This window comes from Furipterus horrens, unplaced genomic scaffold (genome assembly GCF_987537825.1).
Source record: "Furipterus horrens unplaced genomic scaffold, mFurHor1.1.pri manual_scaffold_7, whole genome shotgun sequence".
Taxonomy (NCBI): Eukaryota; Metazoa; Chordata; class Mammalia; order Chiroptera; family Furipteridae; genus Furipterus; species Furipterus horrens.
Window position 1 is genome coordinate 1,644,945 of NW_028327177.1, and position 124,524 is coordinate 1,769,468.

At 60.8% G+C, this 124,524-nt stretch overlaps 2 protein-coding genes and 1 long non-coding RNA gene across 5 annotated transcripts; 2 read left to right on the forward strand and 1 right to left on the reverse strand.

The window, feature by feature from the left end:
- The first annotated feature begins 13,086 nt into the window (after window positions 1–13,086).
- On the forward strand, window positions 13,087–59,567 carry SLC45A4 (solute carrier family 45 member 4). Of its 3 annotated transcripts, XM_090283325.1 has the most exons (9): window positions 13,104–13,149; window positions 41,513–41,618; window positions 43,539–44,145; window positions 51,691–51,879; window positions 52,951–53,130; window positions 53,614–54,632; window positions 55,215–55,314; window positions 56,425–56,636; window positions 57,800–59,567. In XM_090283325.1, exons 3-9 carry the CDS (start codon window positions 43,914–43,916, stop codon window positions 58,151–58,153), a joined length of 2,286 nt encoding a protein of 761 aa, XP_090139451.1. In that variant the 5' UTR covers window positions 13,104–13,149; window positions 41,513–41,618; window positions 43,539–43,913; the 3' UTR covers window positions 58,154–59,567. The 3 variants fall into 3 exon arrangements, with proteins under 3 accessions (XP_090139452.1, XP_090139451.1, XP_090139453.1); XM_090283326.1 differs by lacking the exon at window positions 41,513–41,618 and having other exon boundaries at window positions 13,087–13,149; XM_090283327.1 differs by lacking the exons at window positions 13,104–13,149; window positions 41,513–41,618 and adding an exon at window positions 32,962–33,043.
- Window positions 59,568–66,850: 7,283 nt separating this feature from the next.
- On the reverse strand, window positions 66,851–101,491 carry DENND3 (DENN domain containing 3). The gene is made up of 23 exons (XM_090283313.1): window positions 101,308–101,491; window positions 98,164–98,443; window positions 97,481–97,596; window positions 96,598–96,740; window positions 94,080–94,191; window positions 92,627–92,746; window positions 92,075–92,293; window positions 89,297–89,412; window positions 87,222–87,377; window positions 86,663–86,759; window positions 85,417–85,520; window positions 84,755–84,963; window positions 82,891–83,412; window positions 79,405–79,664; window positions 78,545–78,715; window positions 77,772–77,901; window positions 77,545–77,652; window positions 75,313–75,452; window positions 73,497–73,657; window positions 72,783–72,916; window positions 68,234–68,346; window positions 68,015–68,152; window positions 66,851–67,902 (listed from the first exon to the last, which is right to left on the reverse strand). Exons 1-23 carry the CDS (start codon window positions 101,407–101,409, stop codon window positions 67,702–67,704), a joined length of 3,852 nt encoding a protein of 1,283 aa, XP_090139439.1. The 5' UTR covers window positions 101,410–101,491; the 3' UTR covers window positions 66,851–67,701.
- A 9,247-nt stretch (window positions 101,492–110,738) lies between these two features.
- Window positions 110,739–113,979, forward strand: LOC150003944 (uncharacterized). The gene is made up of 3 exons (XR_016512340.1): window positions 110,739–110,869; window positions 111,375–111,564; window positions 112,522–113,979. It is a non-coding gene; the product is annotated as an uncharacterized LOC150003944 (long non-coding RNA).
- Window positions 113,980–124,524: the final 10,545 nt, after the last annotated feature.

The following is a 124,524-nucleotide window of genomic DNA, read 5'->3' on the forward strand; positions in this document are numbered from 1 at the left end:
GACCAGGTGCTGGGCCTCCCCTCAGAGCCGTCACCCCAGAGACCGTTCTCTGGGCTTTTGTGAGGGGTGTTTGTTGCTTAAAGTTGCCGATGTGGAAACAGAGGCCCCAATCGGCAATGTGAGCTGCCCATGTCCCTGACAGGGCTGTCTGTGTCCAGAGCGAGGTTCCCCATGGCACACCTGCCTCAGGGCCCGGGCGCACCTGGCTGCCTGCACTCCCCCACGAGGCTGGCAGGCTTGAGGTCTTCCCCAGCTCAAAGCCGCTGCTCTGCAGAGACTGAGGAGGGTACCCCAAGGGCCCATACCCACTGTGGCCACAGCAGACTCTAAAAGTCCCTGCTCACAGAGAGCCAGTGGGGACAGTGACAGGAGCTGTTTCCCCAGGCGTGGGGCATGGCAGGGCCAAACCGACCCAGCAGGTTGGGCTGGAACTGGGTGGGCCTCGTTCCATCCCAGCACCCCACCCCTGCAGGATGGGGTGACCTTGTTCCTGGCCCTGACGACAGCCTGGGGTCATGGAGAGAGGATTCAGAACTCTGCTGTCACCCGCAGTGGGGCCAGGCCACCACGCCACTCTCAGCCTCAGCTCTGCATCTGGCCATGGAGATCAGAATGTGGTCAGAGTGCAGGGTGAGGCTCAAGCAAGCCAGGGTGGAGGGAGCCTGGCTCAGAGCAAAGGCTCCATCCATGCCACCGGCTGCTGTGAACTCAGGCTCGCGTGACACTTTGCCAATGGGAGCCGGTGTTGGGGCAGCAGGGAGGGCGCTCTGGGGCCCGGGAGAGTGCTAGGGCACGACCCCCCAGCACCCCGATTGCCCAGTGGCTTCTGCATTACAATACAGTGCACCCCTACCTCTGGCCCTCTGCACAGCACCTGCTTCCTTTTTCTTATTAAGACTTTGTTTATTTATTTTTAGAGAGGGGGAGGGAGGGAAAAAGAGGGAGAGGAACATTGATCCGCTGCCTCCCGTACATGGCCCAATCGGGGACCGAGCCCACAACCCAGGCGCGTGCCCTGACTGGGAGTAGAACTGGAGACCTTTCGGTTAGCGGGCTGACACCCAACCCACTGAGCCACACTGGCCAGGGCTCAGCTTCCCTTCCTGGTGGTCCTGACAGCTCTTGGGGTTTGGAGCTCCAGCTCTGGGTTCAGCCTTCTGGGGCCCAGCCCTGGTTCAGCCTAACGGCTGGGTGACTTTGGACGTGTCGCTGAACCGCTCCCGGCCTCTGGCTCCTCACATGAGCAAAGGGAGTAATGGCACCTGGACCAATGAAACGGGCGCTCGAAGGATCGAAGGAGTCGCCGCGGCTACGCAGCCCTGGGCCAGAGCGCCCAGCCCTGCCCGCACTCCTGGCTGCCCTGCTGTCACCCCTAGGGCCCTTCCCAGAACCAGCGGCGTCTTCAGGTGGGGCGAGGGGCACCTGAGCCAGGCTGTGGACAAGTTCCGGAGGAGCTGGTGGCCTGGCCCAGGGGCAGGGCGCAGTAGAACACAGCTGGCTCCAGTTTGGAAAAGATGACTCCTGGGCTCTGCGAGGGTGGGTGTGAAGTGGGCTGGACCCAAGGCCAAGGCCAAGGTCTGGGGGAGGCAGGAGGCCTACGCCCAGCAGGCCAGGGTCCCCTGCTCGGGCCTGCCCACTTCTTCACAGAGGACAGAGCAGAGGACCAGAAGGTCCCCTAGGCCAAGCCCTGGATGCTTAAGGGGGGGAAGGGCACCCTTACGCTGCAAGGACCTGGCCAACTGGCCAAGCACCAGAGACAGAGCCTAGCTGGGAGCCCCACGGCCGAGTTCCATGTGCGTCCCAGGCCCCACTGCATGTCCCTTGCTGATAGGGGTCCTCCTGGGGCGGTCCACACCCTCGCTGCCCTGGCCTCCACCCGTGCACCCCCTCCCCGACAGCCACGCTAATGCCACCCACTCTCATTCCTTCGCATTGTCTGCTGTGTTCGGGTCCACCCAAGGGGGCGGCCTCTGGGGCAGGGAGCGCCGACCAACACAATCCTACTGTCACCTGGGCAGAACGGCCAGGGCTGCCTTGTGGCTCTGTGTCCACAGACGCTAGCCTGCTATGCACTCTCTGACGGCTGACCCTTATTCGTCCACAGCCGCCCGCAGCTCCTGACACTGGATACACTCCCCTCGGCCACCAGGCCCCCTTGCTCTGAGCTGACCTGTCACTGAGCATCGGCCCAGCAGCACCCTCTGCCCGGAACGCCCTCCTGACCAGTCCCTCTGATGGACTGGCCTGCAAAGCCTCCTCCAGGAAGCCTTGGGTCCCTGGGTGGAAATTCATCCCCGGTCCTTTCTGGGTCTCAGAGTATCTTGTGCAATGGAGACCTGACTGACGGAGCCACCCAGGGAACGGGAGCTCCTTCGGGGTGGGGACTGCCGCAAAGCTTGGTTCTGAAACACGTGGGACAGCACCTGGCCCTCAGCAGGGGATTCCCCAGCGGACGGGAGAGATGAGCGGGCTGAGCTGTGCCGAGAAAGGAGAGCTGGGGCCTCTGCGGGGCTGCCACCGCTCCACCATCGGCACGCGCCCAGCCCCACGCTGACCCACTCAGAGACTAGTCCAGGTCCTTGTCCCAGGCTGAGACCGACTCCACACTGGGCTCTGAGTCCCAGTGACACACTGAACCCTGACGCCAGGCACAGGCCGAACTTGGACTTGGCTCCTGGGCTGGGGCTGCGCCCTGGTCACACACAGAGCCCTGACCCTGGTCACACCTGGAGCCTGATCCTTGCTCATATTCCGAGACCCAGCCCTGCTCAGACGTTGGACCCGGACACCCTGACTATGCATTAAGCCCCGAGCCTACCAGCCACTTCTCACTGGCTCTAGTTTTCCGCTCTGAACCCTGACCCCATCCGCCCCTGGTGACTGAGTCATGCATCCTGGGCAGCTGCTCTGGCACTTCCTGGGGTGGCAGCTAGAGCAAGGAGTCTCAGCTTGGGTCCACCCTGGCCCCCAGTTCTGGGCCCCAAAGAGAGGAGGGCTGGGGGCGGCTCCCAGGACTGCAGAATAAGGTGGGGGCTGAGTCTCCCACTTTTCTCTTGCCGCCCGGGGCCTCCTCCTTGCTCAGCCGCCCAGAGCACATCTGCTCAGGCCCTCCCCTGCGCCCTCCCCACCTCCCAGCCCTGCTGTCCCTGCCTAGGGGAGGGCTCTGGGGAGCAGCCCGCACTCAGAGCTCCTTGGAACCAGAGGAGCCCAGCAAACGCCATGGAACACAGGCCTGCTGGCACCACAGCCTCGGGAAACGGGGCCAGCCCTCTGCTGCCCGTGCCCTTGGCTCTGGCCTCCAGTCACCCCGGGAGCTTCTCTTGAGCTGTCCCGCTTCAAGATCAGATACTAGGACCCCGCTGCAGGTGGCCGCCTAGCAGGGCCACCACCCTTGGTCCAAAATGGCCTGTCTCCAGCCATCATCAGGATGGCCCTCCACACCATGGTCGGCACTTCCCTGCCTTCGGGCTCCACACTGTGCTCCCTCTGTTTTTTAAAACAACAAACCGCTGTTTGTGAAGCACTTACCACATCCGGGCCTAGGCCGGTGCCCAGCACCAGCAAGGCGCCTGCCGGAGGCCTCGGTGATGAGTGAGGGCTGGCTCCGGTCCCGCACTTCCCAGATCCCAGGCGGCGAGGTCCCAGCACCCCATCTTCCGGGCCGGAAAACTGAGGCTGAAAGAGGCTTGGCTTCCACCGTGGTCCCGATTCTGCTCTGCGTCCCGTGGCCCATCGGCAGGCACTCCTGGCGCCTCAGTGTTATTCCAGACCGCGGCCGCTGCTCCCCCTCGCCCTGTCCCCACCAGCAGCTCACCGTCCAGCATGGTCACAGATGCCCAAGGTCCCTGCTCTGCTCTTCAGTCATTCTCCAGGCACCTGCCTGAAAGACCCTGCAGAACAGTGTCGCTGAGTCTCTCCTAGGCCCAGACACTCTTGTCTCCGCACCCACAGGGAGGCCTTCCTGGCCACCTGCAGTGGGGTGCAGCGCCCTTCCCACCCTCCAGCCTCGGCGTTCTTTCCTCAGTGGCGTCTATAACGCTGGGCTCCTCTTGTCACTGACTCATTGCTCGGTCTCCCCTTGCAAACATAAGCCCCTTGTGAGCCAGGACTTAGTCTGTGTCACACACACTGAGCAAGCCCCCAGCAGCTCATAGCCAATCTGTGCTGTGTTCATGAATGAACACGTGAACACACGGAGGGCAGCAGAACCAGACGTGCCCTGTTTCCGCTAGTTTCTAAGGGGGTGCTGTTTCCTCTGTGACCTAGGGAGGGGGTGACCTCCCGTAACTCACTGTATTACTTGTTCCTTTTCTGTCTCCCCACAAGACTGCAGATTCTAGGAGGAAGGGCCGGTGTTGGTCTGTTTTCATTGCTGGTTCCACAGCATCTGTGAGAGTGCCTGCCATGGAGTGGGTGTTCAGTGACCATTTACTGAATCGATCCACAGACAGGTGCTTGGATAGATGCACAGCTGGATGCACGGGTGGATGCATGGATGGAAGCCTAGATGGATGCATGGGTGGGGTGGATGCATGGCTGGGTGCAGGGATGGACGCATGATTGAAAATCACATATGCCAGACTTTGGTGCCCAGAGAGGTTTTAGGAAGTGTTAGCCATTGGGGCAATTATACCCCGATATGAGCTCAGGCCCTTTCCTTACCTCTTGGGTCCCCATCTGCAAAAGGAGGACAAGAACCATCTGACCCCATAGGGTTTCTAGAGGTTCCAATGGGACTGTAGACAGGAGATGTGCCTTGTAAAGTGTAGATTGCTCTGTAAATTATATTTCAGGACATAATCAAAGCCCAGCTTTATTATTGCCATGTGCTGGGGGAAGCAGGGATTACCATGTGCTGGTGTGGGAGGACTTCCTGGAGGAGGTACACAAGGGACAGGTAGACACAAGGAGGAGGGAGGGGACTGCTGGCAGGAAAAACAGCATGAGCAAAGGCAGGAGGAGAGAGAGTCGACCTAGAGGGCAGCGAGAGCTGCCAGCCAAACAGGGGTGGGGTTGGAAGTCTGGAGTTGATTACTGGCTGGGGACCATGACCTGGCAGAAGCACCCCAGAGGCCCACCCTGCCTCTGTTGACTTCAGCAGGTGTGTCCTGTGCCAGTGACCCTAGGTGGAGTGGCCCCACACATCACCTGCCTTCACCCTTCATTCTGAGAAGCCCTGCCAGATACCCCGCCCTCTCACCTGCCGTGGGTGGCTGACTCCCCACCTCCACTCCGGGTCACGCTGGTCATTTGGTTCCCAGCTGAGCTGAAGGGGCCCTGATCCTCCCTCCATCACTGTCCTGACAACTGGGGTGGAGACACCCAGGGAACACTGCAGCTTCCCACTCTAGCAGTCTGGGCGCTCCTCGCAAGCCCTGTGACCTTGGGCAGAGGTCGCAAGGACTCAGAGCCAGGCGGCCCGGGATTCCAGTCCCAGCCCAGCCATGTACCCACTGCATGACATGGGACCTGCCACCTTACCTCTCTGGGCCTCCACGTCTTCTCGCCAACAGGGACACTAACATGCTGAGCCCAGGGCTGTTGTGATGTGAGGTGACCTTGACCCTTGACCAGCTGGGACCAGACTGAGTGGTGCTTAGTTCCTCCTGGCAGTCATCCTTGATCGTTCCAGGGCTCGCAGGCCGGGCAAGCCTGAGCTCCGACCCCATGCACCCATTTTATAGATGGGATCACCAAGGTGCAGAGAAGCAAAGAAGCTGTTCATCACCCTGCAGAGACAGCTTCCCTAAGAATTCAGTTAGGAGGAATCCTGACCCCAGGCATTCCTGAGGCCCAGGTCAGGAAGGGGACGAAGAGGCTGGTGTGCCCGCCGCTGTGCGTGCACACATGTGTGTGCAATGGGCATGTGTGTGCAGTATGGCTGCATGTGTGCACAAGCGTGTGCAGTGTGCGTGCATGCGTGTGCGCGTGCACATGAGTGCAGGCCTGCAGTAAGGCTTAGTGAGCCATCAGCAGGGCCAGAAATGGCCTCCCTCATCAGCAGTGAATTCCTTTGGGGGTAAGCATTGCCCACTTGTTAAGGGGCAGACAACGTGAGGGAGAAGGGGAGAGGGTTCAAAGGCAGTGAGGGGGCTGGGCAGGGCCAGGGAGGAGGAGAGGACCCACGAGCTCTGGAGGGATTACGGGACGGCAGCCGCTGCCACCTGCACGCAGAGCGTGAGCCCCATCGGCACGTGCGGTCAGATGCCCGCCTGCTTCCTGGCCGTCCTCCCCCACCACTGCCCACTCCTCACCCCTCCCAGCGTGGGATACCCGCTGTCTCACTGGGCACCTCTATCAGCCCCTTAAAGGCCTCCAAGGCTCCCGCACCCTCAGGAATGAGGCCGACTTCTGTAGCTGGCACCTGAGCCCCCTGCGCTGCTGTTTTATTTATTCTCCATGTTTAATTGTGGAACGTAAGACAGAGACAGAAGAAGGCGCAGCACAGTGATACACATGTGTCTCCGCCCACCTCAGGACGGAGCCTGCTGTCCCTGCAGCTCAGCTCCCCCGCCACGGCCTGGCCCAGCCCTAACCCCGCTCGTCGAGACCTAAACAGGTACATTCTAGCTTCAGGCCTTCGCCCAGGCTGGAAGGCGCCCCCCTTCCAGGAGTAAAACTGCCCAACTCTCTCCCGGGGAAGCTTCTGGGCCTCCTCCGGCTTGGGGCAGGGGTGAGTGCCCCACCCTCAGCCACAGGTAGTGTCCTTGGTCATGTGGCCGTGACCGAGTGGCCCTGGGCTGGGAGGGCCTGCACACCCTTCCCTCCGGTACACCCTCTGCTGTAGACACCAGTGTCCTGTGCACTCACAGACTAGGAACTGAGACCCACCAGGACGCAGAGGCAGGGGAGCGGCCTAGAAGGAGCCCCAACTTCCAAGGAGACACACCTGCGACTCCAGGTGTCCCTCTGACCTGGGTAGCTGTGCCGCCCCAAGTGGCCATATGTCACTGAGTCACCCTATGACCAGTAGTCATGTGACTCCTGGCAACTGTATGACTCCAGGTAGCAGTATGACCCCAAGAAGACATATGACCTTGGAAAGCCATATGACCCCAAATAGTCCTATGAACCCCCCCACCCCCAAGTGGCCCTATGACCCTGGAGGACTTATGATCCCAGGAAGCTGTATGACCCCAAGTGGCTGCACGAACCTGGAAAGTTGTATGACCTCAGGGAGCCTGCTGCTCTCCTGGCAATTTGAGCACCTGGAAATCCCGCTGTGGATTTGTCCCCCTTGGGACTGAGGCTGCTCTGAAGACCCCTCACTGCCCAGGACATCTGGGCAAGCCTTGTCCTCCCAGGTCTCCACTTCTGTCATGGGCAATTGGGGGCCTGGCTTTGCTTAAGATCTGGGACCTGTGGGGTGTGGGCCCACCTGGAGCTCAGACATTAGGTGTTTCTCCCAAGGTCGTCCAGCGGGGAGTGGCAGAGCTGGGATTCTGCTCCTGCCCCTCTGCTCTCTCCACCACAACTGAGACGGGCTCACAGGGAAGTGGGGGGCGGGGAGGGAGACCAGCTGTCAGGTGGACACAGCTGAAAATCAGCCCCTTGAGATGCTCGCGGGCGTGCACACCTGTGTGTAGCCCCCTTGGCTCAGAGCAGGTGCTCAGGCTTATCTGGTGATAAATAAGCATGCTAATCGGAGATTGGCTATTGGCAAAAGTTTGTTTTCAAAAGTGTTTGTTGCTTAAAAAACAAAGGACAGATCTGCAAATGAGCAGAGGAGGTGTCCTCTAAAGGGAGTGTCTAGTTAGGACTCTGTCCCAGCTTCTGGGCTCTCTTTCCCCCTCTTCCTCGGCCTCCTGAGAGCCGGCAAGGCACAGAAAGGGCCTCAGTTAATGAGTGGGCTTATTTATTGTTTTTAATCACTAACACCCCAGCTGTCCCGGTGGCCTGAGTTCCACAAACATCACTTCCCTTCCGTTTCTAACCCCCAGAAAGTGGAAAGTTGAAGGTCATTGCTAATCAGATGCTTAGACGGCCTGGCTTGCAGTTATGCATAGAGCAGTCCCCCCACCCCTTATCCTCAGGGGTACATTCCAAGACCCCTAGTGGGTGCCTGAAACCGCAGCGAGTAGCGAGCCCTCTGTACACTGCTTCTCCCTGTCCACGCAGCCCTGGGTTAGAGTGCGGTGTATAAGTTAGACACAGTGAGAGATGAACAAGTTACTGCTAACAAAATAGGACAACGGTAAGTTCCTTGATAACGCGCGCGATCCTAAGGGGCACCTGAATACAAACAGTTCTGCGGCCACAGTTGATCTGGTTACCAAGGCTCTGAGCGCCTAGCGGGCAGGGAGCGTCCACAGGTGGAGACACTGGTCAAAGGGGTGACTTCCGTCCCCAGGGGGCTGGAGTGTGGCGTGGGACGGTGTGCGATTTTATCGCGTTTCTCAGAATGGCATGCAATTGGAAACCCCTGAATTGTTTGTTTCTGGAATTTTCCATTTAATATTTTCAGGCCGGGCTTGAACTTCAGGTAACTGAAACTGGAAGTGAAAGCCTGGGTAAGGGGGGCTCCTGTACTAATTCATCCACTTCTCACACCAGCCCAGCTAGACAGTAACTACCATTCTTCCCTTTCGGAAGCTGAGGGTACCCTGGGCCTGGGGCGGAGTGACCTGCCCAAGGTCAGAGAGCTGGTCAGCAGCAGGGCTGGGGCCGGGGTTTCAGCCCCGGAAGGCGGTGCTGCGTTTGTGCTCCCCAGCAACGTCCTCTTCAGATTAGGTTCCCTCCATGTCACAGACTGAGGTTCATTTGCAGTGAGGTCAAAGTTCAAACTCGGGCCCTGTAACCCCAAATGCGTCTGCTGGTTGCCCTCTCCTTCCCAGACACCTACCTACCCTAAATTCTGCTCCTCCCTCCCCCGTGTACCAGACCAGCACTTCCATCTGTCCATGCCTCCTGGCATCAGGGGTGCTAACAGTCGCAGGCGCCTCTTGCCTTCTGCTGCAGGGGTCCTGAACCCAGTGGGGTCACAAGGCAAAGGTGGAAGCTCTTGACCCATGTATGCACATGACTGCTGGGTTTGGCCCTCAGCAAGTGCCCATTGAAGTTGGTTCGTGTTGCTCAGGAGTCCATGGACCCCCAGAGCCTCTTCATAGGCCCTTGCTCAGAAAGTCCTTTACTCTATTTTCCTCTGTCCTCCCTCTCCATCCAAACATACCTGCAGCCGGCAGGCTCTGGGCTGCGGCAGTGAACCTGACCTGGGACCGGCCCGTTGGACAGGGCTTGAGACCGCTAGAGAGACAGACAGTGCTCAGTTTCAGTCCAGAATGAGGGGTCTTAGGATCAATCCATAAAAAGTGGGGTGTCTCAAAGTTCATGGGAGTAAGCCACTGACTTCTCTGAGACAGGACATCCAGGAGGGCTCCTTGGAGGAGGCAATTCCTGGCAGACCTCCAGAAATGGTCAAGTTTATAGTTTTACTAGTTCTTAGGTCATGGGAGTCCAAGGATGAAAGGCACACCACTCTGCTCCAAGGGTCCACAGATTCAGCACAAGCCGTGATGAACATTGTCATGCCCTAGGCTCTGCACAGGTGCCCTGGGAAGTAGACGTAACTTGGCATACAGTATTCCCTCACTTATCGTGGGTATTACGTTCTAGATGCCCCTATGATAGGCGAAAATCTGCGAAGTAGGAACTTTACACTTATTTTAGTATTTATATATATATTTAAGGCTTTATAAACCCTTCCCGCACACTTATAAACCGTTCCTGGTCCCTTATTAACCTTTTCCACACTCTTATAAACACTACTTATGTTCTTAAACATATTCTACACTCTTAAACTTACATCACTTTAACAACATACATATATACTACCGCAAAATCCCGCGATAGAGCGAAAAATCCACGATAAATAATCAAATATAGTATTTTTTAAAATCCCGCGATACAGAGAGGCCACAATAAGTGAACCGCAATATAGAGAGGGACTGCTGTACTTACAAAAGAACACACAGGATCAGCACCCTAATTTGTGGGGCCCTTGTTGAAATTCATAAGAACTTGAAGTCCTAGCTGAGTAGCTAGCTCAGCTGGTTGGAGCGTCATCCCCAGGCACCGGAATTGCAGGTTTGGTCCCTGGTCAGCGCACATACAGGAGTCAGCTGCTGGATACATGCATGGATGAACGAGTGGAGCAGCAGGCCAATGTCTCTCTCTCTCCGTTGCTTCCTTGCCCTAAAATCAATAAATAAAACTATTTTGAAAAAAGGGTTTAAAGACGGTGCCAGCAGAGCAGCCTGGGGCCTGTGATTCTGCCCAGGCTGCACATGTGTGACAGGTAAGCACCCAGGCAGGCCCTGCTCTGGAGCAAGGCCAGAATGCAAGTCCTGCTGAGTCTGGGGCAAGAGGGCTTCCCACATGTCAAGCACTCAAGCCCTCTCCTCCTTGGACTGGAGCCCAGCCCTTCAAAGACAGAACGAGGAGAAGCTGGGTGGGGGCCCGATGGGTGCCATTCTCAGGTGGCCCTGGGCAGCTGGAGAGTGGGGCTGTGGGCCACAGAAGTGAATGTCGGAGACACAAACAGGCAGTCCACAGCCCCCTTCTCGGTGGTGGTGGTGGGTGGGGTGCTGGTGGAGTGGCCCTGCCCCGGCCTCACGCCCACACGTGCAAACACACACACGAACACACGTGTACCTGCACACATGCAGTGTTCAGGCACGTGCACACTGGGGCCATGCTTTTCCTAGCCTTGCTCTCTGTCCAATCTGTATAACTTCCTGTTACACAAGTAAATTAATCTGATGTCTCCACATCTCTGGCTTAGAATGTGCCTTCTAAGTTACTTTCACATGAAAGTGTAGACACACTCTTTCACACAGGCATTCGATAATTTGTCCAGAAGCATTTACGGGGCACCTCCTGTGAGTCGGATCCGCTGCTGGGGTCCACGGCCACAGCGGCTAGTGAGCCTTCCCTTATCTGTCGTGCACGCACCCCCCGTCCCACCACGGCATCCTTAGGGAGAGAGAGCACACTTTGTTGCCGGCTCTAACAGAAACAGCTGGCATGGTGCACGGCAGAGTAGGCACCCAGTATTTGGTTGCTGAATGAGCAAAAATGAGGGAGATACAATAAACACCAGCCTTTACTGTTTAGCAAATAACTAAACAAAGTTATTAAGTCCTTACTCTGTGTTCCTTACTGTATCAAGTTTTTCTTCAAAAAGCATTATTTCGTCCTCCGGACAACGTGTGAGCGAGGTGTTATTAGAAGGCTCATTTTGAGTTGAGGGCTCAGAAAGATTAAGTCAGGAGCCCAAGGTCATGCAGTTGGCACACAGCACAGCTGGAACGGCCTCTGCCTCCATCCCTCCGGCCACAGGAGCAAAAACCCAACGGGGGTGGGGGGTAGGGAAACAGTAATGAGCACCCACAACGTGTCAGGTGCCACTTTGGGCTGTTACGTATACACCCTTGACGTTCTTATTAATCCTTCATTAAAGTATCACATACACACCTGTGTAACCAGCACCCAGATCAAGAAACTGAATCTTACCAGCACCCTAGACACTTCCTTCCTGTCCCCTTCCTGTCCTGAGTCTGGACCCCTCCCTCCAAGGTTAACGACTATCTGACACGCACCACCACACATGCACCTGACCACTTCATTTCCATGGAATCCTACATGCTTTGGGGTCTGGCTTATTTTCCCTCTTCAAAACCATTTGTAAGAGTCATCCATATTTGGGGGTCTGTCATTTCATTGCGTGACTATAACCCAATTTGTGCATCGGTTCTATCATCAGTGGGCATTGTGGGTAGTTTCCAATTTTTGTTTATTACAAACTGTGCTGCCAGGAGCAGAAATATGATCATATAAGGTATGCATCACGGAGGGAAACTGCTAGGTCGCAGGGTCTAAACAGAGCTCCAGGGTGGCTGTATCCCTGCATCCCCACGCCCAGCGTCTGAGAGTTCCAGTCGCTCCACTTCTCTGTCAACACTTGACATTGTCAGATTTTCCCGTGTTAACTGCTCTGGAGGGAGTGCAGTGCACCCTTTATTTCTAAATCCCTCCGGCAGCCCCATGAGATGGGTTCTACGGTACCCGTGTCTCAGATGAGGGCACCCAGCCTCTGAGACGTGAAGTGGTTTGTCCGACGCCACTTCAACCCAGTCAGGCGCGCAGGGCTGTCTGACCTCAGCCCATGATATCGTCTGTTTCTACTTGTCAAGGTGCCTCCCCGACCTTGTCCCCCTGGGTTCCCAGCAGCCCCATCTGAGGTATTACAGCCGATCTGCTTTGGGGGTGACACTAGATGGGTGTCCCTGGCATGGTTCAGGCCCCCAGTGGGAGGCTCCATCTGAGGTCCTGCCCAGCTCTCCGGGGCGCTCCAGGGCTGGAAGGGGGTCCCCCTCAGTGCGCGGGCGATGGGAGAAGTATGGGGAGAGGGAAGTGCCCCGCGGCGGGGGATGGGGGAGGGAGGGAGTGTGTGTGTGTGTGTGTGATGGAAGGAGGGTACTTGTAGAGGGGCCAGGCTGGTGGCGCTTGTCAAGGCCCTCTGGGTCCCTCTGCGAGGAGAGGCAGGGATCCGGGTGAGCCGGAGAGGGGCGGGCTGCAGGGTTCTCCCTCCCACGGCAGCAGAACGGGACGCGCTGGGATTCCGGGGTCAGGGCTCTTGGGTGGGGCGGCTGCTCAGGCCAGGAGGAGCCTGGGCTGGGGGCGCGCGAGACTGGGCTCGCGGGAGCAGGGAGGTGGGACGTGGGCAGGGAGGTGGGACGTGGGCAGGGGCGGGGCGTAGGCTAACGGAGGCGGGGCGGCGAGGTGGGCGGGGCGCCAGGCTGCCAATGAGCGCGCGCTGTGCAGGCCACGCCCCGGCCTCCCGCGGCGGCTGCTGCATAGTCATGAGCTCAGGCCGGCGCTGCGTCAGCGGAAGCGGCGCGCGGCGGCTGTTTCCGACCCGATAAAGCGGCGTTGTCCCAGCGCGCCGGCCGCATTCTCGCAGCGCTCCCTCCGCTCCCCGTGGCGAGCCGCCTGACCGCCCGGCCGGCCCGCCGCCGAGCAGCCGCCGCCGGGGCCCCGCCTCAGCCGCCGCTCCCGAGCGCCCGGGGCTCCGCGCCCCCGTCGCCCCCCGCCCCGCTCGGCCCGGCCCGGCCGCCCCGCCGCCCCCGCGGCCCCGGCCGGAGGAGACAGGTGAGCGGCCGCCTGCCGGCCCAGGCCCCGCACCTGGGCGGCCCGCACCTGGGCGCCCGGCACCTGCCGCCTCCCCACCCCCACCTCGGCGCGGCCGCGGCCCCTCTCCCGGCCTCCCTTCCTCGGGGGGGGGACCCCCACGCCCGGGCCGGACGCTGCCTCCCGTCGGGAGACCAGTCCCCATCCTTCGCTCCTCGCCTTCCCTCGCGGGGCTGCACCTGCCCCTCCCCGGGCCCGTGCCCGTGCCGTCCCGGCAGCCTCCCGGAGCACGCGGGCCCCGCCGCGCGGTGCGCACTGCGCCTTCCCTCGGACCTTGCGCCCCGCCGCCCCCCTCCGCAGCCCCGCCGCTTCCTCGGGGTCCTCTGCTCCCGCAGGAGGCGGCCTTTCGCGCCCGCGGCCCCGACCTGACCCCGCCTTCCCGGCCTGCCACCTCCAACTTCGGGGAGTTGAGCGCCGGCCCCCCGCCCCGAGCCCCGCTCCCGCCCGCGGTCTAGCGCCGTCCGCGTCCCGCCCCCGCCCCCAGCGCACGCGCCCCCCGCACGCGTAGCGGGTGTTTACACGCCTCGCGCCCCCGAGATGCGGTCTGGTCCTCCCTGCGCCTCGGAAGCCACCTTCACTTCCTGTGGTCGCGCGTGACCCCGCCGGAGAGCAGCCAGAGCCTGCGGAGCCCTCGCGGCTGGGGGCCTCTCGGCACCTTCTCCTGCCCGAGCTGCGTCCTCCTGGAGCTCTGGGGCTTAACCCGTTCCTCCCCAACGCGGGTCGCTCGTGATGGGGCTCCCGGGGAGCGCCCCAGCCCACGGCTGTTCCCGGGGAGGCATGTCGGGGGGCGGCAGTTTGGAAAGAAGCGCAGCCTCCGGGTTGCCCCCACTGGGCTTCTGGAAGGTCGGGGGGGGGGGTGGCCCGGGAGGCGTGGGAGGGGTCTCGTGGTCTGCCGGGGAGTGTGAGTTCTGGGGTGGGAGTGGGGGTTGGCCCCTTAGGTGACTCCAGCAAAAGGGGCCTTGCCGTTTGTTTATTGGGGTGTCTCCTCCCCCAGGGCCTGGGAAGGGAGCAGGGTTTAGAACATGAGTGATTGTCAGACTCTCAGCCCGTTTCTACTGGGCAAACCAGGCCGCGCTTCCCGGTGCAGGAGAGGGTGCCCTCCCTGCAGCGTCTGCCCCGTCCTCCCGGTGTGGCAGGGACCAGGGACAGACAGGCAGGGTCTCTCATCTCTTCTGATTGGTGCTTTTAGGAAAAAAACAAAAACAACGAAGAAACTTAAAAGCTGGAGGGTTGGTTTACTGACTAAGAAATGTAACAAATGGTTGGGCAGCAGGAGCCCCTGGCCTCCTTTAAACTCGTGTGGATAATTTTCTGCTAGATCTGAATGATGTAGTCAAGAGTAAGGGTCAGAGTTTACTTACTGCTCCTCTGCTCGGGAGAGGTTTTGCAGGATCTGCTAGAAGGTGGAGATGGGCCGAGATTGTGGCCTGGAGCAATGCAGGCCCCGGGTGGAATGACCCTGGTGTGATAAAGAACTTGAGTAACTTCAGCTGAGAGGGTGAGGAGACGCTGGGTCATCTTAAAAGGCCAGAATTTCAGCCCCATCGAGGCTATTGTTTTAGGGGCAGCAGCTGGAAAGAAAAGGAGTGGCTCAGTTGGGATGCATTTGAAATGCACATCAGGGGTTCGGTGCTGGTAGGTGTGGAGGTGGGGCCCGCCCTTGGGCTCCCTGGGGCCGCGCGAGCTGCCTGCTCCCCTGGCTGAGGTGCGGGCTGCAGCCTTGGCCCCTGTCGCAGCGTGAAAGCTGAGCAGGGATTGGACTGGGTGAGCTCCAAGGTGGTTTGCGGCTTTTCACATGCCAGGCTCTCTGCCCTCTGACTTTGCTCGCCGGAGAGGAGGGGAGGTGGGAAGGGAAGTGCCCAGGAATGGGACCCTGCCCTGTCCGAGCCGGGAGATGCAGGCCGCCTGACCGGTCCGCAGGCACGGGGCGGGGGGGCGGGGGTGGTGGGGGCTGCAGCAGCCGTGGCTCCCTCCTCCCTAGTGGAGGAAAGCCACCAGCGTTCAGGGTGGCCGTGTGGTCTGAGGGGCAGTGGGAGGAGAGTGGAGGGCTGAGCTGGGGTCCGGCCATGCTGTCATTTTCTGACCGTGGTGACCATTGGTGCGTGTCAGCCGTCTCTGGTCCCAGGGCCGAAGCCCAGCCCCATGTAGCCGACAGGGGTGGTTTGTGACTCACAGCCCGCGGGGCTGGCAGAGTGAGGGCCACTGGCGAGCGCTGTAGGTGGCAGGCAACCCCAAATTGCCGGTGCCTTCCTCGGAAACACCCCTGGCAGAGCCAAGCCTGTAATTTGTGGGGCTGGAATGTGCTGGAAGCTGTGTTCCTACTGCGGACAAGGAGGGTGCTGCTCCCCACTGGCCTCGTCTGGTTCCCCAGGTTTTTGTGATCACAACAGGGTCACTCTGATGAAGGTGTTTGGTCGACCCCCAGCCAGGAAACGCGAGAGCATTTTAGCTTTGCTGGGTGGAAGTCTGACCAGAGAGAAGGAAAAGGCTCCCAGGAGAAGAGCGGCCACATAGAAAGGAAGGGGTGGGAGAGGACCCCTGGAGCTAGCGCTCCTGAGGCAGAGGCCAGTCTGCGGCCCCTCCCCCACCATACCCAGACAAGGTCCCCTTGTTTAGGTTAGCTTAATTACTCCACCAAAATCAATGAACAAGGATCTTTTTAGACGTGGAACTTTCAAAATGTGCTTCAAGTGGCCTTTTTGCTCCCCTCCCTTTTCCTTAGGGTATCAAATGCTAAGCCTTTGTGAAATCAGGCACTTTCAGGGAACAGGGAGATGGTGGACCTTTTTAATGCGCAAGAAGGAAGTGTCCCTGCCTGCACTGGAGGGAAGCTAGCGAAGTGGCCTCGCTGGTCTGCACGGCAGCCATCCCACCCACTGCCATCTGGGTGCTGGTGGGGACGCTGGACCTGTGTGGCGGGGGCCTCGTGGTGTGTATGAACCGGCTTTCTTGGCGACCTGCTTTCAGAGCCGGCATTTTAAGGTTAGGACATGCACAGGCTTTGAGGACGACAGCACTTCCTGTGGTTTTGTTGACCATGCACTCCCCCAAGGTCCCTACGCCGCAGGGCAGGGAGCTTCGCCGGTCGCCGCAGTTACCTGTTGAGTGTGCTCATCTGGAGCTGAGCCATCACAGGCAGACCTCGGAGGGGTCGTGGCCTCCGTTCCGGACTGTCGCAATAAGGCGCATCGCCACTGTCCTGCTGCCGGAGCGTCTGTGGGCCCGCCTCTGTGAAAGTGCAGCATCCTCGGAGCGCGTGAAGCGCGGCCTGTGTGTACGAGTTTTCTGAGAGCTGGTGGGAAATGAAACGCTTGGAGGGGGAGAGGAGGGCTCTGAATACTCTGGCTGGCTTGGAGCCTGATGCGAAACAAAGGTCACACAGGGTGGGTAGCAGAGTGTTTTGCCCACCAGCCCAAGGCTATACCTGATGCCAGGCATTTGCCCCCGAGCCAGGAATGAGTGCTGGCTGTCCCCAGGCAGGTCCTCCCGCAGCCAAAGGGATTTGCAGAGCCTCTTCAGGTCATTGAGCGGAGCCTGGGGGAGGGGGGCGATGCTCAGCCCTAGGTCCTCGGCACTTCTGTGCTCCCAAAGCTGCTAAAGGACCTGCTGGCCGGGAGAGGGGAGCTGCATTCCTGAACCAGCGCCGAGAGGCTCGCTCTTCTGCCTTCGGAAAGGCCCTTCCGCCTGGGGACCTGCGGGGCTGTTGGCTTTTGCTGGAGGGCCTCTCCCGAAGTTTGCCTTGAATCGCGGAGCCAGTTGGCTTGGCTGGTGATCAGTCTTCCCATTTCCGAGCAAGGAAACTCTGGCGTGTAAAATACATAGCAGACCCGTAAAGCAGGTGCCGAGGAGGGGGACGCGGGCTGTGTGGCCCGGACACAGCGGCTGCTCGCTTCGCCATGCACATCGTACACAACTGGAAGCGACCACTGGTCGCGCCTGGCCCGCGGACAGTAAGTAAGGTCCTTGTTGCCAACGCCTTAGTCATTGTTGGAGGAAAGTGTACTTGTCCAGGAGAGTATGATTTTTGGTTTGGAAAGAGAAAGGAATATTTTCCCTGAGTTATTTTGAGGGACGGTTTTGACGCCTCCCCCCCCATGCAGGAGGGGCCCTGGGGGGCACCCCCCGGGCGGGGGAGAAGGCAGCGCTCTTCGCCTCGCCCCTGCGACGTTCGGTATGGCCGTTTCAGCGCAATGCGCCCTAAAGCAGCCGTCCTCACCTGTTTTGTTTGTAAAGATTTTATGTGTGTTTTTAGAGGGGGGGAGGGAGGGAGAAAAGTGTCAGCCTGTTGCCTCTCCCATGCGCACCAACCCTGCCCCCAGCCCAGGCATGTGCCCCAACCGGGAATCAGACTGGCGGCTTTCGGATTTGGGGGACAGTCCCCGACCCACTCAGCCTCACACACAGGGCGCGCTTCACATATTTTTGCTCATGTTCTGTAAAATGACTAAAAACTATGAGCACAGTTTCAAGTTGATGTCTAAACGTTTCTTTGCTAATTTTAAATAGCCATAAAAGATGTAATTTCTAGAATGTTGTAAATATAGACATTTAAGCTAACTATTCCATTGCTCTCAAAAGTCGCCAGTGTGAAACCCCGTGACTTGGGGCCCCCAGCACCCTTTTAAAGATGTGTTGTAACACACACATGCTTACCTTTTCTTCCTGAGCTTCCACGTTTGCTCCGTGTTCCTCATGGAATTTTATTCTGATGTTATGTGGCTTCGTACTTGAAAGTCTTATTGATCAGTCTTCACACTTCTCTGTGACGCACAGTGATACAAACCGCAGTTCAGACCCTGCGACGGCGGCACGCCACCGTGGGTGTCACCAGCGCAAGCCTGGGGAAGGCGTGCGAGTGCGGCCTGGAGCGGAGGGGCCAGCAGTGCTCCCGTGAGTGCGCCTCCCAGCAGGGCCGTTCTCACCACATGGAAGGCGGGACCCTCTGCCAGGACGCTTTGCTCCCGCATCGGCTCCTCCGAGGCACACCTGTGATTAGTCACTAACACGCAGGGTGGCAACACCCTGGATGGGGCTGTGGCTTCAGGAGCTGGGCGGGGGCCCGTGGAAGGTGCCTGGATAAGAAAGGGAATGACTGAGCTGCCCTTGGTGCCACGGCCCCCCTGTTTCTGGAACTTTACAGGTGAGGAGCACTTTCTGCCAGTTAAGGAGGGAGGGGGCGTGGGAAGGCGAGCCTGGGTGGGGCTGGACTCCCAGCACGGGGGCCGCGTGCAGTCCAGGCACAAGGCAGCAGGGTCACGGGGGTCTGTAAACCAGTCTGAGTGCCCCCACCTGGGAGCGTGTGCGGGCCTTGGAAGCTTCGCAGCTGGGAGCGCTTTCCAGGCGCTGCCTCACCTCCCCTGGTGGGTGGGGGCAGGGCACCGCCACCCTGACAAATGGGCGCCTCCCTGCCACTCCGTGTCCGTGACAGTGCACGGCATATTTTCTCAGGGCGCTGTGTTAAAGGGTGGAGGGGGATACATTTCATAAACGTGTGTGTTTCCATGAGCAGCAATGCAATTTTATGTAGCTGAGTTAAAATTTATGCCTGTGGAATTGTGCCCTGAGCTAAATTGTCATGTGCTGGAAAGATGGGTTTGAAGTGGGGACAATCCTGGGCCTTGGTATTGGATTCAGGACAGGTTCTCACCTGCTCTGCTGGTCTCCCTCCTTGAAGCAGCATTCTGGGGGTGAGCGCTGTGTGGCCCTCTCTAGGGAGGGGCGCTGGGGTGGTGAGAGGCCCCGGGGCTTTGCCCAGGCGGGGTCTCTCCCTGGAGCCACCCCCTCAGTCCAGCCCAGTGCGGTGCGAAAGCAGGCTGCCTGCCCACCTCTTTGGCTTTCGGTCTTGCGGGCCTGCTGGAAGTTTTATCTGCCTTCTGTCCTTGGGCTGGCCATTAAGAATCCACTTAAGAATGTGTCACCGTGAATTTGGACAGCAAGTATTTGAGGACAAGACACGTCCTCGGACTGTGAGGAGGGCCCTTATTCCCAGAGGTCGGGCAAGTGAGGAGCTGCTTCCATGTCCCATGCTGGGCTTCTGTGGTGTCCCTGGACAGGGAATAGAGCACTGGGCCAGCCAGCGAGGCCCTGCACTGCCCGGGGGGCGGGGGTGGGATGTAGCCCTAAAGATGTCACTGCCATTGGTCCCTAAAGCACAGCTCCTTAGTCATAGCCTCTTGGCATTTTGGACCTTGATGCTAACACAAGGTTTCAGGTTCCTTTATTTATTTAGTTAGTTTCTGTTTATTTTTAGAGAGAGGGGAAAGGAGAGAGAGAGAGAAACATCACTGTGTGGTTGCCTCTCATGCCCCCAACTGGGGACCTGACGGTGCAACCTAGTCATGTGCCCTGACTGGGGATCGAACCAGTGACACTTGGCTCACAGGCCAATGATCAATCCACTGAGCCACCGCAGCCAGGGCAGGTTTCAGGTTCTTAAAGGCTTAGGGAGAGGCCAGGGCTGCTGAAGGAGACCCGGCACAGGGGACTCTTGTCCTGGGCTCTCCAGCCAGTGGTGCTGCCTGGATCAGGAGCCCTGGGAAGGAGCTGGACTGTGTAGAATAAAGCCGTTTGCACCCCGAGCGGGGAGTCGGTCCCCTCCGCCCTGCACACTGCTACCCTCTGCTGGACGGAGCCACGTCTTTGGGGCCGCATCCCGGCCTCCAGCCTCCTGCGCCCCCCCCCCCCCCCCCCCGCGAGGGCAGCTCTGATTCTGTGCTGGGTGGGTTGTGGAGTCCAGACTGTCTGCTCTTTGATTTGTCAGCTGGGGCTCATGCACCTAGTGGGGCAGGGAAGGGGAGCTCAGGCCTTCAAATCACGTCCAACTCACCCTAGAAGTGTTTTTAATTCTTTGGAGGGTACGGTGGGGCCCTGTGCCTTCTAGGCCTCAGCAGAAACGCTCCAGAGCCCGGCCTCGTACGGAGAGCGTTGACGCTCTGGCTGGGCTGCCCCTGGCTCTGTGTCCTTGGCCTAGAAGCTGCCCACTGATCTGAGCTTCAGCTTCTGTGCTGCAGCCTGGAGAGCGTAACGCGTGTTTGTTCCTGGCACTTAGCATGCCCTGAGAAATAGCCCAGAGAGAAAAGCTGGGTTTTGTAGGTGCATTGAGAATGTTTTTGCGATTGGAGATATTATTGTCTTTTCAACGCTGCGACTGTGTGCAAACTGTTGGTAACTTCCTAAAAGAAGTGATGTTTAGCACTAATCAAATGCAGAATAAAATTGGGAGCATGTTTTCAACAAGTCACAAACTAGCTGGTGGTGGTTATACTAAGAATTCAAAACTATGTGAGAAGAGACGGAAGCGTCCAGCAGTGTCGTGGGAGCCAGGTGACTGTCTGTCCCCAGCAGCTGGCCCTCAGTGGCATAGTCAGCCCGCTGGTTATCGGTCTGTCCTCGGTCCCCCTGACAGTTGGAGCAGCTTCGGCGGTGAGGCTGTGTGCCGATAAGAATGCTGTGGATGATGTCAGTCTGTGGTTGGGAGGCTCAGATAGGTTTTTGATTAAGTCTTGTGGGAGAGCCTGGAAGCCGACGAAACGCGGGCCGTGGTTTCTGCCGGCCCACGATATGGTTTTGGAAAATAGTTTTCAACCATTTTCCTGTGGATTTCCTCATGATCCCTCAGAACCTGGTCCATCTGGGGATTGATCCCTGCCCACACAGCCCTTCCTCGGCTTGGAGCCCGTCAGCCTTGGGCTGGGATCCCAGCCACCCGCCCCCCCCAGCAGTACCGCCTTCTCCCGGCCACAGATGCTCCGTGTGGCTGGAGGGAAGTTCTTGCCGCTCTGCGAAGTCCTGGGTGCACTTGACCCTTGTAACCAGGGGCCAGGGGGCCAAGTAGGCTGTGGACACAGCGAAGACTCCGAAGGGAACAGTGTCTGAACCTCTTACAAGACCATCGCCGTGGACTGCCCATCCCCGGCAGCGTGTGCTGAACGTGGGGGGACACTGGTGATGAGCTCTGATGAGCTGAGTCTCCCTTAGAGCCCGGCGGCTTTGTGCTGGGGTGTTGCTGGGCCTGGGTGTCATCTCTCCTCCTCGAGTGTTTCTGGGGTCCTCACAGCCCCCCAGGAATCCCACGGGTGCTGCATCTTCGACAGACACCTGTGAGTGCGCAGTGGGGCCAGGCTTGGTGGCAGCCGCCAGTTCGATTCCGGGTGGACCGGATGGCCCGCTGCGCGCTCTGAGCTGGAGTGCAGATGAGAAGGCTGTGGCCTGGAGGCCGCCAGGGCTCCACCCGGAGCTCTCTCTCCGGGGGGGCGGGTCTCCGCCGGAAAACGTCCTAGGGGCCGGGAGAAGCACAAGCAGCTCCCGCCTCAGAAGAGGCTCCAGAGTGGTGGTGCCACGCAGCCTGACCTGCAGGGACACGCACCACCTCCGCGGTGGCTGAGGCTGTACAGGGAGGGAGCAGGCCCGCGGGGACCTGCAGTGCTGTCCGGAGCCCAAGCAGGGTGCTGCGGGCTGTGCTGAGGGCAGCGGGTGTGGAGGCTGTGACCCTGGAGCCTGGCCTGCGGGCTCAGGGGCCTCCTCGGCAGGCTTGGCCCTGCCCGCTTCTCTCTGCGACAAGCTGGTCTTAAGCCTCCAGCCATGATTTCTCAACTTCTTTCCAACCCATTTCTTTCTTCTGCAGATTTTCACCCCAGGAAGATCTTGTCGAGATTTTATTTTTAATTGCAGAACTCTTAGACATGCAGTATTCATTTCCAAGCATAGCTCCCCCATGCCCCCCATGAAGCGCACAGGGGACAGGCACACTGACTGGCGGCAGGGCGCCAGTGGTCTCAGCGGAGCCTCTGGGAAGCGCGGGCAGGTTTTCCGCTCGCCTGTGGGCGCGAGATAAGTAGGTGGCCGTCTTTACAGTGAGCTGTTCGTTTGCATTAACGAGGCGGACCGTGCCGTGCGTGGGGAGTGGCCTTCTCCATTCCGTCTTTGCACTGTCCCCCAGGGGCTGCATGCAGTGCTTGTCTGATGCCCACGTGGAGTTTGTCCCTCAGGGCGCGCGCATCTCTTGTCTGAGGGTCCTGGTGGCCAGGATCTGCATGTATGTCCTGCTGTCTGGCAGCTGAGAATCCTGTTCAAGGCTGCTGGTTCCAGACTCGATTTGATGGCAAACTGAGGATTTCTTGAGCTGGCCCTTCATGATTGTGTAGAGGTCGCGGTTTTGACCCCTGACAGCTTCAGCGCCCTGTGTGTCAGTGCCGTGGAGGGTCGCCCTCACTGTATCTGTGGCATCCTTCTGTTGCCAGGAAGCAGATGGCCTCTGTGAGGAGAACGGGAGAGTGGGAAAGGGCGACCCGAGGGGGGCGGGGTTCATGAAGGCCGTCAGCTCAGCTTGGAGGGCCCGGGGCTCGAGCAGGCACGGAGCCCTGGACAGAATGGCTGTGGGCGGGGTGACCTGGCGGGCCTCCTCTGTCCTGCCCTCTGCTCGACCGCCCAGCGCTGGCCAGGGGTGCGTGTATGTGGGGCCTGCTGGCCGCCTGGCCTGGTGTCCTGTTTGGTGGGAGCAAGTGGCTGTGGGTTTTTGGTGACTTGGGGTCTTGAAGAGGTGGCAGGAGGGAGAAACTGCATTGGCCACCGGAGCTGAGAAACACAGCTGTCGCCGTGCGCGGGGGCGTTCAGGTCACACGTGCCACTTTCTCCTTCCCTGGGGCCCATTGTCTCCCGGGCAGCCTTGAACTGGCCTGAGGGCAGCCTGAGCGGCCGTCACCGTGGGGGCGGCAGCAGCAGCAGCAGCGCGGTGAGGGCTGCAGGCGCGGCGGCCTCATTTGATCTTGTCTGAACCCGATCCCAGCGCAGGGCTGAGGGTGGAGGCGGGCTCTGGGGAGGTGCCCCTGCCCCCAGCCAGAGGGTGGGAGGCCGTGCCCGGACCCCGTGTACACGCAGTGTGCTGATCAGATTAAGGTCTTATCTGCAGCGTGGCTCCTGTCTGGTTATGAAACGTGAGACCCACATGTGGCTGACCTGGTTTCTCCCTCCCTCCGGCGGCGCTCTGCAGCTCGGTCTGTCCTGGGTTCCTTTTCAACACGAGCGAGCTAATGCCGCGTGCAGGAGGCTCAGAGCAGGCTTGTTAGCGCCTGGCGGCCGCCGCCACCCACCTGCGTTTCATTTCACAGAATACCAGTTATTTTACTTGAAATTTGTCCTTCCTTTTGTACATTTCCTTTAGGTTCAGTTCTAGAAGTAGTGGCTTGACCTTTGGTTTCTGATGTTACTGTTTCGTGAGGCCCAGAAAGTTCTCAGCTCTGTGATAACTCGGGCTGGCCCTTAGGCTTTTCCCTAAATTTAGAACCCGTCTTTCTATTTTTTTTTTACTTGCCTTTGTTTGTGTATGAACGTAAATCGTTCAACTCAGTTCTAAAGGAAACTACAAAAGGAAGAACTGACTTTGAAAAGTATGAAAAGATGACATGCTAACCATCTCAAGGCAGAAATCCCTGTACCTGATCTAGTGACCTGGGCACGCCCCTCCTCCCCACCTCTCTACCTGGGCATCTCTGACCTGTTTGGGTCATGGATTCCTTTGAAAATCTGGAAGCTCTGGGCCTCTTTCGTGCAAAAATGCCGAAGGATCCCATTTTCTGTATACTTTGAGGCATGTTCATGGGTCTTCTAACACCCGCGCAGGGATGGTCCTCCCGCTGAAGGGCCCTGCCCTGGACCCCGCGGGGCGGGCCGCCAGTGGGCCTCGTGGCCCTGGAGCACCGGAGCTTGGCGGCTGCTCCCGGAGCAGGTGGACCGGGCTGGCCCCTGAGGAGCACATTAGCGAGATACCCCAAGGAGGGGGTTCTCTGGGTTCCTGGGCGACCATGATGAGCAGCACCTGCCTGAGGGCCTTGGGGCATCTGGCCCAGGCTCGCTGCAGTGCCCTCATGATGGTGACATTGAAATGCTCCCGTTTATGTCGTGGGAACATGTAGGGCAGTGAGAGCCACAGAGAGGGCAAGCTGTCCAGAAGGACTGAGCAAGGTCACTTTGAGATAAGACTTGCGGGTGGCGAGTAGAATTCCGGATTCTGCGCCTGCCGGGCAGACATGGCACTTGGCTGGCTCCTGACTCAGGGGAGCTGGGGGGTCTTCGGGAGGCCCGCTGGGCCCTGAGTCTGTTGCCCTGCTGTGGCTGGAGGGCCCCAGGCTGCCAGTTCTCTCCAGCGTTCACCACCAGCCTCCCTGGAGGCAGCCCCTCTGCAGAGGCCACAGGCACAGGGGACCCGCAGGTCTCCGCCACATGGCACTTGGTTCCTCTCAGGGGACCAGGGATCCTTTCCTGCTTGTCTTCCCGGGGTGCCAGTGGCAGGCTTCCTGGCCCAGTCCAGCTCTTCCAAGCCAGGAAAACCCAGCGTCCCGCACTCTTCCAACAAAGAGGGGCAGCTTTGGTGGGAAGGGTCCCTGTTCCTGACGCTTCTCGGCAGCCTGTCTGTTACCTGTCTTAGCCCCAGCAAGCACAGACCTCGTCCTGATGGGAAGTCACGAGTGCCCGTGTCACTGTGGGCCTGCACTTTCCCCTGGTGGCACCCATTGCACCTGGGAGGTGAGGTGAGGACGTTTCTAACCTGAGGTGGTGCGTCTGGCCAGGTTTGAGTTTCTTCTGCTAAACACAGCCGCACAGCCCCTCGCTCTGCGCAGACCGCGTGTGCGCTCGCCGCCCCGGCCCTCCGCCTTCCTGCTTGCCGACTCCTGCCCTGCAGGGCCTGCTGCCTGCCTGCCTGACTCCTTCCGCCGAGCAGGCCGGAGACTCCCCCAGCCCCTTCAGTCTGGCTCATCGGATGATTCAAACGATACGCGGTGGAGGAACAGGAGAAAACCAACTTTTAATACGTGTGCACAAGGGATTCACATGAGCATGGAAATTCAAAAACACAGATGCAGACTTGGGCATATATGTCATTTTGGCCACAGGAGAGTGGGGGATGGGGCCTTAGCTTTCACAAGCAGAAGTGGGCCATTTACAGGCAGCGCAGAGGGTGGCCCGCACGGTCCCTGAAACGATGGGATGGGCGGCTGACGGGCCCCTGCTTGGGCCCTTCCTTCCGGCCTCTTGCTGAGGTGGAAACACTTCAGGTGATCATGCTAACAGTCCCTTCCTGAAGCAGGTTTTCTATCTGAATCTCTTTTAAGAAGGAAAGGGGGTTTTCATTCAGCTGGAAATAATCTGCATACCAAGGTGGCACATTCCTGGGTCGCTTGACACCCACACCACAAACAAGACCAAGGGGGCTCGTGCCCCTCCCTTCCTATTCCTGCCACCTGTCCCCGCCCCGAGGTGACACCGCGTTAACCAGTTCTGGGAGAAGTGTGCCATGCTGGCCGTGGGCCTGTGTCCTCGGCCCTTTGTGCCACGTCCTCCCCTGTAACTTGGTCAGGCTGGAGGTGACACGCGGAGGTCTCCAGCCGCAGCTGCTCCTGCAGGAACCTCAGCGCTCCTGCTGTAGTCCTGGAGCTCCCGGAGCGGCTGCAGCTCGTGTCCTCGGGGACCGCGCAGCTCCCATGGGGCAGGGAGGGCTTTCTGCGCTGGGGGAGGGCAGAGGAGGTGGAGCGGGAGGCGGCTGCTGGGATGCTGTTCCTACACAGGCTGCGCTGTCCGGAACCGTCGTGAATCGGGGGCCGCAGTGCACCAGCGCGTGGCGCTCGTCCCTGTCCCTCGGGGGTGCCAGCCGGGTGCCTGAGGGGCTCGTGAGCAGTCGCGTCCCTGGCAGAGGAGGGCGCGGGGCAGAGTCGGGTGCTGGGAGCAGAGGGGGGAGCTGTCAAAGGAAGTGGCCCTGGCCTGAGCAGCCTGGTGTGACCCGTTCGTAGGCGAGACCGGCTGGGAGAGCAGCGGCGGCCAGGTCCCAACCTCGTTGCCAGGCGCCTGCCCGGAGCCCTGATGCAGGTCTCCCTCCTGGGCTGTGGCGTCCCCGGCCCAGTGGCCTTTGGCCCAGTGGCAGCCTGCTGGTCTCGAAAAGGGCACTGTGGTGACAGGTGGCACAAGGAACCTTTAATGGTATGAGCTTTTTTCTTTTCTTTTTTAAATTTATTTTATTTGTAGAGAGAGGGGAAAGGAGAAAGAGAGGGAGAGAAACATCACTGTGTGGTTGCCGCTCACTCGCGCCCCAAACTGGGGACCTGACGTGCAACCCAGGAATGTGCCCTGAGTGGGAATCGAACCAGCGACACTTGGCTCAGAGGCCGACGTTCAACCCACTGAGCCACGGCAGCCGGGGCCTAATTATTTTCTTAATAGACTTACCAGGTGCCTGCAAGAAAACCTCTGTAACCAAATACATGAATGATTTTCGTATTTGTTACTTACTGCGTTTAATTGGTTGCTCAGCCAGCTAGGCCAGAAGGCCAGCGTCCTGGCCGTGGGACTGTCTATCTGGGGAGGAATGGCAACCCAGGTGTACCGTGCGGGGCTGGAGGAGGGAGGCCCGGGGACGCGGCCTGTTCAGGGCAGGCGGGCCCCACTGTCCTTGCCCTGCATGCAGGTGTTCTCTCCTGAAAACGCCGTTATGCACCCAGGTGACCTCACCTGCGAGGCCAGCAGGGCAGCTGAGTCATGATGCTGTAAATTACACCCACGAGGAAGCCGGCTAGTTGTGGTTACGTCTTCTCCCTGTCCACAGCAGTCTTGAAGGAAGAGTGAGGAGTGCGGACTTTACAGCCTGTCTGTGACCGACTTCCCACCGGCCCCGCGGGCCTTTCTCCTGGCGTGTGGTGTGGTCTTCAGGGGCAGGATTGAACCTTGTGGGAGACGAGGGACCGGTGCTCAGTTCCCACCTGGCCTTGGGCTCCTGCCTCCCTGGACGGTGTCCTGGGCGCCCTTCTAACTGAAGGGAGAGCTCCACGCAAACAGTGCTGACACGGCGTTGACATGGAAGTGTCGCGTTGGCTTAGCTGGGCTCCGTGTTGGTGCAGGTGGTTTGTGAAGGGCAGCTGCTGCCTTCCTGGGGGTCAGGACTCACGGGCAGGCCGAGGGCTGCTGTCCCGGGACCACCAGGGGTCTCCTGGTGCCCTGCAGGGACGCGCAAGGCCAGACTCCCAGCGTCCCCTGTCCTACCTGTGCCTCGGTGGGAACGCACTTTAAGCAGCCACTCTGCTTCTGCTCCGCTGCTGTGGAGAGGATCGCAGGTGACCTGGGTGGAGACACGCTTAAAAGTACAAGTAAGGCATGGCTGCAGGCACGCGTGCCGGCCTCACCCGGTGAGCCGTGCGGGGTGGGGGCTGTGCCTCGGTTGTGAGCTTCATGGGGGCGCAGAGGGAGGGGCCCCAGCAAAGACGGGCTGGCCGCTGTGCCAGAGCCCCCACAGCTCCTCTCTTCTGTTCCCGGGTCCCGTCTCTAGCAGGAGGAGGGGAAGGAGGAGAGGGACCCTGAGCTCAGACCCGCCACCCTGCAAGCTGGGCGAGCGTCCCAGCGCAGGTGGTCCCGGAGGGCCAGAGCCAGGCCTGTCTCCCTCACGCCTTTTTGAGGCAGCTCCCTCCCAGGAGATGTGGGGCGGGGTCAAGGCATGGTTCGGGCTCCCAGCAGGTAATGGGGGAGTCACCAGCGACCCCCCACTGCCCTCCCTGCGTGTGACAGCCCCTATGGGCAGTTGTATCCTAAGAAGCACTGTCTTGGAGACAGCCAGCTTATGGACAGACATAGGATAGGGGCTTCTGTAGGCACTGAGGGTGGTCCCTCTGAATCCTTGCTCAGACCCATTCCTGGGCACCTTCAGGGGTTCCCTGGGGAAGACGAGGCCTCAGGAGGAGGGTACAGACCTGCCGGGCTGCTGCTCCCCCGCTTGTCAGTGTTCTGGGCCGACTTCTGCCACAGGCTGTCTGCCTCCCCATCTGTCCATCTGTCTGGTCACTGTGTTTTCCCACCTCTTCTGTCTGCTCAGCCTCAGGAAACGTCTTCCCATGCCCAGGGGTCCTGGCCGGAGTGCTGGCCTCCCAGTGTTTAGAGGTGAGTCTGTCTGAGGCAGATTGCTTTGGTGGGAGTGTGTGTCCTGTCTTCCCAGGAGGTCCCCCTGCGGAAGAACAGGCCACAGCGAGGCCTGTACCCCTGCGTGGTGGCTCAGTGACGGGCACTGAAGCTTGCACAGATGTGTGTAGCTGGGGGAAGAGTGGGGGCCGCCTGCACTCCAGTGCAGGTGAGGCTGGCTGCTGCACAAGGCCGTGGACTTGGCTTAGATGCCACGCGGAAGCCTGTGGGGCATCGTGACCCACGGAACGCTGGTGGTGGCATCGAATTGGGTGGCTCCGTGGCTGCCGTTACAGAAGACGTCGGGGCCGGGGACCACGCAGCGAAGGCAGGGCCTGGCATTTCCTTGCCACTCACTGAGCAGTGGCCATGGGGACGGCCCCCTTTCTGGTGCTGCGCAGCCTCTGCAGGACACCTGTTCTCCACGGTGACCTCGCTGGGGCCCCGGGTGCTCTGTGGGCGGTTGTTTCCCAGGTGAATGGTGCGGGGTGGGGCCACCCCGGGAGGACCTGCGCTCCCTGACCTGCGAGCGCTTCCGCATCTCAGCCTTGCACAGGGCGTGGGCAGGCAGGGCCGGCACACTGCTGGGTTTGGTTTGACGCCCCCAGAGAGCTCTGTTATAACCAAATAAACAAAATAGAGTTGCTTTGGGCTGCTGGCCAAATGAGAAATATTTTGTATCTGGTGACCTTTTTCTCTGGGTTACCATTCACTGTGGAAGGTTTTGACCCGTATTCCATTTCAGAATAGGAGGAACAGCTTATTTTTCAGAGCGGCAAATAAGGAAAAGAATGAAGTATCTTGGAGTCTGTCTCCAGAGGCTCCCCTGGGAGGAACGTTTTTATAGACACCAGACGTCCTCCCAGCCCCAGCCAACTTTCCATCTCGAGGTGGCGGGGGAGTGCCCAAGCCGGCCCCTCCTCTCCCGGCTGGAGCGAGGGTTCACGTCCGGGAGCACACCTGCACTGGGACCCTTGAGCCCTGCCGGCCCCAGGAGTCCTCGGGCATGGCAGGTGCTCTGGGGACCCTTGCAGACCTTGGTGTGCTGTGACCCGTGGCAGATCACCGGCATCATGGAGCTTCAGGGCCCAGTGCTTGTAGGCGCCGTCGAAAGCCAGTGAGGAGCACGCTGCTCAGCAGGTGGAGCTGGGGCGACCAGCAGCAGGACCTTCATGGCTTCCGTGGTCTTGTGAGGGCGCAGACCAAGGAGCAGGCATGATGTTACAGCTGAGACTCTGCGTTACTAGGGCCTGGCCTCTGGTTTGCTGCGGGGCCTGTGAAACACAGTGCCCAGGGCTGTCCCTTCTCCACCACCTCCGGGCTGCCACGGGGCTCAGACCGGAGCCCAAGCAGGCCTTGGCTGTGTCTGCGGCCACCTGTCTTCTGTGCCTTCAGGCCGCAGGGCAGTAGCCGGGGAAAGTCCTGGAAGCTTTGTGCTTGAGTAGCGGAAGCTTGCTGGCTGACTGCCCTCCCTTTGGTGCCCTTCGCCTCAGGCCTCCTGGGACTGCCCTGAAGTGGAGGTCGATGTTGACGCCTGGATTCGTGGAGAAGTGGAGACACTCTGTGGGCGTTGGTGTTGAGAGCTTTCTCCTTCGGCCGCCATTGGGCCTTCCACATCCACCTGTCCGGGGCTCTGGGTGGGAGGGATTCTCCGGGCACTGGGCCCAGCCTGCTTGGGGGCTCTGCATCAGCTCAGGACGGGTGTCATGGGTGGGGTGAGGCTGGGGCACACTAGTGAGGCCCTGCAAGCTGTGGGCACAGCAAACAGTAACAGAGCGGACATTCCAGGGGTGGTCGAGCTGGTTTATGAACCCTCTGTGCCCGTGGCCTTGGCCAGAAACACCCACTGGGCACCAGGCCTTGGTGGGGGCCAGCTGGCAGGTCTGCTCAGTGTCGGGTGCGGGCCCCACCCTCTGGACTGTGCAGAAGGCCGGGCGAAAGTCCCACAGACCCTATTCTGCCACCTCCAATTCCAGCCTTGCCCAGCGTGTCCCGGGCGCCGTGGCGCGAGGGGATCTTGGAGCTTCGGGAGAACAGTAAACCAGCTTGGCCCCGCGCCTGTGGCCGCTTCTCCCACTCCAGGCAGCACAGCAGACTGGGCGGCGTTCCTCACACCTCCGAGGCTGCCTCTGCTGGGGCTGTGGGGAGCTGTGGCCTTGGACCACAGCAGGGCCGGGGCTGTTTTGGGGGGGGGGGGAGCTGGAGCAGAAGGGGCTGAGCTGGGCACAGACTCCTGGGTGCCCGCCTGTCCTGGCCACCCTTGTGCTGCGGGCAGAGCAGCCGGGGGCCTCAACGGGACCGTGTCACTGGGCACAGGCGCGGCGTGTGGCTGACTGGCAGGTTCTTGCCGGCACATGCGAGCCCTGCGGAATGGCTGCCGGTGCGTTTAGGGCGCCTCCTTCATTCCTGGTCAGGCCCGACAACCAGCTCTCAGGAGCTTTGCGGGCGTCCCAGCAGGGGGCCACGAGGAAGGCTGGAGAGGCCCGTGTCAGGGTCACTTGCCCAGTGCCCTTGTCATCCCCGTGTGGTTCGGGTGGGGCAGGACCGTCTTGGAGCCCCTCCCAGTCTCCTTGGTCTTTGACCTGGAGCCTGGTTATCGCAGGACGATGGTCCCGTGCCCAGAGGAGTTTCACTTCTGTTCCTGCATTTGCTTCAGGCTTCTGCGCTCCTGCCCCTCCCTCTGCCTGGGGGCCCCTCCCAGCCTCCCCACCCTGGGTTTGCTGCACAGTGCCCCACCCAGGCTGGCGCATCCCCCGCTGCCCATGGTGTGTGTCCCCATCGCCAGGCAGTGCCTCCCACAGTGCCTGGGCGTCTGAGCGTGGCCACCTCTGTCCCTCAGCTCAGCTTCCTCTGGCTTCATGTTTCGGTGAGAGGGTTCCCTCTAACCTACTCTCAGCTTTCGATGCCCTAATTGGGGGACCCTGTCCCAGATCATGAAGTGCTGCCTGGCGTGTTTGCCAGTGCCCCCCGCAGGCGGGCAGGGGCTGTGCTGTCGGAGCGGAATGAGCTCGGGACTTGTTAGTGGCAGAGCAGGCTGCACGGAGTTCTGGTAAAAGGAGAAACACTCATCAACCTCAACTTTTGTTTCTCAGAAAAAAGGATCCCTGTTAGCAGGGACCCGAGGTACTCATCACACCAATGGTGTCATCATCACTGAAGGACCCTTTCTCCCGGCCCTCGCACAGCATGAGAGCTGGTCCGGTGGCCTCGTCCCCTGTGAGCCTGCTCCACTCCTCTGTGCTGTTCGTCCGTCCGTCTCTCCCAGGGCCACATCCTGAGTGCTGCAGCAGGGACCTGCCTCCCTGGGGGGTTCTCAGTGTCTGAGCCGAGGGCCGTCGGGCACGGCCGCCCTGCTGTAGGCAGGGACTGTGGCTAGAAGCATGTGGCGCCACCCCGTCCTCAGGGTGGTCCTGTGGCCCTGGCCACCTGCCCAGACGGAGAGCCCATGGGGAGGCATGTGGCAGGAGTCATGGCTGCTGTGAGGTTAGGCTGCCATCTCTCAACACCAACTTCTGCAGGCAGGTGAGGAAGCTTAGCTCGCTCCAGGTGCGTCCCTGCGGACAGAGATTGCCTGGTGCTGCAGGCAAGTAGGAGAGGAGGCCCTTAGACCTGGTCTTGCGGGACCTCCCACCCCACCGCGTGACCCTGGAGGGCTGCTCAAGGTGACCCGGAGCTGGTTACCTGCTGGGGAGGCCCTCACGGCACCGTGCTGTGCCTGGCTATGTTGTGTTTGCTGCAGTCCTGTGGGGGTGCAAGCCATGGTATAGAAGGGGGAAAGGTCTCCCAGGTGACATCGAGGGTACGTGACATCTGGAGTCTGGTGAGGAATGGCAGCACAGATCCACACCTACACGCCCCGCCCGGCCTGGCCGTTTGGGCGTGGTCGCCCATGGCAGGTCCCTGTGGCCTCGAGTGGGCCTGCCCTCTGCTCACTGTTCTGCAGTTGGTCACCAGGCTACTTAACTGGCTTTGACGAAATAAAATTTAAAAGAAATGGAAGCTGTTATGCTCCTTGTTCTTCACCCCAGCAGTCCTCGTAAGATCTCTCCTTTTAACTCCATTTCCAGTTCCGTCTGCAGGGTTGGCTGGTTTGTGGAGTGCCTGGCGCTGCACCAAGTCAGGGGACAGAGCTGCAGCCCTGGGCGAGCGGTGGGCCCAGGGCAAGGTCAGAGGGCAGCAGCTGCAGCCCAGGGCCCTGCCACCCTCCGGTCGACGGAGGCTGCTCCTTCTCCTTTTAAAAACTGCTTCTTTGGCAGCTTTCACTTCTCTTGTAGGCAAGTCCCAAGCTAATATTTATCCTGCAAAGTATCTTAAAAATGCTGGGGGGCGAGTATTTGCAGAGAACTTTATCAATCCCTGAAAGAGAGTTATTGTTACATTGATAAACCAAGGCACTGTTTACAATTGCCAGATTGTGTTTGAACTTGCAACCTTTAATTCAACAGTTAGTTTTTGTTAGCAGATAGACTTGTTTCCCCGCTCTTGTAAAGAGGTCTTTATCTTGGTGGTATTTGTTTGTTCCTGGCAAGCGTTTGCATGAGCTGGGGGAGGGGAGAGCTGCTGGTGTAATACATCCAGGTGTTACTCATTTTATGATGGGCAGGCTTTTTAGGAATGTGACTTTTGTACTTGGGTGGGCAGAGGGTTTAAGGGCTAAAGGAAAACGACTCCGACAGTGAACTTGGACCTCGACGAAAGTTCTAGCAAAACCCTTTCTTGAGGCTGTTACTCTTCAATAAAAGGAACCACTTCCCAGATGTAATCCAGAGCCTGCACCCTCTACCTGGCAGCCCTCTGGTGACGGGAGGAGTGGATTGGCCCCTGGTGGGCTGGGGCGGGGACCGAGCCAGGGGCCCGGCCCCCACACGGCTCCCACTCTGATGAGCCCCGGCCGGTGCTGGCATGTCCTGGAGCAGGTGGCGAGGTGGGCAGGAAGGGTGCAGGTGTGGGTGGGTGGGAGAAGAGAATGGTGCCAGCAAAGTCCAGGGACAAAGGCCCTGCAGGGTGTCTGCAGGGACAGTCACGGTGACAGGCCCAGAAGAACTGGAGAGAGGGAGGCCTGGACGCCAGTGAGCCTTTCCCCGGGGCCGGGGAGCCAGGAGGGCGTCAGGCAGGGCTCTTGGACCTGGCGGGGGGCAGGGCACAGGGGCCAAGGTGAGCTGCCACGGGGGTGGGAGGTGTTCGTGGCCCTCACCCGACAGGCCAGAATGGCCCCTGCCTGACCGCGGGCGCCTGCGAGGCGTCACGTTGGTGTTCTGTTGAGCCGCAGCCAGGCCCGCACTTCCTCCTGGGGCCGCTGACTCACTGTCCTGCTGACTTGCCACGCCTCTCCTGTCCCTGCCTGTGCCTTTCTGTGTCCCCTGTTCCCTCCCGAGCCGGGCCTGTGGTCAGCGCTCTGTGCGGCTGGTGGCCGTGGTGTGTGTCCCCTGGCTTCCTGCTGTCCCCACGCCGCCGCGCAGAGTTTCGTCCCTGTCTGTGCTCCAGTGTCCTTGTGGGTTTCAGAACCCGTGGTTAAAAGCCGACTGGTTGGCTGAATCATTTGGGCGATGACCTGGGTTCCTACAAAGGGAAAAACCCACTTTCTTGCTAACGTGACTTCCAGGTTGTTTTCTAGGTATGTCCCTCCGACCACGTTCATTTACTTCATATTGAGGAAAACAGACCGAACGTGAAAGTTACCGCTTTAAAGGGGTGCAGCCGCCCTGTCGTACACCCGTTACTGCCTCCAGTCTCCTTTTCCCATGTGGAGACTCCGCGTCCTCGCCCGGTGCCGCCGGGGCCCACGCCCACTGCCCGTGCTGCAGCCGAGCGACCCTCCGCGTCCGGCACAGGGAGAGCCTCGCCTGCTGTGAGCCCCTCTGTTCAGCCCATTTGGGTCCCACTGTCAGGTGCGATTGCCTGAATTAACGTGTGTTATGTGCTCACATGGATCTCATCCTTTTCCTGGGTTTCCGTGAATCCGGGCTTCCCTCTCATGAGCGCTTGCCCAGCGTAGGGGCAGGGTGTCGCCCTCAGGGAGGTCGGGTGTCGTTCTCTGCGTCTGTGGCCTCCTGCTCGCAGTGGAGCTTGCTGGTCTCCGACCTGGCTGTGGGACCCCCACTGGCCACGGCGGGTGTCATTCTGTGGGAGGCAGCATGCGGGCCTTCGACGTGTGTGGGACCAGCGAGCACTCCCAGTGCCCACCAGGTTTGCGGGTGCGGAATTCGGGGCCTCCTCAGTGGCGCTGGCTGGGGGCGGCAGCTTCTGCTGGCTCACAACAGTTGTCCAGGCCTGGAGGGCAAGGCTTAGGCCTGGGGACGGCAGCGCCAAGGATTAGTGAGTTGGGAAGGTGCCCGTTGGTTGGTGTTTTCAGCTGAGAAACCCACGTGAGGCCTTTGGCCTCGAGAGCCCCGCGCTGCCGGGTGCAGGCAGGGCAGGGAGCCGGGCCGCACCCGGATGAGAAGCGGAGCTGCTCAGTTCCATGGCGCCGACCTTGGTGCAGGGCTTCCAGCTCGTCTCTTGGCCTGGAGGAGAGAGGAGAGTGGCTGACGCCTCTTCCTCTCTGACGGGCACTGGCCTGGCAGTCGGGGCTGCCCAGTTCGCCAGTGTGCAGTGCATTGTGGGAGAATCCGGGACAAACTGCGGGTGGCCCTGTGGCTGAGGGCAGTACTTGACTTCAGTCTGGTGGGGAGAAGGCTATTTAAGTCAGCATGGATCTGAGCTACACGAGGCTGATGGGACTGTAGAGTGACAAGTCCTGTCACAGTGATGGAGACCTGGAGCAGGTGCCGAGGGCGGCGCCACGCCAGGGAGACGAGGGGAGTGAGTGAGCGGCCACCCCGTGCCCAAGCCCAGGGCCCCATCACTGCAGTGCTGGTGTCGGTGGGGAAGGCTTCTGGGACGGGTCTCGGGGACCTGCCAGCGGCTCACAGCTGCTAAAGGAGGCTTTCAGACCCGCTGCCCCGCCTCGGGCCGCCCCGTGCAAGGGTCAGGGGTGCTTCACATGGCGAGCCTCTGTGGGCACCGTCTGGGCCACCTGAGCCTCAACACTGTCAAACACTGAATGCCAAACCGTGGCTCAAGACCTTAGGGTTTTGGATAGGCCAACCAGAAAATTATTTTTAAAAGCAAATTACCGTTTTTATTCAAAGTAAGTGTTCGGTTTTAGAGAAGGTGAAAGAACATAGTTGTGTATCGCCCAGAGAGCTCACCTTTTCCTCTGCATCCGTGCTTTAAAACCTTGATGTGGTCGCGTGTGCTTTGGCTTACACCCTGCTTTTCTCCCCTTAGTGTTGGGGGTAGTTCCGCGTGAACGAGCCGTCACGCCGCGTGGTTTTGTGTGGGGCTGTGCCAGGCCTGGTCTAACAGACTCTGCGGGACATCCGGGCCTCTCCGTCCGTGGCCCTTTCCAGAGTCACTGCGTTAATGTCAGGCATCCCCTGCGTTCGTCTGTCCGCAGTTCCTGGCTCACTGCTCCTCAAAGTCTTGGAATTTCCTAGGTGTGGAGGGTGATAAAGGTGTCTTTTGTTACATTAATGAGGTGGCTGTTGGGAAGCACCCAAGGGTGGGGGCTGGTTGCCAGGAGAGCCAACCATCTGATTAGAGGGTTGGAACTTTCTGTTGCACTCCCCTCCCCCTGCCCCGAGCTCTGGGGTGGGGGGAGAGGGTGGAGGTGGTGTCCAGTTGCCAGCCAAGGACTTAGGACCGTGATGAGCTTCTGAAGGCCCGGAGGACAGCTCCTTGTCCTTGGAGCCAGACTTCTTCCGCACCTGGCAGCGTTGTGGGTCCCCGGCTCCACTGGGAAGGAACTCCTTTGTGAGGGACCTCGCCCTGTGTATCTTTTCATCTGGCTGTCAGTTCATATCCTTTAATATTTTTTGGAATTAATCAGTCACCTAGTGAGTAAATGGGGTTTCCTGACTTCTGGGAGCCTGTCTGGCAAAATCTTGGAACCCAAGGAGGCAGTCCTGGAGCCCTGTCCGACTTCTGGCCGGTCGGTCAGGATCACGGCGGCCTGGGTTCTGGACCAGCATCTGGGGAGGGCAGCCTCGTGGGACTGAGCCCCTTACTGGTGGGACCTGGTTCTGTCTCCCGGGAGATGGTGTGGGAATCGAGCTGATTGCTGGACACCCCGCTGGTGTCGGGAATTGCTTGTGGTGGGGCAGGTCCCCACAGACGGAGCAGTGGGTCCGGGAATCCCTTTCCTAAGGGGAGTGCACGTGTGAAGGCTTCTGACACTTTGAGAGGACTCTGGTTTTTAAGAAAGTACATTTGACCGCTCTGGGACTGTCGACTTCATTCCTGAGGTGACAGATGTGTGGGGTGACCGCGTGAGCTCTCCAGAGTGCCAGGGAAGAGCCCCTCCTGATAGCGGAAGGACAGGTCATTTAGGTACCAAAGTTGGGGGCCTCCAGGTGAAGGGGTTCCCCATCTTTGGAGGTGGAAGAGAGAGCTTGTGGGGTTGTAGTCTCATTTACACAGTTACAGAAACTTGGAGCAGGTGCGCCCCCACTTCCCTCCTGGCAGAATCGTCCTTCCCGCGCCTGCCAAGGGGCCCGTGAGACAGGAGGGGGTTGTAAGTGACAGGAACAGCACAGAATGCTGCGGTGTGGCCTTTGGACAGCTTTTCTCCGCTGTCTTGTGAGGGGTGCAGACTGGCCTCGCTGTCCTGTGACCCCAGCCTCAGGTGGCAGAGGGCCGGTGAGGGACGGTTGTGTTCTCTGTGGTCCCAGAAAGAAGAACCCACTTAGCCCTGGGCGAAAGCCACAGATACGGTCTCTTCGTCAAACATTTAACCTTTTTAAAACCAGTTTTGGTTTTGACATTTTTCAAGTGTATTTCATAGCTCCCCTCTTTAAAAACATTGACATTTTGTGTTTTGCCTGACACATGGGCCATAATTCGGATCATTCCGTGTTGTTAGACCCTTAAGTTGTATCCAGTTTTTACTTTTGCAGGGTCCTTTTTTGCTTAGGATAAATCCAGAGCCAGGAACCACTCGGATTTGATTTTCCGTGGACGCCCCACTGAAAGTCTGGTTTCATCGTGGCCGTCTTGAGCAGGGCTTGTTAGGTGCGCCCGTGTCTGAGGTCAGCTCTGGTGCATGAGCGTGACGTGGGAATTTTTAGTTCTAATGTCATTTGGTGGTGTGAGCGTCTTTAGGCAGCGTGCGGCCTGCCTTTTCCGTACGGAGTGACGGAGGAGACGGAGCTTACCGGTGCCTGGCCTGGTGCCGCGGGCGGCGGGGGCGTCACTAGCTCGCTTACCCGGCCGTGGGTGCGCGCTCGGCGTTTCGGGTTGGTCCTGAGGCGCAGTGCCCCGGCGGCCAGCACTCCAGGGGCCGCGCGGCACAAAGCGTGCTGCCTGTTGCCGTGGCAGCCAGAGTTGCGTTCTTCCTCGGGTGGCTTCAGCGAGCGAGCAGGGCGAGGGGCGTGGAGGCGAAGGGGAGGGAGAGCTCGGCTGCTTTCTGATGAGAAGACAACAGACCCTCCCACTCAGCCGGTGTGCAAACCCAGGAGCAGCACAGATGCCAGGTGAAGAGGGAGGTGCGTGCACCTTCCTGTGTCTCCGCAGAAGGTGGACGTGGCAGAGACTGTTGCCTTGTCCTGGTTCCGTGTAATCCCCCTAAACAAGCTTCTGATCAGGAAACACTTCTCGTTCTTTAAATTTTGGTGACTTTTAGAAGAGGAAGGTGGGCTCTGTCTCAAAAGGTGTTTGACCTGCCCCTACGTTGTAGGCCGTGCGCTGGCAACTGCCGTGCTGGGAGCCAGTGTTCACAAAGCCTGCCTGTCCCAGGGACTGGCACAAGCTTGCCGATGCAGCTTCTACCGTCCTGCCCACCGAGACGTGCCGCTGCAGGAAGCACGCGCCGTGGGACGTGGGGGTGTCCGCAGCCCGTGGGCTCCGCGCAGTGCCCGCGGCTGTGCAGGACGCTGCGGCCTCTGCTGTGGAGGAGCCACGCCCGCCGCTGGCTTCTGGAGTAGAGTAGGGTTGGGCGGGGTTGTGTCCCCTGGGCTGGCTCCTCCCTCCTGTTCCGCTCACCTGCTGTCCTGCCGAATGGGACTGTGCCTAGAGATGCGGCTCCTGGAGGCCTGGTGACCCTGGGACCCTGCAGCCGAGTCCTGTCCCGCTGGCCCCTGCGGCTCTGTGGGCAGTTCGGCATCTTCCTTCACAGGCGGGAGAGTGGTGCCTGGCCTCCGGCAAACGAGCAAGGAAACCCAGGACCCGCAGGTGGTGGGGCGACCCGGCACGCTCGGCCCAGGGCCTCAGCCACTGGACGGCCAGTGTCCTCAGACCCTCGGCGCCTTTCAGAAGAGCTGTGCTCCCAAAGCCTGTCCCGTGGAGGGCGCAGAGTGCACCCAGGTTCGTCCGGTGGGCCGGGTGCAGACCTGTGGCTCTCCTGCAGGTCGACCCTCTGTGAGGCCTCTGTTGGGTTACAGTGACTCTGGGCGAGCCTAGGCTTGGTCCCAAGCTTGGGGTGCCTGTCAGTGGTGACTGCGATCTCTCTTTAGATGATGTTCCGTGCGCAGCCCGCTTTTCCTCGTTGCACACTGTAGGAAGTCACGTGTTTGGCATCGCTTACCCTTAAATTAGAAACAGGCCGGTAGAGGAAGTTGTTGGTTGGAGCGGTTGTAGTTTCACTTACCCGGGTGCCTCTGCAAACCCTCACCCAGTGCCTGTCACTGGGCGCCCGACCATCGGGAAGGGTGTCTGCGCTAGAGACAGCCTGCCTTAGCGGTTTCTCCCGTCTGCTGAGGGGAGGGTCCTGGGCTGGGCCACCCCTCCAACTTCTGTGCACTTCCCAGCAGCGCAGGCGACGGGGAGACCAGGCTGGCCTTCCTCACGCTGCCTCGTGTGCCGTCCCGCCCGAGCGTGGCCTTGAGCAGAGAGTGTTTTAGTGCTTCCAGATACCACCGCCAGTGCTCTGGGGCTCATGCACTAGTCCCTGCAGTTTGCCTGCTATAATAGGAAGACTTCACTGATACCGTTTTCTGGGCGTAAACCTGGTTTAACGGCACCTGCCTGTCCTCCTAAACGGGATGGTGCGCCGGCCCAGGCGCGTGGCTGCTGGGAGAGGGGCCGCAGCCCGGCCCTGGGGGCTCCTTCCTTCCCTCTCCTGTGGCCGCCCCTGGGAAGAAGCCTGGAAATAGAGGCGGTGGGGGTCCTGACAGGGAAGAGTCTTTGTGCCTAGGGAGGGCGCAGCCGTGTGCCCAGCTGCGGGACAGGACCCCAGGTTCCGTCTGCGAGTTGGGTGGTCAGGTCACAAACACTGTACCTTGTGAGTGTAGAACAGAACCCTCTGGAAGCTAAGCTGGGGACTGGTCCCTTTTTGCTAACGGTTACTAGAGGAGTTTGTTATATCTATCGGTTATGGTTTTTGGTCCTTCTCAGACAATTAAAGAATCAGGTCATCAAATTAAAATAGATCAGTAACCTTAACTGGATGGGAGGGGGTACAGGGGACTTCCCGGGTGTTAGAGATGTTTCACGTCTTGATATAAATTTGTGAAAACGGATTAAATGGTGCATTTTCACTGTGTGTGTATTACATCTGAGTAACCACTCACTAGTCTTCATGTATAAAAACCTACCATTTGGAACTACAAGGTACAAGAAAATCCCATTAACTGTGGCCACCAAAAAGATAAATGATTAGGAAGAAGCTTAAGAAGTGAGCAACACCTGTAGCTGTTCATCGCAGGTCTCTGAGAAGGCACTGGGTTGGCTCTGACAAATTGAGGGGCAGCCGTCCTCAGGGACCCGGTAGCGCCGCAACCAGCGGACAGCCATGCCCCCTCGCTGACCTCGAGTTCACGGACTCTCAGTAAAAACACCAACAGAGCTAACTCCCCCAGAGCCAGCCAAGCTCCTCATGTTCCTAAGCTTGTCGGGTGCTCGCACACGAACCTGTGAGAACACATGGAAGGGCTGGGCACAGAAGCAGCCGGCGTCGGCACGGGCCAGTGGCGCACAGAGCCGTGGCAAGCTGGGGAGCAGAGCCGGCTGTGGGTGCAGATGCGATATGCGATAGAGGTGGGCCTCAGTGCTGGGTATGGGCCTGTCCCCTCACGGAGACAACCAGCTGGCCACTGGGGGAGGGCGGTGGCGCTCCTTAGCGCACAGCACGCGCAGGTGTGTCTCGGGGCCCCACCGGGAGCTGACGGCGACTGGGCTGCGCTGCAGGCTGTGTGCTCAGCGTCTTGTGGGACACAGTCCTGTGCTCCCGTGTGTCAGGGTCGGACGGTGTCCTTGCCGTGGGGTACTGGCCCAGGACCCCCCTTCCGCTCTGGCTTCCTAGCAGGTGTGCTCGCTCGGTCACCACGGTCCCTCCGCGCTCTCCTCCCAGCCCCGTGACCTAGGTCTTGAGGCAGTCACACTCTTTAGAGGTGACGCGACCTTATTTCCAAGTGTATGATGCTGTAACGGGATGTCTAAGTGGGCTTTTGTGGCTTCTCTGAAGTGCTTATAAAATCCCAAGGCTTGCAGAAAAGGAGTGTGTGGTCACAGTGGCCCAGCCAGGGGACACCTGCTGAGCAGCTTGTGTGACCTTCGAGGGGCCTGACTTTATTGAATTTTTTTTGAGGCAGGAACTAATTTAAAAAGAATTTTTTACTATGTCTAATGTAATTAGCAGACAGGTAAAGACAAAATGGATTCTGAATCCAGTGTCAGTCTGTCCGTTTCTAACCCGTGTCCGTGCCATGGGAGAGCCGTCTGCCTCTGAGTCAGCAGCACCTCTTCCTAGCAGAGTTTCTGACGTCTGCAGACAGGGCAGAAACGGATCTACAGTTAGGTGCCTGATAAGGTCCCTTCCAGTGAGGCTGGGGAGTGTCTTTTATTTGTGTCTTTTCTGGTAAACAAAGTCTCCGGGTGGCAGTCAGGATCTTTAAAACCTGCCTCCTTAGGGCTGGGGTACCAGCAGAGCCCGGGGGGGCCCCGGCTTGCACTTTGCCCTGGGTCCTGTCTGCAGGGTGGTCCTGGGTATGCTGCCTCGGAATTTTGCCAACTATGCCAAGTGAATGTCGATGTAAGAAATGTCCAACCCAAGTGTCGTCAGTTTTAGGTTCGAGTCTCTTCTTTTTTTTCTCTTGGGATCGGCCCAGGCCTCTGTCCGAGCTGAGGGGTCGGCCCAACGGTCGGAGGGCACCAGCCTCACACCGGGTCTCACTGTCCATGTGGGTCTTTGAAGAAACCGTGGCCGCGGACAGGAGCTGATAGTTCAGCCTTATTTAAATTACTGTTTGGAAGGGTTCCTCCATGTTTTGAAAAAGCTTAGCTTGCCTTTGGAAATGCTGATAACTCACGTGGTGTGTGCGTGTTCAGGAATACTACGGGGCGAGTTCCCAGCGCCGTGAGACTGCTGCTGGCTTCGGGCCGAGGGTGCTAACGACATTTGTCATTCTCGTCACTGTAGATGACAGTGAAGGTACCTGGGTGACTCTGCTCCCTGGGCCGCTGCGCTTACACTGCTTGACGGAGGGAAGCCAGCTGGGTTAATGCCTAGACCCCTTGCCTAACAGGTAACGCCCCAGCGTGCGCACACCACTGCACGGGAGTGTCTGTGAGGCCCCCGGGGTCACCTGGGGTGACAGCTGGGGGTGGGGTGGCTTCCCTGTGCAGAGAGCCCCTAGGAAGCACTGGCCAGCTCGTTTGCTGGTTATCTCCACCCATCCATCCATCCATTCGTTCTAATCCTCACCCGAGGACGCCGAGGACACGCTTAGTGACTTTAGTCAGGGGGAGGGAGGGAGAGAGGCGAGGCGTGAATGACTGACTCTTACACACCCCCCAGCTGGAGACCAAGCCCTCAGCCCAGGCGGGGAATTAAACTCATGACCTTTTGGTTTATGGGAAGAAGCTTCAACCAGCTGAGCCACACGACACTGGGCAGGGCCTTCCATCCATTCTGTCAGCGCCCTTACCGGGCTCCTGCTGTGGTGCCAGGCACAGTGGGGACATGAGGACAGATGCAGGCTGCTCGGTGGCACCTCCCAGGGCGCTTCTCACAGACCCAGGCAGGGCTGTGTCAGTAAGAGTCTTAGGCTGGGGGGCGGGGGCGGGGGGCGGAGACTGAAGCACAGACAGCTTTGGGACAGCAGTGAGACCACAGAGTCCCCAGCAGGTCACAGCACTGGCCCAGACTGTGTCCCAGCCCTGGCAGACCCCTTCCTTTGAGGTGATCACGTGTGTGTGTGTGTGTGTGTGTGTAGAAATGCAGGTTCTTGGGTCGCCAGACTAACCCAGCGTGACTGGGTGGGAGGCAGTCTGCCGGCACGTCAGGTGGCCGTCACCAGCTGCTCAGGAGCTGCCGGCCCTGACAGTGAGGGGGACGGCAGAGGCCAGGAGCCGCGCCGTCAGGAAGCACGCTGGGCGCAGGCTGCGCCGTCCAGTGCCAATGGTGACCACGTTTAGACATTGGCTAGGAGACCCCTCAACCCCCCGGTGCTGAAGTGTGACCCCAGCAGGAGGCGGGAGCTTGGCTGGGGGCTGTCATGTGACCCCTCCCGCAGCGCGCAGCTCTGTGCCCTCGCGGCTTTTCCAGGCTTTTCCGGGCGAAGCAAAACCTCCCCTCGGGACTGGCTGACCCCTCAGACCTGGGGGCAGAGCCCAGCAGCTGAGCGGGCTGTTCGGGCCAGCGCAGCTCCTGAGGCTCCTACTCCACCTTCTCAAAAACACATCACCAAGAGGGGCCGCTGCCTGTGGACCCCTTCCCTCTTGCCCACCTGTCGCTGGAGACCACCACCTCGCTCTCGGGAGCGTGCGGCTTCAGCTCACCTGTGTTTTCCTGTTCTGCTTTGAGCAAAGACTGATTTACTAAAACAAAGCACCAGTTGATTGATTCAAAATGTACTGAATAGGGGCTTCAGCATTTTTAAGGAAAACTTCTAAAACATTTTGTAATGATCTCAGAACAGTTTCTCAGCTCCAGCGCAGTGGGCACTTGGACCGGTCATTCTCTAATGTAGGACGTCCTCGTTCCACACCCTGTCGGGGGCTGAGCCACATCGCTGCCCCCAGCCACGCTGTGACAACCAGAGTGTCTCCACGCATTGCTTGCTGGCCTCTGCCCCTCTGCTGGCAGCACCTTGTTTCCTTTTTCAGTCTTTCCCTGGCCGCAGCCCCTGCGCCCCTGGGCCCTGTCATGACAGTCTCGGGCCCCATGCCTTCCGTGCGCAGGGCTCCCACACTGGAGTCCCCGGAGCCCGCGGCTGTTGCTGCGGAGAAAACTCTGGGCTCTGCTCCCTGTTCACTGCCTCTGGGCCAGCTGCCCTTGCTGTTCTGTCTTTATCCTCCCCCAGGACTCAGTTCCACAGGAGAAAATGTTTCTCTAGAAATCGGCGTTTGTTTGTTTTCACCGATGACCCAGAGCAAGCACGGGAGAACTGATGTGGGCAACCGGTGGCCCGCTGACTCCGCCGGGCCGTCTTCCTCTCTTGCAGATCAGCCGGTCGCTCGATGGGGAGCAGCGGTGGACCCCCTGCCCGCGTCGTCCTGCCTCGTGTCTGCAGCCAGGGAAGCAGCGTCCGCACGTCTTCCGTCACAATGATGAAACTGGTATTGACTGAGTGGCAACTATGGATTTTTAACTCTAACCCACAGTAAGCCAACCAGCCATGTGTCTAAAGTCCAGCCCAAAGTCGCTTTGCTTCGCTGTAAGCCGCACCTGCGTGTGGAAAGTCATACCAAGAGGAATATAAGGCTTTCCTGCCAGGGAGAGCAGCGGGAGGAGCCTCAGTTTACCTTGAAGATACGCGGCAGCGCTGTCGACACAGGTAGAGTGAGCAAGTGCATGTTGGCGTCCGGCGGCGCTGAGAATGGCCCCGCAGAGTGCCGACGCGGAGTCGGTGCCGGTGCAAGAGCCGCCGGCGCCCCCGCAAGAGCTGCAGAAGCCCCCGGGCGCTGAGGCGGGCGCCGAGACGGTCAGCGAGGGCTCCATCGACCGCATCCCCGTGCGCCTGTGGGTCATGCATGGGGCCGTGATGTTCGGCAGGGAGTTCTGCTACGCCATGGAGACCGCCCTGGTCACTCCCATCCTGCTGCAGATCGGTGAGTGCCATGCGCACCCCGCATGCTCTCCATGCTGCCCCCTCAGCACCTGGAGCCCAGAACGGGGCGGGAAGCGTGCTCAGGAGCCCGGGGGATCGCATCCTGGTCTGCTCCCCGTCAGCCCCCTCTGACCCCTTCTCCCGTTGGCAGCCAGGGCAGGGGGAGGGGGCAGCCCCAAGCGTGGCCGTGGGTTGGGGTTTGGGTGTGTGCACTTGGCACTAATCAGCCCCGGGGGCGCATGTGGCCAGCCCTAGAGCGAGACCTGGCCGTGGAGCCCGTCAGCACGTGGTCATGGCCTGTCGACCTCAGTCTGAGTCTGCCCTGAGCCTCCGGTGGCTGAAGGGTGGGCCTTCCCAGAGCCCTGGGCGTCATGGTTCCAGCAGGCTGGCACTGGGACCCCTGTGCCGAAGGCACCTGCCTCCTTTCCAGAGTGCCGCGGGCGTCTCGGGCCTGAGCGTGTCGTCCGCGTGCTTGATGTTTGAATCCGTGGTCTTGGTGGTTCTAGGAATACTCCCCCCTCCAAACATAATTGCTCAGGGAGTGCTGACGTGGCTCCGCTGTGCGGAGGGGAAGAACCTACGAACGGTTGCTTGCTTCCTCCAGGGTTGCCAGCAGCAGCCCCGGGCCACCAGCGGGCAGGTTCCGCTGCCCATCGCGGCACGGCTGGTGCCCGTGTTCGCGACAGTTTTACTCCCGTGGTGGCTCCAGGGGGTCTGCAAACTGGAATCCGGTTTGTTTCTCAGGGTGGTCGTGCATCACGCTCGGAGGGCCATGTCATGATCAGAGTGTTGGGGTTTGAGCCGGAGTTTGTGTGGGAGGCTGTCTGCCGTGCCCGGTGCCCGCGGGGAAGCTGGTCTCGCTCTAAGCCGGCTTTTTGAGCCACTTGTTCTCTGTTGACGGGTCTGGCCCAGCCACCGCCATGGAGACCAGGAGTGTGTCCATCGTCCAGAAGGCTCCCTAGTGGCCCTCGGGCACCACCCACCTGACCCTGTTACTGCTTGGCCTCTTCTGGGATTCCGTAGGAACAGCTTCACGCCGCAGGCGGCTGGGCTCTGACTCGGCGCCGGGCCGTCACGGTGGGTCCCCTCGTCCCCGAGGAGTGCGTCCTTCATTCCCGGGTGGTGCTGGCTTGTGGTCCTGAATGGACACACACCCTCAGTCCAGCCTTCGTCCGCTGATGGGCGTCTGGGGCTGTGGTAAGAGCAGCTGCTCTGGCCGTTCACCCCCAATCTGAGCGCACAAGTCTCGTCCCCTGCGAGGAGAGACCTGGGCGCGGGCGCAGGGTCGCCTGCTGAGTCCGGAGCTCCTCTGGAAAAGCCCGTCACCCCCAGCCACGGGTGAGCCCTGGGTCTCCCATCCTGGGCACCCTCGTGGGCCCCTGATGCACACAGGAGGCCCTTCCCACCCTGGCTCCATGCCCGCGGAGGACCCACTGAAGGACCCAAAGTGCGTCCTCGGGGGTTCCTGGGACCAGCCCCCGCGCATGCCAAGGGGGCTGTACTGGGGTTACTGCCTACCCCGTGCTAATTGGGCCACCCTGTTGGGCTCCATGGAGGGTGTGTTCCCATTTTCTGCGGATGTTTTAATCGGGTGGTTTGTGTTCCTGCTTCGCAAGAGCCCTTCCTCCATCCCCCTCAGAAGCCCTCCTACCACGCACGGGTTGAAGTGTTCTTCCCGCGGCTGCGGCCACCTTTGTTATCATAGCAACGTTTTAACGTCGGAAGTGTTACGTTTAGGTGAAATCCAGTGTGCCGTTACTTATTTTGTTCTTTTCTGCTTTAACTAAGAAGTCTTTGCCGGATCCAAGGTTATAATTTTCTCTTATGTTTTCTTCTAGAAGCTTCATAGTTTTAGGGCTCCCATTTAGGGCCGCGATCCACCTTGAGCTAATTTTTGTGTACAAAAGCTGCTGAGGGTCTGTCTCTCATCATCTGTGGGGGAGGGGGAGGGGCGGGGTCTCGGCTCTGCAGCTGAGGCGCCCCTGGACTGGAGGCCTGTCCTCTCCCTGTCCTGAGTGTGGGAACTGCCTGGAAGGAGAGTTCTTGGGCCCCAGGCTCACATTCAGATAAAGATCAGAGCAGCAGCTAAAAATCAGTGTTGGCTTCTTGTTTTGCTGGTGCTAAGGTGGGCTCTAATGGTAAGACCCACGGCCCTGCCCCAGAGCAGAGAGCCAGGGTGTGATGCCAGGGGCCTCCCCGTCCTGTCCACCCAGGGTGGTTGGGGGGCCGGGAGGGGCTGCCCAGAGGCTCGCAAGGCCACTCCAGCCGTGGACACTGTAGGTGAGGGGCTGGCTGCTTGAACGTCGTGGGAGCTGTGGACGAACAGGCGCCTCAGAGTGAGAATAGTGGGGGGGTGGGGGGGTCCGTCTGAATGGAAACTCTGGGAATAGCCTGCCCAGCCCCTCCTGGGCTTGTCGCCTGCCCGCGAGGTCTGTTCCCACACAGCGTTCCCGGGGGAAGGAGGAGTCTGGGCGCCCCGGCCACACACACGCATTGTTTTTCTCTTGGTTCCGGAAGTAGCCTCAAGGGAAAAGGAAAGTCTTGTAAAGAAGAAAGGATGTCTTGCTGCCCAGGGTCTAAGGAGCTGGGTTCCCATCGAGGAGAACCTGATGCCTCTCCTGCCTGATGGGGTCGGGACCAGGCGCCGAGAGTGGGCGGGGGTATATCAGGTTCAGCCGTGTGTGTGTGGGGGGGGGGGTGACGCTCATGTGCGTTCTGTGGTATCCTGGGACGGGATGCTCCCCTCGGGCTGCGGTGGTGCCTTGCCAAGAACGTTCACATGGACGCGCTGGGATGCCAGCCACTCTCCCCCGCCCCCGTACTGTGCCCGTGGCTGCGGAGGCTGGCGGGGCCGGGGCAGGAGCACTGCGTTGTCACAGAACCCGCGCCCCGCTCGGGGTCCCGGGGGATAGCCCGGCCTTCGCGGGAGCTCCGTGGGATTGCATCTCGCTGTTTTTTGCACGTGTATCAGCGTCGCGGGAGGTGCTCGGTGTCCTAACTGAGCACGGGGACGTCTGTCCCCTCCCAAGTGCGTGAGGTGGCGCAGTCCTCTTTCCTGCTGTGGGGTGGCGGCGCAGCCGGCGTGCGCGCGCACAGGAGTGTTTACAGTTGGGAACAGCTGCTGGGCGACGGTGCTACAGCCCCCATGCTGGAGGCAGCCGGTTATTTTAAGTGTCCCGCCGTTCAGTCCACGTGCTGCCTTTCAGTGTCGTGGCACTTTGAAGGGGTCCCATGACCCCTGCCTTACCTGTCTGCGTGTGCGGGAGCCCCAGGAGCCGTGCTGCGGAGGCCTTCCCAGTTGCCTTTCTGTTTGGAAGAGCAGACTCAGCAGCTTGATGCCCACTCCCTGTGTGCAGCGGGGCTTCCCAAAACACACCTGCCCGGTCGCACACAGACTCACAGCCCCTTGGTCGCAGCAAGCATCTGGGCTTTGCAGCCCAGGCAGCAGAGCCCAGAGGTGTGAGCTTGAGTCCCTCTGGGTCCCCTGGGCTGGGGGCAGGGCTCAGCTGGCTTGGACTCTGCCTAGAGCCCAAGGGCCCTGAAGGATCTTGCGTGGCCCAGACTAGGGACGGCCAGCTGCCCACCCTCGTCCCGTGGAAGGGGGTCACGGCACACAGCGTGTGTCCTTGCCGGGAGTCCTGAAATGGGAGCGCACCAGGGCCCGCTAGAGGCTCGGGGTTCAGACAGTGACAGGGACTGGGACCCAGTAGTTGGCTTGATGATGCCCAGGCGTGGGAGTTAGTGTGTGGCTGCAGGGTTCCAGCTTTGGAGGCACGCTCTCCGCCGGCCGTGCTGAGGGCACAGTGCCCAGTGCACCCCCGGCCTCGTGGAGAGGCTGTGGTTTGTGGTCTGCAGAAGCGAGGTCAGAAGGACAGGCAGAAGACTGGCCTTGCCCAGTCTGTGGAAAGCGAGCATGGGGATAGCAGGGAAAGGACAGGAAGCTGCCCATCCAAGCACAGGAAGGGGGTACAGGGCACGGGAGGCGCTGGGGTGGTGTGAGGTCCGGCCCCGCTTCATGGGTGGCTGTGGAGTCCACAAGAGGCAGCAGGGACTTGCAAGGGGCCTTGACCCCTGTATTCAGGCTGGGGCCCCTGGACGTGCCAAGGGTTTTCTGCACTTTGGGGAGCTTTGGAATCTGAAGCTGAGAGCCATGCAGTTTCTGGTACAACTCAGGTAGCCTTGCTGTATCGTCATTACGATGCCTCCAAGAAAGGAGGGGGCAGGGTGTGGAGAGAGGCCCCAGCCTTGAGGGTGGGGGCCGTGAGCTCTTACTGCACGATTGGATTGGGGGGGGTGACACTTGTAGCACAGGCTGCGGTTTGCTCCAGCGTGACCTCCGCCTGCGGCTGTGGGGAGCGGTTCGTTCTGTGCTTGCTTCCGAGCAAGTTCCAGTCCTGGGGACAAGCTCAGAGGAGGAGAACGGCGGTCGTGTGAGCAAGGTCGCAGGCCTGCCCGGCAGATAGTGCCATGGTAGCAAAGGGCGCTGGCCTTGTCCTTGCACCGGGCACCTAGGGGACTGGGCCTGCCACTCCGGCTCCTACTCGTTGTCCCTGTGGCCAACAAACGCTCGCTTTTGACGCAGACAGCCGGGCGCCCGGCCTCCGTGCTTAATCCTCTGCGCCCGGGCCCGTGTGCAACGTGCAGGTGCTCCCCCTCCACCCTAAAGTGGCTGGGAATTGCTGGTCCATGTGCAGCCCCAGGAAGAGCACCCCAGTTCCCTTCTTCTTGGCATCCCTCCTTTCTGCGTCCTGTGGCTCTGGGGTTCTGGAACATTCCTTGCAGTTCTGTGGCCTGCCTCCAGCTGGGGGGTCGTCTGCTCTTATTGGCCCTGTTCAGACAGACCACTCCTACTCAGGGGACCCTTTCCTAGGGCCCTAACATTTGAGCCAGTGGCCACCATTCCCTGTCCCCCACCATGGGGCAGGCCTGTGCCTGTCCGGAGGGCAGGGACCGTGTCTTTCTCCCGTCTGTCCCTCAGTGGGGCCTCTTGGTGTGGGGTCTCCACGGGGGTCAGTGACTCAAACCCTTCCCGGGTCGGCCAGCTCTCTGGAGCTGACGTGCGGAGACTGGGTCCCTGGGTGCAGGTGCACGTCAGCGGCAGGTTTGCTGCTGGGAGAGAGGGCGAGGCTCCTGTCGCTACGGCAGGTCCTCGTCAGACCTTCCCAGGCTGCTCTCCGTCCTGCGCCGCCCCGCTTGCCCACAGAAGGGCAGTTTGTTGCACAGGCGCCCGGTCGAACAGCGGCTCCCGCGCGTGACCGAGTGTGGCTGCAGTTGCTGTGACCTCACGGCCCTCGGCCAAGCGGTGACACACCGGGCATTTCCTGTGCATGGCAGCCTTCCTGGCCCCACCATTGTTGCTCAGCTCTCGCCTGCAGGAAAACAGCAGTTATTTACCTCGGGCCTCGTGTCTGTGCCGGGCTGGCTGGGAAAGGCAGGGCCCGCAGCCTCCCAGCGGCCGTGTCGCTGTGACTGGGGCTGCTCCCAGCGCCGTGGGGGGGGCCAGGCCGGCTTGCTCACCGCGCAGGGTGGCTGTGGGGATGGGATGGGAAGTGGTTATTTTTCTTGCCAGTGTGCTTAAACAAAGAAAGTCATCGCCTGGTGTCCCCGTGCCCCGGTGTCCACGTGGGACCCGGCCATTGCCCCAGCACGTCCCATCCCCATGACCCCCAGGTCAGGTGCAGACCCTTGCTGGGGGCTGAAGTTGGTCTGCAGCTGAGTTTCTGCTTTCAGAAGGGCTGGGAGGAAGAAGGGGCAGAACCTGCCACTGGTCCTGTTTGCTCCTACCATGCTCCCCGCCTTCCGCGGCCTGACCAGCCTGGGTCTCTGTGGGGACTCCTCCGTGGGAGGCCTTTCCTGGACGTGGGGTCGGTGCAGGGCAGGCGGGGGAGGCGCGCCCGCTGGGTGGTGCTGGGCGCAGGGGTTGTGGGCACAGCACGGGAGGCTCTGCCCTTGGGGCTTTCGCCAGGTCTCAGCAATGGGGACCTGCAGGTGGGCGGGTGGGCGGCGCTGGGGAGCAGTGGGGCGGTTCAGACCCCAGCGGGGGGGTGGAAGCGGGAGGCTTTGCAGGGCCGAGGGGCCCGGGCCTGGGGCTCAGAGGTGAGGTGAGCTGGGACAGGGGTGGGGCCAAGGCTCCTGCCACACCAGGCGCTGAGGACAGGGTTCAGTTGCTCTCTGGGGTGCAGGGCCCCTCGGGTGCTGTCAGGCGGTGTGGAGGAGGCGAGGGCAGTGGGGCGGCGCTCCTGGGACCGGGCCCCAGGCCTGCTGCTCGCTCCCAGCTGCCGCAGTGCCCGGCCGTGGCCTGCAGCGGGGGGCCGGGGCGGGTGTGGCCAGGGCTGCTGTGCGTGCGTGTGCAGTCGCGCACACGGACAGTGTCGCTGCCAGGACCCACCTGTTCCTCGGCTAGGAAGCGTTTATTAGCAAAGTTGTGACATGTTTAAAAACCCCAACAAGTTAGAGTCTTTTCTTCCTGAACTTTCGGCTGAGTTGTCATTCGTGAGAACCACGGCACTCGGCACGTGTCCCACTGGACGAGGGTGGCTCGGCAGGGCCAGGAGAGTGGCCGCTGCCCTGCTCCCTGCCCGTGATGCGCGGCGAGGGGCCGGTGGCCATGGGAACCGGAGCCCCTCGGCGGACACACAGGGCACGCGCACGCTTCCTGGCCCCCGCTGCAGCGTGCACGGTGCGGGGCCGCAGGCCGTGTGGCGTCCGGGCGGAATGTGCGCATGTGTTCACGGGCACGTTGGAGATTTTGAGAGGCGCTTCCCTCCTCTGGAAGCAGCTTCCTCTTCTGACAGGCGTCTGTCGTGGCCGTTCAGCACAGCGTTGCGTCTCCCGGGGCCTTTGGCAGTCGAAAGGCTAAGCCGAGTGAGTGCTGCGTGCCAAAGCCCCTCTGTTCTTAAGTTGGCTTCCCACTGAAGTATCTCACACAGAGGTGCGGGAGCGACATCTCCAGCTGGCTGGGCTGTCACCGGGACCCTCACTCAGGTCAAGAATGGAACCTAGCAGTCCAGAGACCCTGGCTTCTACCAGCAGGGACCCTGCTGGTCACTTTGCATGTCATGCACACAGAAGCCACGTTGTGTGGGATTCAGCCCTATAGCTGGGGGGGCGGGGGGCGCTGTGGCCTGTTCACCCCAGTGGCTGGGGTGCTTCAGCAGGGAAGGCATAAGACTCGCGTCCCCGTTCCCTCCTTGGCACGGGGTCTATGTGGTAGGGCACTGGCATGCAGGGGTTGGTGCAGCGTAGGCTTTGGAATTGGGTGGCCCTGGGCCGAGCCCTGGCGTGCCGTTTCTCGCTGTGCGGCTCAGGGCAGAGCACCTACCCTCTCTGAGCTCCGGCTTCCCCATCTCTCTGTGTGTGGGCACAAGACTCTGGCTGGCTGCAAACTGCCCAGCCGCAGTTTGGGCAGGTAGGGCCTTCCGCCCTGACGGGTCTCAGTGGTGTGTGTGAGCCCCGAGCGGCACCCTGTCCCCGCGCGTCTGGAGCGGTGGCCACAGACTGACGGGGCTGGTGTGCAAGCGCGGGTGTGACGCGCTGTCTGTTCCAGGCCTTCCGGAGCAGTACTACAGCCTCACGTGGTTCCTGAGCCCCATCCTCGGCCTCATCTTCACGCCCCTCATCGGCTCCGCCAGCGACCGCTGCACCCTGAGCTGGGGCCGCCGACGGCCTTTCATCCTCGCGCTCTGCGTGGGGGTGCTGTTCGGCGTGGCCCTCTTCCTCAACGGCTCCGCCATCGGTGAGTGCGCCTGGGCCTCAGGTCCCTCCCGGCGGGGGCCCGGCAGCCGGCCCTGTGGGAAAGCCCCAGGAACCTGTTCACAGGGAAGCGCTTCCTGTTGTGACCCATTTGTTTTTAATGCGTATCTGACACCATGTCCTGTTTCCAGCATTATTTCAGAAATTATCTTTTCCTTTCTTTCCGTAGACCTGGTATTGAGAACGTCCAGACCGAGTTCACTCCTTGTTTTGTTGTTCTGTCACGGCTGGTTCTTCTTGTTTTGTTTTTAATTAAAGCAACTGTATGTGGGAAAACAGCTTTTGCCCTGAGGGCGCCCATTATAACTGTTGAAAACAAAACATTGTTTTCTGGCAGCGACTTGTTAAGACGGAGGCTGACTTTGTGTTCTGAGACTCCTGAGCATGCCCCCAAGTCTGCGCCCACCCTGGCGGCAGCCAGTGATGCCCGAGCACTCGGGACGGGGCCCCGGAAGCTGCGTGGCGTAGCGAGGCCTCGATCTGCTGCTCAGAGGCCTGCGCAGGGACAGGGGTGGGGGCAGAAAGTCACAGCCCAGTGCCATGCCCCTCTCTTAACCACACCCCTCCTGTGGGACGGCCCCTTCAGCCACTTGTCCCTAGATCACAATCCTAAATTACTCTTCTCCTGTCACCTGTCCCTTCAGTGAACATCGAGGGACAGCCCTGCAGACCCTGGGCTGGGTGGGGCGTGTACCCTGTGAGAGGCCGGGGGCGGGAGGGGGACTGCTGACATGAGCCCCGCAGTGCACCGTGCGTGGGCGTGGGTGTCCTGTGGGACCAAGTGCGCCATGTGTGCCCCTTTCTGGCTGTTGCTCCCAGCGAAGGTCGGGTAGGAAGGACCCCTTTCCCCTTTTTAGCTACAAGACACAAAGGTAAGCGAGCCCTTTGAGGTTCACTGAACAGTTGCTGTGAACGGGAAGAGAACAGCCCTGCAGATGGCAGAAATGGGGAACCGGTCGCCTACGCTTTGTGCTGAGGAACACGGCCCTTTTCTCAGGGAGGTGACCGTCAGTCCTTCGGAGCTGACATCTGACTGCCCCCTGTGCCCCGTCAGGTCTGATCCTCGGCGATGTCCCCAACCGGCAGCCCATTGGCATCGTCCTCACAGTGCTAGGCGTGGTGGTCCTGGATTTCAGTGCTGACGCAACCGAGGGACCCATTCGTGCCTACCTGCTGGACGTGGTGGACAGCGAGGAGCAGGACATGGCCCTCAACATCCATGCCTTTTCTGCCGGTGAGAGTGCACCCCTAACCCCTGGCATTCACCAACAGGGCTGGGGCGGCAGTTCCTGAGGCCAGCACCCCCATCAGGGTGGGCCTCCATGCCAGATGCCAGCAGGCCAGGTGGAGAACAAAGACCCCACCCCCGCGGGCCCAGCAACTCTGCTGCTGGGAATTGGAAGACATGCTGGCTCAGGGGCCCCGCCAGCGTGCTACCCACTTCCTGAGCCTGTGGTGGCGGTTAGAGCCGGGGCAGCCTCGGGGGCACTTGTTTCTGCCCTCCTTCACTAAGCAGCATCTGTTCGGGCAGAATTCCAAGCCCTGGGTCGGCCAGCATGTCTGGCTCTGCCTCTCCTACTGCTTCCTCAGCCGCCCTTCCCAACACGAGTGTCCTGGGTGGCGGCCCCACCCCCAGCCGGCCTGTCCTGGCTGGCTTGCCTCGGAGGCCAAGTGCCGGCCCTGCTCACTGGCTGCTCTGTCTCCTCCCCCTGCTCAGGCCTCGGCGGGGCCATTGGCTATGTGCTGGGGGGGCTGGACTGGACGCAGACCTTCTTGGGCGCCTGGTTCCGGACGCAGAACCAGGTGCTGTTCTTCTTCGCGGCGATCATCTTCACGGTGTCGGTGGCCCTGCACCTGTTCAGCATCGAGGAGGAGCAGTACAGCCCCCAGCAGGAGCGCGGCGTGGAGGCCGCACCCCCCAGCCTGCTGGACGGCGGAGCCCCGTGTCCCGACGAGGTGCAGTCGGAGCACGAGCTGGCCCTGGACTACCTGGACGTGGACCTGGTGCGCAGCAAGAGCGACTCAGTGCTGCACGTGCCGGACGCTGCGCTGGACCTGGAGCCCGAGCTGCTGTTCCTGCACGACATCGAGCCCTCCATCTTCCACGACACCTCCGGCCCCGGCACCCCCTGCAGCGCCAGCCAGGACCTCGCCGTGGCCAGGCTGCCCCGCCTGGCCTCCCTGCTCAGGGTCAGCGCCAAAGAGGACGCCTCACTGCTGGGCTGTCACGCGCACGAAGCCAAAGTCCCCAACAGCGACGGCAGCAGCTCCCTCCTGAGGGACGGTCCGCACGGCTGCCCCCGGGGGGACCTGAAGCCCGCGGCGGCGGCCAGCGCCATGCGGCGGCGCAGGCACGGGTTCCGCCGGCAGGCCTCCAGCACCTTCTCCTACTACGGCAAGATCGGCTCCCACCGCTACCGCTACCGGCGTGCGAACGCCGTGGTCCTGATCAAGCCCTCGCGCAGCATGAGCGACCTGTACGACCTGCAGAAGCGGCAGCGGCAGCGGAGCCGGCACCGCAACCAGAGCGGCGCCACCACGTCCAGCGGGGACACGGAGAGCGAGGAGGGCGACGGGGACACCACGGTGCGGCTGCTCTGGCTGTCCATGCTGAAGATGCCCCGCGAGCTGACGCGGCTGTGCCTCTGCCACCTGCTCACCTGGTTCTCCGTCATCGCCGAGGCCGTCTTCTACACTGACTTCATGGGCCAGGTCATCTTCAAGGGCGACCCCAAGGTGAGCTGGGAGCAGCAGCGCCGCGGGGTGCAGAGTGGGTGGTTCTTGGTGGGCAGCCAGCCTGTGTGCATCCAGGAACACGCCGGGGCCATCGTGTGAGCCTGGGAGGTCGTGACGCCGGTCCCCAGCCGGTCGGAGACGCCGAGGGCTGTGGCAGGGCGGGTGCTCGAGAAACCCGAATAAGGCCCAGCCCCGGCCCTCTGCGGCCACCTGTCAGACAGCCCCAAACTTAGTGTCTCGCGACAGCGGCCTTTGTCACTGCTGGTGCTGCAGGCTCGGCTGGCCCTGCTTCTGTGCCGTGTGTCGGCTGGCTCACACCTGGGGCCGCATCCCTTGGGGACAGCCTCGGCTCCGGCTCCGGCCTCGCCCCCCACACGCCCCTCACCCCTGGGCCTGTGGACCCGCCCGCCTGGCCGTGGGGCTCCGAGGAGGCCGAGGCTGGGGAGGCTGCAGAAGCTGGCCTGGAGGAGGCTGCTTGTCCTTGCGAGGCAGCGTCCGTCGCCTTCTTTAAAACAGGTCGTTTGCTTTGCTGGAGGGGGTGGCGCGGTCCCCGCACTGAACGCACTCTCGTTTCTGACGCAGGCTCCTTCCAACTCGACCGACTGGCAGGCCTACAACGCCGGCGTGAAGATGGGCTGCTGGGGCCTGGTCATTTACGCAGCCACCGGGGCGGTCTGCTCAGGTGAGGGGTCCCCGGTCAGCCCGGGACAATGCTCGGGGACCAGAAACGTGGCAGAGGGCATCCTGCCTCCCAGGGCCTCCTGTCCCTCAGCCAGGGGCACAGAAACATGTGTGTCCTCATTTCGGGGAGCCACTGCAGCCTGAGGCCAGAACTGGGTGTCCTGAGCGACACCCCACCTCACACACACACATACCCCACCTCCCCTCAGCCCCCGCAGCCTGTTCTCTGCACTGGCCCCTGCAGGGCGTCCTCAGAGGGGCTCTGGCCAGGGCCGGGCCCAGGTGGTGGCAGGAACGCGGGCGCTGGGCGCCTCAGACAGGCAGGCAGGCAGAGAGAGGCGGGCCCGGGGAGGGCGCACAGTGTGGCCGGGGCCTCCTGGTGGTCCCAGGGGCCACAGGCAAACCTGCTGTGCAAGTCTGGCCTTTCCCTGGAGATGCAGCTTCATCCTGGGGGATGGGGGTCAGGGTGACAGGCTCCATCCTGGGGCCCATGTGCCCAGGCTCACCTTCCAGAAGTGGGGCATGACTGCAGTCAAGGCCTGCCTGTCCAGTCCCTATGCAGACCTGGAGGAGGAGGCTGGCTGCCTGGTGGCCGGGCCTAGCCCTGGGGATGGCCGAGGTTCGTGCCACAAAGCCATCGGCAACCCCCGTGGCTGCCACACAGCTGTCCGTGTGGAGACAGCAGTTCTTAGGATGCATTCGGGTGCCTCCTGGAGGAGGGGGTTTTCATGCCGGGTCAGGAAGGGTGAGCAGGCATCTGTCTGTCCAGACCCGAGGGGGTGCCCGTGAGGAAACGGGCAGCAGCTTGAGTTCCCAAGGCAGGGCTGGGCGGAGGGCTAGAGACGGCCCCCTGGCGGGCCTGGGCAGGGGCAGGATCTGGGCCCGGTGTGGCGGCAGGCAGGGCGGCCCTGGGGAGCAGCACAGGGTGGGGCCGGCTTGCGAGGCCCAGGACGTGCAGTGGCTGCTTTGCAGGTGGGTAGTGGCGTGGGGGAGGGTGGGTCAGGGGCGGAGTCTGTCTGCTCCTGAGTGCGGGGGGCGGGGGCAGGAAGGTGAGCCTGCAGGTGCCACGCCATGCCTGTCAGTCACTGTCCCGTGGCCGCGCTCTCTGCAGCCCTGCTACAGAAGTACCTGGACAACTACGACCTGAGCATCAGGGTCATCTACGTGCTGGGGACGCTGGGCTTCTCCGTCGGCACGGCCGTGATGTCCATGTTTGCCAACGTCTACGTAGCCATGGTCATGATCAGCACCATGGGCGTCGTGTCCATGAGCATCTCCTACTGCCCCTACGCCCTGCTCGGCCAGTACCACGACGTGAAGGAGGTGCGTCCGCACCCTCGGGCTCTGGCGGCCTGGGGGCTGGCTCCAAAGCCTTGCTGCTAACCCACTCTTCTCCAGATAGCTCTGCAGCCACCCAAGGGACAGTCAGCTGCAAGCTGTCCCCTGGGTCTTCAGTTCTGAACTGCGCCTGCTGGCCAGTCCAAGGCCCGGGCTCCCTGCCTGCAGGCTGCAGGCTCACCTCCCGGGCTACAGTCAGGGGAGTGGGGGCGGCCTGGCCCCTGGCCCCTAACTCGGCACCAGGGAGGGGAAGCTGTGGACCTGGGTCAACCTGCACCTCCCGGAGCCACAGTTAAAAAGGAAAAAGACAGGAGAAACCAGCCGTAACAGCTCCTTTATCCCGGTGCACCCAGAACGCGAACATGCCCCCGAGGTGCCGTCGTTCTCCCCAGGCCCTTGGGCTCCAGTGCTGACGGTGCACGCACGGCACTCTCGGCTCGCAGGAGCCCCCCGCGGGGCTAGACAGAGGTTCTCGCACTGGGCACTCAGGCCCTTCCGAGGGGGGTGAACAAACAGGCACAGCAAGCTCATGTCTGCCCCCCAATCCTTACCCGGTTCCACCTCCTGCTCTCACACCGTCACCAAGGCAAAGTGGGCTCACCGTGGTCGGCGGGCTGCCAGATACCGGACTATTGAAAATCTGAGCAACAGCATTCTGTTTTTTAAGATCATTTATTTTTAGAGAAAGGGGAAGGCAGGGAGGACAGAGAGCGAAACATTGATAAGGGATCTGGCCCACAACCCAAAGCATGTGCCCTGCCCTGGAATTGAACCAGTGGCTTTTTGGTGTGTAGGATGACACCCAACCCACTGAGCCACAGCTGCCGGGGCCGTCTTCCGTAATTGTGTAATAAGACTGCACTGTGGCCCCTCTTCAGGTGTGGGGTGGTCTCCTGTCCTTGGGACTCTGTGCCTATGTAGTCGGTCCTCCCTGTCCCGCGAGCTTCTTTTGTCTGTCTTCCGTCCTGTCGTGGCGGCCAGACCTCCAGCACAGTGTGGACTGGAAGTGGGACGGAGTGGGAGGTCCGGCGAGGGCTGCCAGACAGCGGCATGGGGGGTGCTTTGGTTTGCAGGTTCGAACTCACCTGCAGGCCGTGGGCATGTCGCGGGGGGCGGCTGGCCCTCACCCGCGCTCTCTCCTCTTGCAGTACGTGCAGCACAGCCCCGGGAACTCCAGGCGCGGCTTCGGCATCGACTGCGCCATCCTCTCCTGCCAGGTCTACATCTCCCAGATCCTGGTGGCCTCTGCCCTCGGGAGCGTGGTCGACGCGGTGGGGACTGTGCGTGTCATCCCCATGGTGGCCTCCGTGGGCTCTTTCCTGGGCTTCCTGACAGCCACGTTCCTGGTTATCTATCCGGAGGTGTCAGAAGAGGCCAAGGAAGAGCAGAAAGGCCTGTCTTCGCAGCCCTCGGGCGAAGGCAGAAGTGAGAAGCCCACCGTGCTGAGGCTGTCCCGGAAGGAGGGCCTGCAGGGGCCCGTGGAGACAGAGTCCATGGTCTGAACTAAGCTCCTACGCGCGCACGTCCCCCTGGGCGCCACCAGGCGGGTGCCGGCAGCAGGCAGTGTGGCTGGGGCCCCTGTCTGGTGGCCACACAAGCCTGGTCCTTCTCAGATGGAGGGGAGTCTCGGTTGTAGGGCAGGTTTGACAGTAGGCAAAGGTACCACACTGATTAGCTTTCCACAATTAAAAATCATTTAAAATCTTTTTTTTTTTTAATTGGAGAAGATCTTTTAATTTGAACTCTAGTACTCTGCATGTTTTTAAATGGTAAACCAGACTTACAATGTAGACCGTAAGCAGTCTAGCGAGAGAGAAGGCCTTTTCTGAAGTGTAATTGAGAACGAGAAATATTTGATGCCCTTTGCTGCGTCTTATCTGAATGCTTCAGATAGCAGTCTTGCGGGCAGGGACCGGAACATTTTCACCCCATTTTTTCTCTGGGCGCCCACAGATATTGGGCTGTCGGTCAGATCTCGCCACATTTTGTTGGTGCTGCAGCTTTGGGAGAATATTTTTCTTTACAATTATTTTAGGGAAAAAAATATTTTTTCCAAAACGTTTTTTAGACTCCGAGCATCTCCTCTTCTCAGAGTTGGAGGGACTGAGCCCTTCCCTGGGCGGCAGGCGAGGCAGCGGCCACACACCAGCGCTGGGAAGAGGGGGCCCGGCTCCTGTGGAGAGAACAGGGTGGTTTCTAAGGGCCGTTTGGCCCCGCCCACTGGGACAGTGGGCGACGTCTGAGCCAGCGGTGTGCTGCTGTGGGTGCAGCGGGCACCTGTCTGCTCCCAGGCGAGGCCTCGGGCTCTTTCATCGCACTTTGCTTCGTCTCTCACCGCCTGCGGGGAAACGGTGCCGGCGGCGCTGCTGACTGCCGCGCCCTCTCCGGTCGTGCCGCCAGCCCCCCCTCGGTGCGCGGCACGCGGTTGGCACCGGCAGCCTTGCTGGGCACTGCTGAGCCCTCCGACCTCTTCGCCTGGTCCCCCGCTGGCCACTGGAATCGCAGCGGTCGCACAGTGAGGAGAGCATCCAGACAGACGGAGGCCCCTGTGCCGGGGGACCCAGTGCAGCGTGGCCGGTGTCGCGCAGAAGCCCTCCTGGACTTAGGGAAGGACGGTGGTCTCCGCCGCACCTGTGGGAATGGTTTTCAGACCCGTCTCTACACCAAGCGGCTCCTGCCTGCTCTTTGGACCGGTCAGTCTCAGGACGGGGAGACTTCCCTGCATCCCTCGGATAGAGTAACAGTTATACTTCGCTGCCTCAAGTTGATTTTTTTTTTTTAATAAAATACTTTAAAATGCATGAGAATCATGCTGCAATATGATCATTCTAAAGCAAATATATATATATATATATATTTCAAGATGAAACTAAGCAGTTTTGAAATAAATTACTTGAAATATTCTGTGTGCTTAAAGGAACGGCTGTTGAATGTAGGTGACCGGCCTCTGGCCTGGCCGCATGTCAGCGCGGGTGGCTCTGTGGCTTGCACCTGGGCGCCTGTGCACGTCAGGCAGGCATGCTGGGCGGGCCGCCTGCGGTGTTGCCGGACTCCCCGCACAGCCCCGGGGTCACAGGTGCCCTTCTGGGTGGCTCTCCGGACCACGTCAGCCCACTGAGCTGCAGCCTCTCCGCTGGTGTGTCCTGCAAGGGTCTCCTGATGGCATCGAAGACAGGAAGACTGGGGTCAAGAGAGAAGGGACCTCCATCAAGATCTGCGATGAGCCCAGCGCACACACCCTGGGCTCCCTGCCGGCCCTCCTCTTGGCCAGCCCAGGCCCGATGCGACCCTTAACGTCCCAGCCTTGAGCTTGACCCTGATTCAAAGTAACAGAGACACACTTTGTGGACATCACTAGGAGAGGAGTTCCAGCACTGAAAAGCCACCTGCGGGGACAGCCCGTGGAGGGGGCCTGCCGTCTGCCCCTCTGCACACGAGCAGTTCCGTGCGGGCGTGTTTCTAAAATCTTGAAGCCTTTTGGATGTGGCACCAAAGTCAGTCTGACTGGGTCTGCTCAGCCTGCACACCCCGGGGAGGGGCACTGCTGCCCTCCTGGCCTGCCCTCACCCGGGCGTGAGCCCAGAAGGCCATGGAGCTGCTTGCTTCCCCTCAGCCCCATCCCTGCAACCCCTGGATCGCCCCGACTTGGAACTCTGAGTGTTGTCACCTTGGGCCTTAAGGGGCCAAGAGGAAGGGCCGCTGTCTGCACAGTGCGCTTGCGGGCTGATCCAGGCATGTGTGCTTTCTAACGCTGTCCCTCGGGTGCAGAGGGGACACGGTTTCTCTGCGGCTTGGCCACTTGACTGCTCGGGCCGTGCGCTGCGAGTGGCCTGGCAGAGGCCCCCGCGCTCGTGGGCTGGGTCAGCGTGCCGGACGGGCGCATGTGCGGCAGGGACTGGCTGGCTGCTGTGTTCGGTCAGTGGACTCAGGACCAACATCAGGTGACATTGCTCTGATTTGCGTTTGTTGTTCCCTCTGAAAGGGGACTAAGAATCTTCCAGAGATGCCCCAGGCATTCGGCAGGAGTGTTTGTGGCCACCGGTGCGCGGACGTCCCCGTGGCTGAGGAGCTGGCCGGGGGCCGGGTGGCCCAGCTGGGTGTGTCCGACCTGCCCTGAGCGGGCCAGCCGCTGCCCCCTGCACCCCCAGCCCCTGGAGGGCCGAGCAGGAAGCCCCGACACCTGCAGCGCTCCCTGGGGGCGGCAGGACAGCAGGCGCTCGGAGGGCCGGGGGCTCCATGGTCCTCGTGTCTCCTGAAGGCACTGGTGTGTGGAGCAGGAGGGCTGGGGGCGAAGGCCGCGGCCTGGGGTGCCGAGGGGCGTGTCGGAGGACCGCCCTCCAGGCACCCAGCCTTCCTCCTGGCCGAGGGTCAGCAGCACTGATGGAGCCTGTCCCAGACCTCGCTCGGGAAACACCACTCACTCGCCACAGACGAGTCCTTCCTCAAGCTGTTAGGCCTCTGTCCCCCGAAGCCACCAGGAGAGTGTGCGGTGCAGGCGCAGCAGTGGGCCTCCTGGGAAGGTGGTGCCCGGCGCTTCTCATGGACCGAGGTGAGCTCCACGCCCCACTGCCCGCCTGCTTCTGCGGGGTGGCTGCGGGGACCGCCGCAACTCCTGTTACCTCCTCGTGGGGCACGAGCCAGCCCGGCCGGCCCAGTGGGACCCCCAGGAGACCCCCTGGGAGCTGAGCACCTGCCCCCACCGCTTCCCTCAACATCCCTGGCTGCTAGGGCCACTGGCCTGTTGGTGGCAGAATGACTCGTTTGTTGGACATGCCTCTTGTTACCAGAGAAAGCCCTCAGGCATCTCGGGACAGCCATTTAGTTCCATTGTGAACTGGCCACAGGACAACCTTTTATCAACTTATTAAGTTGGAGCCCTGTACTAGCTCTTGCTGATTTTAGCAACGATATCTGTGTGTTAAACACATGGCCTTTTATGAAGAAAAGAAATTATAAAGAAATGTCGCACATTACTTAAGTTTTTTACTCGGTGGGCGCGAGGGGCCTGGAGTGTGTGGGTGCGGGGCTCGGGCCTCGCTGTGCCCCGTGCGTGGGCGTCAGCCCTGCCCCCGCCCCGGGGACCCCGTGCTGTCGGAGACGCTCCGACCCGGACGCGCACCGCGTCTCCTGTGTCTGTTCTCTGCTGTTACTCTGGTTGGCTCCTAATAAACCCTCCTGACCAGGTGACTGTGTGTGTGTCACTTTGTCCTGCAGCCTGGGCTGGTCCCCTTGGGCTGGGGCCGGTGTCAGTGGGTGGGCTCCTTGTGTCTGTGCCCCGCGGTCTCCCAGCTCACAAAAAGGAGCCCATGTCTGAACCCCAGGGCAGGCACTTCAGTCCCACCCTTCCAGGTCACCTGACTCGGGTGGGGGCTCAGGCTGCGCCAGCTGGTGAAGACACCCCCACCCTGCACACTGGCCATGCTGGTCACCCCGAAGGGCCTTCCGGGTCCTGGGCAGGTGCAGCCACAGGGCTGGCAGCCCTTCCTGGTCAGCGGGCCGTGGGGTCCTGGCTACCTGTGCAGAGCAATTGAGGAAGGGGGCAGAAACTGCCCTGGTTGCCACCGGCCTGTCCCCTGAGCAGCCTGCCGTGGGGCACAGGGTGTGTGCACCTCAGAGCCTGGGGAGTGACTGGTCAAACACCCCCTGCCCCTTTGGCAGCGGAGGAAGTGAAGGGGGTTGGAACTTGCCCGAGGTCACAGCCGGCTGCTGAGATTTGAACGTGGGGTGGGGGTGGGCAGAGGGGTCAGCCGGAAACACAGGGTTGGGGTCAGGCCTGGAAATGGGAGGGAGGCCAGAGCCCACCACTGCCCTCTCACCGCCTGGGCCCTGTGCTGTGACCCAGGCACCCTGCAGGCAAAACCCAGGTGTGCCTCTGTCGTGGGGGCGGGGAGAGCCCTGCCTGCGGGGGTGGGGGTACCCCAGCGTCGCGCCTGGCTGGCACTAGCTCGCAGCGCCCCCTGCTGTCCGCCTGGCACCACCCGCAGTTCCCCTCCTGCCCGGGGGCAGCTCCTACAAGATGAAGGGGCACCCCTCCCCCCACCCCCACCCCCACCCCGTGGCCCTCCCGTGCCCACAGCCCCCGCCCCCGCCCCTGCGTACCTGCACCCCGGCCTCCACGTAGGCCAGGGACAAAACCGTTCTTTTTAAAAAATCCTCACCTGAGATACGTTTATTGACTTTTTTAAAGTTTTTATTTTTAGAGCTGGAGGGAGGGAGAAAGGGAGAAAGGGGGAGAAACATCAGTCAGCTGCCTCCTGCACGGGCCTGTGCCCCGCCCGGCACCTTCTGCACCAGACGACACTCCAGCCACGTGAGCCGCCTGGCCACGGCCGGAACCGTTATTTTTATTACAAAAATGGAACCACACTGGGTAAGTGTACCATCTTGTGTTTTTTGTTCAGGAAAATATTTGATCATTATTTCCACAGGTAGATCGACTACATTCTTACAAGACTATGAACCGAGGTTTTCTATTTTGAGGTTTTTTTTTTTTTTATTAGAAAACCTTTTATTTATGTGCATCTGTCATCTCTGTTGCTGTCTTTATCTGTAGCTCATCTCTTGTCCTTCTGGGTCAGACGGTAAGAGCCCTCAAGTCGCACACATGTAGGGCAGAAAGTTAGTGACGTCTTTGTTCCTTTTTAAGATTTTCTTTATTTACGTTTAGAGGGGAAGGAAGGGAGAAGGAGGGAGAGAAACATCAATGTGTGGTTGCCTCTCACGCTCCCCCAGTCAGGGACCTGGCCTGTGCCCTGACTGGGAATCGAACCAGCAGCCCTTCTGTTCTGGGGACAACGGCCAAAACGCTGAGCCACACCGGCCAGGGCTGAGGTCAGGTCTCAATGAGGAGTCTCACCTTGGCCTTCAGCCCAGTCTGGAGGGGACCGTGGTTCGTTTGCGAGCCTGGCTACGCTGTCCATGCACAGGGTCTTTCACGTGGTGACATGACTGGGCTCTTCAACAATGCGGAGGGGAGAGACTGTACCTTTTAGATCAGGAAACGAAGAGATCCCGGGAGGTGGACGTGGGTGGACAGTGTCCTATTCCAGACCCTTAGAAATGATTGAAAACACACACGTTCAAAGACAACAACAGGACTCTCCCCAGGAACCACAAACAGGGCTGAAGGAGGAGCTGGAACGGCACGCAGAGGGCTCGGGAGGCGCCCCATGGAGGCAGCTGGCACCCTGCACGCCCACCCGAGCCCAGGGCGGAGAGGCTCGGCTGCTGGGACGGCACGGGAGACCAGACTCGCTGCGTCTGCACACACAGCCCAGGTGAGCAGGGAGCGTGCGTCTGGGCCGTCCCGGTGCTGCGCCTCGGTCAAGTGTGTAGCCCGGGATTCAGCGGGGTTGGTTCCTTCCATCGTTTGTTGCTTTAAAAACTAACTTGTTCGAGGTAGTAATTTACCTGCACCAGGACTCGTTCTGAGCAGAAGGTTCTGGCAAACATGCGCACAGCGGTGAGCGGGTCCTGGATGTCCCAGGTCCCGGTCAGCATCCCGGCCCGCAGGTCCGTGCCGGCGGGTCGCAGTGGCTCTCTGTGCGTCTCCTTGGATGGCAGGCCTGTGACCCTGTGCTCCTCTGCCATCTGTCTCTTCAGTGAACTGTCTAACCTCATTTCTGTCTTGGTCTGGAGTTGGTTGGTTGTTTTTTTTATTTTGAGTTTTAAGGATACAAGTCTGATACGCGTTTTGTATTTTGCCCCGGTCCGTGAGAATGGGACGGCGGGTCTGCTGTGTTCCCGACCTTGGGGTGAAAGCGTTCAGTCTCCCTCGGGAAGGGCGGCGTTTGCTCTGGGGTTTTGGCAGCTGCCCTTGAAGCGGCTGAGGGAGAGCCTTTCTGTCCCTCGTTTGCCAGGAGCGTTTATCATGAATGGGGGTGGGACTGCGTCACCTGCGCTTCTGAATCTGTTGGCAGGAACTTGCGATTCCTCGTTTTGAGCTTGTGGAGATGGTCGCACCCGCCTCGCGCTCCCAGGACGGAGCCCCCTGGGCCGTGGGGGCCCATGCCCTCCGTCCGTGTACCGCTGCGTTTGATTCGGTCTGTGGCTGGTGTTTGTCGGCTCCCGTCTAGCTTGGTGGCCGGGTAACACTGGTCTCGCGAAACTAGACAGGAGCGCTCGCTCCTCTCGTTCCTGGTCGTTCGGAAAAACTCACCAGTGAATTCTTTGTGCCGTGTTTTCTCCATGTGAAGGTTGTGAACTGAGGTACATTCAGTGTCCGTGAGGCTTTTGGGGTTTTCTTTGTACTTGACTGAGCTTCGGTGGCTTGTGTCTTTCAAGTAATTTTTCCATCCCATCCAGGCTTTCAAGTTTATTGGCTTCATATTAAAGAGACGCCCTTGTTTCCCAGCAGCTGGAGCTGCCCATGACCTTGGCTTTAAACTGAGGCGGACCTGCACACAGGGGCAGGCACGGGAGCGACGGGCAGTCCCACGGCCTCTCCCATGTGTCTGCCTCCGCTCCCTCTTAAGTATGGCCCGTCCTGACCCAGGCCAACCGCATCTCGAGATCTTGAACTTCTATCCGCAGAGCACCTTTTTCCGAGCCAGGGCCCATGCCCAGGTTTCGGGTTAGGTCGTGGATGTGTCTGGGGGTCACGGCTCAGCTCGCTGCCGCAGCTCTCGCTTTTTTTTTTACTGGCTGCTCCTATTTTCACAAGGCCCCAGAGAGCAGCTGGGGTGGACCAGTCTCTGAGCTGTTCCCAGGCCTGGGGGCAGGAACTGTCTCTGTTTTACATGGCCAGGTCCTCAGTCAGGCCTGGATCAGGCCCAGGCCCCAGGCCCCCTGTCCCCAGGCTCAGAAACCCAGAGCTCCCCCCGTCCTGTGCACGCAGCATGGACAAGAGCAACCGGCTCCGAGGGTCCAGGAGCCTCTGTCCCCCTCCCGCCCCCGTGGGGGCCCCAGGGCATCGCTGTGAGAAAGGCAGACGCCTGCGGGCAGCAGAGACGGGGGCCCCTCCGCCTGGCTTTCCGACCTTGCCCTCCCTGCCGTGTGGAGAAGCCACCCCTTCTCTGCCCGAGGACCCTCCCAGGACAGAGGTCAGGCCCCCCTAACTCAGATGTTCTAGTGACGTCCAGTCCCCAGGCTGTCATTGCGGAGCAGCTTGTGCGCTCAGAGCTCCTGGAAGCCCATCGTGAACGCGCCCCCAGGCGACCGTCTTCACGCCGCCGTTGCGGGCGGGGGCCTCTTGTGGGTGCGGCGGGGCCGGCAGTGCGGCCGCATAGCTGCAATCGCCTTCACCTGCGTCGGAGCAGGTTGGCCTCCAGTTGAAAGTAAACACTTTATGTGCCACTTTAGTCCAGGTGTCAGACCACTCATCCCGGAACCTCGGCAAAGTGCGGGGACACACCCAGGGCACAAGGCTGCCCCTTCCGTCTCAGCAGCCCCCCAGCAAGACCCCCGGGACGTAAACGCAGAACCCGCCCTTGCCGCAGCCCGTTCAGTCCAGTTTTTTTAAATATATAAGGGACCATGTCCTAAAAGCCCCTGGTTTTTCGGCACCTGCTGTTGTAAACGCAGTGACTGGCAAATAAGGCTTTAGAAGTTATCCCCAAGCGTAAAGGCCATGGAGAGTCTGCACTGAAGCCACGTGACGGGCACGCGGAGGTATCAGGAGCAAACCTAGGTGACCTTTTCTGGTCCCTGCATCAGCTCGTGCTGGACAAGAAGCGCGGACGTCAGTGCTCAGTGAGCCAAAGGTCACCATCAACAAGGTGAAAAAGAAGGGCCTGCTGATGTGGGGACCGGCATTAAGTAATCTGTTTATTGCTGATGGGCTTTTACCGGAACTTACCACGTGTTAACGGAAGCAGAACTCAGCCTTCCGCCCGTTGCTGCTGGCTGAGCTGGCCTAGAAGCTGGGGGCGAACTTGGGGCAACTGGGCCACCTGGCAGTTCTCTGCACCCCAGGCCCAGGGCAGCCCCAAATGCAGCCAGGGGTCAGGGCCTTGCTCAGGACTGGGGTCCCTGGACCAAGGCAGGGGCCTGGCTGGAGTGTTCATCCCAGAGGCCCAACAAGCACCTCAGAGATCTTGGGGTGAGCAAGGACCAGAGTGGGATCAGAGTCCAAACACCCAGAGCCAAGGGTCCGGAGGCTCTGCACACGCTGCCAGCACGCAAAGCTCCCCCCATGCCCAGAAGCCACGCCAGACCCTCCTCCCTGGACCCTTGGGGAATGAAACCTCAATACCATAGGAAAATGTGCGAAAGGTCTTTATAGTTATTTATAGGTAATAAGATCATCTGTAGTTAATAATAAAGCACCGTCTACACACACACAAGCACACACGCACATCCCGTGTGCCGAGATGCTGAGCCGTGAGGTGTACGTTATCATCTGCTAGACTTCCACGGCAGCGACTTCAGTGGAGAACTAGATGATACGGTCTGCTTTGGAGGGAACTTCTGTCTGTGATCTTTGGTACAAAAGAAGTCTCTCTGGGTTTCTTCATTATAAAAACTTGGCATTAGTGAAAAAGAAGAAGACACACAGAGCTTGCCTGTGCTTCCTGGCCGTGTGCAGCGTTCCTGCAGCGCTGTCGCCTGCTCTGATGGGGCCGCAGGGGCAGGCGCCGGGGGTCAGCTTCAAACACCTGGCTCGTGGGCTCGCTGGACACAGGAAGTTGGTGTAAGGCTGCGGGAACGCCGTAAACCCAGCGCTCAGTGAGTGGGTGCTGAATGAATGAATGAAGTACAGGAAAGGCACAGCCAGAGGCGTAAAGCCTGCAGGTCAGGTGTGATCTGGTTAAATGCTTCCACTTGGCTCTGGTGCTGGCTGTGGATTCTGGAACTTTCTAGACAACAGATGATTAGCTTCTCTGCAGAGGTTATCACAAAGCTGATCCAGCTGCCTGCCCAAGAAACACTCCAGCCTGGCACGCGGTAGATCTGGTCTTCTCAGGAAAGTCTGAGGGAAGTGTGCACCCCCGACCCCGGCCTCCTGAGGCCGTGCCGGCAGCTCCGTGGGCAGCTCCAGACGCCTTCCCCGGGACGGCACCAGACGCAGGCAGAGGGTGCGGGTACTGGCTCCCACGCACGGCGTCCGCACTCACTCGACTGTCCAGATGGCGATCTTCCCTTCCTCCCTGCCGGACCCACTCAGCACGTATCTGTCCTCCGCTGAGCACAGGGTCCGCACCGCGTCCACGTGGGCCACCAGCTCCTTTTCCACCGTCCTCCGCTCAGCATCGATCACGTAGATCTTCCCCCTGGGTTTCCCCTGCGACAGCCCCATGCCGCCCACCCAGATCTGCAGGAGAAACAGGTCGTGAGTGACACACAGCCCGGCCCCAGGGGCGAGGGTGCACCCCAACCCCACGTCCCGCCGGGACAGGCCCTGGGGAGGCGCGGCCCCGCCTTACCTGCCTCTTCACGCGGATCATGCAGCTGACTGCGGAGCAGCCGGGCAGGTGCACCCTCCCGGGGGGCTGGGCCAGGTCCTTCAGGGCCCAGATGTAGACGTCGCTGTATCCCGAGCACGCGGCCCACAGCTGCTCCTGCTGAGACACGAGGCCAGGCTGGGGGCGGGGCGGGGCGTGGGGGGCAGGGCCCACGGCCGCGCACGCCGACGCTGCGGGTACCTCGGGCACGAGCTGGAAGGCCACGAAGGAGGTGCTCTTCTCCCTGAAGTTCTCGTCAATCTTCAGCTCCTGACGGAGACCACCGTTCACGACCATGATGCTGCCGCCCGTGCCTGCGGGGCGGGGCGGGGCGGGTCAGGGGCAGGCGGTGGCACCCAGAGCCTCGGGACCAGGCTAGGGGGCGGGACCGCAAGCCCTTGGGCCACAGGGCCCTTGGCAGGCCTAGCCGGAGGCTGTGACCCTCAGGCCATGTGCGGCCGGCGCCAGCTCCAGCCTGTCACTGTCGCCCACGCTGCCCCTCGCGGGTCCCGTCTGGACGGCAGCCCGTTTTCCCTGCTGCGGAGCCGCGGCTTTGGGAGACGGGGAGAAGGCGCAGCAGCGCCGGTGTGGAGGCGCTGCTCTCCTGTCCCACACTCAGGCACCCCGAGGCCCACACGACGGGAACGCAGGTCATCCGGCCAGGCCGCGGGAGGAGGTGAGCACTGCTGCGGGCCGCGGGGCCCGCCCTTCTGCACCCGGCCCGGCAGAGAAGCGGCCCCTGCGTCCTCGGCTGCCCTGAGGAGGCACAGCTGGGTGTTCAGTCACAGAAAGAGCCGCCGCCGCCACATCGCTCCTGCTCGCAGGTGTGCAGAATGTGGCGCGTCCTGCGGCCTCACGCGCCACGCCGAGCCCCCGACAGGAAGTCGTATCCAGGTCGTCCGCCACCCCTGTGGACTCACCGAGGAGGCCCTTCCAGACCCCGCTGCTGGTCAGGAAGGCCCGGCCCAGCAGGACACGCCTGGGGAGGCTCGGTCGTCCTCAGGCCCACAGGGTCCCTCCCAGGTGCCGGCCAGCGGCTCACACCACAGGGCGCTCGGCCCGTGCTCGTGCCGGGCCGGCACACGAGGGTTCCAGGGCCTGGAGGAGGGAGAGGCGCTCGGAGGAGGCTTTGCTCAGGAGACGGTCCGGGCAGGCGTTCCTCCACTGCCCCCTCGGAGCCGTGTCCTGTCCCTGCCGCTGGCCCAGACAGCCCGGTGTCCAGGGGACGGTGCCTGTGTCGCAGGGCTGCTTCCAGGGTCAGTCACTGACCCCGTGCTCGCTGGGGTGGATGGAGGCTGCTTTCACTGCAGCAGGTCTCAGCGCTCACGTGACAAAGATGACACAGACCCCAAGGCCTGGAGGGACCCGCCTACAGTGAACACCTGTCCTGGGGACAAAGCCTGGCTTTGAGCCGAATGCTCAGGGCACCAGCCACCTCCCAGACACATGCCTCCGATCAACAGGGACTGAAGCAAACACTGGAGAGGTCTGGTCCGAGGCTCATCACCCAACCACGGGAATCAAATCCTGCTTTTAACAGCAGCAGCCCATGACGCGGGCCAGAGCAAGGGACAGGGACGCCAGGTCCCTGCTGTGCGCTGCCCACAGCATGTGAGGCTATGAGGGTTCTTTGAGGTCAACGGAGGTCAGGCAAGGCCACATGGCCAATCTTTTTTTCTTTTTTTTAAGTATATGTTATTATGCTGGATTGAGCGTCGGCCTGCGAGCTAAGTGTCGCTGGTTCGATCTTCCAGTCAGGGCACATCAGAGAAGGAAAACTCTGACTCCAAAAAACCTCCGCTGCCTTGCGGCATACCTCTTCAGGGGAAAGGCTAAGGGAGTAAACCCCGACAGAAAATCCGGAGCTGGAGTCCCTAAGGCGGTTTGACGTTGTAGTCAACCCCGGCAACTCCTGCGGCGCACCTGAAGCCAAGCTGTATTGACTCCGTCTTTCCCTTGGACCCTTCAGCTGCGAAGAGAGGGGGCGTCTGCTGCATGGGCAACAGCAGACCCTCCATATCACCCTGCCCAGGCTCTGTAGCTTCAGCTTCACTGGAGAGGACACTCCAGCGTCATCGCAAGATGTCGATTCAACACGGGAGGAGACAGATACCGTGTCACTCCTGAGTCGGACTGCACAGCCATTCTCGGCGGTGCAGATAGACTCTTAAGAAGCTACACCATCGTCTCTCGAGACGGACGGCTGCCAACGATTATGCTGTTACAGTAGTTCCAATTTTTTTCCCCTTTGCTCCCCTCTGCCCAGTACCCGCTTCCCTCCAGCAACCCCCACCCCCTTAGTTCATGTCCATGGGTCATGCATGTTAAGTTCTTTGGCTTCACCCTTTCCTTATTATTCTTAACTTCCCCCTGTCTATTCTGTACCCACCGATTATGCTTCTTAGTCCCTGCACCATTTCCCCATTTCTCTCCCTCCCCCTCCCAGCTGATAACCCTCCCAATGATCCCCATACCCATGATTCTGTTCCTATTCTGGTTTGCTCAGTTGGATTTTGTTTCCTTGTTTCAGATTCAGTTGTTGATAGTTGTGAGTTTGTTGTCATTTTAGTGTTCATAGTTTTGATCTTTTTCTTAAGTAAGTCCCTTTGACATTTCATATAATAATGGCTTGGTGATGATGAGCTCCTTTAGCTTCACCTTGTCTGGGAAGCACTTCATCTGCCCTTCCATTCCGAATGATAGCTTTGCTGGATACAGTAGTCCTGGTTGCAGGTTGCCTTTCATTGCATTGAATACTGCTTTCCAGTCCCTTCCTGCCTGCCAAGTGTCCTCTGAGAAATCAGCTGATAGTCCTATAGGCACCCACCCCCCTGTAGGCAACTCTCCGCCTCTCTCTTGCTGCCTCCAGGACTCTTTATCTTTCACCTTTGGCATCTCAGTCATGATGCGTCCTGGTGTGGTCCCCTCTGGGTCCAGCTCGCCTAGGACCCTCTGTGCTTCCCAGACCTGTATATCCATCTCCTTCGCAAAATTTGGGAATTTTTCCTCATTTTTTGCAATTCTTGCTTCCTCATTCTGCATTGGTTGACTGTTTTTTTCTTCCTTATGTTCCAAATCATTGATTTGAACCCCGGTCTCCTTCCCTTCACCATTGGTTTTGTGTGAATTTTCCTTTGTTTCACGTAGCATAGCCTTCACTTCTTCTCTTATGCATTTGCCGTACTCAAGCATATCTGTCAAGCCTATGAGCATCTTTATCACCAGCGTTTTGAACTCTATGTCTGTTAAGTTGGCTATCTCCTCATCTGTTAGGTTGGCTGTCTCCTCGTCTGTTAGTTTGGCTATCTCCTCGTCACTTAGTTCTCCCACTGGAACCTTGATCTGTTCCCCTTTTTGGGCCACATTTCTCTGTCTCCTCATTCTGACAGGCTCCTGTGTGTGTTTGCCTCTGTGTCCCAGATAGAGCTGTTTCACCTGTTACGTTGTAAGGGGTGGAGCCTTAGGTATCTTCAGTACAGGGTGACCTGTTTCACCACGTTGTGGTGCTGTGTGTGGGGGAGGGGTCTGAGAGGGGACAGTGCCGCCTGCCCAGCACTCACCCCTTTTCCAGCTACTTCTCACACTTCAGTATGGGACTGGTGCCCCTCTAGCTGCTGCCCTGGCTGTCGCTCCCAGAGTGGGTGGGTCTGTGGACATTCTAGGACCGTGGGGGCCCTTTAAACAAGCGGACTCTGCTGAGAGACCGGCAATTTCTGCCTCTGCCCCAACCCCCACTGGTTTGCACAGTCAGAAGCAACGAGGCTTGATTCCCCGGCACTGGGACCGTGAGCTGTGCGGTCTGGTGAGAAGCTGGGAATGCTCCCCAGGTGTCCCTCCTGACTAAAATGTGTGACTGCACTTTCCGCCGGCCCACTGCTGCCACCACCACCGCTGCTGCTGCTGCTGTCACCACACAGTGTCCTCTCCACCCCGGCTCCGCCCCTCCCACCTGTCTGGGTATTTCGTCTTTATGTCTTTGTTTGCTGGCCTTCCATGCAGCTAAGTTTTCTGGAACCTCTAGTTGTCTCTAGTTCTGAGGTGGTTGTGTTCCTTCTTAGCTGTGGAGGGAGACGCACGTGTCTGTCTACGCCTCCATCCTGGCCGGAAGGCCGGGGTCCCACACTGCAATTCTTACAGCAATGGCGAAAAGACCAAGATTAAATTGAATATAAAAGACCCTCAGTCCACAGGAAGTAGGAAAAAAGACACAAGAAAAAAAGAAGAGGGGAAACTGGAAAGGCAGGCAGGCTCCTGTGGACTTCACTCACCTATGTCATTAGTAGCATTAGGGGGACAGACCGCACGTGCGGACAGCTTCTGCACTCACGCTCAGAAATGCAGAACGCGCTGCGGGCCCAGCGGCCGCACCTCCCCGTCACCCCCGGGAGAAGGCCCGGCTCAGCACCACAGACACCCGCCCTGGCCCGCCCAGCTCACCTTCCAGGGCACAGAAATGACAGGGTCACAGCGCCCCGAAAGGAGCAGAGAGGACGCCTGGGAACACGTGGGTTTGTTCGTGGTGCTAGTGGGGCCGAGCGAGGGCAGAGTGGGGGAGGAGGAAGGCTGGGATGCGTCCTGTCCGCTGGGGCGTAGGCACACCCAGGGAGGTGGGGGAGCCTGGGGCAGCAGGGAGCATGGAGAAGGGGCCAGCGCTTTAAAGGCAGTGGACGTTTAAAATCAAAGTTGGACGTGCACGCAGCTTTGTCCTTCAGGGCGGGCTCAGTCCCCATGCTGACGGCCAAGGACTTACAGCACCAGAGATGACCTCTGTGCAGACTGATGGCCGAGAGGCCACTGCCCCGCAGCTGGAACCTGCTGGTCACCCGCAGCGTGCCCGCGTTCCACACCAGGACCGTCCCGTCCACGCTGCACGAGTATACCTGGCTGGAGGTACGAACACACATTTCATTTTGGCCCTGAAAAACACTTAGTACCCTTTCATCCAGAAAATTACAAAGTTACCATTAAAGCCTCCCCAAGGCGGCGGCTGAGCAGCCTTAGTTAAACTGTAACCCATTCGGCAGGAAAAGGCCGCTTGGGAGCCAAACCACAACAGGGCCGAAAGCTACAATGTAACGCTTGCACCCGGGCTGGAGGCGCGTGCGCCCCAAGCTGAGTTCCGTGGTCAGCCCGGGCCCCCGCGACGGCAGCTGCGGGGAGGGCGGGGAGGGCGGACTCGCGCCAGTGCCACGCAGCCCCTGCCATCTGATGGTCAGCGCTCGTGTCCACCTGGCCTGGGGCAGGCAGCCCCCCTGACACTTAAGTTGGGGAACAAGCCCACAGGGACGAGCAGGAAAGCCCCAGAGCTGTCCCCACAGGAGGGACGTGCTCCTGTAGCTGAGACCAAAAACAGACAGGGCGCCACCCGACCGTCACTCCGGATACGCGGCACTCGCCACGCCTCGCCCCTGCCGGTCCCCGGCCACGGCGCAGACAAACCCTCCAGCTGCGGAGCCCGGCCTACCTGGGCGCCTCGGGCCGGTCCTGCACCACCAAGCCCGTGACGCTGGCGCGGTGGTCCGTGAGCTGCTTGTTGCAGGACATGCTGTGGATGCTGATGATGTAGATGACAGCGTCCTCGGAGCCGACCCACACCTGGCTCTGCTCCACCATCGCCATGCAGTTCTGCGGGACACCGGGAGAGTCGGGAGTCACCGTCTAAACCGCCAAGGGACCCTCTCAAACAACGCAAGCGCAGCGCGGAGCAGGTTCTCCGCCGCCGTCCTCGCCTGCGTGGGACACACACCCAGCGGGCGGCCCCAACGCCTGCTTTCTGATGGGCTCGGCCGTCTTCTCCACGGCACGTGCCACGTCTCACCGATAACTGAGCAAACATCGCACGTTTTCAGAGTAAGACTGACACCGTCCCGGAGGCGGAGGCCAGGACTCACACCAGGTGAATCGGCGTCGGTGGCAGAAGGGAGATCTTAGAGACATGGCGCGTTCTAACTTTACTGATAAATACGAAAGAAAAAATGCTCGTTGCCCTTTGAATTGAAGCATCTACCTGAGAATTGATATTTTAGTAAAGCATCTTTTTTTTTTTTAAACAATTATTTATATATTTATTTATTTGTAGAGAGAGGGGAAAGGAGAAAGAGAGGGAGAGAAACATCACTGTGTGGTTGTCTCTCACTCACGCCCCCAACTGGGGACCTGACGTGCAACTGAGTAATGTGCCCTGACTGGGAATCGAACCGGCGACACTTGGCTCACAGGCCGACGCTCAATCCACTGAGCCACAGCAGCCAGGGCTTTTAAAGCATCTTTCTTTAGCAACCCAAAGGTCTCTTAGATAAATTACCTTGAACTTCAAATTCTAATTATCCATGTTTCTTTCTTGGTCAATAGTACAAAATACCTCTGTGAAACCAGTAGGAAGATACTTTCTCATAATTGGGAAAACTTGCTGCTTTAATTAAATGTTATTTGGCCTAATTGGGGAGCAGGAGACATTATTACAACATGTAGCATTTTGACTTCATTTTAACTAGGATTTTAAAAGTTACTCTACTTTTAGAAAGTCTTTGAAGTGCTCGTAACTAGGAATGAATAACAAGTTACATTCAGGGTAAGAATGATCTCGGTTTCTCCTGCTCTGTCTCTGGTCTGAAGTGCTATTAGCCTTGTATCAATGTCTGACTCACTGCCGCAGACTCTCTCGCTCAGCGGCAGCGCCTCCTCACCCAGAAGCAGCATCGGCCTCCTGAAACGGTCCTGCCCTGGGCCGCTTCCAGGCCCTGCTGCGTGTGGGTAACTGGTCACCCAGGGAGGGATGGAAGGGATGATTTTCAAAGGCCTAAAACCATCCTTGGATGTGAGTGATGGGGGGGGGCGGTTTGTAGGAATTAACTTACTTTTATTTAATTTGTATTTAATTTTTAAAAAGCAATCAGTCTAAAAGCTGAAAGAACTAAGGTCTCTCAGCCAGGAGATGATCACGTCACGTGCGTCTGACTTAGATCGGTCCCTAGTGCATCCAAAGCCCCGCCGTGCCTGCTGGCAGCGAGTGGGGAAGACACACGGAGCTTTACGGGGCCGGGCTGGCTTTCGGAGGCAGCGCCTGAAGCCCTCGTCTGCTCCCTCTGAGAAGAGCGTTGGAGCAAAGGCTGGGGCAAGCTGACAGTTAACAGCTTGGGGTGGGAAGGAAAGCCCCTGCTCCCGGGGGCAGGGTGCTGTGCGGTGGCGCGTCCAGTCCACGCGCTCCCGTCTAAAACGGTGGCAGGGTCTGGCCGCTCCCCACCCGTCTGCCCGCGTCCGGTGGCACCGCGCCTACTCACCAGCGTGGACGTGCCCACCCGGACACAGTGCTGGTGGGCGGTCCAGGACGAAGCGTCGAAGACGACCACTTTGCCCCCCTGCAGGGCGCACCACAGCTTGGGGTGGGCCTCTCCGACCTTCTCTGCTGGGTCGAGGTGCCCTAAAGAGGAAGGCAACCTGAGCGTGGGTCCAGGAGGGCCCTCCGGGCATCAGCACGGCGTCCGTGCCAGGGCTCAGGCGCCAACGGCCAGTGCTGCGCGGACCCCCGTGCCCCCGGGGAGCTCAGTCCCGGGAGCGAGCCGGCCGACCGGAGAACCACACAGGCAAGAGTGAGGCGGGTGTGCGGCTGGGGCCCCCTGAGTGCTCGCTCGTCAGACAGCGGCGCTCCAGGCAGAGGGAGCAGGAGGCACAGAGCTCGGGGGCGCTGGGACGGGAGCAGAAGGGGGTGCGTGTGGGGACACAGCAGCAGCCCCGGGGCCTGGGTGCAGTGCTCGCCCACCAGGGCTGTGGCAGCCCCTGCAGGGCCCGCGGGCACCCACGCGCTGGGGCCGGTCTGTTTCACTTTGGACGTTCTGCGCCATGAAGGTTCTGGTGTTTCCCCTGCAATTTGTCTGCATTTCCCTGACGGCTCTGACAGGCCAGCTGGGCACCCTGAGAGGGGAGCGTTTCTCTCCCCCACTTTTGAGTTGGGCTGCCTCCTTCTCCTGGGGCCGTAGCATTCTTTCTGTCCCCAACACAAGCCCTGTTGCCTCCTTCCCCGGGCAATGACCCCCATTTTAACTCAGGAAGGTGTCTTTAAAATCCTCACTGTCCGCGTAGTCAAATCTGCTGACCCTGACCTCGGCGGGTCCCTCCTGCTCGTGTTGTTTAGGTGCCATCTGATTCTTGCCTACCGGGAGGTCGTGAATAGCTCTCTGTCGTCCTCTGGGATCTGTGGGCTTTGCTCACATTTGTTTGTGGTTGTCCCTTTAGATCTCAGTCCACGAGGAACGGGTGACGGTGTGGGGTCCGAGAAGCGGTCGAGCTTCGTTCCGTCTCTAGGACGCCCGGCGTTCCCACACCCTGGATGGGGAAGACTGGCCTCCCCCGGCCCCTACCTTTGTCCTCACTCAAGGACGCATCCCCGTGACAGTCCTTCTGGGGTCTGGCGCGCTGGCCGGCGGGCCCTGGGGAGGTGCCGCCCACAGCACGGACACCGCCTCCAGCCGAGCAGACCGAGCCGCTGAGAGGCTGGGCCGGCGCAGGGGCTTCATGCCCTGTCCCTGAGTGCTGGCCGATGGGCGTGCGGCGCTCCCGCCTTGACAGGTCCTGGCTCCAGTCTTTGTCCCTCTCCCCTCCAGGATTCACCAAAGCTGCACTCGGCTCTCAGCTGCTCGGCCGCCTCTTCCAGACCCAGTGGCCACTGTCCTTCGCGGTGGCTGTCACACTGTGCCAGAGGGAAGGCTGGTCCGAGCCACCTGGCCCAGGAGGACTGGAAGCCCAAAGTCTAGTCATTTTAATGGAAGGAAAAGCAGCTTCGATCTAAAAACACTCATTAATTCAGAGGCCATGATGAGAAAGGTCCTGGTCTGTGTGTGGTGGCACAGGTGTGACCGGGCCCTGCTCTCCTGCGGACACGGCTTTGCCACAGAGCTGCTGTCTGCTCGTCCGGGGCCCAGGATCGGTGACGCGCAAACCTCCGGCGCATCCACGGCGCTCCCGGCTCAGCAGACGCGAGTGGACTGGGGATGCGCCGCCGCAGGGGCTCGGCTCTGCCTGGAGCCCAGTCCCTTCGATTCCAACACTCCGACCCTCAGGGCACGCTCGCGGCCGTGGCTCTCGCAGGTCAGAAGGTGACAACGCATGTGGACAGTTTTAACCTGGCCTGGCCCCTGGACCGCGGCACCACCGCTGTGGCGGTGCTGTGTCACATGCTCCCATCAGCGCGGGAGCCGCACCAGCAGTTTCTGAGGCGAGACTCTGAGAGGCAGTCAGTGGTCACAGGGACAACAGGCACAGATTAACTGCACAGGGAAACGGGGTGCGCGCCACGTGAACATGGGGGACAGTCACTGTGGAGGGGACCTGGGCAGAGCACCTGCCCCGCTTCCACCTCTGGGCTCCCAGCTCCGGCCTTCACGAGGTGATGTCACAGCGGGTCACAGTGACTGCAGCTGCTTCACCTCCGAGAGCAGGACGCCATCTGGTCCCCGCCCACCCCACTGCCTGGCTGACCTTGAACAGGAGCCTGAAGGGCGGGGGAAGCCGTGTACCTGGCGTGTACAGCAGGGCATCCACAGCCTGCGGGACCGTCTCTCCAGCCGAAGGGTTGATCCTGTGCCTCAGTGTTTCCGCGGTTGTCTTGGGGACGGCCGCGGGACCTGGAACGCGGACACCAAGACGGGGTTTTCTAGACTCGGAGGCACAGCCAGGCAGCCCTCCTCCCACAGGAGCTGGGCATCACAGTGAGAGACTATGCCACTGGAGGTGTGTCCCTTACTTTCGTGCCTCAGCTTATCGAAGTAGGATAACTTGGAGGCGGCGTAGATGGCCCCGGGCGACTGCAGCGCGCCCACCACGGCGTCCATTAGCAGGACGTGCGTCAGCGCCTGCTGGACATACTGCGGGTCCTGCGGGGGAAACGGAGCCGCCGAGCTCAGACCCCCTGGCCGCTCGTGCCGGGGCCGGCACGCTGTTCCGTCCACGCTCCGGTCTGAGGGCCGCACGCCCGCGTGTCCGCCTGCCCACTCCCAGCAGAAGCGCTCACACAGCAGCCCGGGCTGGAGCCCCTCCCGTGACGGGGACGTCCCACCGTTGGGGCTCTGACGGGAGCTGCCTCGGCCCACGTGACCTCTCCCCCTAGTGCGTCCCCTGTTCGCACTCTGGGCCCATTTTGTGATGGGTTTCCTGTCCCAGCTGCCATTTCGACAGCACACACAACGCCCCGTCCTCCGTCTCTCACCGCCGTCCCCAGCCTCCTCTGTGACCCTGACTAATCAAAGCCGTTAGCTTGGCACAAAGGCAGGGGAGGCACAGAAACCTCTGGCGATGGACGTGGCGCTGCGGGAGGGACTCGGTGCCCCTGCCCTGGCCCTAAGCCTGTGGCAGAGGAGAGGAGCGCCCCCGGAGCACCCGCCCCCCCGGACGGCACGGGACGTGGGGACACGAGGGGACACGGCCTTTGCCTGGGTCTCGGGACCGTGGCGCCTTCGGCAGCCCCAGCTAAACCCCAGCTAACGGCCTGCCTTCGACCCGCTGCGCCCGGGGCCGGACCTTGTGCTCATCGGCCAGCTGCTTCCCGGCCCACATCTCCTTCACCATCAGCTGCCACAGGTCGCACTCCGCCTTGAGGTTCGCCTCGAAGCCTTCCTTCTTGGACGCCGTTTTAATCTTTAACGTGGGTATTCGGAGAAGCAGGAAGGCTGCCGTGGTGCTCCGGACTTCCTGTGGAGGTGAGAGGGGGAGGTGAGCGTGGGGCAGCCCCTGGGGCACTGAGACTGAGGTGCGCAGGGAAGCTGGGAAGTGGGGGCCACGCGTGTCCTCCTCGGGCTCGCTGAGGGGACCTGCCAGGGCCCTCGGCTGTGTCCTGCCATGAGGGCAGGCCCGGAGGGGGAGGGGAGAGCCCGGACAGCCTTGAGCTGCTGGGGGCAGTAGGGGGTCCCAGCAGGACAGGGAAGGCACTGAAGGGACCCCAGTCGAGAAGGGAGTGGAGGGCCAGGGTGGTGGCAGGAGCCTCCTGCGACCCTGGTCTCAGAACCGGACAGAATTGGGTGCAGGCGGCTGTCTGAGGCTCAGAGTCTTCCTGGTAATTCCTGTGGACTTGCCCGCGGCATTTAAAGGTGGTTCCCCCTTTCACCTCCCAGGATTTCTGATTTGGGTGCTGGGGGTACATGTGGCAAAGCTGGAGTGGGGGGAAACAGAAGGAAACCACGAGATGGCCCGCGGGTCCGGCGGCCGCCACAGTGCAGCGTTCCCTGCCCCCCTCCCCTCTGGACAGTCGGCGAGAGAGCACGTCCACTCGTGTCACTTGTGGAATAAACACCAGACGAAGCCGCGTCGCAACGGAGCTCACGGGGAAGGAGACTGTGCCCAGCAGCCTCGGCCCTACACCCGAGGGAGGGCCGCGCGCCCACCTGTATGTCCCGGAAAGTGCAGATCTCCACGTAGCCCGGCCGGCCCTCCGTCAGGAGGAACAGGCGCTTCTGGGTCATGGCGATCCTGCCCACGCCGCGGCTCGTCTTCACGGAGCGGGACAGCTTGTACACGCACTCGCTCCTGTCCAGGTGCTCCAGCGCCGACACAGGCAGGCTGACCTCCTGGGCCTCGGCCTCGGCCTCCTTCCAGCACGTGTAGAAGTCTCTGAACGTCTCTGGGTCGATCAGCTTCTGCTGCCCTGCGTTTTACAAGGAAAAGGGAGATTCTGGCTGCAAGAACCTTTGCGTTTGCCAAGAAGTAGCGCACTCCCCGACCAGGGCAGCAGGGGGCGCCAGGCCCTGTCCACCTGGGTGGCAGCCACCGGGGGCGTCCTCCCCGCCCTTCCCCGGCAGCCCTAGGGGCCCAGGGTGGGCACTGGATCTACCCCAGGGATGGGGGCCGCTGTGCAACCTAAGCCAGGTGTCATAGCAACTGAGGACATCTGGTGGGGACACTGGGACGACGACACCACCAGAACTGCTCGCAGCCACCTTGGGTGACGCTAACACTGAAAAGACCAGATCCGTGGGACGTGCTGACGCCCCAGGACCAAGCCGTGCCTGAAGCCAGAATCTCAGTGTTCTCCGGTTATGTAAGCCAACAAATGACTTTTACTGCTTGTAACCAAGATGGTCTTAATCGACGCGCTCCCAACACTTGTCCAGATCCGCTGCCATTCAACAGTGTGGCTGCAGGCCGGCTGGGGAAGGGACCTGCTTCACTGCCTGTGGCTGGAGGCGGGACTACCCGGCCCCACCCCCCACGCAGCCCACTCACCCCCGGGCAGGCCCTGTGTCTGCTCCCGCCCCAGCTCTGTCCTGCCTCCGCGGGCCGCGCGTCTGCCTGTCCCCGTCTGCCCTGGCCCACAGCGCCCGTCCTGCTGCACAGGGAGAGGCTCCCCGACGTCTCCGCCTCTGCTCGCAGCCCACCGCACTCACCCCAGGGCACTTCTCTGAGGTGCAGGTGGGGGCTCCACCCCTGTACTCAAACACTGCAGGGTCTGCGTCTGCACCGGGCCCCAGATTTCTCCAGGATCAGCCCCGCCTCCCCTCCACGCCCCACGTTCCAGGCGTGCGGAGGGTCCGGGGCCTTGTGCACACGGCCCAGAGGGCTCGCACCAGGAAACGGCCGCCCCCCTTCCAGGCCCAGATGAACCTCATGCCCAGCCGCCCGGAGGCGGCACCTCCTCAGCCAGCTCAGCATCGCAGGAGGTACCCGAGGCGCTGGGATGGGGCCGCCCTCCCTGGCCCGGAGCCTGAGGCCCAGCAGGCAGCGTCTGGCTCTGCTCTCCGGCCTGCCTGGCCTGCTTGGTGCCCCGCTCTGAGGGCAGGATCGTGTCCTCCTCCCTGTCCCCAGCCTGGCTCTGCAGCCCGTCCTTGCTCAGGTCCCACGGCACCGTCGAGGCGACACTTATCCAGGGAACTCACTATCGCGGCCTAACGCGGCGGCCAGTGGGGGGCACTGTCCCAGGTCGGGAGGGGTCGAGGAAGAACGGCCGACGCTGTCAGAAGTAAGGAGGGAAGTCAGACCCCGGCGTGGGCGCCAGGCCGTCTGGGAGGCCGGCCACCAGGGGCCACTTACGCGCTCACAGGCTGCAGAGCTCCCTGTGGCTGGCGGTCGTTTTGTGAATAAACCCTCAGATGTATCCTTATTCCTACCCGTTCATTCTAAGATGGTGACATTCAGCTTTGACTAACGGTACTTTCCTGCCACGTGTCCCTGAGGCCAAAACGTACATTCAGCGCCACACCGGAGAGGCCCCACGCCCGGAGCCCAGCCCACTCAGGCCTGCTCTGCAGTGAGAATGGAGCCGCAGAGACAGTGGTTGTCAAGGCTCAGGCCGCTGTCGCCTCCCAGATGGATGTTGTCGGCATGGCCCTGAGACACCGGTCCGGGCCTGCCAGACAGGTCCTCACGTCCAGACGTAACACCACGCTACCCAGGCTCCCCAGCAGCTGGGACGCCCTCTGGCCCATGAGAGGTGGCAGCTGCAGGAACAGACCCTCTTGCTGCTGGGAGAACGGGGAACACCCAGGGCCATCAGCAGCTGTACCTGCAGCATCCGCCCGCGCCAGTGGAGGACACAGGGCCTGGGCACAGTGACACTGAGCAGCGCCATGCACTTCCTGGCATCCTGTCACGTGGATGCAACCCTGGGGGCTGCATGCCGCCGAGTGTCAGGCCTTGCTATTGAACTGGCCACACACCTGTGTCCTCATGAGGGCCCCGCAGACGGAAGTGGCAAGGTCCCGTCCACGAGGTGCTGAGCCAAGGCGCCCTGGCTTCTGTTCACAGCAGCCTCGAGCGCAGGTCCCAGGGTCTCAGCGGGTACCGAACCCCTCACACGCAGCTCCTGTCCCCCTGCCACCCTGCCGCACGGCACCCCCTGGGCAGGGCCCGTCCACCCCGGCTACCCAACGACATGTACCACCTGCGTCTGTGTGGGCCAGGGCAGTGCTGCCGCCTCCCTGCATCTGAGGAGCGTGGCGCGCAGAGCCACCAGGGAGCACCGGATCTGCCTGCACCTTCAGCAGACTGACCAGGACCAGTGAACAGACGCACAGATAGTCCCATCACTGCTTGGAGGAGGACTGCTGCGTGTGGATACAGAAATGCCACGCACTGCTGTCTGCCCCCGAGGCCACAGACGGGCCGCAAGAGCAGCCACGCTCTGCAGTCTGTGCCAGGCCTGCTACCTGCAAAGGACAACCTTCCCTGGACTGGACGCACCGGAGCTCCGGCGGCAGAGGGAAGAGGAGCATCCCCACGTAAAAACGGGCCAAGATGACGCCAAGGCAGCTCAGGGGAAGGACCCGGAGTGGCTCCAAGCAATGTCCCCTTAGAACCACAGTGCACTGTCATGGGACAGGCCGCCTGGCAACAAGGAAGTGCCGCCCAGGCCCGGCTTCTTGTCACAGATTCTAGAGAAGGCCATCCAGCTGCACGTGTGTGGACAGGCAGGCTGGGGTCACCGTGTCAGTGATGGAAATGGCCACCTCACAGGACACTGATGATGAACACCTGCCCACTGCAAACACTCCGACTACGCCCATCAGCTCAGACACACGGAGGAAATGGTGCGGAACGTCCTCGGCCGGGCCGTCCACACACAGCTGAGAACTCACAGACCCATGGCCTGCTTCCGGGTGCATCCCTTTGTAGAAAATGCATGGAAATGGGGAAAAAGAGGCGGCTCGAGCAGGGCACAGCGGTCTGTTGGGGGCGCGGCTAAACACACCACACAGGGGCAGTAAACGCGGACTCAGCGCGCGCTCAGGATGTGGGGCCCTGATGTCTGTCCCCCGCCAGACTTCCCGAGACCCTTCCCACCCTGCAGCTCCAGTCGGGGCGTTTGCTGTTGGGGATGGCGGCGGGAGGACCGCTGCCCATCAGCCACTGGTCCGCACGGAAGTGCCACCTCTTACCTACGGTCAAGGCCTCAAACAAGCGGCTTATGACGTGGACGTCCCGCACGATGCCCGACTCCTGGACCCTGCGCACGAACTCGTCCAGCCCCAGGTGCTTGCTCGGCAGCTCGAAGTGCTTCACGCGGTCGTCGGCCGCGGGGGCCTCCCCGGGCTGCTCCAGGACCGCGCTGAGGAGCCTGCGCAGCTCGGGCGTGCGCGCGGCCTGGGCGCGCGTGGGGCCCGCCATGGAGCGGACCGTGCGCCTCACCAGGTCGGCGGGGAAGATCCGGATGTCCGTGGTGTACAGACTCTGGAAGTCCAGCAGGGCGTCCAGCAGCTGGCCCTGCCTCAGGCGGACGAGGCCGCGCAGGTACAGGTACTGCGCCCGCAGCGCGGAGTTGTCGGGCGCCACGCCGCCCATGGCCTTGCTCAGCAGACCCACGCAGTCGGCGTAGTAGGCCTGCACGCACTGGCCCACCAGGGGGAAGTGCACCTCCGGGATCTTGAACGTGTACGTCGGCCTGGGGTTCACAGTCAGACCTGGGGGCAGGGGAGGGAAGCGGGCGCTGAGCACAGAGCGAGCACAAGCACGTGCTCCCGCCGTCACGTGGTCTGGAAACCCTGACCACCTGCCACATAAAGCAAGGACCTGGGGCCTCTTCTGAAAGGTCCCACAGACCCCAGGCTAAACCAGCGGCCCTCCCTGCGCATCGTGGCGCCCTGAGGATAGCGGAGAGGATCGTTTGTGAGGACTGTCAGTGCTGGGCCGTCCCACGTCGGTCAGTCTTCACGGGAGGGTTAAGCGAGTAACCTGAGCCCACGTGGCCTCGGAGACACGGCTCAGCCCTGGGAGATCACTGTTCCGCTTCCTTACCAGCCCCTCTGAGACATGGTGGTGGTTCCCACCTTATAGATGTGCAGACTGAGGCCTCCACGCGTCCCCAGCACACAGCTACGAAGTGCCACACACTGATTCCTGCGACAGGTGCCACCTCGGGGCCTGCTGGAAGCCCAGGAGCTCTGCGGGCAGCACGAGGCCAGCCCCACAGGTGGCTGCTCACCCCAGGGAGCTGGGGTCTCACCCGGAAGCCTGGAGGAGGAGGGGATGCCCGGGAGGGGCGGGGAGCCCAGCTGAGGGCTCAGAGGCTGCAGAACGCACTCCCCCGAGGAGCGGGCTCAACGCAGGGGTGAAAGGCGTCGCTGGGTTTCACAGAAGAGGAACCGCGGGCCCAGGGAGGGGACATGACCTGCCTAGGTCCCACGGCCAGGGCGCGGCCGCGTAGGGACTCCCAGCAGTCACCTCCAGAACGCTCGCCCTGTCCTGCATGCGCCTCACTTAGAGGTCACTCTGGTCAGGGAGGCGAGCCCCTCATTCGGTCCCAGCCCTCTGCAGTGCCACCGGGAGGCACCTGAGACAGCGGCCACCAGGGGCCCACGGTGCCCGGCCTGCCTGTTCCAGAGGGAGCGTGACTCCGTGGGCAGGGTTAGGACTCAGAGTACAATCCTCGGCTCTCACCCCGGGAACATCAGCTCTGGGGGGTGGGGGGGGGCTTTGTTCCCCGGGGACCAGAAAGGGCTTGGCACTCCCTGGGGGCCGGAGGGCCACTGTGTCCCCCTAGATACTAACACAGTAAACATGTATTTTATACACATAGACACGCACATACATGTGACATGCTGGAGCTGTTACCTTTCGCAGTGAGACTGGGTGATGGAAAAACTTCCTAGAGTGAACACAGTTTTCAAAATGCCTAGTCTAAAAGTGCTACAAGTGTGTTGTTGAAAGAAAAAGAAAAAAGCCCGTCCCCTTCACTGGCTCGCGTCCTGGTTTCTTCCCACGGCCTGCGAGAGGACAGCCTGCAGCTACGGGGACAGGAGTCACCTGTGCCGCCGCCGCCACAGCCACCGCCGTCCGGGGCGCCAGCCTTGCGGAGCGATGTGTTCCTGGGCGGCAGCTCGGGGAGGGCAATGTCCTGCAGGTTGGGCATGCTGACGACCATGCGCCGGTGGGCCGCACGCTGCGGCGAAGGCTTGCGTGAGGCCACTTTCTCAATGGTCGGTCTTCTTGGACTCAGAAGCATCCCGTTGATTCTGGGGTAGAAAGAAGCCACGTGTTGCAGACACAAAATGACTCAGCCACACACGTTCTCCAGGTGGTGGCCAGTGTCTGATCTCCACGCAAGTGGAAAGCTGAGTGGAGTGGTGTCTACATCTGTCCAGGGGCAGGAGAGGCTGGAGGACAGACTGCGCCCCCGGGACCGTCCACAGCGCTCAGAACCAGCGAGGGTGTCATCCACAGTGGATGCCCATTGGAGGGTCTCAGGAAAAGCCCCATGAAAAGGTGGGAAAAGAAGGAAGATAGGGAGGGAACGGCCCGAATGCACACCCGGGGTGCAGAGGCAGGGGGCCTGCGAGCGTGTCCCCGAACAGAAATACCCGGCTCCTCACACACGGCTGAACGGAGGCCGTCGGACCGGCTCTGCCGCTCATCTGTGCACGTGAAGCTGCGCCGTGCAAGGGCACAGGGACACGGGGACACAGCACCTGTCCTCCTCAGACTGCGTGCTGAGGTCCAGCTGGGCGAAGGCGTCCATCCTGCGGCTGAGCCGGGCTTTGAGGAAAGAATGAAACATGTAGGTGTCCAGGACCTGGGGAGGCGACAGAGGTGACTTACTGGGACGCATGCTGCATGGTCCCATGTCCTCGGCACGGCCCCTCCCCCGACCCACCGGCCACACGGGCCCCCATGGACACAGCTCCCGAGACACAGCTTTCCTCATTCATCACAACCCCCCTCCCCCCCCCGACCTCCGCCTCCGGCCCTCACAGCGGTCTGAGCGAACAGGCCAGTCTGCGCGCTTGGAAAGTCACAAGGAAGTTCAAAGGTGCAGACCACCTGCTCCCATGATAGCACAGCTGCATTCTCTGGGTTTTGTCACCGATTCTGGGGTGTCCTGGGGACCGTGGCTCCCCCTGCACCCCACACCTCACAGAAGCTGCCCTGCCTGCCTTCCACGGGCCCTGGGGACACCTGCCCCGCGCTCCCGCTTGCCCTTACCGAGGTGAGCATCCCACCACTGGGGCTCAGAGAGGAAGCAGCTGGGAAGCCCCCCTCACTGAGCAAGCGCCCACCGGAAGATGAGGGGAGGGCAGGGCCACACAGAAGGGCAAGGCAGAGGCTGCCCCCGGCCAGAGGGATCGGGTGGCAGATGCGGAGCACAAGGCAGGCTGGGTGAGGACACCAAGGGGCCATCATGGAGCCGGCCCACAAAGGAGGGGGACAGGCAGGGGCTCAGCCTCCCCCAAAGGTGTGGAAGCGCACCCTAAGGGACCAGAAGACCTGCACGCAGCTGGCCCGCCAGAGGAAGCCCTGGAACGTGACCTTCCACAACGGACAGGACGGCAACAGGCCAGGCGCTTGTGAGCAGGTGGACGGACGGACGGACAGTGCTCCGCCCTGGCCCTGGGCCACTGCTGGGGGCAGAGGAAGGAGCACCAGGGCACAGGCCCTGAGGGGACGGGGGCACGGAACCTGTTTGGCAGGATGGGAAGGTCCCCACCCAGACCGAGGAGGTGGCTGCTCAGGTGGCACCTTTGCCAAAACTCATCACACTCGACCCTGAAAATGGGTGCATCCCATTCTGTGTAAATTAAACTCCACAACGTGGCCAAAGGATGGACAGGAACCACACTGAAACAGCCCTCCGGGGGAGCCCGCACAATGACACGTCACCAGATGCGGAGCCGCGGGGGGGGGGGGGGGGTGAGTGCGGATGCGCCCGCCTCTGACCTGTCTGTAGAAGCGCTGGTCGCAGGGAGCGCATGTTTTGAGAAACTGCTCGCTGTTGAACACCCTGTGTTCGTAATCCAAGTGATTCTTCACCTCCCTGGCAGAGAGAGAAGGCCAGCTGTGGAAACCGTCTTAAATACATGAAAACGCATCACTGCTAGGGGCCGAGGAGCACAGACAGCGACTGACAAGCCCCGTCCTTCAGAAAGTGTCCCGACCGCAGAGATGGCCGTGTGGGGGGCTCTGGGGCCGTGCCGTTCATGACGCCAAGCGCCACTTCTCCAGCAGGGACTGTCCCCGTGCCGCAAGCCCCCCCGGCTCCTCACAGCCACGAAGAGGCAAGGACCGGGCACGGCTCCCACAAGCGGAACGGAGTTCCGGGCGGCGAGCCAGGAAGGGCCGCCAGATGGCCCCCAGGCCACGTCCCCGCTTTGTTCCCATTTCCTCATCTGCAAAGGGATGGTGACTTGGGCAGACACTCCCCCAGATCTGAGGTGACGATGTCCAGCCACAGTTGGTAACGCGCCATGGCGGGGGCCCCTGCCGGCGCGGCCGGTACCTGAAGACGCTGACCAGCAGCTGCAGGCTGAGCCGCTGGATCTGCCCGTTGAGCCGCTGCTGCCAGGCCCGCCGGCGCGCACGCCCATCGTGCAGGTCAGTGCTGGCGCCCAGGTGCGCGAGGTCCAGCTCCCGGTGCAGCTGGAGGCCCTGAACCCTGCAAGGCAGCAGACGCTGCGTCATGGACGCCCTCTCCTGGGGCACAGGACGCTCCGCGAGGGCCAGGGGCACAGAATACCGTCAATAACTGGGGGGCAGGCCCTTAGAAATCCACCCTGGAAGGGTTTGGTCACCTCCCAACACAAATGGCTAGTGAGCGGGGCTTCCGTTTGAGTGAGAATAAACAGGAAGACGGGGAAATGCCCTGGGAGGGCGCAGGGAGTCGGAGTGGGGTGCGGGACGGCCAGGCTGGGGGCTCGAGGGGAGCTCAGGGGCCCCGAGGGTGGGAGGCAGGGCGCACACAGCCATGAGCGGGTGGGGGGCGGTGCCTGGGGAAGAGACTGAGGCCCAGAGGACACCTGACTAGCAAACGTCGGCCCTAGAATGTCACACTCGCGCCCTGAACCTCGGAGGTGGGGGAGGCTTCTATTAACCAGAAAGTAGCCACGATTAGGGGTGTAGGGTCTGCAGACAGACAGAGCCCCGGACTGTGGCCAAGGCCCCTGAGCACAAGCCAGCGTCGGCCACAGAGGACAGCCACGCGGCCTTCACGCCCCAGCCCACGGAGGGCACCCGCCCCGGCGCCCCGGCTGGGGGCCTGGGGAGCTTTGACGTGGAAGGAGCGCTAACAGAGGCGGGACTCCTGTCTCTTCTGCAGAAACCACGCAGGGAGAAGGAAAAACTGACTGAGGTGTGTCCCCAGATCCATGCTGGAGCCCTAACCCCTCGTTCCTCAGACTGTGACTGTAACGGGTGAGAGGCACTTAAGGAGGTGACTAGCACGGGCCGTAACCACCGTGACTGGCGTCCCTGTGAGGAGAGGCCAGGAGGACAGACAGGCAGAGGGACGACCCAGGAGAGAGGCAGCAGGGGAACCAGCCCTGCCCACACCTGAGCCTCGGACGCCAGTCCCCAGGACGCGCAGACGGCAAGGCCCCGCCACCCACCGGCACCGGAGACACACCGCGTGCGCACCTCCGCCGCTCCCTCGGGCTTCTGCTCGGCCCTCGCCTCAGTGCCCGACAAACAGGCAAAATAAAGGGGACAGGGGTCTGCACTGACCCGGCCTCAGCTGTGCAGCAGGTTCCTCTCCAAACAGCCCCCCTGGCCCCGTGCCGGGCCGCTCCTAGGCTCTGACCGCGGCCCGTCCCGCAGGCTGGGGGGCTACAAGTGGGGTTTCTCCCGCTACCATGTCTTTAGATCCCGAAGGAAGAGAAGCGCCCACAGAGCCACCTGCGCCTGCCCATCCTGCCAAGGACGCCCGATGGCCCAGGTCACACCTCTGCCAACGTGACAGTAATGACACGCCTCTCAGCCTCCCCAGACCTCCCCACCAAGCCCCTCCGCCAGCACAGGGCCCGCAGGAGCCACCCCCCGAACTGTTTTTACCCCAGCCCTTCTGGAAGGAGGGCGCTAGAGCCTGGCCCAGGCCATGGTGTTTAGCAGGAGAGAAGCAAAAACCGTCACGGCTGTGAAACAAGGCCGAAGAAATAAGAGCGCTGGTAGGTGCGGGGAGTGACAGAGACGGTCCCCTGCTCAGGGAGGTCAGGCCACACCCCTCAGGGTCCCCGGGTCAGACAGTGTCCCAGGCAGGGCTGCGTGCAGCGGGCACTGGAAAGACACCTGCGGCAGACAGACGGGTGAGGAGGTGAAGGGCGGGCAGGCAGGCGGGCGGGCGGCTGGGTGCATGAACGGACAGACGAGAAGGCGCTGCGGAGGCCGCGGGCGCGGGGTCCCGGGCAGAGAAGGGGCAGGTTCCCTAGGCGCTGTGCCCTCCCCGACCCTTTGCGGCCATAACTGGCCCTTGGAGAAGGTCCGCATAAAGACAAAGGGACTTTTATTTGGAAAGGAGGAGCGGAACTGGCCAGGGAGGATGTGAACAGCTGCGTTTCCAACACACACGCTCTCCGACTTTACCTCTGCGTGAAGGCCTGTGCCGCCAGGTGAGGGATGTCGGGAATGTCCGCGTCCTCGTCACCGGAGGTCGTGACGCTCCCGTCATCGATGTTGATCAGGACCAAACCGTCAGCTTCCTGGGAAACAAGGGTGGGGACTGACGTAAGAGTCTGAGCACATCTTTGGAAGCGAGAACACGCTGTCGTGCGCACACTGAGACAGTCGCCAGCAAGTGGCCCCACTTGACGCGGCGCAGAGCCCTGTCTGTCCCCACAAGTGCAGTGAGGGCCACGCGTCACATCTGTCTCTGAGTCAGGCTTTCTCCCGCCCTGGTACAAACATGCAGGTGCGTCTTAAGGGAGCCAGGAGAGAACATTCCAGAACTCCGGCAAGAGCCACCCCAGCAGCTCTGCCCCTACGAGTACCCGGCATGGGCAGGGCCCTGGCCTCGGTGACCACACACACTCGGCATTCTTGAAATGTGTGTATGGCTGGCTTGTAAAGCCTTATCTGTGACAAAATACACAATGGGTCACACGCTAGTCCTGAGAGTCCCTGGAATGTGACATGGGCTCTCTCTGCAGTCACCGCTCCCAGCTCTCGTGCCGGGTGCTGCCTCTCATGAAATGCGCAGACAGCATCGCCCAGGGCAGACGCAGGGCACTAAGGCGGCTGGGGACCGGCGGGGCCTCCTGCAGACATCAGGGCTGGTCTTTGCAGGTCACAGCAGGACAGCATCCAAGCTCCAGCACACGGACAAAACCCCCAACCCTGAACGCTCTGTTGAGCCCCGCTGCCCACCCTGAAGCCTCCAGAACAGGGAGGTCCCCGAGAGGGACCCCTTCGGGACTGCTGGCCAGAGCCAGTAAGTAAACAGGACAAAGTGTTTCCCTTCCGAAGGGGCTAGAACAAGACAGGTTTTGCCCCTAATGACTAAAAAAGACACTGTTCTAAACTTCCGAGCGTGGCCTGCTTTTTTCTCATGTGGAAGGCGGGCTGGGTGAGATTTCCGTTCCTTCCATGAAGGTCTGAATGGCCTTTTCTTATGTGTGCTTGTGCCCCCATGAGTCACTGCTTGGCGGCCCCCTGAGACGCCGGCTCCTCCGGGAGGCTGGCCAGCGCCTCGCTGTCCCGGGATTTGCTCTCACAGGAAGCCTGAGGATGGGCAGCGGCCTGGGCTCCTCTGTTTTGTGCACACTCAGAACTTTTCCAAACGAAGGCTTCTCTGGTAGGCCCAGGGAAGGGTGAGGCCCTCGGCATTGGCAGCCACTGGGAAGGACACGTCCAGCCCCCCGAGATCCCACTTCCCGCCACCAGGATGGCTGAAGTCCAAAAGGCAGACGACACGTGCTGACGAGGATGCGGGACCCCGGAACCCTCCGGACTGCCAGTGAAGATGTGACATGGGCAGCTGCCGTGGGGAACAGGGGCTGCATCTCCGAGGGGTAAGCACAGCCCTCACCGGCTCAGCCCCCCACCCCTGTGCCCACGGAGACCTGCTCACGAGCGCTCACAGCTGCGTCATTCAAAACGGCCAGAAGGTAGAAACAACTCAAATGTCCGCCAGCTGATGGGCGGAGAAGCCAGCCGGCGCGTCCACACAATAAAACCCTGACTGGCAGTGACAGTGACGTCCTGCTATATGCCACGTGGACGAACCTCAAGAGCCTCTGGGCTGAGTGAAAGCTGCCCGCAGTCAGTGACTCGTCTACATGAAGCCCGTGGGCGCGGGGCAGGCAAGTCCAGAGGCAGGAGGGCGGCGGTGACAGCCAGGGACAGGGGAAGGGCCCGGGGCGGCAACTGCTAACGCACACGCGGTTTCTTTGCAGGGTGATGAAAACGTCTAACGTTAGCTGGCACAATGCTGTGAAGTTACCAAAAGCCACTGAACTATACATTTGAGCTGGGTAAGCTTCGTGGGATGTAAGTCGGATCTGAATAAAACGGTTTTAAAAAAACCACACCTGCTCTGCTTGCCGGCACGCCCACAATGCTTGTTACAGACCTGAGACATCTGCACCCCATCTAAACATGCGCCGCCGCCAGGCAGCACAATGGTAAGGACAGCTGCCGCTTACTAGGCCCTTAACGTGTGCCCACGCGTGCCCACGCGGTTCCACCGACCCCCTGGCCCTTGCCATAGCAGCGAGGCCAGCACACTTGTGTCCTTCTACAAGGAGGACACCGAAGGGCTCAGCACTGTCACAGGCCAGCCCCACAGCGAGAACGCAGTGACTGACCTCAGCGCGAGCCCCCACCCACACCGAGCGGCACGCTGTGCGCCCGTGTGCTTCCTAAGAACACGGTCCCACGAGTGACAGAAGCCTAATACAAAAGTTTCCTTAAAGAAAGAACACGGAGCAGCAGCAATGGCAGCACCATCTCCAGGCCCCAGTCGCGTGCTGCACACACTGGGTCGGGGCGCAGACTGTCCTCAGCTCACAGCCCCGCCCGCGTCACAGACAGGGAAACTGAGGCCCGGCAAAGGCGAGTAACTCCCTCAGGGTCACAAAGCCCGCAAGTAAGTGCCAGAGGCTGCGCTGAAACCGGGGTCCAGACGCCAGCGCCTGTGCTCGCCCCACCGAAGCCCCAGGGGCACTGAGAACACCGTGACCCTGAGCGTGCCCGAGGTCTGCAGGGGGGCAGAGCGGGGACAGTGACGGGGGGCCCTGCGTGGCGGCACCGAGCATGTGGCGCTCCCTGAGGCGTGGTGCGGTCCCTCCGGCCCGTGTGCCCGGCCCTCAGTCCCCGCCACGGACTCGGAACGGAGGGCCTTGGACCCAGCGGCCGGTACCTGACCTTGCTGACTTCTTCGAAGTGGCTGAGGTGGCAGCCCATGAGGAAGGACGTGGGGGCCATGACGAAGTCCAGCATCTGCCCCGACAGGATGGGGACGAGCGTGTGCTGCCACCGCAGGGGGTGCAGGTAGACCAGGAAGCACTCGGCCACCAGGGTCAGCAGGGCCCAGCTGGCCGAGAAGAAGACGATCCGCTGCTCCGTCAGGAGGCACGACAGGATCTGGGGGGACAGGCCACAGACACATCCGGCTGGGCACAGCCCACTTAGGACGCTTGTGAACATGCACCCCCAAAGCCAGAACGTGGGTACAGTTTCCACCCATGTGTCCCTGCTCCACCTGCCAAAACTAAGGCTTCTTGGACATCCCCCAAAGGGCGCAGCTGCAAACGGCATGCCCTGCAGTGACCACTGGCTTTAAACAAGGAACTTAACGCTCCGAGGGCACCGGCCTGTGCGTCGTGAAGACACAGCGCTGGCACCCCTCTGCTGTGGCCGCGGTTCTGACACCCGCGCAGCTGACCAGCAGGGCCCCGTGGGGGGGGGGGGGCGCACCTGGAGCACCTTCTCGGGCCGAAAGCACAGCAGCGGCAGGTGAAGGTCCAGGTCAATGACTGGGCTCTCGGGGTCCGCTTGCGAGGGGAACACGACCTGGAGTGGCTTCATGTTAAACACCTGCAGGAGCACGTCCGCCCGTGAGCCGTGAGTCAGGGCGCTGCTGCCGTGGCGGCTGAAAGGCACCAGCGCTTGGGCTCCGGAAGCGTCTGGGCCAGGGAACATTTTTGAAACTCATGCTGTCCCCTCGTTACGTCACAGAGTCTAAGTCTAGGGACCTGCGCAGACAGGACCGGCGACCGTGGTCACACGTGAACGCAGGACTGCACGTTCTGCTCAGCCGCCACCCAGCTGTCCGTCCCCATGAGCACCAGTTCTAAATCGAGCACGTGCGGGTGAATCTTCGCTAGTCCACACCATTATTCAGTGACTACACAGAACCCGTACTATAATTTAAGCGTCAAAGTCCCTTAAAGACATGTAATTCAAAGAATGTTAAGAAAAACACATTGTTTTTCTAGATATTATTTTAAGCTAGCACTTCAGATTCTGTATCCACAGGGTGCCCGCACGATGTGCCAAAGGACAGGGCGGCGCAGGAGGAAGCTGCAGTCCCCTCCTCGGGGGGCTCTCCAGCTTGCCGAGGAGCGGGCCAAGGGCTGCCGCTCCCCTCCCCGGCTCCCCCTCCAGCATCAGCTCCGCAGGAATCCAGGTGCCCCACTGGCCACCCGCCTGCCCACCGCTGGCGCCTGCAGGTGAGCCGCACAGAAGGACGCAGGTGTGAGCCAGGGACTGGGGGCAGCACGGAGAGAGGACAAGGATCTGAGGGGCTCACGGTGCAGCGGGGCCTCCGCGAACACCTGCGGAGCTTACAAAACAAGAACGGAAGCTTTGGTGACGTCACTGCACCATAAAAGGCCGCCCATCACCCACGTAATAACCAGCGCATCTTGCTGGAGACGCGCCCCCACCATGAGGGCTCCCGCAGAGGTTTCTGGGAGCAATCGTGACGTGCCTCCTGGTGCAGGGGCCAACTTTTCAACTGCCCGTAATCAAAATGTAAAGAGCCATGGTCTACAGATAGAATCTCCCAGAAGGGACTGACAGAGTGAAACCGAGTCCACAGGTGCTATAGGTTTCTAACAGGTGTCCCGTTTCCTGTGTGTGTGTTTTTAAAGGAAGCACCCTACGGTTAAAGTGTCTGAAAAGTGCTGACTCAGGTTTCATCAGCCCTGGCCAGGCTGCTCAGCAGACTGGAGCGTCAACCCTGATAGGCCAATTTTTAGAAATTTTCTATTTTTAGTTTTTTGACTTTTAGAAAGAACGTACGAAATGTTTATAAGGAGCGTGAGAAGGAAAATTTAAACGTAACTCAAACTTAAGACACCCTTTATCCCACTGAAGCCACGTGTGTCGTGTTCCTTTTACTATTTGCAAAGAAAGCCATCATTACCAAATGCAGCGGTCCAGGTGGAGGGCTCGGAATTAAAGACAGCTTTGCCGCAAAATCTTTTATATGATTGTCAACTTCAAAATCTTTACAGAGCTTCAGATGCGTCAATAAACTGAAACGAAAAAGAGAAAAGTCGTATCGCAAAGTAAATCTGAGGATCCCGGCATCGCCCTTCGCGTTTCTAATCAAAGCAGAAGTCTCAATGGCGCCATCAGTCATTCCAGGACATTCATTGCAGCGGGGCGGGGGGGCGTGAGTAGCATTTGGGGCTGCTTTTGGGGGGGGCTGGCCACCTTCTGTTCCTGGTCTGGGTGCTGGTCACGTGCGTGTGTGTCATCTGTGGCACGGGACTGGCATTCCTGCACCTCGTGGTGTCACACACCAGCAGGGAACCAACTCAGAGGAAAGTGCCTGAGCGCATGTGAGCCCAAATGCATCCCGCGCGTGAAGTGCACAGTGTAAAACCGCCAGGGGAAATGGGTGCTGGGGCAGAGGGGCGGGAGCGGCCTCCCAGGGCCTGAGCAGCTTCAGGGGGACGAAAACAACATGGATCCTAACTGCAGGGGGGGCACGGGGGGGCACACTGGGCACAGCTCAGCCAGCTACACACTCAACACGGGTCGGTGTCATGCCGCGAAGCTAGCTGGCATTTAGATGGTCCAGTAACAGCTCTGTAAACTGGCTCCGCTCTCAGGGCACCACGTCTCAGAATGACAAGAGCAGGCGGTCTGACATATGCTCTCGTGGACAAACGCACTCGGCCCCTCTTCACCAGATGCGTCCACTGCACAGGGACTTCTGGTGGCTCACGTGGCCGGCCTGCGCTGGCCCCGGGGCAGTGACCGCAGTGGCCAAAGAAGCATAGCTCAGCCCTCAGCCGGGAGCCGCTGGGACCCGCGTGAGGGTGGACGCCGCCAAGGCGCTAGCGCAGAGGTGGCCGTGGACCGCAGAGAAGGCTGGCGGGTCCCACGTGGCCAGGCAGCGGCCCCAGCAGAGCCCCGCCTGTCCCCCCATGCTGGGCCTGCACACAGCAGCCAGCCGCAGGGCACCGCCAAGGGCCGGACACAGGAGCCCTTGGGTTTCTACTTTAAGGAACGTAATCATTCATGGAGCCAATGTCAGGACTTGAAGACAGTTCAACATCCGCCATATCTGTATCTATTATAAAAATGTAATAGACCAAAGGTGACGTTTTTTAAAGGAAAAGTGTCCATAAGCTAATTTCCCAAACCCAACTAAACACCCACCCCCACTTTGTCCCCGTGGAGCGCGGGTACACACAGCAGCACCAGGGCAGGAAATCCGACTTTAAAAACACACAAAGCCGTGTTTCGATGCTGCCTTTTTAATCTCTGACACGTGTCCTTCCCTAGCGATACTTTCTAGTTCTGGCCATTAAGAGGACCGTGGTAGGAGGGCTGAGAGGGTAAAACGTGAACACACTTTTCCTGTTAAACACCTGCCCACGTGAGCACCCAGCACGGAGGCTTTGTCATCGGTCACACTGGAGAAGGTCACGATGCTGAACTAGTGCCCGCACCAGGGACGGGGATGGGGAGCAGGCCGCCCTCGGTTCCAGGGACGCGCTCTGGCCCTTCCCCTTCCGCTTCAGTTCCTACGGGTGGGATAGCCCTCCCCACTGTGCAGACGAGGACTCTCGAGGTTAAACAGCTGTTCACCTTCCAGTGCCGAAGATTATTAGTTAATACATAACAGGGGACCGTGTCCTAATTTATCATCTGGCACCTTCCGTGCCCGGCAGACACACATTCAGTAAACGTTCTGCTCAGTTCACTCCTGTGTCGACTAAGACCAAGTCAGCTCTCTGTTCTACAAAATAGGTTTTGTCTGTGGCAGAAAAGGCAAACCAGACCCAAGCTTTGACCAAGGACCAGCCACTTAAGAAACTAACCGAGCGAGGAGCTGGAATCTGAGTCGGAGCATGGTTCATCTGGCGAGGATTCCCACTCAGCCCCATGACCGAGATGTGAGGTCAGGATGGACTGTCCTTCACCAGGACGCGGAAGGGGCCTGCCACGCACTGCTCTCCGGGATGAGGGCACCCGGGGGAGCCACGGCTCACCGCCCCTTCCCCAGCATCCCACCAAACACTGCCAGACTCTAAGAACAGACCTCGGCGGCGGGGCCCGTGCGCCCGCTGGGACAGAGCCGCGTCCAATCGGCTTCAATGCAATTTCTCTACAGCCTCAGTTTCCAACCCAGTTATCAGCATTAAGTCAACTAACAGTTCCACCAAGAAGAGTAACTTTTTAAAATGTCGATAAAACTTATCAGAACTAACAGCAGCCTTATGGTTTTCTCAGCCAGCCAGGAAAAGAGTTGCTCCTGATTTCTCTTTAAAACTCCCAAGAAAAAACAACCCTCCATGTTAACTTTCTTCTAATAGTTGGCCCTTATCTCCCCCGCCCTGTCATGCCAGCCCCACGCTGGCCTTTCCTGAAGAGTCGGGGTTTTCACACGCGCTCCCACGCCAGCTTCGGAGGCGGTCCCGGCTCACCAGGACAGGCAGTCCCTGAGCGCGCTGTAGTAGGGGAGCCTGGACACCACACAGACCGCGAAGGGCACGAAGCAGCCGGCAGCACCTGCGGTCGGCCGGGACGACTCCCAGTGAGGTTTGCCATTGTAGAAACAGTGCTCATCCTGGGGAGAAAGCAGGGGCCACAGGTTACCCCCCGGCCTGCCGATCTTAGCATGTGTCCTCAACAGCACGGCACCTCCAGGCAGAAACGGGGCTGTGCAGGCTGGACGGGCCCTCCCCACACCCCAGTCTCACTGCCCAGTCTGAGAAGGAGGACCAGCCTTCCAGTCACGGTGCCGTCCCCCTGGGGGCTCGCTCCGCAGGGGTGTGGCAGTCACACAGGAGGTCAGGTGAGGACGCACAGAACACAGCAAGACCCACGAAGGGACCGTGGGGCCTGGCTTTACACAGAGCATATGCAGCACTCATGGGTGCCCGGGAGCCAGGCAGGTGTCAGGGACAGGAGGAGGGGCCTCGGCCCCTGATAGCAGATTGCAGGCAGGGACACAGGGCAGCAGTGGGTTCCACAAGGCACAGCTCACAAGTGGCACAATATTTGGGGCCCGTAATCTGGGCCCCAATGGGGGCTGTTTGGGGGTTTGGGGTAGGGATGGAGGAGTGTGATGACGGCTTCAGTTTGGAGCATCCCTGGGAACAGTCAACCATGTCATGGTCCGCCCACCACTTTCAGTGAGAGCCTACTGCTCTAGTCGGTCTGCTCAAGTTCAAATCCTGGTTGCTGTGTGACCTCAGGCAGCTCACTTGGCCTCTCTGTGTCACCATTTTCTCCTCTGTAAAACAGGATCGTCCTAATAACCCCACCCAGACCCAATTTCAGAGGGAAGGCGTGGGCATCACCTACATGCAGCGGCCGGTAGTACTGGGCGACCACACCATATGTCCTGTCCCCGCAGACGTCGGTCAGCACCAGGAAGTGGACACAGTCCTCCTTGGGTTCAGAGGCCACACACAGGCCCCCTGAAGACAGAAAAAAGAAATATTTTGTAAAGCCTAGAGTGACAGCTGGCCCCTGGTTTATAGCCCCTGAGAGCAAGAAGCAGCATCCGTTTCTCGTGGAAATGATTGGAGAGGGACTTATGCCAAGTCCTCACCCTAAGTTTTCACATTTCTCCAAGCCCAGCCAAACCACAAAGCCCCAAAACACACGCCTGCTGTGTGCAGAACCGGCCATTTGGGGGGGGGGATGCAATCTGTGCTTCTGGTCCCAGGGCCCCTGGACTCGGGGTGTGCGGGGGTGGAGCCGGCTGCCCTGCCAGGCCTCTCAGGAAGGCCGATTTGAAGTCAGAGCTGGAAATCCTTCGGAAGCAGCATAAACACACTGTGCAAGCTGGCGATCCCCGTCTTCTAAAACGGGGGCTGTGCCGAGTGACCTAAGCTGCCCTTCAGCCCTGAAACCCCCGCGACCCAGAGAGCCGGGCCGGGCATAGGACGCAGGGGCCTGGGGCGGCCGGCTCACCGCCAGCCGTGCTTTGCCGCGTGCGCGGACGCCCAGACCCAGGCGCGTCTGTCCCCGGTCACAGGTACCTGGGAAGCACAGCTGAGGCAGGGCCAGCAGGTCCACGCCGTTGGGGACACTAACGTCCTCCGCGTCCAGCCCCCGCGGGCCCCCCGGGAGGCCCTTGCAGGGCTCTGCTCGGGGCTTCTCTCTCTTCTTCCGGAAGGAGCGCCTCTTGGCCTTGCTCAGAGTCCCGCAGCCCGCCTCGGCCACCGGCCCGTCCTCCTGACCGACAAACGGAGGCACGAACACGGACAGCACCTCCGGGTCGAGGGCGGAAGGGTTCTGGACTCCCCTCTTCTGGGCAACCTGGAACAGGCAGAAAGGTGTCGGCCCCGGTCCGTGGGCCGCGCCCTCGTACCCACAAACGCGCGTGGGCGGCTGTGCGCTTGTGGAGGGCGTGGCTCTTCCTGCCCGCGGCTCACAGCGGGAAGGACCCGGGGGTGGCTTTAGGAGCCTCTCAGGCCCGCTGTCCGGGCAGGTCGACACTGCCCAGAGCCCGGGTCTGCGGCTGCCAACACGGACACACAGACTCATCTGCCTGGTCAAAGCCCATCCTGTGAGGGGCAGCCCGAGCTCAAATACGGGCCCTGCTCCAACTACAGTGGCAAGTGACGTCCTCAGGAGATGCCGCGGGTCAAGTGCTCAGCCCCTCTGGGTCCCCAGGAAGCCCCCACGTCCCCTCGCAGGCTGGTGGGGAGGACAGGGCCGTGACGGACTCTGCATAGTATCCACACCTGCACAAGCGCGTGACCGGCAACGCTACGCCCGCCATGTCAGCGGGGCCGTCACACACAAGACGGAGTGAGCAGTGACAGCGAGGACAAACATCCTTCCTCACGCGACCAAATGTCCCTTGAAATCAATAAAAGGGGGCCACCTGGCCTGAATTCTTCTACACTTGAACTTGGTACAACATCTGTTTTAACCTTTTCGTTCCTCCCCCAAACAACAAAAGGAACATCGGGTGTACTTTCCGTCTCTTTTCTAACGACAGTGCCTGATGGACCTCTTAGCAGAGGCAGCACTGAGCATGCTGCTGCTGGTGGACAGGGCCCAGCCAGCTGCACCTAGTCGCGTCTGAAGCGGGGTTCCCTGGGTCTGAAGGGAGGGGAGGGGAAGAGGCAGCTGGCTGGGGGTGGGTAAGGAGTGTCCGCCGGGCATCCAGAAAGTTCTGGCGGACGGGGTGATCTAGAAACTGAAAGGACGCTCTCCACTGAAAACTACAAACAGGCTTTCACGCCAGGATTACACTAGAGACCCTCACGGAAAGCGGGGCTCGGAGCACCTTTCCACCGCTGCGTGACGCATCTGTGCCAGCCCTTCACACTCCCTGCTGAGTCTCCGTAGCGACCAGGGAGTGGAGGGAAGTGTCCCGAACCACGTCACTCACAGGGGGACTGAAAAGTATCCTCCAGTTCTGTCACTGTCCTCGACAAAACAAACACCGCCCCCTCTAGGAAATAAACAAACCCGAACGTTAGGACGGGACACCGTCCTGAGATTACGCTCGGCAGGTCTCTCACCTCTTTGCTCACCGAATAGAAATGCCTGAATCACAGAGAAAAGGTGACTTAAAAAGCAAAATTAAAAGTTAGTGAAAAGTCTCGGACATTTAAAATAGAATGGCTGCAAAAAATAGAACTAAATAAAGTCATAGGTTTGGTTAACTTGAATGTTAACGTGAGTCAAGCAGGACGGCTCCAGGAAGTGGAACTGGCGTGTTCACACACACACCCCTTCTCACACACACACACACCCTGCACACACACACCCCTTCTCTCACACACACACCCTGCACACACACACACCCCTTCTCTCACACACACACACACACCCTGCACACACACACACACACATCCCCCCCCTTCTCCCTGCTCCTTCTCTGGCCTTTCTCCCCACCCTTCACCAGCAGAAGCCAAGTACAGGGCAGAGGGTGGCAGGTAAAGGGCTGCGGGCGGACTGCCCCTTGGGACCGGGGGCCGTCCCAGCCTGCGCGGCCCAGGAAGCAGCGCTGGGGACGTTTCAGCTGGCTCATCTGCTCTCAAACCCGGTCCCACAGAGAGGCCACTAACTGGTGTGTCGTAACTGCCCGACAGCGACAGCGAGAGCGCGGAGCCTGGGGTGGGGGAGACCGCAGCTGAGGCCAGGTCATTTCCTACCAGAAGAAAAAGGAGGAACGGCCACTGGGCCGATGGCGGGCAGGGAGATGCTCAGCCAACGCGACGAGGGTCGGGACACAGGCGTTTCGGGGGCCCCGGGAGCAAGGAAGGGGAGGGAAATGCAGAAATCATCGGAACTGGCCCAGGGGCAGAGGCCGGAAAAGCATTCAGACATGCGTCTGGTTAATTTTAGCAACATTTAGCTTCTCTTGGTGACGCCAATTCAACTCTGCAGCGGGAAATACGCAAATGCCCCTCTCTGTGCCTCGCGGACTTGCCGGGACAGCCAAGTCCTCCGGGCATCACCTCTAACCACGGAGAAATGACGGTGTCCTGGCCACCGTCGGCCTCGGACCCATTCAAAAGAAATCCAGCTCCAGAACTAAGCAAAGGGGAGACCACAGGCGCGAACCGGGAGAACGAGCATGCCCAGCACGGCCGCTCTCCCGGAAAGGGGGGCTTGAGTTCACTGCTTCGGCTGGTCGGGGGTAGAGACGGGGGAACCGGGGGGAGGTGGGGCGGGCCGCCTCTGCTACAAGCGGGAAAAAAGGGTTCGTCGCAAACCCCCCAAGTGCAGGCCCTTCAAAGGCGGCCTTTGAATCCGAAGCATCTCATTACGCTGCGAAGAGCGACCCGGCGGCGCAAGGGCTTCAATTACTTGATGGAGCGGGCCAGGGCTCCGCCGGCGCACGGGGCCGCGCCGCCCTCGCCCACCTGGGCCGCGCCCCGGCGCATTTAAGGCCGCAGCCTGGGCGGCGCGGGACACACGCCCCCGCGCGCCCTCCCGGTGATCCCTGGAGCGGCTGCGGCGGGTCCCCACTCCGGGGGCTGCAGGGCGTGGCGCGCCCCCAGAGGCAGGCGCCCGCGACTCCACCTCCGCGGAGCGCACCTGCGGTTCTCGGCGCGGGGCCTCGGGCTCACTGTCCGCACCTCGCGGAGGCGCTGGTCCTTCCGGGCCCTGACCCTGTTCTCCGACGGTCTCCCGCCTCAGTTTCCCCGCGGGGTTCTCACCTGCTCGGGGCCGCGGAGGCTGTCCCTGGGGGGCCCCAGCAGCGCGCACAGCTCCAACAGCCCCGAGGGCAGCGCCAGGTGCTGCGCCGCCGCCTCCGCCATGGCTGCTCCGCGGCCCGCTGGGCGCTCCCCGCTCGCGCTTCTCCGGCCGCCACACCGGGACCCGGACCCCGCGCCCAACAGCACCGCCCCTCGGCCCGGCGCGCGCTCCCCACCGCCGGCGGGATCCGCCCAGAGCGCCGTCCGCGGGGCGGGGCCCGGGCGGGGGCGGGGTCAGGAGGGTGGGGCCCCGCGCGGGGAGGTCCTCTCCGAGCCCGACTGGCTAGTCCTGGTGTCCGCGGCGTCTCCGTTCCCCGGGAAGCTAAGAAGGAATGGGAGGGGTCCCCAGGTGGCCAGGGACGGCACCCAGCACCCCGGGAGGAGGACCAAAGTGTCCTGTGCTCCGGCAAGTCCCCGGCCCGCCTGGAGGACTCGGAGGGACTGAGGCCGGGCCCGCCCATCCCCCCCCGACCCCCCACCGCTTCCAGGAAGCCCTCTGGCGCTCAGAGCCTGGGAGCTGGCCGGGCGTGGACTGCAGGAAGGGCTGGCCGGGGAAAGGGGTGGAAGGATGCATTCCTGCTTAGTAACTGACCGGCTAACCCGGGACTGGCCGTGTCCATAAGAGGTGCAGTAAACTTCATCAGGAAACGGGGCGGGGTGCGCCCCACTAGAACGGAGCCCTGGGAACGCAGGCCTCAAGGCTCTTGCCCGGCCAGCTCCAGGCCTGGCCTGGCCTCTGTGGACCCTTGGTGTCCCCCAGCCCCAGTCTGGGCCCAGTGACGGGGGCTACCTGCCTACTTGGGGACCGGCTTTGATGCCTGGTCATTGGACACCGGAAAGGGGACCGTACCCCCTGACCTTGGGCAGATCCCAGCTGGACCCCAGCACGTGCATCTAAAAACCGAAGGGAAAATGGTTGCAAACGAACTTTGCCAGTTCTAAGAATCTATGACTTTAAAACCGGCAGCGCTTAATAGTAACTTCAAACATCTGCCAAAAGAAACGAACTACATGGCAGGGTGGGGGTGGGGCGGCCTGGATCTGGGGGGGAGGGGGTGATTCCCCTCGCCTTCCAGCTGGTGAGGCTCACAGCCTGACTCACACGTGGGATTTGTGTTTCACTTGATGACACTAAGTCACCTCACCTAAGGGCCTTTAGTCACCACCGGTTGTCAGGGCTGGGAATCCCCTGTGCCCAGGACAGAGGCTGGAAGCTTCCAGCGGGAGGTGCGAGCATCTCCCGCCCCAGAGAGAAGCCTGGAGCTCGCAGGCTCCTGGGTGCCGGCCAACCTCCGCAGGTCCCTAAACCCTAAGCCGCGGCTTCCTGTCGTTGGATCTCTGCCCAGGTAGTCAGGGCCCAGGGAGGTAAACAGCCTGCGGCAGGGGGCGGGGACCCAATCCGGCTGCAGCAGGGGCTGCGGGCGGGGTCTTCCTCCCCGCGGTGGGAGGGTTAAGGAAGGGGAGGTCCAGCTTGGAGTGGGAAGTCCAGGCTGGCCCGAGGCCTGGAAGGGCTGGTCACTGCGTTTATGGGGCTCGCTTTCTCATCCTTAATGCCAGACAGGGGCCAGGTGACCTCTATGGGGCTCCCAGGTCCTCCTCGGGGTGCCTACAGAGAGCTCTGCCAGTCCCGGGAAAGTGCTCATGAGGTGTGAGGTAGAAATGGAGGTAACCAGTGTGGGGAAGGACAGCTTTTTAATGTCGAATTAACCTAAGACAGAGGAACAGGAGGAAAACAAGATTCATTATGTACGACGTGTGGGAGCCGTCTCAGAACGGGAGGCCCAAGGACAGGTGGCGGTTGAGGCACGTGTGCCGTCATGGGCTGAGGGTGGGACAGGGGCTGGGCTACCAGGGGAGGAGGGCAGGTGCTGGATAATTAGACATTTGTCATGCCACAGAGTTAGGTTATTCAAATAAAAGTTATTCTTGTAATAGCTCTTTCTGGGCCTGGCTCCCTACCTAAATTCTTTTAGGGAGTAACAGTTTTTCTTGAGTCGGCAGCATCTTGATTGTCTTCGGCTCAACATTACCCCTCTGCCCAAGGGGCATAGTTTGGGGGTCGCAGATTCTGCTCCTCATATTATTCACAATACCCAAGAGGTGCCAGAACCCCGGTGTCTTTCAAAGAGTGACTGGATACACAGCTATTGTTTTCCTTTCGATGGAAAGCACCCCACTACCCAGCTGGTGCACAGGTGCAGGGTCTCCCCGCTGTGCTCCTAGGGCTCCTCAGAGCCACACGTGATATGTGATACAGTGTGACGCTTGTGTGCACGTAAATATACAAATGTAACCAGTGTCCTGGGGACTTAATGGGCCGTGTGAAATGGTCTTATTTCTCCAGTTAAAACCCTCTCAGCAGCAACGACAAATGTGCAGGACGATCCGTATTCTGCTCTAGACCGATGTCCCTTCCTCCCTTGAAGAGGGGGAGAGAGGGTCTGGTGAGGAGTTTATATAACAGCACGTGGCACACGACTGCCCAGAGCCCGTGCCAGCCTGCCGGGTCCCCTCCTCAGGCCTGTACAGAGGGGTCAGGTTGAGAACCAGAGGCCTGGCTCCGCCCCCAGTGCAGGTGCAGTCCTGGGTAATTCACCCCACCTCTCTGAGCCTCAGTTTCCTTATCTGTGATCGGGGTGATGCCTACCTCACAGGCTCCTGGAAACACTGAATACACCAACATACGGAAAAGCCTTGTGCAGAGAGTAGGGGCGGGCCAGTGTGTTACCATAACTGTTTGGACACACCGCCAGCTCTCACCTCAAGCCTCAGTTTACTTGTTCCTGTTGGGGTGTTTATTGAACACCTACTGTGCGCCTGGTCCTGTGATAATAGCTGGGAACACAAAGAGTAAAATACAAATACACCCCCCGCCCGGAGCTCCCAGCCCAGTCAGTGCGTGTTCAGTGGGGAGAAGGAAGAAGAGGTTGCTGTGGAATCAGAAGTGACCCAGAGAGAGACTCGGCCAAGAGGAAGAACCCCTGAAACCAACCACCAAGGGTGGAAAGGCATCTTCTGCGAAGAAAAGCCCAGGGGGCACAGCATGTTGTGCAGAGGCCCAGCGAAGAGCCCTGTGTCCGGAGCTGGGGGGCAGGTGAGAGGCGTCGGAGCAGCACCCACAGCGTGGTGGGGGCTCCCTGCGCACTTGGGAGGAATGGAGGCCTGGTGTGGGGCAGGGGCCAGGTGGAGAAGGCCCAGGCGCCTTGCTCAGGAGGCTGACCTCTGTCCTGGGGATCGGGACAAGTGGCTGAGGACTTGGGCCGGGAAAGAAACGGGGCCAATTTGGTGCTGCAGAAAACGGGTTCAGCTGCTGCGCAAGGGCAGGGGAGCCACGTGAGTTCACAATCACCGGGCGGAGGGGCGCAGGGGGAGGCGAGACGCCAGTTTCCTCCTCCCTGGCCCACAGACAAGACCTGGTCCCAAAACCACTGCCCTGTGTGGGCGACACAGTACTCTTGAGGCTTGTCGGTCCATCCGCTCCCTGAGGGCAGGGTCTATGACTGAGGTGTCCCCTGCTCTTTCCCCGGAGCTGGCACAAAGCCAGCTCTCACTCATGTAGGGAGCTCCCATGGGGGCCAGGCAGGCAGGGTATGGGGAGCCTCAGAGACAGATGGCCTTGACAGCTTGGGGTCACCTAAGAGGGACAGCCCACAGGCTGTGTGTGCACCGCCGCATTTAGGTCTGGCCTCCTTCTCCCCTCTCCTCAGGTGGGAAGGACAGGGAGAGCCCAGCGAGTAGTGACAAAGCGATCCACAGGCTCTAGGCATGGGCCTCAGGGGACAAGCCCCAGCCCTCCTCAGAGCGATGGAAGTGGTGCGATCCCAGCAGACCCCAGGGGAGCCGCCTGCGGGAGGGGCCCCCTTGCCCATGCCCCTGACCAGCCCTAACCAGCAGTCACCCCATTGTTAAAAGTTGTCTTCTCTTTTAAAAATAAATACATAAGAGGAAGTCACATGCTGGTAAGTGCTCCCTGCCCAGCTCAGTATCTCTAAGGACTGAGAAGGTGCAGAGGGCAGGGCAGACTCCCGTGGGACGATTCAAAACCCCTGAGTGGCTGGGGGGTGCGTGCTGGCGGGGCCAGGCCACTGGAGTCCCCTGGGCCCCCCCAGGCCGGCAGAGGCACTCCCAAGCTTCAAAACCACTGGGCTCAAACTCTACTCCATCAGTCGTAGAGCGGAAGTAATGGCACTTCCCTCTCCCAAGTGAAAACATTTAGTTCTGCTCAACAAACAAGTATTGAGCACCTACTGTGTGCTGGCCACCGTTGCGCCTGACCAGTCTGGTGCGTAGTGGGCCTGAGCGCATGCAGTGAATACTGTCCGCCCCACGTGGACCCAGCGCCCACAGCCAGGTGACCGCTGTCCGTGCGTGCACATACCCGGCACCCAGCCCTACGTCTGGCACAGCGGAACAGGTGCGCAGGAGTATCTGATGAATAAAAGAATCCCGTCCCACTGTCCCTGAGGGCCCGTCGGTGCAGCAGGTGCCCCTCAACAGCCACTCACCAACCTAGCACTGAGGTAGGGAATCGAGTCACTGACACCATTGATCCACGTCCAAGCGCGGATAAGACCCACGTATCATATATAAAATAGCTGTTAAGGAGCACAGGGATGGGGACCCCACAGGCAGGACGGGAGCGGCCTCGGTGGCCCTCTGGGGCTTCATCGGGTGGCTGGTGATAGTTAGTTTCCTTCGTAACTAGGAAAACCGCCCGCGCTCTCTCTGGAACACCCCCACGTTCACACAGTGTGGTTGCACTGGGCTGTGTCGCAGTCCCCACAGTGATGGCCGAGAGGGTGTCTCACACCCAACACTGCAGGCTCAGCGCCCAACAGCCCCTCACAGGGTGTTGTTTAAAGGAAACCCAAGGGAGGGAAGGACAGCAGAAGGGAGGGGACTGAGGGAGCCCCTCGGAGCCTCTGGCTCCCGGCAGCTCCGGCTGCTGATGCCTGGGCCCCACGGGGCCGGAGCCGCTGTGCAACGCTGCTGGGGAGCCGCCAGCCCTGCGCCTGCGCAGTGGAGGGGCCTCGCTCGTCCTTGGCTGAGTGAGGAAGGGTAGGAAGCTGCGGTCCGCCGGCTTCTGTGTGCTGGGCAGGGAGGAAGGGGGCAGATGGGAGAACTGCGTTGACCCAGACAAACTGGGAGTCAAGCCAGAAATAGACAGCAGACAGTAAATGGGTGGGAAAGGGGAAGTCGAGTACCAGCTCCGCTCTCAAGGGCCCAAGAGGGAAGCCCAAGGTTATTCAAGGTTATTTTCCTCTGCACCTCTGTTCCTCTGCCCTGGAATGCCCTTTCCCCTTTCCTGCCCAGATAACTGACTTCCCTTTCATTGGCTCAAATGCTGCCTCCTCCAGGAAGCCCTCTCTGCTTTTCCCATCCAGGCAGGGGCGGCTGGCCCTCCCCATCCCATCTCCCCTCTTGGGCCCTCATTGTGTGTCTTTGACTGCAAATGCCATGTGGGCAGGTCCCTGTACTCTGTGCCTGCCCTTGTCCTCCAACCTAAAAACTGGTGTGACCTGTTGCTTGTTTCTGGCTCCAGAGCCTCGGTCCAGTCCCACCTCGCTTGGGCACTTCCTAGGAGACAGGGTGCTGCCCTGCACCCACCCAGTGGAAAGGGCACCGGCTTTGGGGCAGAAATACCCACTACCAGCCCAAGCCTACCCTTCAGCAGCTGCAGGGGGGCTAGGTAGCCACATGGACCATGAGAAGCTGGCGCAAGGGTGAGGGTGGGCCCTCAGTGACCACTGGACTCCTTGCCCCGCCCTGCCCTGGACTCTCCCTCTTTGGGACCATCTGCAGGCTGCAAGGCCTGGTTGGGGCACACCGGTGAGGGGCGCAGACGGCTCCGTCCGTCCCCCAGGGGGAGCTTGGTGCTGCGTGGACACACGTGCGTTCTCACGTCAGGCCCTCGACAACCACTTCCACCCTCGGCACACTGGTCAGCGTGGGATGCAGGTGGGCACCTGGGCCAGCTCGCACCCAAGCCTGAGGCGGAGGTGCTCCCACACGTGTGGCCGGACTGTCCCCGGCTAGCCTCAGCCTCCCGGCCCCGCGGGTGGGAGAGCCCGCCGAGGGTGGGTCTGTGGGACAACAGCACAGGCCTCGGGCCCCCCGACGTTTCTCCTCCTGAAATTTAGGTGGTTCTAAAACCTGCTCAGTGGCAGACAGTTCCCCCCCTCCGTCCCCACACTGGGATGTTACCCTTAGGGGGGACTTCGGACCACTTGGCCAAACCCCCATCAGCTCGAGCTCACCGGGGGCCCACAAAGGTCCAAGCTGCTTCCTCGAGTTCCTTCCCACAGCACTCAGTGAGTACCCCAGGTGCGGAGGGCGCTCCCACACGCGTGGACGCCGCGGTGGACTGGCGGCCTCCCCGTCTCCCCGTCCTCCAGGGCAGGGGCTTCAGCTGGGCCCTGGATGAAGCGCCAGGAGAGGAGGCCTGAAGAGGAGAGAGGAGCTCAGGGCCTCCAAGAGGCACCCCCAAGGCCAGGCTGGAAACACCACCTCTGCTGGGACACACACCCCAGACAGAAGGGTTGGTTCTCTCAGGGCCCCAAGGAGCCAGGGGAGCCGGCCCTGCGCCCTCGGAGAGCACCACTGGGTCCCCTGGGCCACATCAGGTCAGAGCAGCAGCTGGGTTCCCCTGTCCCATCCCTGTCCCTCTTCACCTCCAAGCCCCAAAGCCTGGTTGACCCCAGGGTCAAGGAGGGGCAGAGGCCAGGAGACCCAGCTGCTGCCCAGCCCCTTTGCTTCTTTTCCAGCTGAGCCAGCGACGGGGCCACCAACACCCACTGCCGGGTGCAAGCAGAGGGTGGGGGAGGCACGTGGAGTGTGGGCCTGAGACGTTGTGCTCAAGGACCTGGAGCCCTTCCAAGAACCACACGCAGACCTTCACGGAAGGAAGGCGTCCCTCCCACTTCCCCATACATCTAGGACCTGTCGCAGCCAGGCAGGTGCCGCAGGCCTAGAGCAGGGAGCACCAGGGCGGTGACGTCAGCCTCGGACGACTTTGATCAGACGATCGGAAGGGACTGCCGGGGAGAGGTGGCCAACGGTGGGTTTGATGAACCCGCACAGGCTTCGAGCCCCACATGGTTCACTGCCTGGAACACAGCTTCGCCCACCTGGGGATTCAGAGCCGTGCTTTCTGCTTCAGGAGCGCCCTGGGGACCCATCCCGCTGGAGAAGGGGGGCTGCTGCAGCCCCAGAGCCCTGCCTGCTACGCCCCTGCCCCAGGCGGGCGCTCCCCTGCAGGGGCCGTGCTGTGGGCCGGGCAGCAGCTGTAGCCCAGAGCATCTTTGTTACCCGGCTTCTGGCTGGTACGGCCCCCGCCTGCCTCCTGCCCGTGGATGGCTGCCCTCTGTGCCCTGCCTGGCATCCACATCCCCTGCCGGCCTGGAGAAGCACCCTTTCCACCCCACCGGGGCCTTGGCCTGCCCTCCGGTGCTGGCACTATAGCCACAGGGCACTGGCAGGCCTCCTAGTAGCAGCTCCCTGTGGGGCTGCCACGGGCTGGCAGAGCGCCTTCCCGGCCTGTGGCCCGACGCCCACGGCCTTGGCACCTGTGACGAACGCGGCGTGTCTTCTGTCCTCGTGGCCGACTCCGTGCTGGGGGGCCGGTGTGGGCCGGTGTGGAGGCTTGTTGCTCCTGTGTGGCCAGAGGTGGGGAACCTGTGGATCTTCCTTTGCTTTCTGGCTGTGACCCTTCGGCTCTACCTTCTGGCCTTCAAAGCCCTCGCTTCGGCTTTGGTGGGAGGGCAGGGGCTTCCCTCTCTGCTTTCTGCACCATCTTCATGGAAAGGGGTTCAGTTAAAAACTCAATTTTATTTTTCCAAATATTTAGGTAAGTTCTTTTATAGTTGGTTAATGATTAAAGGTACTAAGACACCTTATCAGTGATATTTTTCAAAACCACTCTGTGAGGAAGGTATACAAAGCACTGCTGTTCTCCTGTCTGGCAGCCATTACCCTTTCTTCTTTATTGACAGGACCTTTATATTACTGGGGATGACAATGTGCCCAGTGAGGAAAGTGACAATTTCCCTGCTTTCCTGGAAAATGGGAACGAGTGAGGAGCCACTGAGTGAGGCTTCTAGGAAAGTTCTTACATGCTACCTTCTTCCTTTTTCCTCCTTCCGGTGCCCCGGAGCTGGGATGCAGTGGCTGGATTTCTAGCAGCTATTTTGTACCACGAGGCGTGAAGGCTGGCAGAGCAGGAAGCTTGAAGGCAGCTGGGTGTCTGATGACCGTGACGTTCTACACCAGGCCTGGATCGCGTAGTCGCAGATTTTTCTAATATAAACAAGAAGCAGGTTTTCATCTTGCTTATTTGAGGCTCTGATATATGTTGCCTGATCTCACCCTAACGGCTGTAGAAGGGTTAATACTTATCCCCCTTGTAGAGAAATGACCGTGGGCCAGTCTGCAAGCTGGGGCTTCCCAGGAATGGTCCCCGTCACCCTCACAGTGGCTCTGTGGGGGAGGAAGCACCTTCTGTTTTACAGGGGGGCACTCATGTCAGGCACTAACTTGCCAGGTTGCGGGGTCAGCAGGTTGGAACCGAGGCCTCCCCCCGCCCCCACCCAGGCGGGCCAAGGAGAAGACAGCCGCCGGTGGGCGTGCAGGGACGTGTGACAGGGCAGCAGGGACACAGTTTGGGGCAAGTGGGGTTCCCTAACTCCCTCAAAAGCCACAGTATCGAGGCCTTCTCTGTGCCAGTGGTAACCAATCATCCGACCAGGAGCCATGCGAACCCTCTGGGCCTCAGTTTCCTCGCCTGTAAAATGGGGTGGGACGGGGCAGGGCTGATGTCTGTCCCCTCTGGGACTCCAGCACTGTCCACCCGGGGACCTCTTACCCTCTCTGTTTATTTTTAGGCCTCTCCTGCCCACAGAGGGGCGACCCCAGAAGAGCTACTGGAGGCCTTGTGCAGGCTGGAGGAGAAGCATTTCTCTGGTTTGAGGACTTTCTGGGTCAGGCAGGAGCCCCGTGGAAGTGAAAGAGGAAGCACCCTCTGTTTAACTCGGTCTTGTGACATCAGGCTTCCTTGCTTTGTGCTGAACGGCGGCCCGCCCTTCTCCTGGGGGCAGGGCGCCGGGCCGCTGCTCCCCAGGGGTACACGTGGTCCTTGGCCAGCTCCCCCAGAAATGACTCGAGGGCCACTCTCCCCCTTTCTGGGGTCCCAGCATCAGAGGCGGACAAAAAACAGAAACAAACTTGGATAGAAAATTGGCAGGGAGAAAGAAACCCCGAAAGTTCGGGAGGGCTTGTACTTGCGGACAGAGGGCCGCTGAGGAGGGGGGAGGCGTCTGAGGTCTCAGGCCAGGCGCTGACCCCGCGGTAGCCTGTTCGCAGACAGACCGGCTTCTAGGAGCCCCCCCCACCCCCCCGCCCCAAGTCTGCCCTGGAACCTGACTACGAGGAATAGAGTACGGAGTAGCCGGAGTGAGCGCGGTCACACAGGAGGGAATTGAGGCTCTCGCCGTTTTCATCATCTTGCCATATGAAGAGTTACCTGAAGGTACTTCTTTTGCATATAAATGCAGATTAGAATATCTGGTCAACTGGGAAAGCTGCTGGGCAGGTGTCTGCGGCACATCAGAGCCCAATACAGAGATTACGGCACAGACAAAGCTCCCAGCTGGAGCAGCAGCAGGGACTCGTCCTCAGGGCTGCGTGGGGGACCATCACGCACTTGATTAAAGGGAAGAGTTGGGGTGCTGGCTGACCCTGCCACTGGCGGCCTTCTGCTACACCAGGCATGCGGTGCCCTGGAAGCTCCCAAGGTTCAGAGGGACCTGCTCCCCTCCTTGCAGGCCCCTGCATGTACTCGCTTTCTTAAAAAAGATTTTATTCATTTGTTTTTAGAGAAAGGGGAAGGGAGGGAGAAAGTGAGGGAGAGAAACATTGATGTGTGAGAGATACAGCAATCAGTCTCCTCTCGCACGCCCCCAACTGGGGACCTGGCCTGTAACCCAGGCCTGTGCCCTGACTGGGATTTGAACCGGTGACCTTTTGGTCCGCAGGCCAGCACTCAGTCCACTGAGCCACACCAGCTGGGGCAACACGCCTGCTTTTGAGTGAGTGAGACCGCCCGTCCTATGCACACTGCCGGAGAATTCTGGGGGCGCCATGTGGCTCCCCTGGTCGCAGGCCTGGTGCCCTGGAAAGGCCTGGCTTCTCCACTCCCTAGACTGAGCTCCCGCACAGAGGCAGGTGAGTGATGGACCTCCAGGCAGATTCTGGTAAACTGAGACCCGAGGGACCAGAGCCCCCTTCAAAGCTGAAGACCCTGGGTTCATCCCTACCTGCGTGTACTTTGGGGGCCATGGGACATCGTTAGCCAAGTCCTGTCAAACGTGCACTTCTTTGGTGTGCTGTCTAGTTCTTTCTCTATGTGATGATTTGGGGATATTTAAAACTTTCAAGCCCCCCAAACTGCCGCCTGCCCAGAACCGCCTACAAACTGTCGTGTTCACATGCCTATGTCACGTGATGCTCCCAGGAACCCCGCGAGCAGGCAGCCTCCTGCCCTAGCCCGGCTCAGAGCGCCGGAGCAGCCTGCCCGAGGGCCCTGGGCTGGCGGAGGCAGGGGGTTTGTCTCCTGAGGTGATGTCACGGGCCTGGAAGCACCGGGCTCTGCACCTGACACCCGGGGAGCCCTCGGGTGTCCCTCGCGGCCGAGCACCTTCAGGCAGAGCTGGACACTGCACTGCACAGGGGTTCCTCCTGCCCTCACGGGAGGCGAGACGCCCCACAACAGGAAGCTTGGTTTCTCAAGGCGCTCGCTTTATGGCGACAGTGTGAACCGCACCTGCCCTCCCCCCGAGCTCCGCCTGCGCTCTGGGCCAGGCGCTGGGCCAGGACGGGGCAGGGAGGCGCATGGTCTGCCGTGGCCCCGCCCTGTGTCCTCGCCACCTGCCGAGTCTGTGCCCAGACACGCCGCTGACCAGCCCGGGCTCGGGCCTGCACCCTCCGCCCAGACCACTGCATTGCCATGGCGGCCCTAGCCGTGGGTGCTCCCCAGCCCCGATGGGCCAGGGCCAGTCCCCTGGCAGGTGTCTGGGCGCCTCGAGAGCAGAGCCCGAGCGGCCGCATCAGGAGGGGCTGTGAGGGGGTTGATGTTGCTGAGGTACTAACCACGGCGGGTCTCCCCCAGGCTCCCCGCCACAGCGCCTCCCGGATCTGGTCACAGCGGGGGTGAGTGTTCGGATCCCCTGGCCCGGGAAAGCCGTGACCGACGGGCGCACAGAGAATGCAGAGCTGAATCCAGGCTGCCTGACACCATGGGGCTCTGGAAGGGACACACGACCGAGAGATGCCTGCCTGTCCCCATTCCAAGCCCGCCGCACAGCAGGAGGGCCCGTCCCACCCCCGCCACCAGCCAGCCCTTCAGTGACGGTGGGGTGGCAATGATGGAACCCCTTGCTTTTGTTTGAGTACACAGCGCACGGCCATTCCCTCATGGACCAACACCCAGAGGTGACGGGAGTGGGCCGCCTCGGCGGGTGTCAGCACAGACAGGTGACAACCCGAATGGCAGGGTCAGAGCCTCCGTGATGACCTCGCAGCCTGGACCTGGGACGGAGCCTGGGACAGAGGGCGGCCCCACAATAACGCCGGCACTTAAGAACAGCCCAGGTGGCAAATGTAGATGAGGAATCGGAGACCAGGGAGCAACGTGACCAGGTTCACTGAGGACAAGCTCCCAGCCCTGGGGTGGGGGGCGGGGGCTCACCCAGGGCACCGGGGCCTGGAAGCCAGGCTGCTGCAGCTCAGGCAGGTGGGCCCAGAGCCGCCAGTTCATTCCTCCGTTCATTCCTTGTTCCTCCCTTCATTCATTCTTGTAACAAGGCCGCAGGTGACGCACCCGGAGCCCAGAGGGAGAGGGTGGTGTGGAGGCCGCGTTAGGTCCCCAGCTCTGCTCTGCGTCTGTTAAGTGAACTACCCAGCTGCCTCCCTCAGAAAGCTCCACCGACGAGGGGCTGGTCAGCTCTGCCTCCTGCTCCCATGGCCGCATCCCCCTTCCAAGGCCTCCCCCCAGGGCAGCCAGCTCTCAGGACCCCAGCCTCCTCGCACGCCGTGCCGGCTGGGCCAGCGGCTGCGTGCGAAGATGAGGTGCTGGGCCGTGGAGCAGGGACAGGCAGGAGAAGGGTGCCCCTGGGACAGGTGACGCTGGGAGCCCGCGGGGTGGGGTGCGGGGGCCCAGAGAGAGGGCGGTCTGGCCCCGGTCACCTACACACCTCAGGCTCTCCCTGGCAGCGGGGCCTCTGCCCAGGCCAGATGTGGGGTGCACCTGGGTGGGCTTGCAGAGAAACTTGCCATTTTGAGGCCCCCCCCAATGGAGAGCGCCGCATCATGCCACATCGTTGGGTGGGGTGGGGACACCGTCTTGGGCCCGAGCCAGTCCCGCGCTGTAATGCGTGCGCGTCTTCATTTTCATACCCCGGGCCCCACCAATGCCTGGCACGGACGGTGTCGGCGCGCACCGAACACACGCCAGATGAGAAACACACACAGGAGGCACGCTGCTGGGCAGCCGTGGGAGAACGGGGGTTCCTTTTTCTTTTTGCCTATTTTTAACTATTTTTGCTATAATTACATAAAGTTTCTCATGTGAGAAAAAGCTCACTTGTTTCTGACCCCTGTCACTGCACAGCTGGCCTGGCCACGGGGAAAGGCAGGGGCTTTCGGCCAAGGGCAGCCCTGCGACTCTCACAGGGTCGCCGTGACCAGCGTGACACAGGGACATGTGGTGGCCCCGATGGGGACGGGCCTGGAAAAAGCCACGTGGTGGGGCGTTCCTCCTTCCTTGTTTCCTCTGTGGCTGTCGCATTGCCGGGCAATTGATTAAACTCAGGAAGAAAGACTGGGTGGGGTGCGGCAGGTCCCCGGGGAGCTGGGGTGTGTGTGAGGGCTGCAGGGGCCCAGAGCAGCTCACTTCGGCCCCAGGAGCCTCGCTTTTCCCATCTGCAAGACGGGGCGACGGCCCGGCACCTGCGGTGGTTCTCAGAAGCGACCGCGGTCATCCCGCTCGGGCGGCCTCACTTCCTTCCCGTTTTCATGCCCTGCGGCTCCCAGGGTGAGCAGCAAGATGGGCTGCTGCTCTCTGCTGCCTGCAAGGTCAGGGCCCGCAGCCCCTGCCTGAGAAGCGCCACTGTGGCTGAGCGGGGAGGTGGGCGGAGGGGTGGCCGTGAGTGAGGGTCCTCGGCCGGGGCGGGGCTCAGCTCTGCCACCCAGCAGTGGGCGCTGCACCCCTCTGGAGAGTGGGCACAGCAGAGCACGCCTCCCAGAGCTTCTGAGAGGACTCGCTTTTCAGATGAGTGACGGTGCCCAGTCCCTCCCTCCTGCGTGGGAGCCGCAGCTCTGCCCCCGGCCCTGCAGCCCTGCTGCGGGTTCTCATGCGCTTCCTGCCAGGCCTCGGCTGGCCCGGGCTGCAGCGGGGCCGCTGGTGCCAGTTCTGTGCCTCAGCAACCCGGGGGAAAAGGGGAAATACAAGGCGGAACTTGGAGAGTCAGGCCCATCTGCAGGTTAAACCCCTGCTCTGTGCCTGCCTGGGCCAGGCTTCCCGCAAACACGACCTCGTTCCAGTGCCGTTGCAAGTCAGTCGCCCTCACCTGGCAGCAGAGGCCAAGTCTGCCACGCGGTCACCAGTGGCTGGTGGATGGGTGGGAGGATGGGTGGTGGGTATGTGGGAGGATGGGTGGTGGGTACATGGAATGGGTGATGGTGGTGGGGAGACGGGTGGATGAGGACGGGGGGTCAGTGGATGGAGGGAGGGGTAGTTAGCGGAGAGTTAAGTCACCTGCTCAGAGCTGGTTAACCGCAGAACTGGCAAGGACCTGACTTCGAGTCCAGACCCTTCCTACTGCTCCTCCAGGGGCGCTGCTCCTCACTCTCGCCCAACATATCTGCCCTCACAGGCCCTACGTGTGGGCCGTTTCGGCATTTACACCCCTGTCCTGGTCCTCCCCTGGAGCCCCTGCGTCTTCTTCCCAGGGGCACGTTGGGCAGGGCCCATCTGAGCATCTGGCACTGTGTACAGCCACCCAGGCCCACAGCGGAGGGAGCCCCACCCTTGCTTTGGGCTCTGCTGTCCCCCTGCTGGTGGGACAGTGGAAGGAGCACGCAAAGAGAGGAGACCCTGCATCCGGTGACTCCCGGTTCCGCGGGGGATGTGCCTTGAGCGGGGGATCCCGGAGGATGCACGACGCACCAGAGGTCAGTGAGACTCGAAGTGACAGGTACAGCGTGTGCGCGCCAAGAGCGACAGGAGAACGGGGGCTGAGTGTGGCACAGGCCTCCCACTCTTGTGGCGAGGACGGATCAGAGCTGCGTGTCCAGACCACGAAACACACCCTCTGTGCTGTGCCGGCAAGTGCTCCTGCGCGCTAAATACTTCGCATTTCAAATCAGCATCGCACAACAGAAAGGTGAAGAATACAATTCAAATGTTTATTTTGTTAATATTATGAATTTTATTAGTATTTCTTCAAAATACCAGCAATGCAATTTTTTTTCCCTTTTACTTAAAACAACATTAAATAGCAAGTGAAAAACCCCATGACGAGTCAGAAGGCGTGGAAGGGACCGGACGAGGCCCGCTGCGCCCCCAGGCCCAAGTTCAGTGTTCCGGCACCCCGGGGTGGCGGGAAGACCCAGCCACGGACCACTGAGGGCGTCTGCAGCGGTGGTTTCCAGATTCACTCACTCCCTCACTCATTCACTCACTCACTGACTCACACTCACTCACTCACTCATTCACTCACTCATTCACTCACACTCACTGACTCACACTCACACTCGCTCACTCGCTCACTCGCTCACTCATTCATTTACTCACTCATTCACTCACTCACACTCACTGACTCACACTCACTCACACTCACACTCACACACTCGCTCACTCATTCACTCCCTCCCTCACTCATTCACTCCCTCACTCACTCGCTCACTCACTCACTCGCTCACTCATTCATTTACTCACTCATTCACTCCCTCACTCACTCTCACACTCACTCACTCTCACACTCACTCACACTCACTCACTCCCTCACTCATTCACTCACTCACTCATTCACTCACACTCACTGACTCACTCACACTCACTCACACTCACACACACTCGCTCACTCATTCACTCCCTCCCTCCCTCCCTCACTCATTCACTCCCTCACTCACTCGCTCACTCCCTCACTCGCTCACTCATTCATTTACTCACTCATTCACTCCCTCACTCACTCACTCTCACACTCACTCTCACACTCACTCACACTCACTCACTCACTCATTCACTCACACTCACTGACTCACTGACTCACACTCACTCACACACTCGCTCACTCATTCACTCACTCACTCATTCACTCACACACTCACTCATTCACTCACACTCACTCACACTCACTCACACTCACACTTACACTCACTCACTCACACTCACACTCACTCACTCACTCATTCACTCATTCACTCACTCACTCACTCATTCATTTACTCACTCACTGACTCACTCACTCACTCGCTCACTCCCTCGCTCACTCACAGTCACTCACTCATTCACTCATTCACTCACTCACTCACTCATTTGCTCACTCAGGCATGGGTGAGGCCCCCCACATTGCCCCCACGCCCCGCCAGGACGCAGGCGGCGCAGGTGCCAGTCCAGGCCGGCAGGGCATTCAGGACAGAGGACGGCTTGGACTGTGCCCAGCACTGCAGGGCCACACGCCACCCGTGTGCACAGTACAAGGCAAACAACAGACAGAAAGTTTCCCCTCGCGTGACACCGAAGGGCATTTGTCCAGCTCCGAGCACCCGGCCCCCCGGCCACACCTTCCCCACGGCAGGGACCCTGGCGCCCTGCGTGTCCTACGGAAGGGTGTGGGAGCCCCTGCGGGGCGGCGGAGGACAGCGGCTGGGACTCCACTCCCGGGACAGAGTGCAGTGTCTTCAGACACCTCTGCTACTGCGGCCTCTCTGCCGGGTAAGGCCGCGGCATCCTCCAGTTACAAGGGCACGCACCCCTGACCCTGCCGTGCTACTTCTAGGGACTTATTCTGAACACGTCCACGCACAGGGGCGAGACGGTGGAGCGGACACGGACGCGAGGCTCTCCACCAGATGAATCGAGGCAGACTGGCGCCATGGCAGTAACAGAATGCAGTGGCAGGAAGTGAGCAGGTCCCTTGTGAGCTGAAATGGAGCGAACTGTGCAGAACCGCTCTCTCAGCCAGGTTCCCAGCAGCGCTGAGGGGTGCGGATTGCTGGGTCCTCGGAGGCGGGGCCCAAGGCCCAGAGGCAAGGACTGAGTCAGAGGTGTGACCCAGGAGGGTGCTCTGGAGGGTGAGTTCCCATGAGACAAGGGAGATCGGTGATGGTGCGCCCCAGCCCTGCGTCATTGGCTACGACCGCTCCCAGGAGATGTGAATTTCCAGCCACTCCTGGCTCTGCGTGTGTAGATGATTCCGGCCACTCCTGACTCTGCGTGTGTAGGCAAAGCAAACTCTGGAAGTCCAAATGGTTCTCCAAGTAAGAACTTCAGGTGTCAGCCCGTGGGAGAGAAATCACCAGAAGCCAGGAGAGGGGTGTGCGCACACCCGCAGTCTGAAGGGCCCTATCCTTGCCACCTCCAAAGGGCCCGTCTCCACATGCAGTTGCATGGCGGGGGGTCAGGATGTCTGAGTTAGACGGAGCGCAGCGGAGCCCACGCAGCACTGCCGCCCGCTGGGACTGGCTTTCTCAGGGGCACGCCCTGGAGGACATGGAGAAGTGGCAGCCCCGCCCACTGCTGCCTCGAGCCAGCTGCACCCTCCGGAGTCAGCGTGAGATAAGCTTTGGAAGCCCAAGGACGGTGTTGTTATTATTATTGTTATTATTGTGGGAAAATACACATGACACGAAATGGGCCGCTTGAGCCACCCCTCAGCGTGCGCTTCCGTGGCATTAAACACGTTCACGCCGCTGGGCAGCCGCCCCACCGTCCGTCCCCACGACTCTCGTCTTCCCGACGGAGGCTCTGTCCCCGTGAAACGCTACCTCCCGCTCGCCACCCCCCCAGCCCCTGGTGCCTCCGTTCTGCCGCTGTCCCTGCGTGTGACTGCTCTCGGGCCCTCCCACAGGGGGCATCACACAGTCTCTGCCCTGCTGTGACCGGCTTGTCTCACTCAGCTTAACGTCCTCAAGGCCCGTCCACGCTGGGGCCAGTGCCGGGAGTCCCTGCTTTTTCAGGCTGGATGACAATCCTCCCAAGGGATGGGCCACCAAGGGTTCCTCCAGCCCCCGTCAATGGCATTTGTACTGCTTTGCCTCTCGGCAGTGTGGCCGGCGCTGCTGTGAATACGGTGCGCACGCCTGAGCCCCCCCTTCTGTTCCTCTGGGAGCACCCCCGGAACAGGCTTGCGGGGCCCATCAGGTGGTGATTCTGTCAGGGGAGCCCCACTGCCTTCCATAGCGAAGGCTAAGGATCTTGAGGGTTTTGTAGACAGGGCAGCTCTCCCGGGATGCTTACAGGAGGGGAGGGGACGGTTCTCCAGCCAGGTGAGCTGAGCTGGCCCCAAACCACCTGTGGAGATAAGAACCCACCAGCAGGAACTTGAGCGTCAAGCAGACCCTGGAGCGCAGGGTCCTGAGGGCTCCGCAGGTCTCAATGAGCCGGCTCATTGGGTGAACTTGTGTCCCCTCCCAATTATGTTCCAGTCCTCACACGGGTACCTACCTGTGCGTGTGGCCTTATTTGGAAATAGGGCCTCTGCGTACGGACTCAGATTAAGATGAGGAGGTCACCCTGAGTAGGGCGGGTCCTAATCACGTGACTGCTGGCCTTCTCAGAGCAGATCTGGACGTAGATCCACGCAGCAGCGCTACCTGAAGACAAGGCAGAGGTTGCAGTGATGTCTACACGCCAAGGAGCACCCAGGGCCGCTGGCCACCACCAGGAGCTGAGAAGGGCAGAGAGGAGGCTGTGCCAGGGCCTTGTGCTCGCTGTCCGCCTTCTGTCCTCAGAACGGGGAGACAGTCCGTCCCTGCCGTCCTCAGCGCCTGGCTGTGCTGCTGTGTTGCCCAGCCTTTGATGGCACCTCCCCAGCCCCTGACAGGCTCGATTCCCTCCAACATTTCCTGTCCAGTTCAACCCTGTCCTTCCAGGTGAGTGTCAGAAGCCCCCCTCCTCCAGGAAGCCCCTCTGAGTATCTCCCCCTCCTGCCTCCCACTGCCACTCCTTCAAGTGTCTGCCCCTTCTCCAACATCACATAGCACTTTTTTTTCGCACCTGACTACAACATGCATCATGTGCTCTAAAGCAAAATGTGCTTGAACCCCCCTGAAGGATTTCAGAAGATGCTTCCTTCCTGGAAGAGGTGATCCTGAACAGAGTTTTGAAGGATGAGTAGGAGTTTGCCAGCTGGCCTAGGATTTGACAGCTTTGCACCCGTCACTGAGTACACTTATTTAGTCACGTATTCATGCAATAATCATTTACTGAGCGACTTTTGCACAGACTTGTTCATCCGTATGTGGCCCTGGGGCAGGACAGCACCTCGCGGACCTCCGGTCAGGCCCCAGGAGCTCTTAGCAGCCCTGGTCCAGGCTCAGCTTGGCCAAGGCCTGTGACCCAAGGGAGTTTTCCAAGGGTGAGTGGAGCCTTGGGGACAGGAGGATGTGGCAGGAGGGAGGACAGAGGGACCTGGAGAGCCCTGGGTTGGTGGGGATGGGGACCATGCCTGTCAGTTGCAGAGAATGCTCTGACTCCAAACCCAGCTCTGCTACCATCCAGCGGAGCCACCCAGGAGCACTAAGCCTTGGTTCTTACCTCTGAAATGGGGATGTCTTACCCTCTGCAGTAACATGAGCTGGCCGGCAGGGGGAGACAGCCCCTGCCACCTTGGCAGAGACCCAAGACAGGTGGCTGCGGGGCAGAAACCACACCTGGCTTCCCTTCCCCAGGGAAGTGGGAGGCCGAAAGGTGGCTTTGGGGCCAGGTGGCCACCAAGCTGCCCTAGGAGGCCTGTCCCGCCTCACCATTCTGCAGACAGGTCCCCCAGCCGAGCTCCAGGAGGCAGCAGGCTGGCCTGAAAGCTTGTGTCCAGAAGGGTCGGGGCCAGGCCCTGGCAACAGTGCAAGGTCGGGCAGGTGTCTGCCCCCCTGGGAGGGGAGGGGGTCACCATCCAGGGGGGTGTCTCACAGGGCCCATCCAAGCCAGCCTGGGCTGTGGGGCTCCGCCAGGATTTCGGACCTGGTGCTTTGCCGAGCCTTCCTCGCAAGCCCACATTCAGACTGAAACAGAGAGGGTCGGGCTTCCCGAGGTCACACAGCTAGTACGGACCAGCTAGAGCTGGATGGGATGGCCCAGCTGCCGGAAGGTCACGCCTGGGCACACGGTGTTAGCCAAATGTCCCCCAGGTACGGCAGCCCGCCTCCAGCCCTGCCCCCCAGCCTCACCTCAGCCCTGGCACCAGACACTTCAGCGCCCTGTGGCTGAATTGGCCCCGAGCTCCCCAGGGACAGGCACAGCACCTCCTGTTTCTGTTTCCAAAGCACAGAGCCCAGACAGGGGAGTTGAGACAACCCACCCTGCACAGGGGTCCTTGGTCCCCCTGCCCCTGCCCCTGCTTCCGATTCCCTCCCCCGCGCCCATCCTCCCCCAGGTCCTGGCCCACCAGCAGCGCAGTAGCCGCACTGCGCGGGCCGCGCCTGCCGGGACCGGGACCGGGGGGCTCAGTGCTCACCTGGTGCCTGCACCCCTCTCTCTAAGGGGCCAGCCCACCTGCCCTCCTAGACTGGTTGGAGGACCCTGGGGCCTGGTGACAGGCTGGGGCAGGGGCCTACAGGGTCCCCCAAGCTTCAGGGCAGTGCCGAGGGTGCTATATACAGTGAAGGGGGTCCCAGGGGACAAAGGACGATGCTGCCACAGGGGCGGGTGACGGCAGGGACTGGGGCCAGGCAGTGCCAGTGCAGAGCCGTCCCTCATGGAGCGAGTGCAGGACGTCAGTTGGGCTGTGGCAGACGCTGCATCAATTTTCTTTTCAAGGTAAAACAGCCTGCCAGGGAGGCAGCAGGCGGAAGCCAGACAAAGAAGAAATTGTGGTGCCTGTAATCCAAGCCAGAGCCCGGAGGGAAGCCCCTCCCAGTGCAGCGAGCCCCCCCTTGGCTACAGCTGGGAGGGACGTGGGGACACTGAGGGCAGATGCCCAGAGGCACTGGTGCATTGACGGGGTGTGACTGAGGGGGGGGGAGCTGGAGGGTGGAGCCTGTCACAGCACACGGCCACAGGGTGAGGGACCGCCTACCCAGAGGTCACCGGGAAAGGAGATGAAGGCCAAGGGCAGCCCAGGTTCCATTTCTAGTTTCTCCCTTGCCTGCTGTGTGTCCCCAGGGAAGTCACTTGGCCTCTGTGCTACAGTAACCTCACCTGTGCCATGGGCCACAGCCACTCCTTGCAAGGGTGGGGTTCACTGGTGTGCACCTCACCTGCCCTGAGGGCTCTCCGCTCCCCATTCACCACCTCTCCCCTCCCCCAGCCCTTCAGGGACTGCACAGGATGCCCCCCACCCCTGGGACCATCTTCGTTGACTCTGGATGGGGCCACTGCTCTCCTGTCTCCTTTCTGAGTCATCTGTCACGGTCCCAGCAGGAAGCAGATGGCACGCGGAAAGGACTTTCTGGAAGGGCTCCGGCAGCTGTTAGAGTAGGTTAGACAGCTGAGGAGGGAGACAGCACCCCGGAAGCAGGTCGCCTGGCGACCCACTGCACTTCAGGGAGTGAATACAGGCATGGGCCCCTCCCTGCACAGGCTGATTTGTGCCACCAACACATGCCACCAACCCAGAGGACAGCGTTGGGCATGGGGCTGAATGATAGATGAGGGGCAATGCTGTCATTACTGAAGAGGTCATGGGGCTCCGCACCGGGGGAGGCGGCATCTCTGTTGGAGGGCCTGGGTGTGGGAGCGTCTTAGATGCTGGGGTACCTCCATCCTCCCCAAATGAACTTGGTGCAGGAGGGGCCTGGCAGCTGCCCGCTGGACCCCGAGACCCTGCTGTGCCTGGGCCGGCACCGCCGTGGGCCCCACGGCCAGCTCCCCGGTTCTCACCCGGCCCCTCTCCCTCACCTCCCAGACCTCGTGGGAAGGCGCAGAAGGGAGCTAGCTCGGGCGGAGGAGGAGGCAGGCAGCGGGTGGGCCGGGAGCTGCCTGTTCTCAGAGTTTCAGAGATCCGCTGGGACGCCCCAGAAACTGGAACAGAAGGGGGGTGGGAGGGGCCCGGGCGGAGGGAGAGGCAGAGGAGGGCTGGGGGGCGGGGAGGGGAGGGCGCCACAGCGGCAGGACCAGGCGGGGTGCTCCCCAGCCCCTGCCTCCCCTCCCTTCCCCGAGGAGCCCCGCCTGCGCACCTGCTTCCCGGAGGGCCTGGGTGGACAGGAGTGACAGTCGCTCCAGTCCTGCTGACAGCGCGGTTGTGGGGCGCATATTCTCCACCCGACACTGAGGCTCAGTGAGGGGCCCCGGCTGGCGCAGGAGCGCAGGCCGCCCTCTTCCCTCCCTGCCCCCAGCCCACCGGCCCCTCGGTTGCCCAGCTCCCCGGCGGCTGCCCCAGCTGCCACCCGGTTGCCACGGTAGCGGAGGAGGCGGGGGCAGACTCCCGGGAAGCAGTCCAGAAATACGCACCCGCGGCCCCGCCTTCCCCACTCCCTTCCTCCAACCTCGGAGCCGCCTCCTGTGCAGCCCAGCCAGGGAGCCAAGGAGGCCCGGGAGGCAGAGGGTCCGGGAAATGCGTTCCTGCACCCCAACCTCGCCTGGCAGACTTCCTGGACCTCGGCTCCCGATTCTGCAGGGGGACCAGTCGCCCCTGAGCAGTTCCCAAACCAGGCGGGCGGGTCCTCTCCTGCCCTCGGGCCTTTGCACACGCGGCAGCTCCCTCCACCTGGAATGCCCTCCCTTGTCCCTCAGGTCCCAGCTCTGGCTTTGAGTCCACCGGAGGACCTCCCCTGAGTCTCTGGGGTCTCCCCCTGCGTCCTGCACCCCCCGTGGTCACAGCCACTTTCTTGCTGATGCTGTCACGGCTGTGAGCCCTGGGGATACAGCTTTGCCTTTCTACCCCAGTACTTGGCCCAGACAGGTGCTCAGTGAATACAGAAGGAAGGAAGGGGGAGGGGAGTGGGAGCGGGAGGGACGGAGGGAGGCCCCACCTCTCCCAGGACTGGAGCTGGGCACGGAGCCTGATCGCCAGCAAAGCTCACTCCTTCCCGCTGCCTCCACGCGAGCCCGCGCCCCGGCACGTTCCGTCCTGCCCTCCTGATTTGGAGCCAGCTCAGAGGCAGTTTCCACGCCCGCAGGCCTGTGTCTGCTGCCAGTTAGCAGGCAAGGTAATCACCCCGCGGTACAGACGTGTACTTTGACTTCTTAATGAGCCACGTGTGTTTAGGCGAGAAGATCTCTATTCTCCAAAACCCGGGGCGGTGCAGGCTGGCCAGGGTCCGAGGGCTGACGCTGAGCAGGGGTTTTCAAGTGGAATACTTTCTAGACAACACCTTAGGCAGAAGGTCATTATATCACAGGTGCTTGTGGCCAAGTGGTACGTGTTGAAGGCAGCCTGGGAGACAGCACCCAAGGCCCCTGTCCTCTGCGGCTCTGGATCCTGGGGACATGGGCCAGGAGAGAGGGAGCCCTGGAGAGTCTGCTGGCTGAATTCACGCACTGGCTTCGTATGTTCAGAACGGCATGCTTGTGCCAGTCCGGTTGGGCCGGCTAACCCATCTTATTCAGCAAGCAGCCCGTCTGTACCGACACAAATGACAGTGCCGTCTTCCCTCACTTATCGCAGGTATTACGTTCCAGACCCCCCGCGAAGTAGGAACCTTCCATTTATTCTACGCTCTTAAACCTACGTGACTTTAACAACATGCGTATACAGCACCGCAAAATCCCACGATAGAGCGAAAAATCCGCGATAAATAATTACATCTAATATTTTAAAAAATCCCACGATACAGTGAGGCTGCAATAAGTGAACTGTGGTATAGAGAGAGACGTATGTCTTTGAAAAAAATCATAACGACTTCAACCTTTGATGTGCTCAGGGGATGTTTGGGGGAAGGGTCTCTTGTATAGAGGACATAGTTGTATAAATTCAGCAACCCCATCAACTTCCCTTTTTGTTTTGTTAAATTTAAGTAAAATTAAAT

What these genes read in the sequence shown, in the direction of transcription:
- SLC45A4 (XM_090283326.1), top strand. Translation starts at nt 43,914, where the DNA reads ATGGCCCCGCAGAGTGCCGACGCGGAGTCGGTGCCGGTGCAAGAGCCG. An exon ending in TCCCATCCTGCTGCAGATCG is followed by an intron (nt 44,146 to 51,690) that starts GTGAGTGCCATG and finishes TGTCTGTTCCAG; the next exon opens with GCCTTCCGGAGCAGTACTAC. An exon ending in CATCCATGCCTTTTCTGCCG is followed by an intron (nt 53,131 to 53,613) that starts GTGAGAGTGCAC and finishes CCCCCTGCTCAG; the next exon opens with GCCTCGGCGGGGCCATTGGC.
- DENND3 (XM_090283313.1), bottom strand. Translation starts at nt 101,409, where the DNA reads ATGGCGGAGGCGGCGGCGCAGCACCTGGCGCTGCCCTCGGGGCTGTTG. An exon ending in GGGTGGGCACGTCCACGCTG is followed by an intron (nt 73,658 to 75,312) that starts GTGAGTAGGCGC and finishes GGTGTCCCGCAG; the next exon opens with AACTGCATGGCGATGGTGGA. An exon ending in GACCGGCCCGAGGCGCCCAG is followed by an intron (nt 72,917 to 73,496) that starts GTAGGCCGGGCT and finishes TCGTACCTCCAG; the next exon opens with CCAGGTATACTCGTGCAGCG.